The following is a 144179-nucleotide window of genomic DNA, read 5'->3' as shown; positions in this document are numbered from 1 at the left end:
ATACCTTTGTTTTCATTACAGAAGACTACCATATTTCAGGAAATAAAACAACTCGTTTTGTCTGATTAAGTTTCTGAAACCAAGGACTACTGGGCAAAAGCTAGACTATTCCATTTTAATAAAGTTAGCTATATATATCAAGCATCAGAAATTTGGAGTTCAACCCCAGAACACCAAAGACAGAATCTAAGTGGAAAGTATGGAAAGAGACTACACTCTATAGGAAAAAGAGATGGGGGAGGGAAAAGCTATAAACTAAAGTGAGAAATCACTGGCTTATATGTGAATTAACACTGGTAAAACAATTCTTGCCAGACCCAATTTCCTGGCCCCAGAATTTCTGGATACTCATCTAGGAGTCACTACTCTCTGTCCCGTGGCAGAGTTGACCATACACAGTTAAGAACTTTTGATCAGGGAAGAAGTAAAACCTAGAGGGCTTCATCTAATTCCTGTGTACCATCTATTTACTAACATAAATCACAGTGTATAAACCTAAGAACTGTTGAAATGGGAAGGGAAATAGAAGCCCATTAGATAGCACTGTCAGAAATACCATTAATCTCTAACAGCAACCAAGAAATAAAATAGCATTGAACAGCTCTAGCTGAGAATGAAAACTGTTACCAATTCGAATACAGTATATTAACAGCAGAAAAACTTCCCTCCTTCTCCTCTGATACACATACCAAACATTTATTTCCCGTCTTCTTCAAAATGAGGAGAGAAATGAATACTGAGCAAAACAGGAATGAAACAGACGGGAAAAGACCAAGATTTCTAAAGGGAATATACAGAAGAACAAGGGAGGGTGTCGAGGTATTAATAGTGGAAAAACAAAACCAAACCAAACTGACAAGCAGATTGAGAAGTCTAATATCACCCAATCAGCATATTCTTTCCATAAAGGAAAAGGCCAATGAAAAACTGAATCATAATCAAAAGGCAAGTACTTTCTCAGAATGGGGATCCCCAATGATTAAGAATTTTCAATCACGGTGTCTCAGGCTTCACTAAAGGGACATTACTGCCAATTAAGCTGACTATTAGTGTTGGCTGATCAGGGCACCCTCCCATGAGTGATACGAACGTAAAGGGACTTACTCTTGCTCTGCTGAACCCCGTCTTTCCAGCTTCATGTTGACCATAATCCTTGTATTAAGAATACAGTGAACAGAACAGGCCTCTCTTCACACTGGCCACAAACAACTGTTTCAGTTTTAGCTCTCTTTTATAAAATGTTTTCATGCTCCCTGATGCTGCTAAGCTAAGTCACTTCAGTCGTATCCGACTCTGTGTGACCTCATCCCTGGGATTCTCCAGGCAAGAACACTGGAGTGGGTTGCCATTTCCTTCTCCAATGCATGAAAGTGAAAAGTGAAAGTGAAGTCGCTCAGTCATGTCTGACTCTTCGCGACCCCATGGACTGCAGCCTACCAGGCTCCTCCGTCCATGGGATTTTCCAGGCAAGAGTACTGGAGTGGGGTGCCATTGCCTTCTCCGTTCATGCTCCCTACTCTATCTCAACTCCCTCATACAAATAATCTTGACTGTATTTGGTTAGGTCACTTCTTCTACAAGCCACCTGTTAATTACAACTAATTTCTTTCAGACACAAACCCTAGGTAAAATTTGAAGAGCATCATGAATCAAACTCCTGAATACTGATATATAAGCAGTGGGATAACTTCCTTTTAGAAACTTTCATGAAATTAAATAAGAATCAAGTTGAGTAAATGTAATAGAAGCATATTACTTTAAATTACCCTCTCTGAGGGACTGGATAACACCTTCCACTGCGGTCAAGAGTGACGAAGACGACCACTGTAACACCAACATCTGCAGAAAATCACAAAACCAAAACCCAGAGCTCCTTTAAGAAATCTGTTACAGTAAACAGCAAAAAAATCATGAGACTTTCTAGTTTATTTCGAAAGAGCTCCAGATAAAATCTACAATCTTCCTCTATAGTACACTCATCAATACTCAGGATGGTTAAGATTTTCTTGTAACTAAGACCTCTGCTAGTCAAGCCCTTTCAAAGTAAACAGTTAGGTTTAAACAAATTAAATATTTAATACAAAGGTGAATTCTTTAAATGATTTTTCATCCAAAATGACTGCTTCACAATAGATAAGGAAAAAAGTCATAGGCCATCATGCTCTTTTTGCTAATAATCTTAATTGATATTGGTATTATTTCCCATTAAAAATCTTTAAAAATTCTTTACAATGTACAATATATAATATATACACAACTAAACATGTACACAGACCTGTAATATTTTTTATAATAAAGCATTTCATATGTGAAAAACTTAGATTATATTTTTACACAGTTATTTTAAAGTCAGATCTATGAATGAGAAAGTCACCTGTATTTCTGAATTCAGTCATAACAAAGGGACAATCTAACAAAACAGCAGTGATTCTTTCTATAGATTTTTACAGATTTTTAATACAAAATTGATCTACTGAGTAATTAGTAAAACTATAGTCTCTTTTCCAATTTACAAATAGCAACGCAACTATACAAGTGAGCAATTTAAAGTTTCTCATGTTAATGTTAGACGTTGTATTTTCAGAAAACACGTTTTGTAAATTCTGTGTTGATCAGAAAAATCCTTAAACCTAAGTATTTAATCAAATGAAGCAAATAACTCTTGGTGACAATTCTCTTCTATCAATGACTGGCTAAGAAACTAAATATATATTGTTAACTTAAGGGGAAAGGGTGCTCCCTCTTATTTCATCTAGTTAACTTTTACTTATCTTTTAGGTCCCTGCTATTTAACTTCTTTCAGAGGCCTTCCAAAAAACCAGATTAGCTGCCCTAGTTATGTCCTCCTGATAGCACTTTGCACTTCTAACATCCAAGTATTTAAGTACTAATAATAAGCATTTATTATAACTGTCTGGCAGTGATTGGCACAAGAAGGTGCTCAAATATTTGTTGAATGAAGAGGTCAAAAGTAAACTCAGTAAAGTCAGAATAGCCTCAAAGTGGTAGAGAAAGTAAACCCTTTAGATTAGGCTTCAGTTGTAAATAAGGGATGAGAGTGGAAGGAGAGGTGGAAGAGCCATGGGTGAAAGAATAGTCCATGGATGAGTAAACTCCCTTGTAAAGGAGAAATGCTTTGCAATAGCGCCTAAAAGTAGTATGACAAATAGGACATTAAGACTAAGAATGACTATATGCTTACTTACACCAATATATTCACTTTTATAATGATATATAGAGCTTCCCAGGTGGCGCTAGTAGTAAAGAATTCACCTGTCAATGCAGGAGATGTAAAAGATGCCAGTTTGATCTCTGGGTCAGGAAGATCCTCTGAAGTAGGGAATGGCAACCCACTCCAGTATGCTTGCCTGGGAAATCCCACGGCCAGAGGAGCCTGACAGGCTACAGTCCATGCAGCCACAAAGAGTTGAACGCAACTGAGCACACAATGATATATATAATCAGTTTAAAAACTATATAAATCAATTTAAGATAAAGGATATACACTTTATCCTAAAAAGTTACTTAAAAGAAAGATTCATTAACTGGAAAAATCTCACCTGTCATGGGATCAAAGAGCTGATTAGCTTCTAAGTCTGTAAAAGTACTACTACAGACAGGACATTTGAAGGAAGCCCGGTTGGTGGAATCTCTCTCATCAGTTTCAATCCTCCTTCTCATGTGGTCCAATTTATATTTTACCACATTAACAAGAGTACGATAACTGATAAAGTAGTAGTTGTGGCGAGTGGTTTTCCCATCAGCAGCAGTCTCCACCCTCATTCTGCACTTGATGAACTTGTCTCCCTTTAAATTATTCAAGACTGATCGAAGTTGCTTCCGATCAAATTTGAGAAGCTCCAGCATGTCCTCCTCTTTCACACAGGGGTTTCGGATCAAGATGTCCAACGCCAAAGCATGCTCAATGCCATAAAATCCCCGGATCACGTACTTGGCTAGCCGCTTCAATGCTGCAGGAACTTCAGTGACAACATCTGGATCTGCCATCTTTAGCAGCAAACTTCAACTTTAAATGTACTGTCAGAAAAAAAAAAAGAGAGAGAGAGAGAAAATTAGCTAGAATATGGACAAAGCAATTATTTTAAATCTAAAAAAAATCAACCCATTAAGTAGCTGATAACCAGTATTCTTGGAGTGCCACAAAAGTACTCAAAACGTTGTTTTTAAAAGACTTATAATGCCCAAGCATGTAACAGAGAACAAGATATTCCTCTAGAGTACACAAAAGATCACACCTAAAAAAGCCTGACATATTTCTTAAATGGTTATTTTCATGACCTACAGAGTGTTTAATTCCAAAATGCAACATTATTTATAGCAATGATATATTGTATCAAGCCCATTTTATTTCAGAAAGAGAAACACAAAAAGGCTAAACAAAGTCTCATTCATTGTTCTTAACGCTACAGATCTTTGGGAATGCTGGGGGGAAAAAACCCTGAGAAATTTAGTTAGCAGTTAGCATATTCTTTTAAGTGTCTTTATTTCTTTTCTTGAGTAAAATTTTTCTACCAAAATAGACTGTAGGATGTTCTACACAGTCATGCTCTCATAATAAACTCATAAGAAACCAATAAACACCTAAATGACCAGTTGGGGTGTTTGAAAAATTACTGTTATAAATCTGAAAGAAATGAACAACTACATACCGCTTTACCAACCTTGAAAAGATAAATGACCAAATAAGCAAATGCTACTCAGTTCTTAACAACAACAACAAAGACCAAAATATCCTTAAATACTGGATCCCCTGCAGGACAAGCAGAAGCTAACTGTACCCAGAGAACGGTCTTCTGGAAGCCCAAACCAGCATGAGCTAGACTTCCATGTGATTGTTAAAGAGCCTGGGATTTGAACTTGTGGCTGTGTGATTCTAAGCAAATTCCTTAACAACTTCAAGGCACACTTTACTCTCTGAGAAGTAAAGATAATATCAACTGCCTCAATAAGGTTGTGGTGAATCAATGAGAATGTAATGTGCTTAGAGTGAAAAAAGTGAAGTCACTCAGTCGTGTCTGACTCTTTGCAACCCCATGGACTGTAGCCTACCACGCTACCCCGTTCATGGGATTTTCCAGGCAAGAGTACTGGAGTAGGTTGCCATTTCCTTCTCCAGGGGATCTTCCTTCTCCAGGGATCAAACCCGGGTCTCCCATGTTGTAGGCAGACGCTTTACCATCTGAGCCACCAGGAAAGCCCAATGTGCTTAGAAAGCACTTGTTTATAATAAAGTGCTTAAATATCAATTTAATATGTCCCTACACTACAAGGAAATTTCTAACAGACATCCTGTTGAACTGTTTCAATAGGGAATCATACTATTATTAATACTAGTTCCTCCTGACCCTTTTATTTAAAATCAGTAGTTATTAACCCTAATAGATTTAATACCTCTTTTTATAAGAAATATCTTTATATCCACAGTACTATAAAGGTATTTCTAAATAGTCAATAACATACACATACAGGGGGAGGGATATAATACCTGACCTGTAACAAAGGAAAAATAAAAGGAAATAGTTATAACACATATTTTGGATTATAAATACTCAGGCATGATGAAATATAAGAGATAACAAAGTGGCACCTAGATCCAAACTTGTGGTCCTTGAGGCTTTCTGTCATCCCAAGGCTTAAGGATGCCAAGCAAGTATCTGGGCTCAACACCAAAGCAGTATCATAATATACTAACAGACATATTTTGTTCTCCTTTCCAATTTGGTCTATATGTTGTACTTGAACCTACTTTTGGGGGTCATGTTTTACATGCTCAACAACTGACAGAACACAGTACGTGCTTTCAGAAACAGACCAAAGGATGGCAGACAAATGTAAAGATAACCTACTTTTCTAGTATTATTTCCTACTATTATATTCCCCTCCCTGACCTTCTACCCCATATACTCCATTTTCCAGGCCAATGACTCTCAACCCTGGCTGTAAAGCAGAATCACCCAGGGAGCATTTAAAAATACCCACCCTGGACCCGTTCCCAGAGATTCTGTTTCAGCTGGTATGGGAGGGCCAGATTAGGCATCACACTGACTTTTTTAAAGCTCCTTAGGTGACAAATATACAGAATAAGTCCCTGACTACTGCTACCAACAAACTGGGTACCTAGTTATTACACACCCCCACCAAAGCACATCTCATATGGGGAGAGCCTTGTACTATGTATCATTCAGCCTGTTACTTTTGCCTGAAACATCACAGGGGGCACTAAAGATTTGAAAAAGGGAGTGACATGATGACTCCAATAGGTTAGGTTTTGAATCCCAGTTCCACCATTTCTTAGTCCATGACCCTGGAAAATTCTCAGCCTCCATTTTATCAGATTAACAGTGCCTTCCTCATAGCATTGATGCGTGAGGATTAAATGAGACAATTCATATGGAAGTAATGATATTAAGAGCTATAGTAATCAGACTTACACTACGAAAGAGAAGAAGAAATTACCAGAGGACAGGATGAATGAAACTTATCAGAGAAACAAAATCAAAAGGCCCCAATAATATATTCCAATAATATACTGCAAATGGAGTATTTTTAAAATTTTAAATAGCTATTTGGGGTTCCCCCCCCCAGTTTTTTAATAGTGATAAAATATACATAACAAAATGTACCAGTTAAGCATTTTTAAGTAATAATTCAGTAATGTTAAATACATTAATGATATCCACCTATCATCACCAACCACTTCCAAACTCTTTTCATCCTGTAAAACTGAAGCATTATATCTATTAAACAATAATATACAGCTATTTGATTTAAGCCACTGTAACTGGAAGAAAAAAGTACTACTATGAGAAGTACATTAACTCCTGAAGAGAAAAAGATTTGGAAGAATTGAAGCAATCAGTGTTAGTTGCTTGTCTTTGAGGAAATACCACAAGATATTACTGTGAAGATACCCAGGAGGCAGCTGAACAAATGAAACTGGAGCTCAGCAAAGAATCACCTTGTTCAAAATCTCTACATTCTAAAATCCTCCTTCCTGACCATGTGTTCTCTCCTTTTCTGCCTCTACTCCCCTAATTATGCTGAATCTCCTCAATCTCTGGATTTCATAATACTGAGCTAAGAGGTTTCAAATTGGCAACATCTAACACATCACTTGATTCAAAGAATGTTTTGAAAATTTTCTGAATTACTGGTCAACAATTAAAAATCATGAGATTTCACATTTCAATTTTCAGACACTCTTGAAAATTGGAAATATCTGAGGGAAAAATGTGACAATGTTCCCACATAGAAACAATTAACTAAAAAGCAGTTGACACTTCTAAAACAGGGAAGGAGTTGGACTGGCCTCTGTTGACTTCTGAGTGTGTGACCTTTGGGGACCAGCCCATGTTTCTTTTTTTTTCAGCCTCGGAGTTCATCAGTTACCTCTCAGCCTCACCTATGACCCTACCCAGCCCAGAGCCCCAAACGCAAGTCGGTTGTTTCTGAACCATATGTATTACAATCATACAAACACTGGGCACAGAGGTGGAGAAACAAAGATGAAATGAATGCACCCTTTGCACTTGGTCTATCCTCCTCAGTCTCATTTCCAGGCATTCTCCAATTCCACCAGCCACACACGCGTTCCCCACTTCCAGGCCTTTGCACGTGCAGTTCTCTCTGCCCCCACAGCTAAGTCTAAAGTCCCTTCTCCTAACAATCCGTCACATCTCGAATGACATTTCCTCTGAGACATCGTCTCAGGTTCCCCTTAGTAGATGAAATGAGCCCCCTTTCACAAGTTCCCACAGCTCTTTCCCCTTATTTTTTACAGTGAACCGAATACAGTGAACATACTTTCTCCATATCTACCTCGGAGACCAAGGGTTTAATCTTGTTCACCACTGACTTTCCAGCATGTGCCACAGCTGGTCAAGTGTCCCACAAAACTTTGAATAGATCCGCTAAGCACCTGTTCTTCAAATATGCCCACCCAGCTGCCCCTCAATTCACTTCCTCTATTGCGGCTTCCAGAGTAGAAAAACACAGGGTATTGGAAACCCTCTTCTTAAACTTCAGATGGTTTTAGGCAGGACGTGACAGCATCAAATTCGTGTTTTTAAGGGCTTATGCAGGCTGCAGCGTGTAAGAGAAAAAATGGAAGGAGTGGGTGGGGAGTCCTGTCAGATATTTCAGTTTACTCCTATTCCAGTTTCAGAGGAACTTGGACTTCCACCGCCAACCGGCTTTCTCGGTCGCCACAGTTCACGGTACTCTCCACGCCTTCGTGCATAAAGCGGCACAATACCGCGAAACCTCCGGGCCAGCGGGCCTCCACGCGCCCGGTAACGTTCTTCTCCTCCCCACTGCGACACCCCGACACCCTAAATTCCCTAGGACTCTACCAGCTGAGGACACACTCGACGCAGTCAAGCCCGTCCTACCCGAGGTCGCACATGGGCCGCTCCGGGGCCAGTGGTTCTTTAGAAGACCAAGAAGAGAACCGAATCAAGAGGGTAGCTAAGGGGGAGGAGGAGAGCTAAGAAGAAAGGAGCGAAAAAGAGAAGGCACCCTAAGAGGCGGCGCCTGGCCAGGGAACTCAGAACAACAGGGAACAAGGTTTACCAAAGTGAATCCTCGAACACTCCCACTACAGCTTCCCTCAGCGCCTCAACTACCGGCTTATCCGAGCCACGCCACTTGCGCGTCAAAGAAAACGCTCTATTCCTGCGACCAGCTTTAGAAACCACCAGCTACTTTCAACCAGGCGGGCCAATCAGCACAGTGAGGCCTTCAATCAAGAGTCACGCTCCTATTGGCCAATAACATTGAAGGCGCTGCCTTTCAAACCCAGTTCTGATTGGCCTATAATCCCGGAATAGGCGTTAACCTCAGGAAGGCAATGACAAGATGGCGTCTCTGGATCGAGTGAAGGTACTGGTTTTGGGAGACTCAGGTGAGCGCCTTATCACAACCCTGGGGCTCCCGACACTTTTGAGTTATCCGAAAATCCTCCCCTTTCACTCTCCCTCCATCCACCCACCGAATGATTCCGGCTCGTGGCTGAATTCCTTCTTAAGCCTTAAAGACTACACTTCCCAGAGGACTTTGCTCAATTTAACGGAGCGGCAGCGTCGTCCGGGTGGGGGGCGCGAAACCGGGGCCTTTCCTCTGCTTTCGCAGGTCTCTACGTCGGTTTCCAGGGTGACACAAGCCCAGAGAGTCTTTGTTTTAAAAGATGTGCAGATACTGAGCGTTGAATTGAGCGCCAGGCTGAGACAAGCGCGGACCTTGCCTTTGGGAGATTTTAATTAAGGAAATCAAACATGCACTAGGAAGAATGACACTGTTCCAAGTATTATTGACACTGTTCCAAACTTTGCACGTATTAACTCATTTAATCCTGAGATCGGTCCTATTACCCCATTTTACAAATGGTAAAAGTGAGGCGGAGAGATGTATGATTTATGATATTTACATTATAAATGACAGAACTGGTTTGAGCTGCAAGTCCTCGTATCTAAAACACCAACCCATACTGTTTCATGAAATAACAGGTGGTAGTCCTGTTATACTTTCAGCTGCACTTCTCTTTTCTTTGTTCTCTTTAACCTTAATTGAAAACCTATTATGTGCTAGGCTGTAAGAAATAGAAGATTTAAGATAGAGGCCATATTGTGAAGCAGCTAGAACAACGCTGAGCCTAGCTTAATCCTAGTGTTAAAATTCTTACCTTGGACACTTGAGAACTGGAATTGAAGTCTGTGTTTCTGTATCCCCTTCACTATCTTTCTGTTTCTCCTAGCCTCCATTCCTAGTCTTCGTAAGAACTTGGAATAGATGACAACTTTGCTTTTCATGTGGTGGTGGTTTAGTCGCTAAGTCCTGTCCGACCCTTACCCAGGTGGACTCTATGTGGCCTGCCAGGCTCCTCTGTCCTTGGGATTTCCCAGGCAAGCCTACTGGAGTGGGTTGCCATTCCCTACCCCCAGGGGATCTTCCCCACCCAGGGATCAAACCCGTGTCTCTTGCATCTCCTGCATTGCAGACAGATTACCGCTGAGACAGATTACCCTGATTACCAGGGCAGCCTGGTGCATTTCATAGATGTACTTTTCTAAATTGACCTTTGGATATTTGCTATGAGCAAAAACATTGTGTCAGATGCTTGGAGGTGGAGAGGACATACTCCAAAGAGCTTGAAAATTAGCCTTACCAAATGGAGTAAAATTGCCATGGGGAGGAGTTTGAGTACGTTTTCAGATTACCTGAAGATTATTTTGCATTACAAAATATTTTACAGAGAGCATTATTTAATATTCCCTTCAGAAAGTTGCATAATGAAACCCTGTGAACATAATCCAGTTTATGTCAACTTTAGTTTTTTAGCTTGATGTGATACTGAAGTTAATTTAATAAAAGCATTCAGTTTCACAGATAAAGCAGTGGTGGTCTAAATGGACCTCACAAGAGTATCACCAAGTAGGATTTAGAAGAATCCAGAGCTAACACTTCCCAGTTGGCGCTTGTGATGAAGAACACATGTGCCAGTCCAGGAGACATAAGAGACCTGGGTTCCATCCCTAGGTCAGGAAGATCCCCTGGCGGAGGAAATGGCAACCCACTCGAGTATTCTTGCCTGGAGAGTTCCAGAGATAGAGGAGCCTGGTGGGCCACAGTACATGGGATCTCAAAGAGTCAGACAGGACTGAACAACTTAGCACAACACAGAGCTGACACAGTTTTTCATGACATGTAAAAGTGGGTGCTCTCTCTCATTTTTTAAATTCCCTTTCTACTGCATGTAGCAACCCATTCATGTTGACATCTTGTGCAAACTGTCCATTCTCCCCACCCCAATTTTTAAATACCTATTACATATAACACTGAGTTAAGTGGTAGGGATATAACTGTGGAATCAAGGCATTATGCAACAGGGTTGAATTGGCTGCTCTATTAAATGTGGGAAAGTGATCAGGCAATTATCAATAGAAAGCTTTTAAAAATTATTCTTATAGTTTAGTTGTAAAACAGAAGACATGGCCATACCCACCAGGAAAGTGATTGATCCTGTCACACATTCACTGAAGTTAGGCTTTATGTGCAAAGTCAGTTCTTGTCTTTTTATAGTTCCCTTTTAACAGTGATTTGCTATCTGACATGTTAGAATATACTTTTTACACTTCATCTGACTTTGTATTTAAACATCAAAGTTTACTTTTGAATAAAGGCTTATTTTTCCCTGTGAAATTTTGAGGGTTTCGCAAATATACAAAGGAATGACTTTGGATTTAGAAATCTGTTTGTATCCCATAGAGTTATTTGATAATTGAGTAAGGAGTCCTGAAAATCTAACATGCACATACTCTTTTCTCTTTGATCCTTTGGTATAAGGAATGATCTTAACACATTACCAACTCTGTTTGGCCCTGGCATTTATTTGATTATATTGAACTTTTTACCCAGCAAATCAAGTGCATTCTTTTGATCTAAATTAGTTCTATTGATGAAAACATAGAATTAGAACCTCCTTAAATTCGTAAAGTTAGCCACTATTCTTGGTACTCAAGTTGTTCTTACTATGTAAAGTTCATACCGTGTTAGCTAACTCTTGTCACCCAAAACACCCAAAAGTTAATTCATGGAGAGCTATACAATATTATTGCATAGAAATGTTTACTCTGACAGAGTTAAACTTAACTTGAAATTCAAGCCTTGTATCAAGCTGATAACTAAATGCCTAGCTATGTGCCTCCAACATAAACAAGCCTACTTGCAAACACAAAAATCAACAATATGCGCTAAAGGCAATAGATAGCAGATGCAATGCAATGAATAAAAGACAAAGCTCAATTTGAGTATTCAAAAGTCTTAACTCGCTTGTATATAAAAATAATAAATGAAAGGGAAATCTGAGAATATGTTTGGTTCAATTACATGAGCATCTAGTATATGAAGAGGTCACTAAAACCCAGTAGATAAATGGGTAGAGCACATCAATAGATAATTAATAAGAGAGGAAAAGCAACTGGCTTGCAAAGATGATCATAATGTGTATCTTTACCAGAAGGTAAACAAATGCAGACTAAAACAAAAATGTCTCCTTTTTTCCTCTTATAAACTAACAAAGATGAAAAAGCAACTGCACACTGTTGAGGTGCAGTAAGACCTGCAGGCTTGTGTATATGGCTGGTGACAGAGTAACCAGATACAAATTGTCAGTGTATAACAAGAACTTTAAATGTTGATTTCCTTTTACATATTAATTTCATTTCTGGGAAGGTATACTAACAAAATAATTTTAATTTTAAACAAAAGTTTAAACAGACCTTTTCTTAGTATAGTGAAAAGTTCAAAGCACCCTAATATCTAATAATGAGAAAATGTTTAAATAAATCATTATGTCTACTCTCTGAACTTGGAGACATTAAAAATGTTTCTGAAGATTCTGTAAGAATATGGAAATTTTTAGCCAATAAATAAGTACTATTTGAGACCCTATTCTTTGTACCAGAAATAAAAAATGAGTAAAACCCAGCCCCAGGCCTCAAAGAACTTAAAATTAAGCAGCAGTAGTAAAATCTAAACGAGCAGATATAATAGTGTGTTTACGTGCTCTGTGGAAGAGTGTGCAGGGAAGTTGAGAGAATGATGAATGATGTGCTCAGTTCTGCCTGTATGGAATATGGAAAGACTTTTTATCTAGAATGATGCTGAGTCTTGAAAGATTAGTTCACAAGGCCGATGGGAGAGCAGAAATAGAAGGAGGGCTGGGTAGAATATTTCAGACAAAACCAGCTGTGTAAGCAAAGGCTTTTTTTTTTTTTAAGTACCTGCATTGCATCACTCAGTCCTACTCTTTGCAAGCCCATGGACTGTAGCCCGCCAGGCTTCTCTGTCTGTGGGATTCTCCAGGCAAGAATACTGGAGTAGATAGTCATTCCCTTCTCCAGGGGATCTTCCTGACCCAGGGATCTGTCCTGGGTCTCCTGCATTGCAGGTGGATTCTTTACCGTCTAAGCTACCAGGGCGCTTCCCAGGTGACGCTAGTGGTAAAAGAATCTGCCTGACAGTGCAGGAGATGCAATAGACTGGGTTCCATCCCTGGGTTGGGAAGATCCCCTGGAGAAGGGAATGGCAGCCCACTCCAGTATTCTTGCCTGTAAAATCCTATGGACAGAGAAGCCTGGTGGGCTACAGTCCATGGGGTCGCAAAGAGTCGGACATAACTGAGGGACTGAGCACACACGCACATGTATATATTCACAATAGCAATCTTCTTATAGAAAAACTCTGCTTACAATATTAAATCTGCATGCTGACAGTAGTGTTCTTCAGGTGACTTCTTTCTTCTTTTTTCTATACTTTCTACATAGTCTGAAAATAAAACTTATAATAAAAAGTGATAGGTCCACACACAATAAGGCACACAAAGAGGTATTTTATCTTTTATAACAACTAGTGATGCATGAAGACTTACCAAATGTGCTTGTTATAATAGCATCCTGAAATGTGTTAATTGAATGAGTAACCCTGCACAGAAATATACATGGGATAATTCATTCCCTTTCCTCTTCCTACAGATCTCTAAATACTAGCCCTAACATTAGTAACTATATTATCCTAAACCCAGGAGATCTGTAATAAAAGAAAATACTGTCCTATGAATGGGAGAAGATATTTGCAAATGACATATCCCATAAGGGGATATCCAAAATATGTAAAGAACTTACACAACTCAATATCAAAAAATAATTAATTTTTAAAAATATGCAGAGTATCTTAATAGACATTTTTCCAAAGAAAACATACACATGAAAATATGCTCAGCATCTCTCATCATCAGGGAAATGCAAATCAAAAACCACGAAATATTGTCTCACACCTGTCAGAATGGCTGTTCTCAAAAAGGCAACAAATGACAAGTGTTGTCCAGGATGTGGATAGAAGAGAACCTCATGTACTCATGGTGTAATTGTAAATTGGTGTAGCCACTGTGGAAAACTATGGAAGCTCCTCATGAAATTAAAAATAGTTGCCATATGATCCAGCAACTACTTCTGGGTATTTACCTGAAGAAAACAAAAACACGAATTTGAAAAGAGGTATCCACCCCTATGTTCATTGCAGCATTATTGACAGTAGCCAAGATCTTGCCATTTATGACGACATGAATGGATCTGGAAGGTATTATACTCAGTGAAATAAGTCAAACAGAGAAAGACAAACTGTATGATCTCACTTATATGTATAATAGAATCTAAAAAACAAACAAAATGAAAACAGGCTCAAATACTGAGAACAAACTGGTGTTTGCTAGAAAGGAGCTGTGGGGAAAGGGGTGAAATAGGTGCAGGGAATTGAGTTACAAACTTCCAGTTATAAATAAGTTACAGGGATATATTGTACAGCATAGGGAATATCACAAATGGTACTGTAATAGCTTTATATGGGGACAGAGGGTTACCAGACTTACTGTGGTGATCATTTTATAATGTATTTAAATGTTGTATACCTGAAACCAACATAATATTGTACATCAACTATACTTCAATAAAAAGAAAACTGCTGCCTGTAAAGAAAAAGGGCCATAATGTAGGTGGAGAAAGGTTGTTCTCCTTTTCCAAAAGAGAAGTCTAGGCCAAGTAGTTGACAGCTTTCCAAAGATCACTGTATGGGAGAACTGAAGTATCTAAATATGAATTTGTGAAATGGTGAATCCCTGTCACTGACAGTGTTCAAGCCCATTCCAAAAGAGCAACTAACAGGATCTGTGAAAGGGACCTCTGCATTGGTGGTCAGTATAGAGGAGATTACCTCTAAAGTATGAGTACAATTCTAAAATAAGCTGAATAGATGAAATCATTCCAAAGGAAAAGGATTAGTTAATTTGAAATTGCCCTGGATGAATAGATCTCAAAGTGAGTTCCCTGGATCAGTAGCATCAACATTACCTGGGAATTTGTTAGAAGTGCAAATCTTTGGCTTCCATGACACACCTGCTAAATTGGAAGCTCTGGGGACAGGACCCAGCATTCTATGTTGTTTAGCAAGTCCTTCAGAGGATGTTGATACTAAATTTGAGAGAACCAGTGTCCTTAACCATCTTCTCTATCAGTGAAGCTTATTAAATCATTGGTATGTTCTGTTCAGTTCAGTTCAGTTGCTCAGTCTTGTCTGACTCTTTGCAACCCCATGAACCACAGTACGCCAGGCCTCCCTGCCCATCACCAACTCCCAGAGTCCACCCAAACCCATGTCTATTGTGTTGGTGATGCCATCCAACCATCTCATCCTCTATCGTCCCCTTCTCCTCCTGCCCTCAATCTTTCCCAGCATCAGGGTCTTTTCAAATGAGTCAGCTCTCCGCATCAGGTGGCCAAAGTATTGGAGTTTCAGCTTCAACATCAGTCCCTCCAATGAACACCCAGGACTGATCTCCTTTAGGATGGACTGGTTGGATCTCCTTGCAGTCCAAGGGACTCTCAAGAGTCTTCTCCAACACCACAGTTCAGAAGCATCAATTCTTCTGCTCTCAGCTTTCTTTATAGTCCAACTCTCACATCCATACATGACTACTGGAAAAACCATAGCCTTGACTAGACACACCTTGAACACCCTTTAAACAACCATGCTTTGCGTAACGTCATTACTGCTTATTCTCAGTCTTTTTAGCATATCTTTTATATGACTAGAGTGCTTGTATCTTTTACAGGTGTTGGGAAATCTTCCTTAGTTCATCTCCTGTGCCAGAATCAAGTGCTGGGAAATCCATCGTGGACTGTGGGCTGCTCAGTAGATGTCAGAGTATGTGTTTCTTATATTTTAGTTTTTCAGTGTCATATTAAAGGTAACCTCTTCAAACTTGTGGCCAGATTACAGCCCTGTAGTCAGGAATAAATAATAAGAATAACTAGCCTTTATTAAATACCTACTGTGTGCTGGATACTATGCCCAATGTTTTACATATCTTTGCTTATTTAGTCTTTTTTAAACTGTGAGATATAGCTATCAAAATCAAGGCACAGAGAAGTAAAGTAACTTGATCAAATTCATTCAGTTCATAAGAAGCAGAGTCAAGATTTGATTCTCATTATTCTGATTCCAGAGACTTCACTTTTAATTACTGTGCTGTATATATCTAGAGTTCACTTAATGTGCTCCATAAATAATTCTGCTTAAACCTTTACCACTAAGATAGCCAACTTTGGCTAGAAATACAGTGTAAAGGCAAAAGCTTCTGGAGTCTTATGTCTAGGTCATCTGTTCCACATCACATTTAGGAAACACAAGTGCTGTTTCTACTGAATTAACTACCTTCCCAGATATTTCGGTCTTGCTAATTCCAGCTAGTCCTGTCCAAGCCCCTCTTATATTGGCACACCTTTCTCCACTGAGTTAAGAAATAAATGAGGAGGGAATAGTAGTTTGCTTGATTGACAGCTATTATATTTTCCTTCAGTTCTTTGCACCTGTTGTTCCATAGTCTGTGATGTATATTGCTGAATATTAGAAATCTTTCAGCCTAAGTATTCCTTTTAAAGATAATTTCTTCTCTCTAGTTGCTTTAGAAAAAAAATTTTTTCTTAATCTTTGATGTTCTATAGTTTTGATGACCTATATCTGGGGGTAGGTTAGTTTTTAGTCATCTTGATCAGAAGTTGTACACCTCATGTCTATCTTCATTTTTCAAAATTTTTAGCTGTTATCTGTTTGCCTTGCCTTGTTCCGTCTATCTTCTCCTTTTGAACATCTGTTGGATGTTTGTCCTCACATATTTTAATTGCACTTTCATGTTTTCTATTGTTTATTTTTCTGTGGTGCATTTTGGATAATGTACTCATATTCACTTTCCAGTTAACTAAGAATCTCTTCAACTATGTCTAATCCATTTTTTAATAAATCCACTCAATTTTTTAATTTCAGTAAGTGAAATTTTTAATTTCTAGTTGTTCCTTTTGGTTCTTTTTCAAATGTCAAAATTTTTCAAAATATTTTGACCTTTCATTAGGTTTTTTTATTTTAATCATTTTCAACATAATATTTCATGGTTTCTTTGGATCGTTCTATTCTTTTTTCTGGGTGGATGGCAGATCTCCTACTTGCTGTATATGCTGACTCGGCCTCATGAAAATGTACCTCCTGTATGGTTTGTAACTCTTTGAAGAAGACCACATCTTCAAACAGAATTTTTTTTCCCGCTTGCCTTTTGAAGTCTTTATATTTTATGTTTTGAGAGTACCATGTCTTTTTGTTCGGTTGCTGCAGAGCTCCAGAGATTTCAGTGGTCCCTGTAATTTCTTGGATTGAAATGTCCATGCCATCTTAATAATGTAAAGTCCCCCAGTATCCAACTGTGGTGTCCATTTTTTGTAGATCTTTCATCAGCTCTGTACAAGGTTCCTGACAGAAAGTTTATCCTGCTTTCCTGATCCAGTGAACTGTTTTTCCTACTCTCTTTCACTGACTGGGCTGCTCATGAAGGGTCCACATGTCAAGAAGGGAATCTGTTCTTTGTCACTCATCCACATATACTCTCGCCTTGAAAGTTGGAAAATGGATCCCTATTCTTGTCTGGGCACTGTAACTCTGGGGACCAACCCTTGAAACTATATCTGAATCTGGGTAAGCTCCCACTTAACATTCTACAGTTTTTTCCTTCATTTCTAGCATCTAGGGAATTTCCTTTTTTTCTTTCTCTCTTGAGCTTGTCTTTTTTATTAAAAAAAAAATATTTATATTTTTTGTGGCATTTCTATGAGTTGAAGTCAGAAGGGACTTGTCTGTGTCATTTCAGTCTACCATGTTCCCAGATTCTTAGCTATGGAAAGAAAAAGAAATTCTAGATAATGAGTTCAGTGGCAACTTTAAGTTTGGTATACCCAGTAATAAGTTCTGGGCATGATTTCCCTTTGGACTTTTCAAGCTCCTTTTCCTTGAGAAAGCATGACATACTGAAAAGAAACTTGAATTTGAACTCTCACTTCCTTGGTCAGTCCACATATTGCCTTTGCTTCTTAAAGAGAGACAGACTAATCAGTTTACTTCTCTGAGCCTTGTGTGTCATTTCCAAAATAAAGGTAAATAATACCTGCTTTATCTAGCCTACAGGTTTGTAGGGAAGATCAGAGAAGCCTAAAACGTGTGAAGTTACGGTCTGGGCTTTACAATTTGAAGTTGAAATTGAACTTAAAATTCAATTTTCTGCCCTGCTTCCACTTGCCCCTCTTATCCATCCAGAGCCCAGTCTGGTCATGTAATTTATGTTTTGTCTTATTTGGGTTTTTTTTCCCCTTTTCTTATTGAATCGGCTAAATTTCCAGTACGATGTTAGGTAGAAGCAGTGCTAACAGGCATTCTTGTCTCATTCCCAGTCTCAGGAAATTTTTAATGTAATACCATTAAATATGGTATTTGGTATAGGACTTTTTGTAGATATACTTTATCAGATTGAAGTTACCTTCTCTTTCTATTTTAATGAGAGTTTGTATCACAAACTGGTGTTGGATTTTATCGGGTGCTTTTGCATGGTAATCATAATTTCCCTTCTTTATTTTGTAACTATGGTAAGTTATGTTGATTGATCTTTAAATGTGAGACCAACTTTGCATTCTTGGAGTAAATCCAACTTGGTCTTGATGTATTCTTTGGTAACATTACTGGGTTCAGTTTGCTGATACTCTTTCAAATATAGTGTGTTAGTCACTCAGTCGTGTCTAACTTTTGGTGACTCCATGGATTGTAACCCGCCAGGCTCCTCTGTCTCTGGGATTTCCCGGGCAAGAATACTGGAGTGGATTGCCATTTCCTTCTCCTGGGGATCTTCCCAACCCAGGGATCAAACCTGGATCTCCTGCATTGCAGGCAGATTCTTTACCGTCTGAGCCACCAGGGAAGCCCTCTTTTTTTTTTCCCCTAATATTTACATCTAAACTCATGAGAGACATTGGCCTATCACTATTCTTTCTTATGATCTCCTTGTGGGATTTTAGTATCAGGATTATGCTAGTTTTGTAAAATGAGTTGGCAAGTTTTATTTCTGTGTCTGTTCTCTGGAAGACTTTATGTAAGTTTGGTTTTGTTTCTTCCTTAGGTATTTGGAAGAATTCACAATTAAAAACCTCCAGGCCTAAAGTTTTCTTTGTGGGAAGTTTTTAAATAACGTTAAAGAAAATATGAAAATGACTATATTTCTTCCAAATCAATTTTGGTAACATGTTTTTAAAATAATTTATCTATTTCATGTAAATTGTCAAAAAAATTATTTTTATATCCTCTGTCATCTTTCATTATCTATAGGATCTGTAATAATATTTCTTTTTTTTTATTGCTGACAGGGGTAATTTGTGGCTTTTCTCTTATTTTCCTTGTCAGTCTTTCCAGAGTCTATCAAGGACCAGTTTTTGGCTTTGTTGATTTTATCTACTACGTGTTTGTTTTCTATTTTATTAATTTCTGCTCTTTTCTCTATGATGTCTATACTTTCTCTGGGTTTAATTAGCTGTGTTTTTTCCTAACTTCTTGCACTTGGTAGTTGTTTTGTTGGGTTTGTTTCAGGCTTCCTTTTAGAGCTCTAAGGCTCTAAATTTCTTTCTATCCAGGCACAGCTTTAGTTGCCTCTCTGAAATTTTGTTCATTATCATTGTTTAGAATAGTGTCTAAATTCCATTATGATTTCTTCTTTGACTCATAGGTTGTTTAGAAATGTACCACTTAATTTCCCAACTTTGAGAATTTTTTTTACCTTTAAATTATTGATTTCTAGCTTACTTTCATTGTGCTTAGAACATATGATATATGATTTCATTTTCTGAAATTTAATGACATTTGCTTCATGCCCCATTTGGTAAATATTTCATTTGCACTTGAAAAGAATGCAATTTTGTAACTGTTGACACGCATTGTTCTAACTATATCAATTAGGTCAAGTTTGTTAATCTTTTGTTCAAATCTTGTCTATCCCAACTGATTTTCTTTGCTTGTTTCATCAGTTGCTAAGGAATGAGAATTTTATAATCTCCAACTTTAAGTGTGGATTTGTCTATTCCTCATTTTAGTTCTGCCAATTTTTTGTTTATATATTTTGAGGTTGTTTTACTAGATGTATACTAATTTAAGATTGTTTAAACTTCCTGAAGGATTTTATCATTGTGATATATCCTCTCTGTATCCAGTAATATGTTGTACCTTGAAGTCTGTTTTGTCTGGTAATAAAACAGCTAAATCCACTTTTTCCCCCAGTTTTATTGAGATATAATTGACATGTGACTTTGCAGTAGTTTAAGGTGTAGCACATAATGACTTGATACATGTATATATCGAGAAATTATTACCACAATATCTTTATTAACATGTATCACCTCACATAGTAACAGGTTTTTTTTCTTGTTTTCATGAGAGTTTTTAAGATCTAAGTGTCATTAATGAATGAATGGATAAAATGTATATGCAATGAAATATTATTCAGCCATAAAAAAGAAGAAAATTCTGCCATTTGAAATAACAAGAATGGACCTTGAGGGCTTTATGCTAAGTGAAATAAGTTAGAGAAAGAAAATAACTGTATTAGCAAACTTAGTTGTGGAATCTGAAAAAAAACAAACTCATGGGAACAGAGAATAGATTGATGGTTGCCAGAGTCAGGGGTGGAAAAGGGGGAGGGTTATTATGGGTAAAGGTGGTCAAAAGGTACAAACTTCCCATAATAAGATAAATAAGCTCTGGGGATATAATGTTCAACATGGTAACTATAGCTAATAGTACTGTATTATATAAACCAACTTATTTTTAGTTAATGTTTTGTGGTATATTTTACTTCTATCTCTTATGTTTCCTATACCTTTATATTTATAGTGTATTTCTTGTAAATAGGATACAGTTAGGTTTCCTTCAGAAACCTCTGCTTTTGAAGAAAGTGAAATTAAAGTATCCTTGAGTTAGCTTATGAAAGACTGCTGAGTTTTGAACTTCCTTCATAGTTCCAGGAAACACTGAACAAGATGTAAAACTACCCAAAGGGAGTCTGGAATAAAGGCTATAGTAGATGAAGATGGTGTCATGTAACCATGTGACAGATTTTACTGGAATGAGTGTGTTGCTGCTGCTGCTAAGTCACTTCAGTCTTGTCCGACTCTGTGCGACCCCATAGACGGCAGCCCACCAGGCTCCTGTGTCCCTGGGATTCTCCAGGCAAGAGTACTGGAGTGGGGTGCCATTTCCTTCTCCAGGAATGAGTGTATTACTGACTCCTTTAAAGCCAGGCTGGCCTGAATTGTGTTACTGTGGAAGAGTGGAGCATGTGGGGCTGAAAATGACCTTGCTTTTATTACTCTTCATTGAATTGGGCTGGTTGATCTGTCTTCTTTGAGAAAAATGCATTTCTTGAGTGACAACATAAGTAAAAGGCATTTTTAAACAATTTTAAGGAAAGTTCTGATAGACGTATAAGTTATTTTGACTGTTGTTATCATAAAGTGAACAGTTCTTCCCCCTAGCAAGAATGATTAAATCTAATAAGACTTTTACCCAGATAACTTGGAAGAACACATTCTTCTCTGGCAGCTTTTATATTGCAATTACAGCCTCTGTATTATTGAAACCTGTGATGAGGATGTCCAGAATCAGTAAAGATCGATAAATATACACTCTTCAGAACTCTTAAAAACAGTTGCCCCATTTAGCTCATTTCACATCTATTAAGAGCCAGCTAAAAATAGAGATGGTAAAGGTGATAATATAATTGTTTAATTTCAAGTGCTGAATGAAGCTAATGATGTTGAAGTATGTGAGTGAAAGTGCAAGTCGCTCAGTCGTATCTGACTCTTTGTGAACCCACGGATTATACAGTCCATGGAATTCTCCAGGCCAGAATACTGGAGTAGGTAGCCATTCCCTTCTCCAGGGGATCTTCCCAATCCAGGAATCGAAAGTATGTACTCAGTAACTATTAACTTTTTGGATTTAGTATGCGCTGCAGAGATGTTCATAACTGAATTGAAGGCAAAAAGGAGAAAAGTTTTATTTTGTGGTATTCTTCATTCATTACTGTGTTCTTATTTTGCTGCCTGAAGTCTAATGGGACCAATATAATGCATGGTTGTGCTTAATTATGAAAATAAGACTTACAGAATTTAATATTTTCACAAACTATAAATAAGGAAATTGATTTGTCATTTCTAGTTTAATGGGATTTTTAACTCTAATTTACACATTGCATACAATCAATATTTATTGAATTCCTCTTGGGCAGCATAACAATATGCAAGCAGTAGGGAGAAAAAAATTTTTTAGAGGCAGTCATCTTAACACCAAGAATATGAGGTGGGAACTAGTAGGTGGGCCAAGGGTTTATATAAATGATCTTTAAAATAATAGTATTATTGAATGATTGCTAACATTTTTTTTAGTGCTTACTTTGACTAGGCACCTATTTAGTATACTAATCCATGACCCTTAATGCTCACAGCCTGTCAAGGTAGATACTGTTAGCTTCTCTATCTGACACATGAAGTAGCTGCGGCAACTGCTTTGTTCATGATCACAGTGCCAGAAAGTAATGGAAATGGAAATCCAACGCAGACAGTCTGGTTCAAGAGCCTGTGCTTTTGATCACTACTCTGTACTACCTTTTGTTCCAGAATGGTATTAAGGTATTCTGGTGTTGTTAAATATAGTAATGAGTAGATTCATGTGAAGATTTAAATTTGAATGAACTAAAATTAAAAATTTAGTTGTCTAGTTGAACTAACCACATTTCAAGTGCTCAGAACTCACATATTGCCGGTAATTATTATATTTGACATTTCCATCATCACAGAAAGTTCTGTGGAATAGCTCTTATATAGAATATAAGTGTTACAGCAGTTAATGAGAAAAAGTGAAGTGCTTGTGAGGAACAGAAAATTATACTTAGTGTTAATTATTGAATGGGTAGCCTGGGCAACAGACAGCTGCACTGTTCCTTAAGGAGGGAGATATATATCACAGGTGAAAGAGAAGGAAATGGAAATTCTACTCTGGACCTGATGAATGGAGGGATCTATGAGCTATCCACCTGCAGCTGCCGAGGAAGCATTTGACTTGCTGAAGCTCAAGAGAGAATTCTGAGACGGAATCCTCTCTGTGGGGATAATCTTGAACCATGAGAGCTGAGGAGGTTTTCAGAAAGGAAAATATAGAAAGAGAAGAGCTGAGGGAGAGCCTTGAGGTATATATACTGAGTTGATGGTGAAAAGCGGGTTCAGAGAAAGGAAGAGAGGGGGGATAGCTAAGGTGATGGAAAACCACAAGAGCAAAAAAGAGCCGAGACTCATGAAGGAGGGATTGCTTTTTAGTGTGAAATAGTATAGAGATGATGACTGAGAACTGCATTTGGTAATGACAGTTAGTGCTGACCTTTTAAAATGCAACGGAATGTTAATAGAAACATTATTATGTGAGTAGGCAGAAAGAAAATATAGACAGAGGTTTAAATCAATCTTTCACAAAGTTTAGAAGTTAAGTAAAGGAGCAAGTGAGTACAGAATAGAAGGGGAAAGTGAAGGTTTTGTTTTTTTTAATAGAGGAAATGAACTTGGCTGAAGGCAAAACAGTTAGCAGAAACCTTCATGATATTATTCATTCATTCATTTGTTCATTCAATATATATATTGCATACCTCCTGGGTATCAGACACTGTGAAGAATGAGGTAAATTCAATTCCTGCTCCCCTGATACACTCACATTGTTGACTTTTATCTATCCTTCTGTCTTTTCTCCCAACTGTCTCCTAAGACTCCTACCTTCCTGCCTGTCTTTAATAATAGTTTACAGGCACACATATCAAACCAAACTTATTAAAGAACATTTAAAACATACACTGCTCTTCCCTGGTGTGTATCATTTTCTTTACTAAATTTCTTTCTTCTTTTTAAAAATTACAAACAATGAATAAACTCTTCAAATGAGACAAAACCTGTTATACTTGATCTTGATTTGGTTTCCAATAAAAAGTAAAGAGGTGAGTAAGTGAGAAGTACCAAAGTTACAGTATGGTTCCTTTTCCCATTTGATGATCAACACATACTGTTGCTGCCTGTTGAGAAAAACCGTTCCTTCTGTAGCTGTAAAGTCTGTCATGACTAAGTATTGGATCCCTGATGACCTGATTTAAATATAAAACACATTTCTTAGAATTTGGCACTACCCTCCATCATGTTGAACTCTTAGAATAGCAGCAAGGTACCACTTACTGTGTCAAGAGCAATACTTGTTATAATGTCACGCTTTCCCTTGGAGATCACTCACCCATATAAAAGATACAATGTCATAGCTGCAAGCTGTGATTTAAAGTTCTTAGGACTCGTTACATTTGAAGTAAGTTAAACTTAGTTTAATTCAGCAGTTTGGAAAGGAAGAAGGGCATCTTCTCTTCTAACTCTGGAAGGAAACATGAAAAGTTTTAATTAAGGAAAGTATTTTGTGGTGAAGAGTACAGATGAGTAGGTCAGTCCAGTTTGGGAGTATGTATTGCCAGAAGGGAACTGCCTAACAGACTTGTTACATTGCAAGGCTAGGAGGGCATGCTACCTGTTACATGGTGGCTGTTATGGAAGGAGTTACAGTCATTTAGGGGAGGCAACATTAGACATTTGAAATACCATTAGAGACAAAAGTGATGTACTTAAATGGTTGTCCAACTTAATTATGTACCAGAATCACCTAGGGAGCTATCTTTCAAAATTCAGATTTTTGAGCCCCACCCCGGAGGCATCGGGAGTTGTCCAAGAATTATTTTTTTTAATAAGCCTTCCTATTGGTTCTAATTTAGTTTGTTCTCAGAACTGTACTTGAGAAGCACTGGAATTCAGTAAAATAGTAAACAGAATATAATAAAACCTTAGAGGATGAGACATCCTGAATCTTTTCCTTGATTTAACCAAGCATATCCAAGTATCTAATATGTGCTAGGTATCATGCTATGTTCTAGGCTTACAAGGTTGAATAATATAGTTCCTGCTCTTAAGCTCAGGAACCTAATAGACGAGATACTGGCAGATAAATGACAGTGTGGTTAATGAAATGATAGAACTGTGCAGCATGTTATGGGAGTAAATAGGAGGAGTACCTAGCCAGACCTGGTTGGTTTTGAAGCCAGGGAAGGTGGCAGAATCAAGAGAACTTCATCAAAGTGATTGAGCTTTTTGATACCAGATAACTAATGCCTTATAATATCTCATATTGTTCATTTCAGTGGTTATGCTTAGAAATCTTGATAAAATGTATTAAACATTTTCTTGCTTTCAAAACAGAATTCATGTAGTTTGATCTTTTTATTGATGATTTAACATGATCATTTATTATCTGTTATTTATGCGATATAATTGCAAAATAGTGATAACTTTTATCACATTCTACAGAATTACTTTCTGTTATCCACAATGGTCCACAACTACTGTGATTTTGCTATTGTCATTTGTGTTTCCTATCCTCCTTGTTGCCATTCTAATCATTGTCTTCTCTTAATGTCATTGTGACTATCTGTAGAATATCTTATTTATTTAAAATTTTCCTTGGACAAAGCGATTTGGATCTAAAAAAAGAATATGAATAAAAAGTATGAAGCATTCTGTGAAATATAGTACATGTATTTTATGATATATATTTTAACTACTCAGCTCTCTTTTTAGAATTGATTTTTATTGGAGTATGGCTGCCTTAGAATGTTGTTAGTTTCTGCCCTGTGGTGTGCTCCTCTTAGTTGCTCAGTTGTCTTCCACTCTTTGCGACCCCGTGGACTGCAGCACGCCAGGAATCTATATGTGGGATTCTCCAGACAAGAATACTGACGTGAGTTGCCTGCTCTCCTCCAAGTGATCTTTCTGACCCAGGGATCGAACTCAGGTCTTCCATCTGAGCCTCCAGGGAAGCCCAAGAATACTGGAGTGTGTAGCCTATCCCTTTTCCAGGGAATCTTCCCAACCCAGGAATCGAACTGGAGTCTCCTGCATTGCAGGTGAATTCTTTACCAGCTGAGCTACCAGAGAAGCCCAATTTCTACTCTACAGCAGGGTTAATCAGCTGTATGTATACATGTATCTCTTTTTGGATTTCCTTCCCATCTGGGTCACCACAGAACACGGAGTAGAGTTCCCCTTGCTGTACAGTAGATTCTCATCATCTGTGTTAAACATAGGATCAGTAGTGTATATATGTCAGTCCCAATCTCCCCGTTCATTCTACCAAGCTGTCTTACTTTTTATTTCAGAGCCATTTGATACACATAATATAATGTATTCATTTTAATTTTATAAGCAAGGAAACTGAGACTCAAAGATATCAGGGATTATCAGTAACAGTCAAGGAGTATGGTCTAGGCCTCCTGATACCAAAATAGTTCCGACTTTCTATAAAATCAGTGATTCTTAATTCTTGGGGGTTATAGCAAAATCATTTGGAGAATTTTCAAATTATGCATGCCAAAGACTGGACCCAAAAGTAACTGATTCAGTAAGTCTGGCATGTATATTTCTTTTTTTTCTTAAGGACTTTTTTTCAGCTTTGTTTAGATATAATTAACAAAATTATAAGATATTTAAAGTGTTTATTGTGATGATATACTATATTCTTATACATTGTGAAAGGATTCCTCCCATCCAGTTAATTAGCACATCCATCACGTCACATGTTTATTATTTATTTGGTGAGAACATTTACATTTTGCTCTCTTAGCATATTTCAGTTGTACAATAGAGTGTTCCCAACTACACTCAACCACATTGTATATCCTCAGACCTTATTACTTTAGAGCTGAAAATTTGCACCTTTTTACCAAATTCTCCCTATTTCCCCCACCTCTGCAACTCCTGGCAAACACTTTTCTGTTTTCTGTTTCTATAAGTCTAGCCTTTTATTCAAATTCCACATATAAGTGATAGCATGCAGTATTTTTTTTTTTCTCAGTCTGGCTTATTTCACTTAGCATAATTCCCTCGAGATCCAACCATGTTGTTGCAAATGGCAGGATTTCCTTTTTTCTCATGGTTGAATAATGGAAGAATATTCCCTTCCCACAGTTTTATATCCTATCTTCTCCATTCATCGTCCATTAACAGACACTTGAATTGTTGTCATGTCTTGACTGTTGTGCAGTATAACATGAGAGTGCAGATAATCTCTTCAGCATCCTGTTTTCATTTCCTTTGGATATATACCCAGAAGTGGAATTGCTAGGTTATATGGTAGTTCTATTTTTAACTTTCTGAGGAACGTTAATTCTGTTTCCATAGTGGCTGAACCAGTTTATATTGCCATCAACAGTGCAGAAGGGTTCCCTTTTCTCCACATCCTTGCCTACACGCGTTATCTCTTTGTCTTTTTGGTAACAGCCATATTAAGAGATAGGAGGTGCTGTCTCATACCTTTAATTTGCATTTCCCTTCTGATTAGTGATATTGAGCAACTTTTCAGGTATTCGTTGACCATTTGTCTTCTTTGAAAAACTCTGCCCATTTTTAAAATTGGGTTGTTTGGGGGTGTTTTTGCTGTTGAATTGTATGATTTCTTTATATATTTTGGGTATTAACCCTTTATCAGATATATGATTTGCAAATATTTTATCCCATTCCATAGGATGCTTTTTCACTTTGTTGCTTGTTTCCTTTGCTGTATAGAAGCTCTTTTATTTGATGCAGTCCCACTTGTTTATTTTTTTGCCTTTGTTGGCATGTATATTTCTAAAAAAGACAAATTCTTAAAAGATTCCGATGTACACCCCTGAACCACCGTGTTATAATCTGGTTCTTGTCTATATTCTAATAGATAAAGTTGCCATATATCAGATTTCATTTCTGAGTAATAATATGGTACAAGCAATAAGTGCTTATAAAGTCTAGACCATAAATAAGAGAGAGATTTTAGAGTTTACTCTGAGTAAAAGTCATTGGAGAGTTTTGAATTGAAGGGGGATATGATCTAAGTTGCATTTTGAAATGATCACTCTAGCTACTATATGCAGAACAAATGAAGAGTGGTGGGAAAGTGAGTCACTGAGGCTCTAGTGGGGAAAGCAGTTAGATGATTACATTAATTCAGGCAAAGAGATAGAGGTTTTGAGGGTGTTAATAGTAGTGATGGTGAGAAATGAATGGGTCTTGAGTATATTTTTAAGACAAAAGCAACAGGATTTGCTGACAAATCAGATATGTAGTGTGAGAGGAGTTAAGTTTTAAGTTAAGAATTCAATCTTAAGTTTTTGGTCCTTCAAGTAACTAGAAGGCTAGAATTGCCTCTTACTGAAGCAGAGAAAATGGGAGAAGAATGGGTTTGGGAGGAAGATTGGGATATAATTTTTAAATATTTATAATTTGAGGTGCCTTTTGGACATCCTAATTGTAATCTGGTGAATGGAGTGATAAGTCTGAGGTGGAATGGACTGATCCAGCATGGATGTAAATTGCAGATGAATTCTTTACCATTTGAGCCACCAGGAAGCTCATCGACATATTTATGACATTTTAAATCATAAGGTTAGATGATACTGTCAAAAAAGCAGATGTTGATAGAGACTCAAGAACTAAACCTTGGAACACTCTAACAATTAGAGGTTAGAGAGATGAGGACAACCCAAATGGAGACAGAAAAGGATTAGGCAGTGAGGTGGGAAGAAAAGCAGAACAGTATAATATCCTATAAGTTAAGTGAAAAAGTACTGAAAGAGGAATGATTAGTTTTATCAGATAGTAGAGTAAGATGAAAACTGTTCACTGATCATTGGATTTAGCAATATGGAGTCTATTAGTGACCTTGATAAGGAACATTTCAGTGGGGTGATTGGGACAAAAGTTATGACAGGAATAAATTCAAAACAGAATGTAAAGAAACGAACTAGAGACTGTTGAGAAGAGACAACTCTTTGGAGGGCTTTTGTTATAAAAAGTAATAGAGAAGTGGTATGGTAGCTCAGGGAAGACATGAGGTCAAGTTTTAAGATGGGAAAAATTATGGCATGTTTGTTTGATGATGGGAATTATCAAACAGAGAGGGAAAATGTGATGATGAAAAAGAGAATTGATAGAACTACCTCTTTGATAAGAAAGAAGAAATAGGATTTCATGCTTAAGAAGGGGATTTGGCCTTAGGAACACAGACAGTTATCTATAAGAGCTGCAAGGAAAGCAGATTATATGGGTACAGATGCAGAGAGTAGATAGATAAGGGAAGAGCAAGTTGTAGACATTCTTTTCTGATTGCTTCTTTTTGGGGAAGCAAGCTTATAAGCTGTGCTTGAGGATAGGAGTTATTGGAAATTGGAAAAAGAGGAGTAAGCGTGAAATAGTTATCTAGGAGTGGAAAAGTAGAAACCGACTATGGAACTGACTAAAGGACAGCTTCAAAGGTAGACTGGAATTTAAAGTGAATCCAGTTAGCTTGAATTTATATTTTTCTGAACATTATGTTCAATTGCAGACATGGAATACAGGAAAAGGTGGATATAATCAAGATTGAAATGTTGTTTGGTGAATACTATGTTGGGGGGTGGGGTGGAGTGACAAAAATGACAAATCATGGAACTTTTGCTTTGTTAGGAAGGAAGTGAAGATTTGGAAGTGGAAGGGAGAACTTTGGAAGATGTTAGGAACAATGAACTACAGGAACCTTTGGGGTCGGAGATTATTATTAGAGTTGGAGTAGTAGAGAGAAGAAGCTGAAAAGACGGGAGGTGGTAATCAGAGTCAGAGGGCAAGCTGCTGATATGGAAAGGTCCAGTGCTTTAAGCTGGAATGAGGAGGCTTACCAGTTTTCTTAGTGGCTATAATAATTATTCTGATGGATTGATTTGTTAGGTTCATGACTACAAAGAAGGAACTCCAGAGGAGAAGACCTACTATATAGAACTGTGGGATGTTGGAGGCTCTGTGGGCAGTGCCAGCAGTGTGAAAAGCACAAGAGCAGTGTTCTACAACTCTGTAAATGGTAAAGCTTTTTTTATTTTTACCATATTTTAGTGGTCTCAGATCATCTGATGTGGAATGCCGGACTCAGTTTAAGAAAGATATAGTATATTCACAGCTCTTAAATCTGCACAACGCATTCCAGTTTGTGTTTTCTAGATTCTGACTATGTATTTCAGAACATTAGATATTTGCTTTGTCTAGGTACTTCTGTTTACATTATTGTCATAATCTAAATATTGAGACATAAAATTGTATTTTAGGTACTCAACATAAAACATGGAACTTTCAAAACACTGTCCCCTGGGAGTGCTTGCTTTTGCTTTAGTCAACTGAGTATATACCATTAGGAGTCTCATGGTCTAAGTCAGATGTCACAGAGATACTGAGATTTCTTTTGTCTGCTCGTTAGAGGCCTATGTAATTATAAAAGCTACCTAAGGATGTTTTCAGGGGTGCAGAAATTTCATCCAGTTGTGTACAAATACCTGGAGCAGACTTCCAGATAGAATGTGTATGTAATGGGACATGATTGCAGTTCATAGAGTGCCTACTCTGTGTCAAGGAACTAAACTATAGGCACCTGTGATTTACCTGTGGTTGGTTTTTTTTTTTAATCTTTTTTAAATTCAGTTTTTACCTTTTTTTTTTTTACTGTGATGTATAATTTCAGCTTCTCTTTGATTGGTGTACCAACAGATTTAGCATCTTACCCTTCCTTTCTGATAGATGCTTAGTTATTAATTGGGCTTCATTTATACTATACTTAGACCTCGTTCAATAATAGGTAAGCATTGTAATTATTCAGTACCATCTTCATTACTTATATTCCTCTTTCAATATCTTAGCTCCCATATCATAAGGTTTTTGTAGATGCTACAAAAAGTAGAGAAGGCTCTTGTCACTGGATACATACTATAGAATACAGGATGAGTTGTGTCAGTTGTATCAGACCTGTGTCACATTTAACTCAGAATTCTATCTGAAAGTGTCACAATGTAACTGAAGAAACAAAATATTCATAAATGAAACAAAATAGTTTAAGATGGTGACATTGATATATGATATCATAATACATGATAAAGTACATGATAATAGCATGTGTTAATAGAATATATAAGTGAAAAAACATATAAGACTGGTATAGTGTTAGGTGACTAATGTTAAAGAGCAGGAGAGAAAGAAATGAGGCCTGGTTTATTATATTGGTCAAACGACTTGTCAACATTGGCATCAATCTGATTTGGCAAAGAGAAGTTTGGATAAATGACACTTTTGCTGTTTGATCTTTTTGAGAAAGAATTAGGATAAAAATTATAAATAAATAATAAAGTTAAGGACTATTCAACCCCTAGAAACTTCATGGAATTCTGAGTTGTAAACTTAGTAAGTACTGAAGAAATCCATCTAAATCCATATTTATTTGGTTATCTTTTTTATACCTACTATCCATTAGTGATTTGTATCTTCCTTGAATATTATTGAAGTAATTTCATGTACGCTGTATTAGTTTTACAGGTAAAACTGAGATACATTCCTGCTTCTTAAAAAATAATCCCTGTTAGGAACAGTCTTAATAGGGAAATCACAGACACAGAAAACGAAATTATGATTACCAAAGAGAAAGGTGGGGAGGAATAAATTAGGAGTTTGGGATTAGCAGATACAAATACTACGTATAAAATAGATAAATAATAAGGTCCTACTGTATAGCACAGAAAACTATATTCAACATCTTGTAATAACCCTATAATGGAAAAGAATCTCATATATATATGTATAAATATATCTGAATCACTTTGCTGTACATTTGAAACTAACACAGTATTGTAAATCAATGATACTTTAATTTAAAAAAAAGAGAGAGAGAAATCAGTTTCTGAGTTCTTTGAGCCTACCTCTGGAAGATTTCTCTTGTTAGAAGCATACAAGGTTCTTTACTCAATCTACCATCCTTAGTTTTCTAAGAAACAGAGCATAAGGATCATTCCATTCAAATACACAGTCTGTTCTTAGCAATAACTTTCTTCTCTCAATATCCTACCTCTTCCCACTTGATGATTGAGGCTGATAATCCCTAAAGGAGACTTGTAAAGTGTCTCTCGCTTTCTGTTTTTAAAGATTTAGCACATATTCTGATCAGCTGTCACCCTGACTTCTTTCCTTTGGGCCTCACTGTGTCCTTTCTAGCTCATAATCTACAAAGCATGGACTCTCAGCCCAAATGAAAGAAGGGACATAAGGAAAAGGGTGCTCAGTGCCCTTAAAAACTCAAAAGCCATAAATATAGATCCTCAAAACTTCTAATAACTCATTTAGGTCTTGGTAATTTTTTCACTCTCCCAGCCAAACCCACTCATATGTTGGTATTTATACCTAGGAAATAAGGAGAGGAGAAAGTATCTGCCATTCCTTTGCCCCGAAGTGACTTTATTCTGCTTTCCTCCAGTCTTTTACTGTCAGATTACTTGATTTCAAATCCCGGCTGCCCCACTTACCAGCCTCTCTGAGCCTATTTCCACATGTGTAAAATAAAGATAATAATTCTTATTTCATAGAACTGTTCTGAAAATCAAATTAGATGACACATGGAAAGCAAAATATGTAGTACATAAATACTGAATAAATATTAGCTATAATTTTTTTTTTTTTTTTTTTTTTAGCTATAATTTTTAATAGTAGCTCTTGATTCCTTTTTAAGTCTGTCCTTGTTTCCTTAATGCGTATTAGAGCCCCTCATTGAGGAAGGTGGAGTGAATGCAGTTGGACCGAGGGGCCAGTGTCAGATCTCTGTTTGTTCCAGATGCCAGGAGAGATCCAGATTTAACTTGAGCCACCTGGAACTAGTCAACTATAACTTGTGCAAGCACCTTAGTTGTACAGTGTCTGTAAAACCTAGAGGAGCCAAATAATTCTAACTCTCATGCCCTTCTTTTTTCATATTTACATATCTTACATCTTGAAGATGGAAGAATCATCAGTTTCACATTCTCTCTTCACAGTAGAATCTGGGTAATATAGGAAAGAGTTGGGGTTTGTTTAAAAACATATAGTCTCTTGACTCTAAATTTCACTAGGCATTAAAACATTTCCTCTATTGTATATATTGTATCATAATTACCTGCTTTGCCTTTCTGTCTAGGATCTTAGCTGATTCTATTTAATTGTACTTCTCAACCTCATATTTTACAGTTTTTCTCAGTCTCTAGAAAGTCCATCTATTTTCTACTGTTCATACTTCTTAACTATCTTTTCCTGTCTCCTTGTGGCATATTTCTTTTGCTATGTTTTAACTAAATCTCTTACAGATTGAGCAAGCTTACATAGCTAGGCATTAATTCAGAGAACTAAATGATTAGACTTTTAAGTTGATTAGGTCCACGTAACCTTCAAGAAAACATCTTGTCAGCTAAAGAATAGCAGTTTGTATTAAATTAAATCAATACCACTTAAATAAATTTTTATTATTAAATATTTTAATGAGTGTAAATAATAGGTGTATGTATGGTGTCTATGACAGATGCATAGTGTAGAAAAATAATCTTTTTGAATGAATATAATTTCTTCTATACTTATAGTAATTTTGATTCTTTTTATTGATGAAGTAGTTCTTTAATTAGGACCAGGCAGAGTAGGCACTCATTAAGTGTTTAATGAAGGAAAAAAAAGACATTCTAAGAGCTTAATGAAATTTTTGTCAGCTCTTGTAGAATTTTTCTTAAAGTTATATAACTGACAAAGAAAAAACTTTAGTTAATTATTTTTGAATAATTATTTGCAAGAACTTACAGAGGAAATTTTTAAATAATCATGTCTGAGTTTGTTAGTCATACCAGAATGCATTCATTAAGCAATCTAATGCTTGTCACTTGTGAAATGAAGAGGAAATGTTAAAATATTGACATTATTTTCTGATTATTTTAGGTATTATTTTAGTGCATGACTTAACAAATAAGAAGTCATCCCAAAACTTGTACCGTTGGTCATTGGAAGCTCTAAATAGGGATTTGGTGCCAACTGGAGTCTTGGTAACAAATGGGTAAGCCCAAATTGCTTCACAATTGGTTTGAAATGCTATAGCAGTCACAAGAATGTACCTTCCAAAATAATCATTTTGTAAGATGTTTGACTGACAAATATTTTCTCCCGGTCTGTAGTTTGTCTTTTCATTCTCTTAGCAGTATCTCTCACAAAACAATAATTTTTCATTTTGGTGAAGTCTAGTTTCTCTTTTTTTCCTTTATGTATTGTGTTTTGAGAATCATGTATAACAACTGTTTGCCTAATCTGTGTTTCTTTTAGAAGTTTTATAGTTTTTGGTTTCCTTCTAGATCTGTGATTCACTTTGAATTAGTTATAATGTTGTGAGGGTTTAGTTGAGGATGACTTGTGTATCTGAGTGTCACGTTCCAAATTATTTGTTTTTCTGAATTCTTATCTTCTCCAGAATGGTAGATAAATACAGTAGTCTGAAAGATGCAAGGTTTTTTTGTTTTTGCCAAAGTGGTATTGTACGTATAATATGAAAACCTGGTTATCTGTCTCTTTTGATGTTATTATCAGGCTTATCCATTCATGATAAAATTCCTAATTTGTTTTTTACCTAATGATTTGAAAAGAAAAAAAGGATTTCAATACCAAATTTCAAATTGAATATAAGATTTAATGAAAGAAAATGAGCGAAAAGGAAAGCTAAAAAAAGAAATGAGAGAACAGATTGTGTGTGTATATATTTATATATATATTTCATATAACATATATGTTATGTTACATATATACAGTAAATATATGTATGTTAACTTGCAAAAGATTATGAAAGACTGCAAGTGACAAAAAAATATATGTGTCAAAGATGATGTTTGTTAAAATACATACAAATATTTGTATGTAAGCCAAAGTTAGAGTATGGGGCGGGGAGGTCCTAAAGGAGGACACTTTCAAAGCTTTATTCTCGGGACTTCCCTGGCAGTCTAGTAGCTAAGACTCCACACTCCCAATGCAGGGAACCCAAGGTTCAATCTCTGGTCAGGGAACTAGATCCTACATGCCTCAACTAAGAATTCGCACACTGCAACTAAAACTTGGTACAACCAAATAAATAAACATATACTTTTTTTTTTTAAGAACTTTATTCTCTAATAAAGCAATTTTCAGTTTTGGACCATGTCTCCTAAGTCAGCGTTGATGTTGGTAAGAAGAAACAAAAGCCTTGAACTCAAACTGTTATTGGTTTGATGCAGTAATTAGAATGATAACATTTTTATGAAATGGGAGGTAAAATAGTTCAAAACAATTGAGCTCCAAGGCTGAACAGTAATTGAGGCTCTGTAAGATTATTGTGAAGGGCAAAGAGATTTGGTAATTTTATACACACATATACACAAGATTTAGATTATTTAAAGAGAAAGAAAAGTAATGCCAAAAGAAGGAAAAAGCTGTGCTCACCTGGTTTATATTGGTTGGGTTATGCACTATTGATTTATTGACATAAGGTGTTGCAACCAGATTTTGCTGACTGTTATAAACTGAGCTTATACTATGTCAGAAATCAAAATCTGTTTTTATTTCTCATACGTGAGTAGAATTTATATTAACTGAATAACATTGGGCTGTATGTTCCTTTCAGTAATAGAGTGACCCAGGGCCACCAACCCCAAGTGATTCTTACTGCCTGTTCTTTGTCTCCGTGGCTCTCATGTCAGGGCAGACAACTATTTGTTGCTTAATTCTTTCCTTTTACTAATTTTACATTTAAACTGTTTCCTGTTTCTTTCCCTTTCCATTTGTTGAATCCATCTTTCCCCAGGCAGTAGCATCAGCTATGGTTGATTTATTCCGGCCTTCAGCATTCCTATTTCTTATTTTCCTGAAATGATCTATTTTTCTTTGCTATTCACATGCAGAAATAAGTATGGTGGATGTAAAGCTTATGTGTACTCCAGAAGGTACCCAGAAGCTTGGCATTCCCCTCTGCCAAAGTCTTGACTGCGTGCTAGGTTCCTGGGTTTTCTGTCCACTGAGGTTTGAATCCACTCTCTATATCTCAGAAAAATTTCTGAGCTGTTAGCCTTAGAAGACAGAGTTTTAGGAGAAGTCAGTCAGCCTACTTTCATATATCTAGTGGGCTCTCAATTTATTCAAGTAGTCCATAAGACCCAGGGACAAATTTTGAGTAGCTGAATTAATAGTTGGAACTTGAAAGATGATGAAGACTGACTGAAAAATGAACAGGCATGTGTAAGAAATTGGGAGAAAAGTAGGTTTACAGGTGAAGGGTGAGCAAGAGTTAGTGAAGTATATGTAAAATAGTATAAGCTAGTTACATTTAAATATTACACATCTACATCAGAAAAGGTAAATTCTATTCACCTCTTCATTATTATTTATCACAGGGATTATGACCGGGAACAGTTTGCTGATAACCAAATCCCATTGTTGGTAATAGGGACTAAACTGGATCAGATTCATGAAAACAAGCGTCATGAAGTTTTAACTAGGACTGCTTTCCTGGCTGAGGATTTCAATGCAGAAGAGATCAACTTGGTGTGTATTTTCACTAATGAATGCTTTATTATCAGGAAAAGGCAAAACCAAAGACTTCACAAATTACATATTCACAGAAGAAGCTTTATATTTGAATCAGGCATTTGGGTTTTAGTCCAAACAGTAGTGAAGACTGGAGCCATACAGATTATGAGATGGGCACAGCCTCCTTGTGTGCTGATCTGTTGCAATGTTCAGACTTTGTTGTAATGTAAATCACGGCTTTTTCTTGAAAAGATCTTCAAAAATCACACCAAAATCAAAATAATTAAGATGACAAAGAGTGGTCACTGATACTGTGCGTTGTTTATTCTTGCTTTAGAAAAGCCTCTTAGCTTCTTAAACTAGAGAGTTTACCTTAAAGGGAAAACAAACATACAAATGAGAAAGTTACAAACTGTAAACTAGGAGTGCTTCATAAGCATTCGTTCATATATACTTATATATATTTATACCATGAATTGAGTCCCTTCTTGAGATATTTAGGTCAATTAAAACTAGACTTTAAAAAGGCTAGGAAAGTTCTCATATAAGCCAGTTAGTGTTGCTGAGGGAATGATCCTGGCCAGCAGTTTCAGTCATGGTTTATATGTCATTGTTTACAAGTAGGATTTCTGCAATATATCAGTGTACTGGTATTTCAGCCATGGTGATGCTGGTTTAATACAACTAAAGGCTAGCGTTAATTAAGCACTTATTGGTGCCAGGCACACTGTTTTAGTACTTTATGTACATTGTCTCACATGCATCATTGTCACATCAACCCTAGAAGATAGGTACTATAAGTATCTCCATTTTAAAAATGAAGAAAGAAGGTAACGATAACCCTATATGTGAGACAGCAAAAGAGACACAGATGTGTAAAACAGTCTTTTGGACTCTGTGGGAGAGGGCGAGGGCAGGATGATATGGGAGAATGGCATTGAAACATGTAAACGATCATATGTGAAACAAATCACCAGTCCAGGTTTGATGCATGATACAGGGTGCTCAGGGCCGGTGCACTGGGATGACCCGGAGGGATGGGATGGGGAGGGAGGTGGGAGGGGGGTTCAGGATGGGGAGCACATGTACTCTCATGGCGGATTCAAGTCAATGTATGGCAAAACCAATACATGTTGTAAAGTAAAATAAATTAATTAATTAATTTTAAAAAATAAAAATGAAGACTAGAAGCAGAGAGGGGTAACTAAGCCAAGGTTACACAGGTGGAACCAGGTGCTCTAACTCCAGAGCCTGTGCTCTGCAATTAAACCTATTTTCCATTTAATTATCCTTCAACTAACATTTAGAATCTTGGATCTGAAAGAATTGTTAGAAATCATCTAGATCACCAAGTACCCAAACCTGACTGCATATGCATATTACCAACAGTATTTGTGAAAATTTTTGAATAAGTGCCCTACAACCGGAGCTTTTTATTCATAAGGTGTGACAGAAGGACCAGGACTCTGTAATTTTAACAAATGACTCAGGTGATTCTGATGCCCTTTTTCTGTGATTCAACATTGGTGAACGCTGCTAGGTTCAACCCCACCTCTACCCCCATAACTGAGTTAGCTTCTGCCTGACATTCCACTGTTTGTTTGTTTTTTTTTAACAATCTGCTTTACAGTGGAGGTGCTTTTTTTTCCTCAGCTGTCCGCATTATGTCCCAGGTAGTCAGGACTGGACCATCATAGTCCAAAGAATTCCTATTACATAGAATATATAATATCTTTCTTGAAGAAGTGCTGAGGTTACTTTTTTGAACATTGTTTCCAAAGGGAAATTTGCCATTCAATAGGCCTAATTTGTTCCAGCAATTACTTTTAATGTATTTTAGAATGTATCTGTTTCAGTAGCTGTGAGTTTCTATGACAATCACCTAGCTATATGCTTTTCCTGTTTTACTTGCAAAGGCAGGGCCATCTTTAATTGTTATCAAGATGTAAAGGTACTCAAATAGTGGTACTTTGGCACACGTGGTCTCCACAGTGTTCACATACAACATACTTAAAGCCTTCAATCAGCGTACACTGTCTAGAACACAGAAGAAACAACAAGAGGGTCTTGAGGATGCAGAGAAGAAAAAAATGAGGAGGAAAGTTAGATAAACTTTTCAAAAAGAGATAGCAGTCAAAAAGACTCAGCAAGTAAATATAAAGTCTCAAATAAAAACTGATTTAAACAGTATTAATGCTAACATCTTTGGTTCCTATATGAATTTACTTAACATTACTAAACAGTAAGAATTAACATAATTGTATACCTCAGAGATAGAATCAAAGCTATCTTGTGTTTGGGGTGGGGGAAGGCAAATTGTTTAAATTATAAACAGGGAGGCGATTACTTATTGTTTTAAATCCTGGTAGGCTTGTTGTGGGCTTCCCTCATAGCTCAGTCGGAAAAGAATCTGCCTGCAATGCAGGAGACCCAGATTTGATTCCTGGGCTGGGAAGATCCCCTGGAGAAGGAAATGGCAACCCACTCCAGTATTCTTGCCTGGAGAATCCCATGGACAGAGGAGCCTTGCAGGATACAGTCCATGGTCGCAAGAGTTGGACACAACTTAGCAACTAAATCACCACCAGGCTTATCATGTCTAGCACAAATTTTTCTCTGTTATGTGTTTACTTCAAAGTGATCATTCTGAAGCATCTTCCCTAGTTAAGATTTCTTTCTCAAGCTTAGGCAAGCATTTAGAGCTATTAGTTTTCAGGCTTTGCCCTTAGTCATGATCAGTAGCAGATAGTTTATAGTTCTTTGAGATCAAAAATTCTCATCCTAAAATTATAGGATTTCTCTAGCCTGGTCAACTTGAAATTGTTGAAGTAAGTTTTGGAGAGGTTTTGTTTTTTGTTTGATGTTTGATTTAATTTTTTTATTTCGTACTTTAGCTGTATGTGGAATCGTCTGAAGTCTTTTAACAGTCTGACGATTGTGTAACCAATATCCCTTTTGTAAAACATATCTACTTAAGGTTTGTCTTTTATATGCCCCAGCTACTATATAAATGTTCAAACATTATTTCAAATACAGTGGATTACACAATATTTCAGTCTATTTAATCCGTATATGGAATTATCTTTTATTATGTTAAGTGCTTTTGTGTCTAAAAATTCCATCTGATGGCATTTTCTTGGAATGAAGAAAGAAGGAAACTAGTATTTCAGTACCTGCTATGTGCCGGAGATGCATTAAGAAAGTGAAGTCGCTCAGTCGTGTCTGACTCTTTGCGACCCCATGGACTGTAGCCTACCACACTCCTCTGTCCATGGGATTTTCCAGGCAAGAATACTGGGGTGGGTTGCCATTTCCTTCTCCAGGGGATCTTCCCTACCCAGGGATGGAACCTGGGTCTCCTGCATTGTAGGCAGACGCTTTACCATCTGAGCCACCAGGGAAGTCCTAGACATGCATTATCTCCTTTAATTTTCACAAAAATCCTATGAGATGAGTATTGCCATCCCCATTTCACAAATTAGTAAGCTTAACTTTAAAGGTTTTGTAACCTAACCAATGTCACACAATCTAGAGATACTGGGATAGATACTCAGGTTCAGAGCCTGCTGGCTTCTGAGACCTCTGATTTTTCTTTTACTCTACAATCTTTGAAAAGTTATTGTAGTCTCTTTTTTTCTTTTGAGGTTTTGGAAAATGTATTTTAGCTTCTAACCAAAATTTAAAACGTGAGCCTTGAAATGTTGTATATTGGTAAAATAGATGATTGTTATAAAATATATTGGAAAGGAATCATGTGGGTATTTATCAGAATAAATTACAAATAAATTACAGTCAGAATAAATCCAACAATAATTAGGTCCCAAGGAACACAGATGATTTATAACTGAAAAATTAAATACTGTCCTGGCAAAGAAGCCTGTATCATATCCCCATGGTTGGGTTTTAAGTGGCATTTGAGATAAAAATCGCAGTAATCAGTCTCTTGAGGTGGCAAGTCAGTATTGACAAGCGAAGGCAATTCAACATTGGATTTCCAGGAAAAGGATAGTAAACCACTTAAGGTCTTTACTAATCATTGGAATGTACTATCATTATACTATTTCAGATTATTTTGTCTTTTCAGAGCCCCATTTTCTCTTCTTTATTCTAGTAATATCTGTTGTTTCTTATTTAATTACTATTAAAAATAATAACGGTATTTTAAAATAAACTTATTATCTGTTGTTTATTACTATCACAGTATATCTCTTGTTTACTGTTATCTCTACGGCCCACCACGGATGTGGCGCCTGCATTCAGTGAGTGAGGCGCCCCGGCAACTGCTCTGTTTTCTTCTCCTGTTACTCCTTTACTCCTTATTTTCATGCTTCCTACTCTTCCCAAGAACTTCAGAGTACTTAAGTTAGATGAGTACTGGTAAATAACTAGTATTAAATAGTGAAGTGTTATTTATTTTTGATAGCTCTGTTTCTGCTTTTCAAGGTAAATACAGGTAAGTCACGTAAGTAGTATCTTAGTTTTGTTGTTAGTAAGACATTACCAATCTTGTCTTCCTTTATGAAGTTATTTGATGATGAATACATTGGTTCAGTGTCCTCTAAAATTGCCTAAATAACAAAGAGTAAGTGGCCTTGTCTTCCTTTAGCACTTTCCTTTTTGCTCTGTGTATCATAATTTGAAAAATTACTTGAATGTTTTATGAGAGTATGATGCCTAATGTTTTATTATAGAAATGTGCAAGAGGAACAGTAATGACTAACAAAAAGCTTATGTTTCCCAGCGTTTAATTGTGGATCTTATGTTTTATCTCCTAGGATTGCACAAATCCACGGTACTTAGCTGCAGGTTCTTCCAATGCTGTCAAGCTCAGTAGGTTTTTTGATAAGGTAATGGCTTCAATTAAGTTATTTTTAAACTTAATTTATGTACCATGAGAGTTTAAATTCTTTGCAGAATGCTTTGTCTTTTTATTCCTTCATCCTGAACTTCACAGCTTGAATAATACTTGTTTTGAGCTCTCTTATCTGTTTGTATAATTGCTCAATTTCCTGCTGATGTGTTTATTCTATCCCCAGTGTTCTCTAAGCAAAGGATGAAACCTACCAGATTCAAATAGTTGTTTTTTTTAAGATACCTAATTCCCTCCTTAAAACAATTTATGTTTCCATATTTTCTAGCTCTTTTTGTACTCATTCACTACCCCGAAGCCCCCATAAAATGCACTAAACTGAGGAGATTCTACTTAAAGTCCTGAGTTATTTTGCTCACCCAGCTACTATTATTCTCCCACATAAATGTTACTATTACTTTTAAGGCTATGTCATCTTCTTGATTCCCTAATTTTCCCTATCAGAAACCTTTGCATTCCAGTTATTGACTCTTACCAGCATCATCTTGTTGTCCTGAACTGGAATGAAAATGTAGAATGATTCAGCATACTGGTAAATTAGAGCACTGTTTGTCTTTCCTTCACAAGGCCATGTCTCTGCATTGTATATAATATTGATCAAGTTAAACTGTTCACCCAATGTTGACATTGTGCAGTAAAGTGAAATAGGATGTATTTCTGTATTATTATTGAAAAAAGATTAATTTCTGTATTATATTTCCTTTATAAGTAAATTTCCCAAGAAAAAAATTCCCTCCTCATAGCTCTGTCTTATGAGTCTTTTTTCTTTTAGCTATTTAGAGATCTAAATATTTGGCTCTTTTGTCTAGTAGGTCAACATAAGATAGGCCCCACAGCTCATCCCTGTTTAAAATTAGACCACTGGGAAATTTTTGCTTCATTGCATAAACTCCCAACTGGTGTGTGGCAGAAAAGGTACAGGTGTACTGAGATGGTGATCCCTTCAGTTCTCAGAGCAGCCAAGGCCCCTGGGCTGGCTCTACCATTTACCCCATGTCACACACACATATTAGTATTCTCTAAATGTGCCATGACTGAAAAAAAATGGTAGGAAGCACTGCAAGGAACCAAATTTTCTTTCCACATTGTTTTCACAGTTAAAACATATGAGTTCCTATTTGGTTTAGATCCATGATCACCATGGTGACTCAGACAGTAAAGAATCCACCTGCCAATGCAGGAGACCCAGGCCCAATCCCTGGGTTGGGAAGATCCCCTGGAGAAGGGAATGGCTACCCACTCCAGTATTCTTGCCTAGAGAATTCTGTGGACAAAGGAGCCTGGTGGGCTAGAGTCCATGGAATCAAGAGTCAGACACAATTGAGTGACCAGCATATACCATCTGTGTCCCCTAGGAACATCTTATATTCATAGATCTGTGTCTGACATGGAAAGATCCCATAATATATTGTCTTAAATTTAAATAATTTGTTAATTTTATTTTTTACTTAAAAAAATTTTTTTTCTACTTTCTGGCCATACCTCATGGTATGTGGGATCTTACTTCCCCCACCAGGGATCGAACCCGTGGCCCCTGCAGTGGAAGCACAGAGTCTTAACCTCTGAGCCTCCAGGGAAGTTGCTTAAATCATTTATTAATTTTAAAATTAAAAAAATAAAATGTGATAAGTTATATCCCAGAAAAACAATGGATTATAGGCCAGTGTGATTCAAGTTGTCAGGCAAAGCTTTGCTTAAAAGAAAGACATTGGAGGGAACTTAGTTGGTTTTAAGAAGAGAGCAAGGTTTGATAGGAGAATAATAACACAAGTTGAGGGCAGGGAATTGTGAGCAAAAGGGAAAAGTAACTTCTCTTTTGGTTTCCTAAATCACAACAAAAGGTAGGTGGATTAAGAGGTTGGCCAGACCTCCAGATTGCGGTGGTTGGCTGAAAGCAAGGAACCTGGCAGCTAAATTTAACCCAGTTTTCTCTGCATCTTATCTTCCAGAATTTACAGGATTTCTTTTCCAAGAGGGTATCTAATCCTTTTCCACACTCCCTTCACTAGTAGTAATTCCTCTCCACTCTAGAGTAATAGAATTTTCCTGTCCTACCCTGGAGAGGAGAAAGAGAATCAGTTCTGTCATAGTTTTTGTAGGGTCAGGTATTTTAGATGTATACTAATCACTAACCAGCTTTTCTGCCTTTGAGGCCAGTGAATGCAGCCTTACCCTGAGTCTCTTGTGGCTAAAAGTAACTGAGCCATAGTCTTGAAGATAAAAAGAATCCAGGTGAGATGGCTGTCAGGCCAGTGGAAGCAAGCTGGTACAGGCCTGGAAGAAGACACTCTGCTTTATTCAGAAGAAATTCCTAGCTTCATAATTCTAGACTCTAATCTCTTAATCTCCAAATAATCTGTATTCTAATCTGCTGACCTTTTCTTAATCACAACAGCTCTGTGTAAAGAAAATAATACTGTCTCTGGTGACATTGCAGTTTCTCAAGTGTTAATCATGTAGACATGTGGTACTCTTAAATTCATTATATAAAGGCGTATGTTTTGAAGGCTTCTTTTCAGTAATAGTGATGGATTTTGCCTTATTTCTCCCATTGACCAAATACAAACAGTTCTGAAAGTAATGAATTATGGGTGCAGATTAAGTCCATAAGAAGTTAATTGACCGATTTTGATATTGTGTCATCTGTCTCCATTAAGGACCTACAGACTTTACAACTGTGGTTACTGGAGGGATATGGCAGTTGACTACGTTATACAGACAGAGACCTCTTTAAAGAATAGTTGTGCTATTGTAGTAGCAAAAATGCTTTGCTTTTTTTTTTAATTTGTTTTTTAATTGGAGGATATTGCTTTAGACTGTTGTGTTGGTTTCTGCCATACAGCAGATTGAATTATCTTATGGATTCTGTCTGGTGTCTTTTGGGGCTGACTGCTAGAGAGTTTTGAACCAAATTTGCAGCCAAATTTCCAGATTTACACTGGGAATTGCATGAGATCTCATGTCATTTTCTCTCGTTATTTAGTCGTTTTTGTTTGTTCATTTATTTTTTGACCTAACGTTAATGCTTTCTGGAACTAGAGACAGACTTTTATAAAGATACTTCCACAATCCTGACCCCCCTAGCACCAGACTTAACTCGGTGTAGTAGACGTCTGTAGACTCTTGACTTGGGTGTACTCCTTTTAGTGCCATCGGTGGTCAGCGTGCTTACTGCTTTTTCAAGGTATACATGCTAAGCCCTTGATATCTTTGTTTCTAACAGGTCATAGAGAAGAGATACTTTTTAAGAGATGGTAATCAGGTCTGTATCTATCTTTTTTGATAAAATGATTTCTTGAATTTGTGGAAAGGTTTGATTGATCTGAAATTAACTTCCAAATTCATTTTTTAGTTTTTTTTTTCAAGAAGTTAGGGTGACGGGGGAGTACTTTGCAGGCCCAACCAACTGACTTTCTTCTGTCTTCTTAAATACAGAAGAAAAACTCAGATCAAGGGAAAATAAGGGTCTTAGAAACAAGAAGAATCCAGAGATAAAGTTACATTATAAAATAATAGGAAATAATTTGCTTGAGACTGCAAAGGTACATATCCATAGTCTATCACAATGCAAATAATTCATATGAAAGTCCAGCAGGTGAGTATTGTGAGTTTCACCTTCATCCTGTCTGATTTAGATGACACTATCACCAATTGCTTGGCAAATGTTTTTCATTTTAGTAGAATTTATTTTTATTATTTAATCTGCTGTGATTTTCTGAGTAAAACCTCAAAAAGAGAGTTAAGAACAACAGCCTAATAATATACAGAAACAAAAAATAAGGAAAACAGTTTAAAAGCTATTAGCATTTGAACTCTGCCTGTTTTGAGTCCTAACATGATTCTCTTTCTTGCCTGCAGATTCCAGGCTTTCCTGATCGAAAAAGGTTTGGGGGAGGAACATTAAAGAGCTTACATTATGACTGAATTACACTCATCCTTTGGAAGAGTGAGCAAGCGGTGGCAGTTTTTCACAGCTTTCTTCTTGCTGTGTCGTTTATTAATGTCTCAACCTTTTAATGAAATCATCTTAAAATGCCACCCTTCAGCCTCACCCTTTAATGGAAAACTGAAAGGAAGTAACAGCGTGGGAGGTCCAGACTTTGTCCTCATTCTCTCTATTCTTCACCTTTCTGTCCCTGTTTATAGATTATATAAAAACCTTGTGGAAATATGAGATGTCAAAATGATGCAGTAAATGAGCAGTGACAGAATGCTGCAGAGAAAATTTACTCTTGCCTAGAACTGGAGGATTTTTATGGGTCTGTAATTTTCCCACACTCATTGCTGAAGGCTTAATTAAGTACTTCAGAAATGTATCTCCGTTGTTTTGCCTTCTGAGGGGAAAGGTTATGTTAACCAGCCCTGAGTTGTCCACCCCAAACAATCTCTGTCATTTTCAAAGAAGCAAAATGGTATTATTTAATTGTCTCCACCTTCATCACACACACAAGGATGCCTAATAATAGCAACCCTTGTCTCTCTCTCTTCTCTTTTGCAAATGGCTCAGTGGCTGGAAGAGGCAAACTAATAGCTGGAGTTAAATATAAATAGATTAATAATACATAGAGAACAGCAATACCAGTAAAGAAGAATTCTGCAAGAAATTGACAGCTCACTAAATCCTTCACTCTTTAGGTTACAGCTGTCTGCACCCTCTTACTGTTTTCTGTTTGGAAAAAGGCAGGGTGAAATCTAAGACCTGCACAAGGGCAGTAAGAGGGATTTACACCCTCTTCAGTTTTTATTTTTATTTTTGAAGGAAAAGTCAACTCCTAAAATGTCCCTTAACTATAGTCCATAAACTAAGAATATTATTCTTTGTGTTAACAATGCATTTATGGAGAGAAGTAAAAATAAGTTCCACAGCAACACATTTACATGAATTATGGACTAGGATTCTTGAATTTCATAATCTAAAATTTTTGGGGGCGGTGTGTGTGTATATGCATAACTGTTCATCGTTACTTTTTTTACCCATTGTTTTTGCTTGTATAATTCCCTTTGCCCCAGTTCTTTATTAATATATAAACCTGTTTTGCAAAAATTGTAATTTGCTGCCTTATTCAACAACACCTTTTCACACATATTCTCCCTCTAGCTTTGCTGTAAGACTCCACACTCCTGATTTTGCTCCATATTAAAGTATAATAATAATATAATACACAGTTTCAGCTTCTCCTTTTAAAACTAGGAAAAAAACACTAAATTCTCTTTCTGTTCCATACTCTGGAAGTCAAGGTGTGCTGAAAATGGATATCAAAATCACAATGTTAGAGAGTGCTTTTAGAACGGCAGTTTTGGGGATTGAGAAAGGATTTGAAAGCACTTTTCATCAGCTAGAATATTCTCCAGTCTTTCTTCACATCCTCCCCCACAAGAGTTAGCCCTGATTTCTTTTTTGACGTAGAGGAGAGCTATGTAAATCAGGATCTGTATGTGGAATTTGGCACAAGTATGTTGTGACAAAGGCTGTGCAGTTAGGAAGTAGAAACCAAATGCATACACACAGACCTAAACCAACTGAAGTTCTCTGTGTTCCTTTTTTAAAAAATAAATCAATAGCCCTTTCTTCCTCTTTGTTTCCCTTAATTAAGAAAAAGATCTATTCCAATTTCTGTATTTTCTCCCTTATTGAAAAATAACCCATCCCTGATGGCTTCAGGATCAACTTTGAAAAATTAACAGTACTCCACTCCATTTCTTCTTGCTGTCAGGCTTGACTCCTGAATTATAGTTTTCTAAGGAAAAATAATTTTTAATACTCTACAGTAAGTTTGTTGCAGTATAAGTAGCAGCAAAATAAGGTTGTTTGCCAAAATGAATGTTATTAGCCAGAGTTCAAAAAGAATCTTTTGAAGCATAATTTTTGCCAAGACTTCCTGAGACCTGCTCATAAAATTTGCTTTTAGGTAATAAACAAGTATAAACACCAAATACTTTCTTAGAAGTGTTAATTAAATCTTCAATTTTCTTGCTTTCTTGATGGAACAAATTGCTAGCAATAGAGAAAGTTTTTTGTTTTCCCCTGTAGTGATTCGGATGTCTAACCAGTGTTCTTACTCACTGTGGAGGCAACCAGATACAAAAACATCTGTCCATTCATCTGTCCCTCAGGTTGCTTGGTTTGCAACCCAGCTAAGGATATGGGTTGGTCTTTCTACTTCAGTGCTCTAAGGAAAGAGCTGCTCCCAAAGGGGTTGATCTATATCAGCTTTATTCAGGTTCTCAGAAGTCCCTGAACTTGAGGCATCTTTGATATAATCCAGGTGCCTTGACACTGCTGTTTTTCTATCCATTCTGAAAATGGACTTAATAGAACTGATGTGTTAGGCTGGGTTGTCAGACTGAGGTAAAGAGTTCCTAACCGGCCTCTATGATCAGAGGTTTTGAGTCTTGATTTCAATAGTGTGTGCTTTAGCACCCAGCCCAGGTAGGGCCTTGTATGTGTATCTAAATGCTGGTTTAAAGCACAGGTAGCAACTGTTTTGAGAAGTTTGAAGGTCTAACAGGATGTCTGCATTGATTTAATATCTGTTAAAATTCAAAGGAGGATACCCTTTGCGGGGAGGAGGAGAAGGAAATAAAAAATTCATTTCTCCCTAATCCCAAAACTGAGTTAAATTACTGTGGTAGGAGAGGAAGGGTTGCAGGAAGCCTAGTCCTGGGAGAACCCTGAACCTCACATATTACCCAGTATGTTGGCCTGATGCAGAATTGGGAGTTGGAGCCTACCAGGGCTGCTCCATAGAGTAGGAAAGAGATCCAACTTTGAGTTACAGTTAATTAGCACCTTCATTTAAGAACTCAAAGAAATGACTTTCAAACTCAAAAATGCATGAAAGTCCTCTGAAGTGTTTATTTAAAATGCAAAGACTGAAATTTCTTTTGCCCCCTTCACTCAATTCTATGTATTGGGTTGGCCAAAAAGTCTCTTTGGTTTTTCCCATGAAGTCTTACGGAAAAAGCAGAATGAGCTTTTTGGCCAACCCTATTATATGACATAGGGCCGGGATTTTGTATTTTTAACAGGCAAACTAGGTGATTTTAATGCAGGTAGTTCAGAATCCAGCCTTTGAAAAAAACAAATTCATATCTAAAAACAGTAAGGAATACATGGATTATAGACTCTAATGGCACCAGTTTTGCAGAGTTCATCAAAGTTCATGTTTGGGTTCCTCTGCACAATCACCCTGTAATGAACAGAGCCATGCCCCCCTCTCAAGACTATACACACCACAGCAATTGTAACCAGATTGTCACATCCTTTGTTCACAAAACAGGAGATATTTGTCTTGATGTACTACTACCCATTTTTATTACTACTACTTTCTACCTTCAGGGTGTATCTATTTCTAATAAAATACCATGTCATCTTATACATAGCCCCTCTCTTATACCATATTTGTTTTCTCAGCTGGATAACCACTAAGGTTTACCAAGGTCATCAGTAAGTCATGGTGGAGAGTGAAACCCCTAAACTTCAACAAAGATCTAAAATCTTGCTCAGTACCATCAAATAGATCAGCTAATCTATCAGTTTCATTTTCTTCTTGGAGGCATCAGTTCTGATGTCCTCCATCCTCTAATTCAGGGGTCCCCAACCTCTGGGATCTGAGGCCTGATTATCTGAGGTGGAGCTGATGTAATAATAATAGAAATAAAGTGCACAATAAATGTAATGCTCTTGGATCATCCCAAAGCCATCCCCCCGCCTCATTCGTGGGAAGACTGTCTTCCACAATACTGGTCCCTGGTGCCAAAAAGGTTGGGGACCACTGCTGTAACTGCATTCTGGAGTGACTGCTCTCTAGGCGTGCCGCTCATCCTTCTCGCTACCCTGTGACAATCCCTAGCTTCCTGGATGCAGTGTTTTCCACTTGGTGTGGATCAGTGGTCTTCCAACTGAGATGTGTGCATGTATCTCTTCCAAGAGGTACAAAGGCACAAATAGTTTAAGGGGATCATTTTCCAGGTCATTAATTCCCATATGAATGTATCTTTATTAACAGTACTTGTGAAGCAGCTCAATGCTGGTTCTTACTTCCTACCTCTACATTCACAATTGCCCTTTTCCCACTATAGAAAAGGAGCATCTCCCTAGTAGTGCAATAGAAATACGGCTTATTGCCCCAGGGTATAAATATCTTCAGGATGCCAACAAAGGGGCATTTCTAAATACCAGTTTTATTTAAGGATTTTGTCTGTTCCACTCCTCACAATTACAAAAAAAAAAAAAAAAAATGCAGAGCTCGTAAGGAATAGCTCCTGAGGACAAAGCAAAGAGCTTTCATAGGAAACATCCATGGCTATATGGCACTTTCTTTCATGTCAAGACTTACCATGAAAGAAATCTATCAAAATATGGAAGTAACATTTTTATCAAAAATAATTATATAGGCAAAGTATATATAATTAACATTTTTATTTTCCTAACCCTTTCTGAGTAAATGAGTTAGACAAAGCACCTCCAAGTGAAAAGGTGACAGTTAACAGTAATGGTTCCAATAACGGTAACAAAGCTGATCCAAATCAGGTTTCCAATTATTTGCTTACAATAAAATTAACCTCGTTGAGTTGTTAACTGATAAGTCATTAAAATAATATTTAATGGTAGATCAGTGTGTGATTTTTGGTGTTTAATTCAGAAGGAATTTCAGTGATATAAAAAATCCCTTCCATTCATAACCACTTATTTATGCGAACAAATTTTCTCAACATTTATGTCTGTAAAAGCAAGAACTAGGATTAAAAGATGTGGAATCCTGTGTCTTTCTAGAAATAAGAATTATGAATTCATGAATATATAAATTAAGGTGGGAGGGAGCCATTTACCTCATTAAAAGAAGCATTTCCAGAAAGACTTTATCTTTTATATTTAATAAGTATTTATCAAAATGTATAGTATTTATGGAACACTGTCCTAGAGAAGAATCCTCCAGGGTCCTGTCTGGAGGGTAAGACAATTGCTGGTAGCATTCTGGAAGTGCAGTCAGAGAAGGAAAGTGGAGATTTCATCATCACTACACTTGGTTTTGGTCCTTCTCCCCACTCCCTGGTGTGTTTGAGTCCAGAGCTTCTGCAGAGAGTAAGCCTATCTTGTGCCAGAATCCAGAGGTGGCATATATCTGCTGTCTCCAATTCCTGGTCCTTTTCAAATTCTTCACTTCACCTGCTTCCCACATCCATTCACTGGATCCCTCTCCCTCTGCCTGGTTTTTAGCATCTTTATTATTGCTCGCCACTTGGATACTGTGATTCTTCTCTGGTCCAGTATATGATTGCCTTACCCAGTATATTGTGTGCCTTACACACAACCTGCTTCTTCCACTGGGTGTCTTTGAATGTTAATCACCCTGCCTCTTTCCCTTGCTTTAAACATCTGTCCAAACTCCCCTTTCTGAAAGACTTCCCTCACTAGACTCCACTCTATTCCATCAGTGCACTAAAAATAGGTTTTTGAATGCACTGCACTTCTCTTTGTACACAATCCTCCCTCGATCCATCCCTTACTGTATGTGACTTGGCTCAGCTATTGCCTCCTCAGGAAGCCTTCCCTGTCCTGCTAGTCAGAGCTCTGCAGTCTCTAATCCCTCCCATAACACCATAGACTCTTCTTCCTTGTCACAGGAAGAGTTCAGGCACCCCATTGTAATGGCCCATTTATTGGTCAATCTCCAGTGCGCACCCTCCTAGAGGACCAGACTCGTCTCTGTATCCCCCACATCTCACAGGGCCTGACATATAGCAGGTCCCCAATAGTTGTGAAATAAGTATGTAATTAGATTAAAATAGAAAGCCATCAGACATAGAATCAAAGCTGTGTGTTTCTGTGTTTTATGTGTTCTCATTTCTCCTATGTGTATATGGCACAATACCTGGCACATAGTGGTGCAAAGCAAATATTTGTTTTATTGAGTTATTGTTAACAAAAACAGAAGGCAGGAAATAAAGTGAACCAACTTGGGAAAAAACCCTAAATAGGAAATTGATAGGTTTATTCGACTTTAAATATTTTCAGGCCCCTAAAATGATTTTCATTCTGTCAAGGATCTCTTACCACATTCTTACTCTTTCAGAAATCTCTCACATCTTAGGAAAGAACTGAAACACCTCTTAAATCTGCCTTTAAAGCTGATTCAGAAAGAGCACATGAATTTTATGGAAAATCAAAGCAGTAAAGCTTTTCCTTTGTCTCCCATTGGTTCCCATCCATTTTTCTCCCTAATCACCAAACTCTGGCTTCCAGGATCAATAGCAGTTCAAGAGCCAATGTACTCATAAACTCAGATATGCAAGAAATATTTATCCTGAATTCACTTTTGATTTTGAGTCTGCATATTGCAGGAATAATAAAAACCTAGCCTCAGTAAAGCTGGGGTTTATACCTTCCCCCTTTGTCCCAGGTTTGCATATAAATTCCAGGGAAGCTTATGTAATACCACAATGTCAGCTGCCTGTGCTGACATATGCTGAGATGTGCTGTAAGTTCCCTAACCTGCAGGCATCAATCCACACAGTGTGCTTCCAGTCTGTCACTTGTTTCTATCAACAAGTGCCTTTGGGCTGGTCTTTCTGCACTAACACCTCAGACACAAGCAAATCATTCTACTGCTACTGCAGTATGCTGGAGCCTGGGGACCTCTGGAAGATGCTTAGGCCCATTTATTTAAAGCAGAAGGTGTCAAACTGGCAGTCCATAGTCACTCACACCTGTATGCATGCTTTTTTTGACATAATTGTATCAGTTACCTATCACTGCTTAACAAAACACCCCAAAACTTTACTGGCATAAAACATGTCATTCTATTTGCTCACAATTCTGTGTATCCACAATTTGGGCTGGGTTTAGCTGGTGGTTCTCCTGCTGGTCTCACCTAGGATCACATATGTGTCTGCAGTCATCTGGCAGCCACATTGCTTCATTCACACATCTGGCACCTAGTGCTGGCTCTTGAGGGCATGGACAACTCAACAAAGACAACGTGGTATAAATTCTTTAAGAATCTTATTTCCTTATGCCTATATCTCTCTAATAAGAGACCCAAAGGTTATTTTATCCAGGTGGTATCTCATTCTCTTTGTCCAGATGGTATCTCACTCTCAAGGAGGCTAGCCTGCATGCTGGTCTCAAGTAGCAAGAAATGGGAAAATCCTAAAGCACAAGCATTTTTCAAACCTCTGCTTATGTTGTGTTTGCTATTAGCCAAAGTAAGATTCAAGGAGATAAGTTAAAAACTCCATCTCACTTTGGGAGGAGCAGCAAAGTCACATTGCAAAGGAGCATGTATGCAAGGATGAAAGGAAATTGTGGGCATTTTTTACAATCTGTTACAGTGACTTCATTCATTCATTAATTCATCCATTCACTTGTGTAAGTTGCCAGTGTTTAAAAATTGGAACTTCATTTATATATCTTTAAAACTTAGCCTACCTTACCCATTTACATGTCCTGCTTGGTCTGCTGCACTTGAGTTTATAATAAAGCCTAGTTTACAAGATTGTTTTTGTGCAATTAAATGAGGTAATGTCTGTGGGAAAATCTGGCATGACCAGCACTCAATATATGGTTTCTTCCTTCCTGAATGCCATTAGCCATGAAGTTGATACCTGACCATGGCTAAGGAGAGTAGCCAAGATGAAGGACAAGGGAGTCATGGAAAAGTGACTGGAAGATAACCCTTGGGTCTCTTGTTAGAGGGACACAAGCATAAGGAAATAATATTCTTAAGGAGTTTATAAGAACACTAAATGTATTTGAGAAATTAAGTGGAACAATTAAGAAAGTGAAGTCGCTCAGTCATGTCCAACTCTTCATGACACCATGGACTGTAGCCTACCAGGGTCCTCTGTCCATGGGATTTTCTAGGCAAGAATACTGGAATGGGTTGCCATTTCCTTTTCCAGGATCTTCCCAACCCAGGGATTGAACCCCAGGTCTCCCGCATTGCGGGCAGATGTTTTACCATCTGAGCTACCAGGGAAGCCCAAGTGGAACAGTAGTAAACATCTAAATTGGCTTTAACTGGAGTGCTTCAGGCTTTGAACTGTTCACCCAGCTCATCCCTGGGAGGCAAGTGTGGAGAGCTGTCCAGACCTGGTCCATGTTTCAGGCAGCTATGGGAAAACACCTTTGTCAGGGCACAACTCGTTTCCTCATTGCTCAGAGAGGGAACACTCTGCTGTGTTCCTTCCTGGCCTGAGTCAGGACTGAGTGGAGAAGCCTTTGCGTCACACACCAAGCACTAACTGCCACAGTTCCTCTCACAGAGAGCTTTAAATTCTCTGCCTTTAGTGATAAGCCTCCCTCCTAAACCTAAAACAAATAATTGATCAACCTTTATCTCGGGTCAAGAGGAGACAGGCCTCTGCAAACTCTTTAGAAACAGCCCAGGTTTAATAAAAACCAAAGGCAATTATGAAAGCGGTTTGGGAACAAGGATGCTAGACTTTCTCCCTAGCATAGCCCAGTTAGGAAATGCCTGTAACTGATTTGAGTGACCTGCTGACCAGTAAGCACAGTGAAGAAGCGGAATAACATCCAGAGGGTGGTTTGCAGGAGAAGCAGAAGCATCAGGGCCTGTATTTCCTGAAATCATCACACCTGCAGCAGAAGGAAAATGGCTGAGTTGAAGGTAAGAAACTATCTGGCCAGTTTGCTGTGGCTTCTTCAGCCACAATTCATGGAAGCTTCTGAAAATTCCAGAGAGTCAGAGTTAGCACTAACTTAGAGAGGCCCTGGTCCAAGTTACTGTATTCAAGTCTTTGCCGTAAGCATGGCTGGGGCTGGAGGATGACAAAGAAAACAGATGACAGTCTAATTGTCCATCTCTTGTCTTGTTCAGTTCATATATTGTCTTGGGAATCTGTAGAACTTGTAAAGGCTCTCCTCCACTACGGACAGACACATTTCTCCCTGTGACTGTTTTCCAGTCCCTACTCTCACACACCTTCCTTTTGCAGCAGTTTTCTGGACAGCCTCCAGCCCACCAGTTAGATATGTTTATTCAGTTATTTTGAGGCTCACAATCAGCCCTTGACCAGCAGAAGTCCTAGCACTTCCTCTAGGAAATAATCCCTTATTATTTAATCTGCAATTGAAAAATATGTATGAGTGATGTGCTATTAATGAATTAACTCATAATCTTCCAAATAAATCTAGGATGGAGCCACTTTACCATTAAAGAATGTAAACTTCAGAGAGATGGAGTGTCTTGTTCAAGGTCACTGCTAAGCAAGAAAGGTGATGGAGACTGGATTAGAAATTAGGTGTGTTTGAATCCATGCCCAGGCTCCAAAGGGAGCCTTAGTGGCACCTGCTAAACTGAGGGCCTAAGGCCAGGGAAAGGGAGTGTGTCCCCAGTTTCTAAAACCACACCTAGTGTCCACCTCAAGCTTGCATCAGTGCCCAAGACAGTTAGGTGGAACTAAGTAGAACTACCCAGAATCTTGACTCAAGCCAAGTATGCCAGACGCCAGGCTTCTTTCCAGGGTATGAGCACTTTCTGAATGCCCTCCAATTGATGCTGATTTTGAAAATCAAACATCTCCCTAGTTGATAGGGGTCCTAAAACTACTCAACACTGAAATAAAATCATTTGCTTCTTCATGTCTGATTGAGAGAAAGACTGAGAAAGAGTTCTCACTCTTTCATTCAGCAAATATTATGTGTTAGTACATGATGCCACAAAATGACATAGGAAAGGAATGGAATCTGGACTAGCTGAGACTAAGAGGAATTTCTTAAAGGAGGCTGTTCCTGAAAGATAAGTGAAAATGCTCAGTCACCTCTGTCCATGGGATTCTCCAGGCAAGAATACTGGCAAGGGTAGCCATTCCCTTTTCCAGAGAATTTTCCCAGCCCAGGGATCAAACCCCGGTCTCCCACACTGCAAGCAGGTTCTTTAGCATCTAAGTCACCAGGGAAGCTCTTCCTGAGCCCAGCCTTAGAGAGAGGTTGAAAGTGACTAACTTAGAAGGGGTGGGGGCTAGAAGCAACCGCGAGTGCGTAGGCACAGCACACAGACAGCCCTGCGTGTTCTGAGATCCAAGCGTCAAACTGGAGTTGCTCCAGAGACAACCAAAGATGAGATACCAGGATGTGGTCAGTTGTATGTGTTTGGAACTTCGGGGGGAGGAGAGAGCTAGGAGACTAGATACGTGTATGTGTGTGTGTGTTAGTCACTCATTCGTGTCTAACTCTTTGCGACCCCATGGGCTGTAGCCCGCCAGCCTCTTCTGTCCATAGAATTTTCCAGGCAAGAATACTGGAATGGGTTTCCATTTCCTTCTCCAGGGGATCTTCCCAACCCAGGGATTGAACTCTTGTCTCCTGCATTGCAGTCAAATTCTTTACCATCTGAGCTACCAGGGAAGCCCAGGAGACAAGACACAGGAGGTCATCATATCAATGACGGTAGTTGAAGCCTTAGAAGAGGGGGAGTATGTAAAAACTTTATTTCCTGATGAAAATCCTATAGGAAGTTCAGCAGGGTAAAGACATCCTTACCATTTATAAATAAATTATATACAAAATCCTATCCTGCTGAAATTTTTAAGAAACTTAATATGCACAGCACCAGCACACCAATGTAAATTGCATGCTGGTCTTTGTTCTCAATTTCAAAGGCATTCTTCCCAGCCTGCTGTCTAATCTCTGCAAGGAAAGGTTAGCTTTAGAGATCATAGATCCAAACACAGAAAGCCAGATTGCATCATTCTAATCAATACACATTTTAAGTTTAAAAAAAAAAATTTCTGCTTTTACTTATTCCTTGTAATGGATATGCCAACCCAAAGCCTCGAATGAAATCACATTTACATAAAAGCAGCACAATTGGGGGAAGAAAAGTCAAAGGACATAATAATAAAGTTTAATTTTAAATGAATCTATGTTCTAAAGTTGTTTCACTTCTACAAGTCTTGATTTCCTCATTTCTATAAGAAGAGATGTTTAACAAGCAGACTTTAGGCCCCAGGACTAAATATTTTGATTTACTAGGTTTGGGTCTGTATTTTTGGGTCCAAACCTACTAAAGCTTTGGGGATGATTCTAATGGTTAGTTGGAGATGAGACCCCCACTCTACATAATTATTGTATCACTTTCCTGTTTCTGTTGTAACAAATTCCCACAAATTTAATGGCTTTAAATGATTAAATTTATTTTCTTACAGTTCTGGAGGTCAGAAGTCTGAAATCCATTTCCATGGATTAAAGTCAAAGTGTTGGCTGGTTCCTTTTGACAACTCAAGGGAAGAATCCATTTCCCTGCATTTCCAGCTTCTAGAAATTTCTTGACTCATGGTCCCTTTCTTCACCTTCAAAGTGCATCACTCTGATTTCTGCTTCCATCATCATATCACCTTTTCCTCTTCTGTTGTCAAATCCTCCTCTACCACCCTCTTTTATGAATATATATGATTACATTTCAGTGAAGTGAAAAGTCGCTCAGTCATGTCCAACTCTTTTCGACTCCATGGACTATACAATCCATGGAATTCTCCAGGCCAGAATGCTGGAGTGGGTAGCCTTTCCTTTCTCCAGGGCATCTTCCAAACCCAGGGATCGAACCTAGGTCTCCCGCATTGCAGGCGGATTCTTTACCAGCTGAGCCACAAGGGAAGCCCAAGAATACTGGAGTGGGTAGCCTATCCCTTATCCAGCAGGTCTTCCTGACCCAGGAATCAAATCGGGGTCTTCTGCATTGCAGGTGGATTCTTTACCAACTGAGCTATCAGGGAAGCCCTGATTACATTTAGGGCACACCCAAATAATCCAGGACATTTCCCCATCTCAAGATTCTTAACTTAATCACATTTGTCAAGTCTCTTTTGCTATATAAGGCAACACTCACAAATTCAAGGGTTTAAGACATAGATATGTTTGGGGAGCCACTCACTCTTCAGCCTAGTGCAGTTTAATCTACTTGCAATAATCGGCAAGTTCACCTAGCAATCTATATTCTGTGTTCCCAACAAGGTTAACTAAAAATACTGGACCCTTTACACAGGGGAAAAAGGTAGATATAGTTCCATCTCTGCCCTGACTTCTCTCGCTTTTCCTCATGCCCTGTAAAAGGAGGTGAGGTACACCATCTGCTCATCCCATCAGGGTGTTATCCAGAATCAGAGTCAGGCAAAAGCACCTCATAAAACTACTCTGACAAATAAATCATATCCTGGGGACCAAGTGAGAATTAGAAATCTGTACACTAGGGAACTGCCAAAGAACTGACGCTACTGAAATTACATGGAGTTCAGTCATTTGTTCTTTAGAAAGGAAGGATGTATAGAATTCTCTTGGAAGGAAACAAAATCATATTTTTATGTTGGATAAAATTATTCAGAAATCCAGATTGAAGAAAGCATATAAATACACACACTTAATGTCAGATTTATTTATTTATTTTTTGAACAAGGTATATTTGTACAGTCACTGAATCAGCTGGGGTTGAAAGCTTGGATTTTCACAGCCGATATGAGCAGAGTTCAGATTCTGTCCTTGATCTCAAAGCCTTGGGAAAGCAGCTACAGAACACTGCTTCCTCCATTCTGATACATTCAGCAGTGAGGCACATGATATTTAAAGCTCTAACAAACTCATCTGTAATTTTTCTCTTAGGAAAACCAACTGGTCTGAGAATGACTCAGCAGTTTCCACCCTCCTCTTCAGCCAATGCACAGCAGCTAAGAGTGAGAAACCGATTCAGAACTCACACCTCTCTCCGAGCTGGGTGGCTCCCTTCCAAACCACCAGCTGTTCTTTTTTTTTTTTTTTTTTACATTTTTAAACTAGGTTTTTATTTTTAAGAACTGTATTAAAACTTATTATTACATTCACAAATCATGTAGAGTTTAAAATCCAACTTAACAGATAATGACTTCTCCTTCTTCCTTAACTGGTATCCCTTATTCATTCACAGGGCTTTATTTATCATTAGTGTGCTCATTACTCCTTAATCTCTATCCTAATTCCAGTTTCTTTGATGAACTCCAGACCCATATGTCTAATGTTTTAATGACATGTGTACTTGGATGTCTTGGACTCAGAATCAACATGTGCAAAATTAACTTGACTCCTCTCAAACTTTAGTGAGCTGGTTTTGTGGTCATCTTTGACACCTTTTTTTCCTTTTGGTATCCCACAGCGAATAATTACATAGTTCAGAGATTCTAACATCTAAACCTCAAATAAGTTGACTTTTCGCTAATTCCACAGAAACCATTTTATGTAGGCGTCCATTGGCTTTCACCTAGATTTTTTTTTTTCTAGTGTTCTTTTTGTTGTACAATCTAGCCTTCTCTGTTAAGTCTCTGCACTGCCAGTTGATGTCCTCCCCCAAACCGAATCTGATCATGTTAGTCTCTATTTCAGACCCTTCAATGGCTTCTTGTTTCCATTATGGTGATTTTCCTCTTTTGTCACCTTTACCAGATTGTGTTGGACATTCCTACCTTATGCTCCTGTGACATTGGCTCTCCCCTTGAAGAACAGTTTTGAACTTGTTCAGCTCTCTGTTTTATCCCAGTGGCATCCCAGCTTTTCTGCCCTTGTACGTTCATTGCCTAACACAGTGTCTGACACTTTGGTGTTTAATTTTTTTTTTTATTTTTATTTTTATTATTATTATTATTTTTTTTTTCCAGTGGGTTTTGTCATACATTGATATGAATCAGCCATAGATTTACACTTATTCCCCATCCCGATCCCCCCTCCCATCTCCCTCTCCACCCGATTCCTCTGGGTCTTCCCAGTGCACCAGGCCCGAGCACTTGTCTCATGCATCCCACCTGGGCTGGTGATCTGTTTCACCATAGATAGTATACATGCTGTTCCTTTTGAAACATCCCACCCTCACCTTCTCCCACAGAGTTCAAAAGTCTGTTCTGTATTTCTGTGTCTCTTTTTCTGTTTTGCATATAGGGTTATCGTTACCATCTTTCTAAATTCCATATATATGTGTTAGTATGCTGTAATGTTCTTTATCTTTCTGGCTTACTTCACTCTGTATAAGGGGCTCCAGTTTCATCCATCTCATTAGAACTGGTTCAAATGAATTCTTTTTGACGGCTGAGTAAAAATTCCATGGTGTATATGTACCACAGCTTCCTTATCCATTCATCTGCTGATGGGCATCTAGGTTGCTTCCATGTCCTGGCTATTATAAACAGTGCTGCGATGAACATTGGGGTGCATGTGTCTCTTTCAGATCTGGTTTCCTCAGTGTGTATGCCCAGAAGTGGTATTGTCAAACCACCAGCTGTTCTTTCTACTTTCTTTTCTATTTTTTAAACAAGTCTGAAGCAAATACTTTAAAACTACACATAGTAAGTCTCTTTTCCTCTGTTTCCAATGTACAAATAACCCTGGACTCTGCTCTGAGGCCAGGAGTTGCAAAGAATGAAGCAAGTTAATGAGTAAATCTACCCACTCCTGCCAGAAACCTCAGCTGTCTTACTCAGCACTCAGTCCTGCCTGCCCACCTTTGCAGAAACAATGCAGCAGTGGGACGAAGTGAAGGCACTGTGATACCCTGTGGCTTCAGTCAAGATTGGTCTAAAATTCCATTCCACAGAGCTGAAGATAATCTGGGGTCATTACCATTTCTCAGCAGCTCAGATTCAATCCTCTTGATGGTGAGCACGAGGTTCATTTAGAGAGAAGAAAATTGTATTCAGTGGAGAGTCATAATGTTGGATGGTCTCTGCCATTTCCCCAAAGAAATCATTCCAAACTGCATGCCACTGCTGTTAACCAATCTGTGCGTAATATAACTCGCTGTTTTTAGTGCTGATAGATTTTCAAATATAAAAAAATACTGTGTCTGAAGGCAAAAAAGGAATATATTCACTTCCATTGCTTTCTAGGTTCTAACATTTCACATTTGATATTCCTTCCAAGTAGGGGCAGCTGTTGCGCTGCTCGGTGCTCACACATGCAGGTGTATCCCATCCAGCTCATCCTTCTGCACGCTGCTGAGAACTCTGGAGGGCTTATCCTCCACCCACTTACATCCTTCTTATATCTCTTAGACACTGTGCTCAGATGGTGGTATTTCACTCACTGAGTGAGGCTGCACTTTCATTTTCATGGGCTTAAACTAAGTACATTTAAGAAACAACTATGGGAAGAAAACAGCCGTTTTTGATGTTTAAGTTAGAGAAAAGGGCGTGGGGGGTTGGTCCTAACTCTACTTGGGCTTCCCAGGTGGCCCTACTGGTAAAGAACCTGCCTGCAAATGCAGGATACGCTAGAGATGTGGGTTCAATCCTGGGGTCGAGAAGATCCCCTGGAGGAGGGCATGGCTACCCATTCCAGTATCCTTGCCTGGAGAATTCCATGGACAGGGCAGCCTGGCAGGCTGCCGTCCATGGGGTCTCACACACACACACAACCCTACTTAGAGCAGGATACATACTCTTGCGTTGGCATAGGCTTCAAAGGAAAACTAAAACAATAGGTATCTATTGAGTACCTTCTATAAACAAGGCACAAGGCATATATAGAGGTAAACAAGATGCCATAGTTCCAGGCTTTATGGAGCTTATAAACTAGCAGAAAAGTCAGAGAGTGAACAAGAACTCACAGGTGTGTTAAGTGTTGTCAGAATCAGTTTCAGGGTACCTACACACTTTGTTGAGAAACTCTCTTTTCCTCTCTCTGAACGTAAAGTAAACAGATGGCAATCAGGATGCACTCCTTTGTGCCACTGAGGACAGATTCCGGTCAGACCCTTCTCCTGAAGGCCACCCATATCTTCAAATTTTGTTTTCCTGTATCCACATAGATGCAAACATATATACAAGTGCTCCATATGTGAGCCAGATGATATAGGCTTTTGCCTGCAGCCAGGTTGATTGGACGGCTTTTTCTCAAGGGTTTTGCTGTCAGATTGGATCCACACGTCTCCTTGTAGTTGCTTGTTTCAGTGTCTGGAGGGGGAGTGGAGCGCCAGTCTCAGGGAGGTTTCTGTCTAGGCAAGCAAGATCTTACTAACCTGGAGTTGAGCCTGAGCCATCTCCCCTCTCAGGAACTCCCTGATGGACCCAGAATTAAAGAACCTGTTCTTGGAGTGGGGCAATTAAGAACAAGCCCATAAATCAACTAAGTAAGTACAGCTAGGGGTGGTGAGTCTGTGCAATATCCAACACTCTTCTCCCAATCAATTGTGGGTTTTTGAAATTCACGCAGGGAAATTATCTTTCCTAAATGGGTCACATGCCAAGACATAGCAAAGATATGATGTATAGAACATGATACATAAACATATGTCCATATAGAAATTTCTTACCTTCGTAGACTGTCAAATAGCAGAATACTCTTTAAGTCCCATTAATGCTGGCCTTTGTGTCTTGTCACATGCAGTACATTTCTGGATTCGGGAATGAGTGTGCCTCTGAGGACCCTCGCTGCCCAGGTGCCCTGCCAGAAGGACAGGTATGACTAAATAAAATATTAATTAGAGAATGTATGACCAGCCTTCAGGTCAAGTGCCTCTTCCCACCATGGCTATTGTATTAGCCTGTGAACTGTCTAAAAGTTTTACTGATTGTTAAGACAGTTGGGATACTGAACAGCAATAATGCAAAAGTTAAAGTTGGATGATGGTTACCTATGGCAAAACACTTAACCCCAAAATAAGTAAGACTAACTGTAGGGCTTTCAGGAGGATCCCCAGGTTCAGGGTTAGGGGACTTTCTTATACTTCTTTGAACAGCATAAGGTATGACAATGAGGAGAAAATAATCAGCCCTTGTTTTAAAATGTGTACACAAAGATGTTCACACTAGTAAGACTATGGCAAACAAAAATCTTTCAAAAAAATTTGCAGACTATTTCATGGCATAAAAAATGCTCATGACATACTGTTTCCTCTTTTTTAATGTGCTAATTATTAATAAGACTACACATATCATAAGGTCCCCATTTTGGAGGGTAAGAATAGAAAGAAATATACTCATATGTCAGCATTGGTATATTTCTGAAGGGTGAGATAGGTTATAATTTATAAATTTTATACAATAAGTTACCTAAAACATTATTACAAGAAGGATATATAGGTTGGAGATGATCGTGTGCAGTAGGTGACCCAGAGCATCCCCATCCAAGCCAGAATTCCCCCCACTGAGTTGTTTCATGGGAAGGTGGGATACCATTCTGATGGAGTGATGTCATTTATTGCCTCCTTTGTTTTAGAATAATCCTCAAGTTTGCCCCTACAATCTGTATGCTGAGCAGCTCTCAGGATCAGCTTTCACTTGTCCACGGAGCACCAATAAAAGAAGGTATGGAAGCTATAACTAGTATTTAATTCTGCCTCCTATACCTGGGCCACAACCTCCCAGGGCTGCCCAAAATCCTGCTTCTTATAGGCTGTGCCTTGGGTCATAGTCAGGGAAGGATGAATCTCATCTCCAGCTAGAATCAAGTGACTGTTGGAAGTGGAGAGAAGTGGAGAGAACAGCTGCATAGAGCCTAGAAAACAGACATGTCTAGTTACATTTACAAACTATTGCTTGTATTCAGAAAAAAATGTTCCTCATAGTCTGGCCTTCCCCTGGGAATTATCCAGTTTTACTTGTTTTTTTTTTAATACTGATTAACTCAAAGTTACAGGATATTCAGTGCAATATCTTCCTCAGCTGACTAGAAGTATTATGTTCTTTGGATGAAAATATTGGATAATCCAAGCATGGGTTAGATGAAAGGTCATGTATTATGGCCCCTTGTGGTTAGAATTAATAAGGTTTTTTCTCCTTGGAATTTACCTTTGCTGGAAACCAGCACATTCATTAGCACAATGTGTCATGTTCCATGTCCTACAAGCCAGGTCAATGAACACACTCCCTTGGTTAGCTCCTATGGTGCAGATAAGACGCAGTAGATGTTGTGATTTGAGGAGGCAGTTAAGTGTTGTGACTTAAACAAGCAGTGTCCAATTGCAAGAATTTCAGACCAGATGAAGGTTTCCACAAAGAGAGCTGCTACTTATATTGGAGGTTGGGAGCGGAGGGTAGGCAGTCTTGTATTACCTAGTGGAAGATGATTAGGTTTATCGCCAGAGAGTCTTCCTGAGAAGTAAATGAGACAGTGAGTACAAAAGCATCACGGACCACACAAATGATAGGTTGTTCCCCTTACTGATTAATCATGCCCACACTGCAGTTAGGCCTCCTGAATTTAAATCCTGGCTCCTTCTCTTTCCAGCTGTGTGACCTCAGGCATGTCATCTACCCTCTTAGAGCCTTCTGGTTTTTCATTTGTTAAAAAGATAATAATAGTACTTATTTCATAGTCTTGAAGAGGATTAAAGGAAAGAATGTATGCAAAGTCCTTAGCACATTGCCAGGTATGTGGTGAGTGCTCAATTAACACTAATTACCATAATCATCATTATTGCCACAATAGCAGAGTGTCTCCCTTTAATACATGGTATCCCTAAGAGGCTGTCAGAAAATTGAGTGGCAGGTGCTGTTATCACATCAATATCAATATTGCTTCTCTCTCACTAGATTTGCATGTGAAGAGGGGAAGAGATAATTTCCCATACTTGTCAAATCAGGATTAATTCTGCCACTATTTAATCATCTCTCTCTTTCTGCAAGCCCAGATAGCCAAGGTAAGGTAAGCACACAGACAATTCTTGTCCATTCTAATTTATGATGGCCTGGCCTCCACGGCTATGTTCTTGACTTTATGACCCATTCACTAACGGGACACCTGGACTCTGAATTCTGCTGCCTGCCCCCATTATTCAGCAATATCTTCAGCCAGCGGGAGTAGAGCTCTGTTCCAGGAGGCTGAAAAGGAGCTGTTGGCATTTCATTAAGATGCTGGCACCGTTCCCTGAAGCAGAATTAGATCTCTGTCCAGGGCAATGTAGTGCTGCCTGGGGAGTTTTACAAACTCGACTGAAAAACAAAGGACCCTAGGCATGGTTCACCCATCTGTCTAGAACTCTTCAAAGGTATCCACAAGAGTTTTCTGAAAATGCTCAAAGTCCCCAGGGGGAAGATGGAGCCAACCCCATCCATAAGAGAAAGCCTGGTATTCCTACATTTAGTCACTACTCATTTAAACTGCAGAGTTCAGGACCCCTCACCCACACCCAAAAACTATCAGAGAGTATATCTATCAGGGGCTAGTTTTTATGATTACTTAGCTGATCCTTTCGGGCCTGAGAAGGTAAAAGCCAGGACAGAGAATGTGGAAAATCTGGACAATCATAACCACCTAGATGATAGGGGTAGACAGATAAACAATTCAACGCACACCTAATAAGTGAGCACCTACTCTGCTAGGCATTCTTGGTACATAAACTCTGAATCCTGACAACAATCCTAGGAGATAAGGATGAGGAGCATAGACTCAAAAAACTTGCCCAGGATCTCACAGTTGGTTCTAAGATACACATACATGTTCTCAATTTTGTATACTACTAGATGCTAGTGAGGCATAGTTATTAATAATTCATGGTCTGTGGTCCAGTGTCTGAAATCACTTCACCTAGAGCTAGAGGCAACACAAGAAAACCGAACAAATCTAGCTTGATCTCCCGAATGACTCAGTTTGAGGCCAGGTCAGCTCCACCTCCTGAAGTAGGCTGTCCTGGGCCTTAAAAGGCCAGAACCTGTTGGAGCAGGTCTAACCTTCCATCGCCCCAGGTGGTATTCCTCTTCCTGCTGCACTCTGTCAGGGTAACAGCCTCTGAGGGGACTTGGGTCCCTCTTAGTGAGTTTCAGTGTCCCTCTCAACTTCTGGATGGGCCTCCTCCTGGCGTCCTTCAGGGTTCCTTCGTTAAGATCATCTCTTACTGAAACAAAGCTCTGCATGTGTTGGTTGCTCAGTCATATCGACTCTTTGTGACCCCATGGGTCACAGTCTCCTCTGCTCACAGTCTGCTCGCCAGTCTCCTCTGTCCATGGAATGAATTCTCCAGGCAAGAATACTGGAGGGAGTTGCCATTCCCTTCTCTAGGAGATCTTCCCGACCCAGGGATCAAACCCAGTCTCCCAATTATAGATGGATTCCTTACTCTCTGAGTCACCAGAGAAGCTTGAAACAAAGCTATAAACATGCTATAGGAAAATATGGATAGTTTTATAATTTTAGAGTACAGTTGTGTTAATTTCCTAAATCTCTTACAAATTAACATAAAAAAGACAACCCAATAGAAAAACGGTAAAGAACTTGGGCAAATAATTCACAGAAAAATTACAAAGGGCCCATAAACATATAGATTCTCAACCTTACTCATAAATAAAGGTAATTCAAAATAAAAATGAGATAGCATATTTCACCTAAGGTCAAAATTATTCATAATACTGCATATTTGTAAAGATGTGGGTAATCAGCCACTTTCGTACATTATTGTTGTGAGACTAAAGTGGTACAGCAATTGGGCAATTTTGCTTATTATGCATTGGAAACATCTGAAGGAATATACAAGAAAATTGTTAAACAGTTCTAATGCCTCTGAGAATTGGCGTTGGAGAAATTAGAGGAGAAAGTCTTTTATCTTTTGTGACTTTTTAAATTGCTTGAATTATTTTTAGCACTGGCATGAATTAATTTTACAATTTTAAATAAGAAAATTGATTAATATTTCAAAAATGACAAAGAAACCACCTGTATTGTCTCAAACTGTGTGGGCTTCATTTTCCTCACTTACTAGAGCCAGAGCAAAGATTAGGATCCAATGACATATATAAGCTAATGTTTTCCTGTGGGTATGCCTGTACAGATATCCCTCAAGGTACTTTCCCTTCCTTTATAGTTGTCATTGGGAAAGACAATTCTTTCTTTGCCAGCATGGAAACAACCAAGGGCTAGAGCCTCCAACTCTTCATTTGATGGGTAGAGTTGAAAGGTGAGAAGAGGCAGGGCTATGGGCAACAGTGGCTATTAAGAAGTGATGCTGTGTCATTGCATCTCACATTAAAGCCCACAGATCACTGTGGACCTGAGTGTCTTCCTGATGGTACTTCCTGAGACGGTCTGGGCATCACCCATAACATCACCCTAAGTCTTGTGTGTCCTTGTTTCCTCCCCACAGCTGGCTGTATAGGATCCTACCTTCAGTTTCTCACAAGCCTTTTGAATTCATTGACCAAGGCCACATCACTCACAACTGGGATGAAGTTGATCCTGATCCTAACCAGGTAACCTGGTCCTATGAGTTGGTGAACAGCATGTATCCAAAGCCTTAAATATAAACATTTAAGTCTAACCTAGGTCTTTGAGAAATCAGACAGATTTTTAAAATAAGTGCTACAGTGTATCTGTTCCTTTGCCCAAACTTGGGTAGGAATTTTGGAAGTGATTGACTGTGCCTGTGCACATGTATGTGTATAAGCTTTCGTTTTTCTAGCTTCAGGAGTGCCCGGGTGAATGAATGGAAATTATATAGGTTGGTGAAAATACATCTACATATCTGTAGGCTGGTTGATTTTTACCTAAATTCACCAGAGAATACTGAAAACACATTCAACACTTAATCTATCTGAAAAGAGGCCTCTGATATAGAGATGAGAGGCTTGTTGTCTGACCTGGATTCTGTAAATCTGTTGTCACCTGCAAACTTCCATTCCTTGCCTGAGAGTTTCCTTCTTTTGGTCTAGTGACAAATGGGCTTTCCCTCTGCATATCATTTACGTACTGTGCTTTGAGTAATGAGAGACACCCAGTGCTATAGTAGACTGAGCTCTTTTTTTACCTTCTGGGCACCCGAGGGCATTCTCTTTGTCCCTGAGTTTAGGTACATGTCACTGATAACAAAAGGATAATGCAGAAAGGAAAACAGACCTAGGTTTGCCTCCCTGGCCTTCTACTTAACTCGTTGTCTTTGAGCAGCCAAGTCACTGTTCATTCTCTGAGAATCTGCTTGATTCCTCAAAGGGTTATATCTCAAATTCTCCAATTTCCCCTTTAGAGTTACAATGGTCATACTCATTTGTTTTAGATTAATAAATAGACCCAATGGCTTAATAACAGGACTCCATTATATTAGAAAAAAATAAAAACAAAGGATGGATACCTATACTTCTAAAGGATTCATGGTCAGGATGGAAATTAAGCATTTATTGGATATTTGTTTTGGAAAGTTGAGAAGGTAATTGAAGCACAGTAAGTTTTCTAATTCTTTTCTTGTTCAGCAAAGAGAATCCCCAATTAAGTTTCTGATAGTTCTCTCAAGTGGAGCCAAATTTCATATTATACAAAGGAACAAGGTGGCTGTTAAATCAGCAAGGAAAACAAGTTCAAACCAATCATCTCTGAAAAATCCCTTAACTCCCCATTAAGTATAAGATACATGGTTTTGTGTGTGCTACTCTGTATGGTAATTCTTATGTACATTAAATTTGAGAATCGTTGAGCTAAATTTGAAAACCATTGAGCATTAATTAAAAGAAGGATTACAGGCAAAATCCGTAGGCAGATATTTGGGAATTAAATCGTGGGACCCTTAAGATAACTATCAGCCATGGTACATGGGGTGAAGAGGGGAGTTCCACTATGCCTGCTGCTAATGTCATTCACACAGTTATCTAAGACGCGATAATCTATGTACATCATCTTAGATGTGGCTGTGTGGGCAACAGTGGGGTCAAATATGTCAGTTTTTGTGGGGTGGAGGGTGAAGCTTTAAACCTAATCTTTAAGGAAAATGTGTGTGATGTGTAATATGCTCAGTAATATCCTTTTATTGTATCATATTTTTATCTCTATGACTACTATGATACATTTTATTTAATATGAGTGCAACCCTTCATAATGATTATTTGGGGTACAAGTGGCTTTTCTATGGAAGCTAACCTCATTCTGATAGAATTTTTCTGATTTTGTCTTATTATAAGAGTAATATATATTTATAAAAACTTAAATGATATAGAAATTAGCAAAGTAGAAAATGGAAGTCTCCCACCATAGGTGAGAGTCAAGTACATCAGTTGTGCATGTTAATTCATTATTTCATAAGTAGTTGGCACACACACATTCTTTTTTTTTTTTCTTTTTTTAAAATTTATTTATTTATTTATTTTTCAGTGGGTTTTTGTCATACATTGACATGAATCAGCATAAGATTACACGTATTCCCCATCCCGATCCCCCTCCCACCTCCCTCTCCACCCGATTCTCTGGGTCTTCCCAGTGCACCAGGCCCGAGCACTTGTCTCATGCATCCCACCTGGGCTGGTGACCTGTTTCACCATAGATATATACATGCTGTTCTTTCGAAACATCCCACCCTCACCTTCTCCCACAGAGTTCAAAAGTCTGTTCTGTACTTCTGTGTCTCTTTTTCTGTTTTGCATATAGGGTTGTTGTTACCATCTTTCTAAATTCCATATATATGTGTTAGTATGCTGTAATGTTCTTTATCTTTCTGGCTTACTTCACTCTGTATAATGGGCTCCAGTTTCATCCATCTCATTAGAACTGGTTCAAATGAATTCTTTTTAACGGCTGAGTAATATTCCATGGTGTATATGTACCACAGCTTCCTTATCCATTCATCTGCTGATGGGCATCTAGGTTGCTTCCATGTCCTGGCTATTATAAACAGTGCTGCGATGAACATTGGGGTGCACGTGTCTCTTTCAGATCTGGTTTTCCTCAGTGTGTATGCCCAGAGTGGATTGCTGGTCATATGCAGTTCTATTTCCAGTTTTTTAAGAAATCTCCACACTGTTCTCCATAGCGGCTGTACTAGTTTGCATTCCCACCAACAGGGCACACACACATTCTGAGAGAGAAATCTGAGGAAACTGCATTTTTAAAAATTTAATTGAAGTACAGTTGATTTATAATGTATTAGTTTCTATTGTACAGCCAAGTGATTTATTTATAAATATATACTTTTTCATATTCATTTCCATTATGTTTTATTATAGAATATTGAGTATAGTTCCCTGTACTATACAGTAGGACCTTGCTGTTTATCTATTTTATATGTAGTGGTATGTATCTGCTAATAAAGAAACTGCATTTAAAAGCCTGAGTTAATCCAGAGGCGTCCAAATAGATGCATTGAGAGTTTCTGCTTGTTTCTAGGAGATCCTCAGTACACACTTGTTTCTTCCTCTCCTTCCTCATTTCCTTGCTTTGCATTTCTCCTCAAACTTGTTACCTCCCTCCTGTTCTTAATTCCTTCAAACACTTTCTCCATAGCGCATTTCTCCAAATGCGTTTCTTCTTCAATATTTCTCCTGCTCATTTTTGACTCTGTGCTCACACAAATGGGGACAGATGTGCCCCAGAATTCAATCGTACTTCAGGTTGGACACCACCAGTTCCATCAACGTGATGGTTTATCCTCCTCCGACTCTGTAATCTACACCTGCCACCCTGCTTCCCCTGTCCTGATACACACCCTGGCTGTTCTTGAAAAATTTATCCTTTTGTCTTTTTGTTTACACCTTCTTGACAAGTTAATATCTCTTTCCAATTTTATGCTTCATTAATTAACCACACCAATCTGCATTCATCACCCCCCTACTCCCCACAACCTCTTTCAAATATGTACTCCAGACTCTCACCGAAAAAGTCTGAGAAAATTATTTTTAGGTATCCATCTGACAGTCTTCTCAGCTGAAACCTGTACAGTGGGTATGTCTTCACCCATCACAGACCCAACCCAATGCTTCATCAGTGTCACCAACTCCCTGTATTAGTCATCTCTGAGTATTTGAAGACATGACAGTTACTTAATGTTTCCTCCAAGGGAGCATTTTGGGATATGCTATCATCACCATCATCTGTGATTCCCTCCCGGGAAGATTGGAAATGATGTCCTCCAAGCCTTCATTTTCTTTTAGTGTATATTTAATTAATCACCTAAGAATTAATGCAAACTTTGACTATATTTAGATTCAGCTGTGGACATAAGTCCAAACCATTAATATGTTACATAAGAAATTTTGTGACATTGTGCACCTTCCTCTAAGTTCTGGAATTCCAGAATTTAACAAACAAATATACATCTAATTTAACTGTAAGTTTACAGATTTCAATTAGCATTCCTGAATCAGTGTTTCTCTTTACCAGTCAGAGTCCTTTAAAGTTTATCTATGTTATCACTATAGCCCTAGCCCTAATGTCTTGACTGTTGGAAAATCACTCTATTGACCCAGTTAAGCCTCAGCTGAGGAAATTACCTATTAGATCTCAACCAGTATTATTTGGACCAAGTGAGAAATACTTCAAAGCTAGTAAAATATCACATCATAAAACTCCCTCTGCCTCCAGGACACACAAATTATCATAACTATTTCAAAACAATACATCCTTACAGAGTGTTTGATGTCTAATTTGTCATTCTTCAGGTTTCACTATTCTAAAAACCCCCTCCCACCAAAAATGTCTTGGATTTCCTGCCTCTTTAAGCTTTTGCCCGTCATTCCTATTCATAGTGACTCCTTGAGAAAGTAATCTAAACCCACTTTATCACCTCTATTCACTCCTAACCTTTTGCGATACAACCTGCCCAGATCACTCTATTGAAAGTACTAATATGTGTATTTTCTTTAAACAACAATAATAGCCCCTTACTATTAAGTCATGTTCTACTCAAAACTTACATAGAATGTCAGTGCCTAATAATCATACCAATGCAGAGTTAACTACTTCCAATGTTTTGGTTTCTTTCTTTCCAGTCTTCTTCTTTGCACATGTATGTAAATAAATAGGATCTGGAGTCTCATGCAGTCAGAGACCAAAAGTAATCAAAAATAATCCTAATCTTCATTTGCTTCTCCTGAAAACACTAAAGAGCGTCCAGTATATGACCCACAGCAACACTTTTTAAAATCCTCTTTCCCCAATTTTCCCTGGACTCCAACCCTCTCATACCAATTTTCCGAGCTCTTATCTTTCCCAAGCAACTCAGGCCTGGACCACAAGTACCTGGCTTGCCTCTGCCTCTCCCTACCTTGCGCCACTAGAAAATGTCAGAGAGTAGGTCCATGTCCACTTTTCACAGCACATGCACAAGCACACATGCACAAAACATTGATTTACATGGTGAGACTGAAGTTCAAGGACTGAGGGAGTGGGAGTGAGTGAAGCAGAATTTTCTGTAGGGAGCAGGTAAGGGACAGAAAAGAGGCTATGAAAACTCTTGAATTAATGATGTTTTTAAAAAAGTATATGATGTTGTCTTTCTCTGTCTAACTTCACTTAGTAGAGATTATTATACTACTTACATGTGTAATCTAAACTGTAATACAAATGAACTTATTTACCAAACAGAAACAGGGAATTCTCTAGTGGTCCAGTGGTTAGGACTCCATGCTTTCACTGCTAAGGTTCAGGTTTGATCCCTGGTTGAGGAACTAAGATCCTGGAAAACATGCATCACGGCCAAAAACTGACTCACAGATTTAGAAAACAAGCGGGATGGGGAATAAATTAGGAATTTGAGATTAACAGATACAAATTATTATATATAAAGTACATAAATAATAAGGTCAATCTGTATAGCACAGAAGGGCTTCCCTGGTGGCTCAGTGGTAAAGAATCTGCCTGCAATGCAAGGGACACAAGTTCAATCTCTGGGTTGGGAAGATCCCCTGGAGGAGGGCATGGCAACCCACTCTAGTATTCTTGCCTGGAGAATCCCACGGACAGAGGAGCCTGGCGGGCTACAGTCCATAGGGTCACAGAGTCAGACAGGACTTAGTGACTTAGCACGCACACACAGTCATGCTCTAATACAATTTTACATTCTGTTTTTTTTAATGGAAACATCATATTTTATGCTTTGTCCCTTGTCTTTTCAAACTCTTTGAGTATAGATAGTTTTTCATGTGGCATAATTACCCAGTACGTGTTTATGAGATAACTCCTTTATTTTCAGATAATTAGATTGTTTCTATTTTTATTATTATAAATCATCCATGGCTAAACACAACCCTTTCCTCCTCAATATCCCCAAACCTGGAATAGTTGACTTGCCTCTCTTCTTCCTGGATCTCTGTCCTTTCCTGTGTTCTATAACATCATGTAAATCTGCAAAATAGGCCATCTCCAACGTCCTGAAATACTTTCTTGTCTCTGCCTTGTCTCCATCACCCTCTTGGGAGAGAGAGAAGTACTTACTCTCCTACTGCTCCTTTCCTCTTCCTTCTTGTCTTTCTTATCTTCTTTTCTTCTCTTTCTTATCCTCCACATCGGCTCCTCCCCTCTTTATTCATTTGCAAGGGACTGACAACATCATAACTGTAAAGTCATAACTGCCTTTACAAAGTACCACAGACTGGGTGGCTTAACCAATAAATCTTTGTTTTCTCACAGCTGTAGAGGCAAGATGTCTGAGATCAAGGTGTCAGCAGCTGGGTTTCTTCTGAGGCCTCTCAACTGACTTGTAGTTGTCTACCTTCTCCCTGTGTCTTCTTGTCGTCTTCCTTCTGAATGTCTCTGTGTTTGAACTTTCTCTTTTTATAAGGACACAGTAGGTTGGTCAGGGGCCACCCCAACAACCTCATTTTAACTTAATCACTTCCATAAAGACCCTATCTCCCAGTGTGGTTATATTCTAAGGTAGTAGGGGTTTGGACTCACACATAGGAATTTTGAGGAGAAGACAGTTCAACTCAGTTCGCCCTCTGCTTCCTCCATTTTCTTTCCAGTTATCAAGTGGTGATTCCTACTTTATTGGACTCTCTTTGCCTTAGAAGCAAATGGTTAATTGCTGTTGATAAGAAATATCCAGCTTTGGTGAACTAAGAAGAGGAATTCCTTGAGCAGCAGAGGGTTTTTCTAGCCCACTTCATTTCCTACCTATCCCCCAAATTCCCCACATATATACATCTCTGCAGGCAGAAATCTAACTTCACCCAACATAATTTCAGCCCAAAACTTGGTGTAACTTGTAGGCCATATTTCAGGAAGTCAGTCCCAACAGTCAGATTTGGAAGCCATTCTACCTTCACTATGGAACCTCATTTACACTCTATCATCTGCTTCATCTTCCTCTCACTATCTTCCACATCTCCCATATTTTACATTTTAAAATCTAACAAACATCATTCATTCCCATGACATTAACTGTTACCTCTCTACAACATGTTTTACAAATCTCTCCCCCAGCTCCAAACCCCATATGGGACATTGCCATGAGTATGTCCCACCTCAACAGGATCCACACTGAAGACATCATAGTCCCAGCCAGACTTTTCTTTCTCTCAGGCTTTATAGATCTGTTAATGAGACAACCACTCTTTTACACTCAACCTGCTTTTACCCCACCACCACCCACTGCCCAGCCAGTCCCTGGAGTCATCATGAAAATTTCTCTCTCCCTTTACATTGAATTATGTGCCATGTTTATAAGATGATGATTCCCACCTACATAAAAGTTACCAAGGTGACTTGTTGAAGACGTAGATTCCCCAGACTCTCCCACCCCAGAGATTCTAATTCAGTAGGTCTGGGATGATACACAGGATTCTCTCCAGATGATTTCCATTCAGATTGGCTCTAGACCACACTTTAAGGAACATTGCCATAGAATTGCTCCCAAGATGTCTTTGGTATCTATACTCTCCTATCTTTTCTTAACACCATGTGATTTGGACTTCACATCCTCTTACCTGACTGTTATAAGGGCCTCCTAACTGATCCATGTGTCTTCCCACCCTTTCCTACACCTTACTGCCAGACTCAGCTTACCAAATTATTACTCAGAAATCCTTAAATCATGCTATTACCTCTCTCTCACTGCCCAGCCAATCAAATGCAGACTCCCAAGACAGGTAGTTCACTATAGTACCTTTCAAACACTTCACTCTTCCATGTCCATCAGCCAACCTGGAACTTTCACCATCCTAGGAAAATAGTCTAAATTTTCCTGCCTGGGTGCCTTATGCTCTTCCATCTACCTAGAATTTTCTCTACTTCACTCACAAGTATCCACCCATCCAAATCTCACCCATAATTTAAAACTCCCTTGTGGCTCAGCTGGTGAAGAACCTGCCCACAATGCAGGAGACCTGGGTTTGATCCCTGGGTTGGGATGATCCCCTGGAGAAGGGAAAGGCTACCCACTCCAGTATTCTGGCCTGGAGAATTCCATGGACGGTATAGTCCATGGGGTTGCAAACAGTGGGACACGACTGAGTGACTTTCACTTTCACTTTCTTCTTAAATACTACTTTCTTCACTGAACTCTTCCAATATTTTTCTCAGAGTATTTGAGAGTAGGAGCTATGTCTCCTTCATTTTCTTACAACCTGAAGTACCCAGCATATGCCTTCTTCCAGACAGTATAATCACAAGTATTTGTTGAAGAATCTCCCTGATAGCTCCAACCCCATCCTCCTATAAATAGACTAGATTGCATTTCTCTAAATGCATTCACTGACGTTTGCCAACACCGCAGTGCACATTGCCCTGTTCAACCCTTTTAGACAGCATGCTGGCTCTTTTTACAGTACGTCTCCATCAACTTACACTTAATTCCTTGGAAAAGATGTTGGAGCTATCTGAAAACCAGATTATTCTATTGTGTGTGTCTTTTATTGTTCATATGTAAGAATGTTAAATACCCCCTGTACCAGGAATTATTCCTGAGGGAACATTCCTCATTTCCAGTTACCCATTTCCTTGTTTTTCTATCATCATGTGCCCATATTGCAGGGTCTTCTCTTTCCCCAAGGGCAGAGACTATCATGTTCACCTCTGGTACCTAGCACAAAACCTGGCATGTGGAGAGGGATAATAAATCATTTGAGTAAGTGAATATATAGGGATTGGACAGGAATGCTGACCTTGAACGACCTTTGCAGGATTTGGGTCCCAGGAGTTAGACTAGGCCAAGGCAACTCAGCCCTGGAGGAGCAGTAGATAAGGGCCCAGATTAGAAGACCAAGTACAAGGCCATTAAAAGGAGCCAAAACCTGGGTTCAGGAGCCATGGAGATCATGAATGGTTTTGGAAGCAGATCAAGACAGCTGAGATTAAAGGGCTCAGGGTTTAGATTACTAAAGGAGGTTGAGAGATTGTTAGCATCAGTTTTGAGTAAAGGAAATTTAACTGTTCTAAACCATTAGTTTTGTCACTATAAAATAGAGATAATAATTAAATTATGGGAGCCCTAGAAGGTTGTTGTGAGAATTAAACGTCATCCAACAACTATTTGTTGAGTGACCACTATGTTCCTTGCTCTATGCTAGGTGCTGAGTAAAGGGTATAAAGCCTTTAGCTTTACACTCAAGGGCAAGGTCAACTATCCAGGTTTCTGTCCGTGAACAAGTGTCATCTAAATACAATGCTAGCTCATCTTTTTTCGTCTTCTCATGAAAGACTTTTAAAAGTCTAAACAATTAAAAAAAAAAAGAAGTCTAAACAAAGTACAGTGATTTAATCTTCTTTCCCCATGCTCTTACTTATTACCTCTAAGATCTCCAATGAGTCACCCAACCTGATTTCTTGCCATGTAAATTATGCTGCCATTTCCCTCAAATTCTAGGTTTTCCAAAGAACTTAATGAGCCACTGTTTTATTTTATCTCCCTCCCCTATCTCTTCTAGTCTGGGCTGAAATTCTCAGTAGTGAATTACCCTGAGCCTCGCCTAGCCATACCTGTTGTTAACAATTGTTTTTACATTGTGATCACAACTGCATCTACAGGTAACTTCCAAATTCTTGAATAGATATTACCAACTTCTAGCAATATGTTTACCTCAAATCCACCAATGTTGTTGAGAGTATCCAACTCATACAATTTAGTTGAGACCAGCACAACTTTGGAGGGACTCTCAGTGAAGCAAAGAAACTAACTGTGGGAGATGATACTCAGATCATCCAGTATACCTCCCAATCTTCTGACTTTAGAAATACTGAGTCCAATTCTCTAGTTTCATTTACATCCCTGAGCACAAATTTCGAATCCTGATCATTAAATGTTACCACGGATTCTCTTTCTCCTTTGATAAATTGAAAGAATTTTTACTTCTAACTTTAGTCTCTGTTGAAGATGCTTTCCAAGTTATTTTTGACCACCTCACTTATACTAAGCAAAAATTTATTTTCCAGTAGAATTTGCAGAACACAGTTGCAAAATATGTAAAGTATTGATAGAAGTGAAAAGAGAAATAGATTAAATCCACCATTATAGTGGGAAACACCAACACCTCTCAAGAGTTGATAGAACAACTGAACAGAAAATCAGAAAGGATATAGAAAAACTGTGGGTTTTCACATGTATAAAGAATTGACTTATATTTTAGAAACAATCTTAGGACTTTTAAAAACTATTTTCAATTTACTAGCTATTGCCTGAATGTTATTGGACTTCCAAAAGTCTCACAAATTTGCTTTAGTCTTGTTCTTTGAGATATTAGCAATGTTCTCAGTGTCTTATATTTGCTCATTCATTCTATCATTCAGTACAAATATATTAATATCTGCAATAGTCAAGATATTGTATTGGATGCTCCAATGGATTTCATTGTTTTTGAAATGTTAATAATTGCATTCCATGGCGGGGGGCTCTTCAGCAATAATATACAGTATGAATAAAATAAACTGTTAAAAATTTATAGACTTAAATTAGTTAATAAGAATGAAATGACTTTCCAGAAGTCACAGAATAAACATGAACAGAGGGAGCAACAGAACCCATGTCTCCTGGGTCAGCCCAGTGCACAGTGCCCTTGGGCTGGCCTTGGATCAGAGAGTTTCTGCTCCACAGCATGCAGTTAGTCTGAACATCCGTGTTTAGTAGATGTTTCCACTCTCTACTCCAGGGCCTCTTCCTGTTTATCCTCTCCTCAAATTTGCCTCCCCACATTCAACATGATATTGCACCAAAACTCTTGCCTGAAGAAGACCCAAAACTCGCTTCTTCTTCTGGATTTTGGGTTTATCAGAACCACTGTGGGGTCTTTATTATTGTTTGTGGTATGCCAAGTATAGTAAATCCTTTCCACTGGGAAATCTAGAATGATGACTTTTCTGAGGGTCAGGATTCTAGGTTGTATGATCTTCCAGGCAATCTTCCTGGGTTACAAACTCCACGCTGCTACTAAAGAGAGAGCAGCACAGAACGGTTTGTGGTAGACCAAAACCTCCCTCAACAAGCCCGCGGCACTTAGCTTTGGCCCTGGCTGAAGTCGGGGGAATATCCTCCTATGTCCATGGTGCTCGACCAGGGAAAGTTTGTCCCCTAGTGACATTTGACGATGTCTGGAGACATTTGGGGCTGTGACAACTGAGGGAGTGCTATCAGCATCCAGTGAGCAGAGGTCAGGGATGCTGGTAGACACCCTACAGTGCACAGGACAGCCCCCACAACAAAGAATTATCTGACACAAAATGCCAATAGAGCCTGAGAGGAGAAACCCTTTCCTAGATTCTTGCTCTCAGGTCCCACAGCTCCTCCATGAAATATCATCTTTAGTGGAATTAAGCCTTTTCCTTCTTTCTGAAGCATGATTTCAATGTTTTTCAAATCAACGTCTTACATTCTTTTAAGGTAGTCCTAGGAAGTGACAATCCTGCTTTGCCTTTAAGAAGTAAAGGCTGCTCTCTGACTGTGTGCATCAGAGAGGCAGGATCATCCCAGAGCCGCCTTTTCCACTCACTGTTTCCTCCCCTACCCGGCTGTCTCTCTGGACTACAGAATGAGCTGAACCCCAAGACCTGCTGGAGGGCCAGCCTGGCTTGCCTTGACCAGGCACTGCAGCCAATGGAGCTGGCCCTTGGGGTGCAGGTCCCTCCCTAAGATGTCCTGAGGCTCCTGGGGCTATCAGCTGCCAACCTGCCTGGGTCAGGCCTGCTGCCAAGTTGATTAATAAGTGCTGGGCTGATACTTCTAGTAGAGCTCAGACCTGCTGATTTTATTTCCCACTTGCTTAGATCATTTCATTATTAAATTAAAGATTGTTGTGATTTAAACTGAACTGTCAGGCAGCCTGGGGACAAGCACAGGGTTGGTGAAGAAACTGAACCTGGTACTGCGCTTACTAAAGGCAATCTCAATTTTTTCTTTCTCTCAAAGAAATAATTCAAAACTCCAAGGGCTGGAAGTAAGAACTAGAACCTTCCCCTGCAGTGTCAGGAGCCCACATACTGAGGCTGCCACACCAGGAAAGGGAGCTGATTATAAATAGCACAAAGAGCAGCATCAGTCAAAACTCACTGATGTGCCTGAGCAAAATGTTAAAAGAAATAGCTTCTGAAATAGGAAACAGTGATTTTTCTATATTTTTGTAATTTAAAATGCTAAGGAGTGAAGACAGTATGTATACATATAGGTTAAATGTTCTCTCTCTCTCTCACACACACACACACACTCTCACACACACACACCCACCCTGCATACCCACACAAAACCCAACTGAGCCCCTTTAAGGAAATGATGGATACTTATTAAATTGAAAATAGCAAAATCACAAGTCGTCAGAGCCTCACAGAGGGAGCAGCTGTCCTTTTTATGCGATTTATTTAGAAAGTCAATGGTTTCCCCTTTTGAAATAACTTTCCTGTATGTGTCTGTGTGTTTTTTTTTTTTTTCCAGCTGCGATGGAAACCATTTGAGATTCCAAAAGCCTCTCAGAAGAAAGTGGACTTCGTGAATGTAAGTCCAAACTATCCACACCTGCCCACCACTCTCTTCTCTCCCATGGTGGGTGAAACAGCCATTTTCAGGCTGGATGCCAAGCAGAAGCAGCCTTGGAGTCCAGGCAGCAGACAGCACCACCTGCCTCTGCCTTCCAGGCTGGCGAAGGGATGTCTTACTTACCAGCACCATATGGCCCCTGACACCAAAGGGCACTCGTGAATTATTTACATCTCCAAACAGCCAGTGGAAATTCAGCATTTACCGACTTCAGGTTTCTTTGTTCTTGGCTAGAACAGGGGTTCTAAGCTTTTTTGTTCCAGGGACTTCTTTGATAGTCTGGAAGCCTGTGTTTTTAAATGCATAAAATAAATTACATAAAATTACAAAGTAGCCAATTATATTGAAATACAATGATAAAAATATTCAAATAACAAATTTGGCTTGCTTTAGAGTAATATATATGCTGCCTTTTTAATGCACTAAATCATAAGATCTATGAAAAGATCTAATAACTATGGTTATTAAATATATGAGCACAAATGATATTTTGAGATATCTGAAACAACTATACTGTTACAGGCACTTCTAAAACCACTAGGGTTTGTTGCTTACATTCATTCACATTAATTCAAGGAAATGATAAATTTCAGTCAGAGGTTAGAGAAATACATATATCATTTTTTTTCTCATCCAAGGTCATGAACTCTCCAAAATGGATCCCTAGATTAGAATAGCATCAACTCAGGGTGGCAACTTCGGTTAGTACAATGAAGATTAGAAGTTCTGCTTGTTAGTTACAGGTGCTGCGAGTATTGGAACATCTGTGCTCAGAGAAAGCATATGTAGGGGAAAGGCCAGGAGCTATAAGGAGGTGGGGCTCAAAGAAGCCGGGGGAGTGTTCTACAGACTAACCTCAGTCCTTGGCTTACTTAGGGAAGAGTCCAGGTACCCAGCCTTAGGCCAAACTGTTTGTATCCTATTAAGTTCTTTATCCATATTAAATGCTCCAAGCCCTGTGCAAGACTCATCTAAACAGGCCCCAAGCTTGCAAAATGAGTTAAAATACCAAAAGAAATCCCTCACCCTGGATGAATTACGAATAACTAGAGAGCAGAGCTCCCTCCTTTCAGAAAGGCCCATGTGTTAAGGTCTTTGGGACTGTGGGTTATTAGCAGAGAGGATTACAGTTGGTCAGAATACTTTCCTCTACCCTGTTCTGAAAAGATTAGGGTTGACCCTATTTGTAAGCACACAGTTGCCCACGTAGTGACGTGTTATCTGAGGTTCATTCATTGGGCCCTGATGCGGCAACCTTCCTCCCCAAGCTTCCTAGAGGCCTGATTTTACCTCCAAAGGAAACTCTATTTCAGGGTGATCTTAAGCACTACACTGATAAAACATCAAGTAATGAATTGATGTTCTCTAAGGTCAATTCTGATGGAGCCATTAAGACAATCCAGATCTAGGGCCATGCCTAGCAATGAGGGTGGGCTGCCATCTACAAAACATAAAAGGCTCCCCATAGGCAGCCTGGTCCCAAAGGGAAGACCCTAGTAGAACTTGCCTCTGATTCTCAGGGACCTGGGGGAGGGCTGGCTGCATTCACCCTTCCCTCTTGTGCGGGTCTTTCCCAGGGCCTGCACACCTTGTGTGGAGCTGGAGACATCAGGTCTAACAATGGGCTTGCTGTCCACATTTTCCTCTGTAACACCTCCATGGGGAATAGGTAAGTGCTCAGACCTACAGCAGGTCAGCCCCCTTCCCTAAGAGCTGCTGCCCAGAGGGTGAAGGCTGGGTGGTTGTTTCTGTTACTGCTTTTTTTTGTTTTAACCCCAGAGCAATCTTAAAATACATTTAAAAATAATGACAATAAATGAGCATTTCTATCTTGACTGACTCCTGTGACATAAATAAGAATGTCCTATGCGTGGGTGCTAAGTTGCTTCAGTCATGTCTGACTCTTTGCAACTCCATGGACTGTAGCCCGCCAGGCTCCTCTGTCCATGGGATTCTTTCCATGCAAGAATACTGGAGTGGATTGCCATTTCCTCCTCCAGGGGATCTTTCCAACCCAGGGATCAAAACTGTGTCTCTTATGTCTCTTTCACTGGCAGGGGGTGGCGGTGAGGGGTGGTGGGTTCTGTACCACTAGCACCACCTGGGAAGCAAGAATGTCACATAACAATGCAAGCAGAAAAGGAATAATGGGGCACTGAAAGCTGGAGTAGTCCAAGAAGCATTTAGACTTTAACCAGGTTTGAGTCAGAATATCCTTAACTTCTAAGGTTCCCCAGGGTTGTTCTTGAATCCAAAGTCATACTACCTAAGCAGCCATTAGGACTACCTGTTGGTGGCAGGTCAAACTGACAGACTAATAACTGTGTAAACTTAAAGATCCTGAATAGGAGAACTTACATATTATATATTTTTTTCAATCAGAAAAACTTTTATATAAAAGGTATTTTCCCTTTTCTTTGGGAAGCAGAGTATCATAACAGTTTTGCCCACTATCTCTGAAACCAGACCATTGTGTTCAAAGCCCAGTCCATTCTTCCTGGCTGAGCGAACTTGGACAAGCCATTTAACTTCTCTGAGCCATGAATCAGGGCCAAGATCATGGCCCTATGACAAGACACTAGAGATGTCCTTCAGAGTTCAGTGTGATATGAGGCACCTCCTCTCTCTCTCTACCTGAGCTATTAAATACATTAGCCTTCATTCAGTTCCTTTTACCTTCCATCCATCCTCCTGCCTCAGAGCAGCCTTCTGCCTGAAATGTTCTCCTATGTCACTCCCATCCCCAAGTCCTTGCCTAGATGATTTCTTCAGATCTCAAGTCAAACATCCCCTCTTCAGGGAAACCTTGGCTGCTGCCTCAGACTAGATCAGGTCCATTATTCTTTCAGTCCCCTGAACTGGACTTTTATGGCACCATTACAGTTTATGAGATGGTTCTGTAATTGTTGGATTGCAGTCTGACTTCCTACTAGACTCTAAGGCTCCATGAAGGCAGAGATGAGGTCATTTTGCTCATCATTTTATGCCTAGCGCTAAGCCTGGCTTAGCCTATCTACTGAGCAATAATTTGTGCAGTGAATTAATTTGTCTGGACATTGTTAAAATAGAAAATCATAGGAATTATTCTATATGTTTCAGATGTTTTTACAATTCAGATGGAGACCTCTTGATTGGTGAGTTTTAAAGATTTCAGACCCTTTCATTGATAATTGATCCCTAGTTATAAGCTGCTTTTTAATTGTATACATATTACTTTCCTTTCAATCCGTCTTATTTAATGTAGTCTACCGACTGAGGTGTAAAGGTAATTGGTGGTCTGGAAAAGATTCCTTGTACCTTCAAGCCCCTACCCTATTTCCTGGTATCCCTATCTTTGCTCATTTCTTCTGGGCCTTTCTGATCTGCAAGCTCTGGGCAACTTAAAAGAAATACAGGGTAAAATCAACATGTGATTAACTTATTGAGATAACTCTATTTGCCTTCAAACTTACCCAAGTAAAGATCATCTGTCATTGAAATCTGCAATATAAATACAAATTTTCATGAAACTGTGAAGATGGAAAGTCTAGCAGGGATTTCTCTGGTCTCCTGATTCCTTTTTTATGATCTTAGTACTGATATTTTGGAATGAACATTTTGATGTAAACCTTAGACATGCAAATGCCAGCTTCCTGCTGGAACTATCAGAGATGGGTCTTTTTCCATCCTATTTCTGCTGCCCTTTCTGGTCAAGCCACAGAATTGTGCAAATACAAGCTCCTTATCTGGCAACCAAAAATAAGAAAAAAGCAGAGTCAATTTTTTCATTCATGCTTTTCTTTCTAGAAATAGCCAACTTAAGTTGTCAATTCTGACATTTTCCCCCATAAAACTCAATGAAGCACTTTTCATTTGGATTGAAAAAGCAAATGCCACCCTTAAGCCTTTCACTCTTCATGAAGTGGTTCTTACATGAAAAGAGTTACTCATTGCTGTCTTGTCTTTTATGTTAGTTCCCCAGAAAGGGAAACTTCTCATTTACACCGAGTTTGGCAAGATGCTTGTTCAGCCCAACGAGATCTGCGTCATTCAGGTTGGTGATGTGTCCCCCTCTCCTCCCAGCTTCTCCCTAATTTGGGAGCAATCAGATGTTGCAGCTGCTGCTATTTCTAACTCTGAAATTTCTCTATCATGTCTGGGCAATGGGGAGGGAGTTTGAGTTATACAGAAGGCTCCCTGTGTAGAAGGATTAGCAGGCTTCTGTGCCTACTTTGTTTTAAAATAGCACACAATCACAAAGCAAAGAACATTGTCAATTCACTTTCCTGAATATTTATGCACACTCTGGATGATACTCTGGAGGGGACAGAAGGCAGTGAAGATGGATTTCTTTAAATTTTGGTGAAATCAGGGCACTGTTATCTCTGAACCCAGTGAAAGTGTAGGCTAGAATTGGTTTGGGTCACATATGTGATTAGAAGTTAAATTTTTTAAACTCATCTTTCAGCTGGTCACCTCTCCAACAGCTCAGCAGACTATAGAATTACTTGTGCCTGTGAGGTTGGCTGTAGCTCTCGGGCAGCTTCTTTATAACTATAGGTACTGGTGAGAGCACACCAATGTCTACTTCCTGTTCCAGAGAGGAATGCGGTTCAGCATCGATGTCTTCGAGGAGACCAGAGGCTACATCCTGGAGGTTTATGGAGTCCACTTTGAGTTGCCTGACCTGGGACCAATTGGTAAATCTTCAATGCAGGCTTTTAAGCCTGACTTGAGCTATAGGACACAAATAATTGCATGAAAGTTAAACATCCATCTCTCCTCCTTATCTCACTCAAACTGCAACTTTCCTCTCTAGACAACTTCTTCTCCAGACCAAGTGTAGTTGGCAATTTCAGAACATATTAGAGCCCCCTGAGCAATCACAGACTTCTTATTTCAGGCCTCTAAGTTCAGAGGCTCCAGGTGGTATAGTTGACCCATTTGATGAGATGATAGCTTCATTAATTAGCTGGTCAGTGCATCAGTTCATCAGCTTGTCCCAGTTCCCATGTTGTGCTGAGGGTAATGACCAGAACCACATCAAGGATGGCACAAGCCTCTTCCCATCACATACACGCATAACAGAGAACAATCCAGCCAAATCCACAATAAATCTTTCTCTAGAATAGTGTACAGACCATTGGAGAGCAAGACAATCTGTACTAGAGTTCAGGTTATACAGTGTACACCCTAGAGGATATGAAGTCTGGGTTACTGTGAGCCAAAGTTTCCAGGAACAGCTTCATAGCAATCATAAAATATGACTAATCCTTGATGAAAAGTTGAGGAGAAATAAAGAGGAAAGGGACCAGTTTAAGAAAAAGTGTACAAGTGGGAATGGATTTTGTGGATAGACGAGAGATCATTTTCTTGTCAGTGGCTTGTGAGTAGACAATAAAATGGGAAAAACCATAATAATGGCAGGGGCTATGTGGCTATGGAAAGGGGAAATGAACTGAAAGAAAGACAGTCTATGGATGTCACATTCCTACTGAGCACCTTCTACAAAATCTACATACTTAAGAGTCAAAAAGCGTGCCTCACTCAGTGCTGTGAAGGAGCTAGAAACCACAGCCTCCATGAGGCAAATGAAAACTTTCCAAAGTGAACCAAGGTCCCCTACCCCCGATTCTTCTGGCAAGCTGGAGACAAAGAGAGCAGGGTCTGAGAAGTGAAGGTGGTAGGAGGGGATGTTCTCAAACCATCTCTCGAGTGACAGGAGTGGTTGGGGAAATTGGCCCTTGGTTTCATCTTTGGCTTGTTTGCTGAAGGTGGTGGCCACACCTCCCAGCTCTTCCCTTTCCTTGTCAACAGATTTTTTAGAGCAAAACAGGGACAGCCCAGCATGTGCCTTCTGGTCACTCCCCTGGGGGATCCAGATAGTCAGAGGAAGGTGGGAGGCAGCCGAGAGGCAGCTGGAGTCGTGGTGGGCCGTCTGTCATCCTGCTCTCCACCCGCTCTTCCCACTTTGGTCTGGTTTCCTGCTGCTCCATGGCCAGCAGAGCCTCCGGGTGCCATGCCACATGTACCCTCTGGAAAATATATATAATTTACTAACCAGCTGGGGGCCTATTTTTTTTTTTAACCCCAGGAACTAGAAATGATAAAACACTCCCTAGGTCTCTTCTCTCAGAGTTAAATTATGTTTTTGCACTTAGATTTTTCATTTCTGGTCTTCTGATTTATTTTCTTTCTCTGGAGGGAACACTCACAATGCAAAGGTGGGCAGGCAGGTCTCCCTCAGTGGCAGACAGATTTGTCAGGCTGCAGAGCAGTGTTGCAGACGTGGATTGATTTTGAGTCCTGTCTAAGGAGCAGAGGCACACCTGAGGCTACAGTGTGTAACCTTCTCCTTCTCAAGGACTGTCGATGAGTTCTAGAGTTGTCAGAGTTTTCTTGGGAAAAAAGGTCTGGTATTCTATCGTATTTTCCCTTTTCCTCTTTTGTACTCTCTTCCTCTCTTCCCCTCCCATCCCCTATAATGATGAGGTAATGCATGGAAAATGTTTATAAACCATATTCACTCTACAACTTTAGGAGGTAATGCTGGTGATGATATTTTCAGGATTTCTTTTTTCTGACCAAATTTCTTGGGTCCTCCTTAAAAGGTACCAGACTGGGATTCCAATGAGTCTTTCAACAAGGATAGCAAATTGTGGAGTGGCTTTTGACATAGAAGAAAGCCCTTTCTCTTTGTGCAACAGTGGCATCTTTCCTGTGTGATTTCAAAAGTGTCTAAAAGACTTCTGGATCATTATATTCTAGGAGCCAATGGCTTGGCCAATCCTCGTGATTTCTTGATACCTGTTGCCTGGTATGAAGATCGCCAAGTGCCAGGTGGTTACACTGTGATTAATAAATACCAGGGCAAGCTATTTGCTGCCAGACAGGTAAAGTAAGTGGCTTGACAGGCAGGGGAAGGAATGAATAATTATTAAGCACCTTCTGATTGCCAGGGCTTGTGTTAAGTATTTACATACATTATTTCATCTTTACTACATCACTAAGATACTATAATAAGGTACTATTTGCCCTGTTTGTAGTCCTGAAAACAGTCCAGGTAGTGATAACTTACCAAATGTCACAGTAAATGACAGAATCAGCATTCAAACCCATATCTTTCTGACTCCAAAGGTCATGCTGTTTCTATTCATCAAGCAATAAAAAACCCCACAATATCTAGGTCTCTATAAAAGGTGGGGGGAACATAATAAACAGGCATGGTAGTATGGCCTGAAAAAGAAAATTAATTAATAGCAGTTCATCTAAGACTTATATTTATCAATAGTCACCATATTTCAAATATAAGCAATGACTGATAGAAAACAAGCAAAACTCAGTTAATTACTTTGACTTGGTTGATAGCACCAGACTGGTAAACTCAGGAGATCAGCAAAGGCATTGTCTACAGCCATACCACCTGGAACATGACCAATCTCAATGGATAAACAAAGGCATAGATAATAATAATTTTAAAATAATAATATAATATGTAATATACATTGTTACTTAATTTACTGGATATATAATGTAGTAGAATACAGTAACCATATAATAAAAATAATCCAAAGATCTATTCTATTTACCATTATTCATTTGATTTATTTTTGCCCATTTAACTTATCGCTTATATGTTGCTAAGGCATGTTATTTTCTTTGGACAGCAACTAGAAGGTATGCTAACTAGCAGAGGCCAATGAGTTTGGCATTTAAAATTAACTTCTGAGGGTTAATTGCCATCTTCATTGATACATAGTCACCCTCATATTCTCTAGATTGGATTTCTTAAAATGTAGTTCAGAGACCATTTGCATCAGAAATTCTCAGGGTGGCTTGTTTAAAATGAACATGCTTAGATACTACTCCAGCCTGGCATAAATGATAACCTCTGGAAATTCAGTGTGGAAATCACATTCATTTAAAGCATATTCCCTGTATTGTATATGATATACATTTGACAGAGAAGCACCATTCTAGAGGTGGCCAGCAGCTCCATGGGTTTCCACTTTCTAAGTGAACTCTATGAAGGTTGTTCTCCCTTGTGTACCATGATCTGTGCCCTGGGAGACTGATCTCCATGGACTGTATCACCTGGACTTGCTAGCCTGACTACTTTCCTATAGCAGAACACTGATCCTCTCTTAGGGCAGACCCAAGAAGCATCACCTTAGGATTGCTCTGAAATCTCAAGTCCTTGGGGCTGGGACTCAGAGAACTCCTCACCATCCTCACTCACCAATCCAGGCACTACATCTACCAGACGCTCCTTTGAGCAGTAGTTACTTGGAGAGCAGTCACAGCCAGTGCCTGCCCTCGGCACCGGGAAACCCAGATGGTGGCCTAGGTTGTCAAAGAATTGCTGGCATCCACAGATTCTCAGCATTGCATTAGTATTGTTGAAAAGGCACTACTTGGCCATGCTTCTGCTGCACATGTGATCAGAGGCAGCTATAACTGATGTACTGGAAGAATAGGGTCAGTGGCACAGGGAGGACAGTTTGAGAGAAAGTGAAGCAACCATAAGATGATTCAGGGTGATATTTCTCCCAAAGAATGGTATTATTAAGTTATGCGAATAGAATCAAATCAAGAGACAGTAATGCCAAGTACAAACTGAGGAATCATAGCTACAAAAGCACTATGTGCTAAAATCACCCTCTCCTGCTTTTTCTTTTTGTCACTTAGGATGTCTCCCCATTCAATGTTGTGGCTTGGCATGGGAATTACACCCCCTACAAGTACAACTTGGAGAACTTTATGGTCATCAATTCAGTGGCCTTTGACCACGCAGTAAGTCTGACCCATGGAGGAACCCTGGGGAGAGGGTCCCTTTAGGCTGGACAGGTCCACAGTAGACACCTGGTGTTCACAGATTTAACCTTTCCAGTGTTGCCTTGGAAGCCCGAGACTTAAGTCATCTGTCATTGTGCTGACAGGAATTTGAAACATCTGCTGCAAGGCTTCAGTGATGGAGTAAACAACCTACCAGAGGGAGATCAAGACTAGACACTCAGCATTCACTCTGCCACACAGCTCAGTTCTCTACAGGGTATTCACAGTAACTTTCCTTCCTGGCTAAGAACACGATTTCCTCCTAGACAATGTATCCCAATAAGAAAACCAACTGCTAATATCAGTGATGGAGTATTGAGAAAGGAAAATTCCTGAATTTGGAAATTTCTCTGTCCTCATAAATACCAGAAGTCTGCCTGCCCACTTCAGAACTTCTACTCCTGGCTCTTTTTAGCTGAGATGGGACTGACAGCTCTCTTCTGAAGTTACTCGTAACATTCAGTGCTTGAATTTAAACCAAAGAAATTCTAGAGTATGAACTCGGTCATATTTTTCACTCAATCAGGGGCTGAAAATAGGTCCCCAGTCTACAGTGCAGGCCCCTAAGGACCCACTTTCATGATAAAGTGCTAGTTCTGAGATCCTGGGGGAAAGTTCACTTTGCATAATAGATTAACTTAACCCACAAACTGGAGGGACAATTACAGCAGAAGTCAGAGAACCAAAGACAGAAAGATTACTCTAAGCCAGTTCAGTTTACCTCTTGGGGCTCAAAACTACCTTTCTGAAGAGCAGCAACTCGATAAAACCAAGAGACAAGAAAATGAGGCATCATGCCCAAAGCAGCAAAAAAAAAAAAAAAAAAAGGATCCCGAGACACTGAAAGAGCTTTTTTTGAGCCTCACTGCCTTTTAACAGTTTCAGATCATTTCTCATGACAGATGAAGAAGTATTCATTCTCGCAGCATTAAGGGTTTCTTGATGTGCATTTACACAGACATTCTCCTTTGTACTGCTGCTATAGTCATTTTCCCAAAATTCAGACCTGATCTTTCTAATGCTACGTTACAAACCTTTGCAGGCTCCCTGTGGTTTAGGATTATGTCTGAGCTTTGAAGCGTGGTATCCTATGCTCGTCACCATCTGGCCCTGGACTTATTTCCCAGGACCACCTCTGCCTCTCTCCCTCCTGCCAATGCACTCTGGGCTTTAGTTTTCTTGCTTCTTAACAAAATCTCTGTGCATTTTGATGTCTTTCCTGTTTTCTATGCTTAAAATGCCTTTTTGCTTTTCCTTCCTTTCCTTCCCTTCCCTTCCTTTTTTCCTACCTTCCTCCTTCCCTCCTTTTCTTATTCCCTCTCTTTTTCTTTCTTCCTGCATTCATTCTTCAGGACCCACCTCAAATATCACCTCCCTTGTGAAGCCTTCCCTGATCTTCTCAGGAAGAGATAAGCACTCTGTACCCCTTTGGATCTCTATTTACAAAGATAGATTGCCCTTGGCACCTTGCTGTGATTCTTCAGACACTTGTTTCATTACTCCTTCTGTCCCCTTAACACACACTTGCCACCACCACCAATGGTGCTGAAGGGCCAGGAATAGAGTTCAGTCATCTTTGAATCCCCAACCCTCAATGACATCAGAAAGCAGACCTGATCACACTGATTGCCATTAAATTTGAATCTCAATCTTTCCACTGAAAGAGTCTAACATTCTTTACAAACACTGAAAGACTCTAACATTCTTTTCAAATTATAATATTGTCCCCCAACCTATTCCCCTCTACACTACCACCATCCAGATGAGTGATGTATTAATATTTTAGGCCTGAGAGTCAAACAAGGATAAAAAGCCATGAAGATACCGTCTGGAATCTCAGTGATTCCTCCAAAGAGATGTGCATCCTACATCTATCCCAACACTCAGATATTATTTTATTTCTATTTCCACCTCACTTTGAGCATCCCTTCTGCCAAGAGCTCCCTGCAGCACATGCCAGCTCCAGTCACCCTGACCTGAGGTTGGGAGGCAGGCACTGCTGGTTCTCAGACCCACAGGGTAGTACTTACATGAAATGGGGGCTCAGCAGGGTGAAAAAGCTGCTCAGAATCCCCTTGGCCGCTGTTAATTTATTTTGCTTCAAGCACAGCAAGAGGGGAAAGTCAAGTGAGTGATTACTGCACCTCGATGACAAGCCCAGACTTCGTAGCCTGGCCTGCAGTTTGATCAGAAATTACAGTGTCACTCGAAAACCCCTTCAGCATGGGGGATGTGTGTCATTGTTGGTCACCTCCCCTTTCATCATGTCTTCAGGCTCTTTTTGTCCTTCCTTTCCCAGGACCCATCCATTTTCACGGTATTGACTGCTAAGTCTGTACGCCCTGGAGTGGCCATCGCTGATTTTGTCATCTTCCCACCTCGATGGGGGGTTGCTGATAAGACCTTCAGGCCTCCTTATTACCACAGTAAGTCATTTGCCAAGTCACATTTGGGGGAAAAAAAAGAGAGAGAGAGAGACAGCCAAGTGGTCAACATGAACCCTGGGGAACACTGCTAGAGGTATTTCTAGAGGCAAGATGTCCTGCCCTGGCTACAGTTCAGAATCCCGCCTCCCAAGGCCCAGTGCTGCTCCCTAGACTGTTAACTTCTTAAACATCACAACTTGTGATGTTTGGCATCAAGTTGGCAGTGGCGTGTTGACTCTGAAGAGAAAACCCTGTGTAATGCCTAGAGCCCAGTTCCTCTGGCCCCAAAGGGAGGCACAAAGGCTGGTGAAGCTTGCAGCAAGACATTTCCTTACATTTCAGGTGTAAAGGGAAGTGGATCTGTGGGCTGTTGTTGCTTAGTTCGTTGTTTTGGGAGAGTTCATTATCTCAGTCTGGCTCAAGAGCCAATAAAGTGTGCCTTCTCCAATGGTTTTGGAAGGGTAAAGCAGATTGCAGTCCACACCAGGGGAAAGATCCTATTCTGGAAGCAGTTTCTGCAAAGCAGTTGTTATCTAGAACAGAACTTATCAAATCTATTATTTTAATTTTATTAATATTATTTTTATTTGGTGAAAAGTGAAAGTGTTAGTCGCTTGGTCATGTCTGACTCTTTGCAACCCCATGGACTGTAGCCCACCAGACTCCTCTGTCCATGGAATTCTCCAGGCAAGAATACTGGAATGGGTAGCCATTCCATTCTTCAGGGGATCTTCCCGACCCAGGGATTGAACCTGGGTCTCCTGCATTACAGGCAGATTCTTTATTGGCTGAGCCACCAGGGAAATTAAAAATTATTGACCCTTTCTTTATGACTCTGTAATAAGTTCTTCAAAAGTATTAACACATTTATTTCTCATAACTGTTGTTAGAGATATGTATCATTATCCTTTCTTTTTTTTTTTTTAAGAAGATGCAGCTGAGCTGTGAAGGGTCAAGTCCTCCCAGCTAGTTAAGTGGTGGAGTCAGTGAAGTATTGATGAAGTACTGGACGTGAAGACAGTCTGATGCCAGAGCAGACAGTCATGGGCTTTAATGGATGTCCCTAGCACAGTGCCCAGTGCATGATATGCATCCAATAAATATTTATTTAGTAGGTGAATGCATCACCAAGAATGAATAAGGTACCTCATGGTGTACTTAATGAAGGTAGCATTTTTAATTGTGCAGTAGCTAGCTATAAATTCAACCTAAATGTCAATGCACAATTCTTCTTCCTGGATATTGCACTTTTGTACACAAAGTTCTGGAAAGACTCTGAGGTGCATTTCAGCTGTAACATTCTTTTTTAAAAAGCCCCTTTCTTTAGTTAACCTCAGCACTTTGTCCCTCTGGGGCTCTTGTCTGTATGTGCCCAGGTGCCAGGGCTTTGACTAAAATGAGCAATGTAAGTGTTTCAGAGGGTGGAGGACAAAGGCCTTCAGAATGAAAGAAGGTCACTTCGTGGTCAAATGTCAGCATTGCCTTTTTCAGGTGACATCAGCTGAAAAGGATGCAATTGGTTTAACACTTCAAAGACACCAGATACTTTGCGAATAGAAATACAACAAATTTTGTCCTTTCTGAGGAATATCAAGCCCATCACATGTCCTAACTCTTCTCCTCCTGGAAGTTAGTCCCCTAGAGGACCTGTTGTCAAGACGAGAGGCTTGGTCTGAATTATAGTCTGACCCTAACATACTAATCCTTGGTACTTCCCTATTTCACATAGTTCTTTATGGAGGGTGCTGTATACGCCAGAGACACTGGTTTTCAAATTTTAACATATGTCAGTGTCACCTGGAGAGTTAAAACATAGATTCCTTGGACCCACCCTCAGAGTATACAGTGTAGGGCCTGAGAATCTGTGGGATGTTTTTTCTTTTTTAAATGGTAGTATAATTGCTTTCCCATGTTGTGTTAGTTTCTGCTGTACCATGAAGTGAATCAGCCAGATGTATCCATCTATCCCGTCCCTCTTGGACCTCCCTCCATGAAAATTTGCATTTGTAACAAATTCCTGAGTAATGTTAATGCAGCTATTCCAGGAACCACACTTTGAGAGCATTAGAGGATATAAAAATCACTTATTAATAGAATGCCTTTAAAAAAAATTCCCACAGGTCTGCTATCAGAGAGTTGAACTAGTTGGTGTTGAGGTGGAACCTCAGAATCTGCATTTTGAACTAGCAAGTCAGGGATTCTGATGCCGGAGCTCCACAGACCACATGCTGAGATATGCTGGCCTGGGGCTTGTCTTCCCCATCCAGGTTCCCTACTCTGCTACAGCGCTCAACCCACTGCTTGACTTTAATTTGTAATTCAGACTGCCTGAAACAAGTGACCTCATGAATGCCTCTTGTAACTTCTTTTTTATAAAGAACTCTGAAATAAATTTGGCTCAGGAGAGACAGATCTCAGAAAGGCTTGATTGCCCTGAGTTAGTTGGAAAAACCACAGAACCCTGAGTTAGAAATTATTTTTTACCAGAGACATTAAAAATAATGCTTTAGCAATAACCAAAATCTTTGCTACTTTGATGTGACTTTACAGAAGTGGAGAATGATTTCTGTAGAAATATTGCCTCCAGTCATCTTAATGCACCTTAGTCGACTGGATTCAGCATTAATCAAAAAGGCAAGGTCTACCTTCCCACTGTCCTTTGAAATATAGAAAATGATGTAGAAATGTCATCACCAACTCATTGCTACCTAAATTCATATTCAGATCAAAGCTGAACTCATTCTTGCTCTCTTCTTAAAATTAAGCCTTGAAGGTGACCCTGAGGACACATACTAGATAGAGGAGTATGCCAGAATATTTAAGGCATGAGCAGAACTGCTTTTAAAATGTAGACACTATATGCTTACAGTTACCTTTCCCCCTCTATTTCTGCTTCATGGAGAAACAAGTAGTGCTATATAATCTAGGTCTTGCGTTTTCTGCAGGGGCCTGCAGCAACATTTTGGTTTCTGGGCAAAATGTTGTTTGGGCAGTTCCACAAGGAAGAGAAGGGGAGAACAGAGGATGAGATGGTTGGATGGCATCACCAACTCGATGGACATGAGTTTGAGCAAGCTCCAGGAGTTGGTGATAGACAAGGAAGCCTGGCGTGCTGCAGTCCATGGGGTTGCAGAGTCGGACATGACTGAGCGACTGAACTGACCGACAAGTATTTTGCCACTTGACTATATTCACATGTAGGGAAGAGGAGTGGAGTATTTATCAAGTCAAATGTTTAGCTTTGCAATGTTTGCCAGTACCTTCCATATCTCTCTACTCTGTCTATGATTTGCAGTGTCAGCACTCTCACAGGACTGACTAAGACTATGAGGAACATTCAAGAGGCTGCTTCTTACTCATTTCTATCACAGTACTTAGCACAGTGTCCATATATGCTGGTTGGATGGATAGGTAGATGAATAGGGAGGGGAATGGACAGATGAATGGATGTATGCATAGATGAGTAGATGTTTTCAAGGTGTTGTGTTTCTTTTAATTCTTGCTCTAAATAAAAAGCTTTGTTTAAACAGAAATGTAAGATAGAAAGAGTGGGAACATGGTGATTTTTGTCAAATTTTGTTGATTCCAGGAGGCACAACTAGGACCAATATACTCAACTTTACATGAAAGCAAATTTCCATTTGACTTAGGAGAACTTTCTGATGCCCAGAGTCTTCAGTAACATGACAGATTCCTTTGTTGAGTAGAGCACTTCAATTCACAGGAGGCATGCAGGTTATTTATCAGGAATGATATACAGATTATTTCTGTATTGAGTAAAAGTATGGAATCCCTTGGTCTTCCCTGGTGGCTCAGATAGTAAAGAATCTGCCTGCAATGCAGGAGACCTGAGTTTGATCCCTGGGTTGGGAAGATTCCCTAGAGAAGGGAATGGCTACTCATCCCAGTATTCTTGCCTGGAGAATTCCATGGAGAGAGGAGCCTGGCGGGCTACAGTCCATGGGGTCACAAAATGTTGAACACGAACGAATGACTAACACTTTCACTTTTTTTTCAGGGATCCCTTCCAGTATTAAGATTTTCAGGTTCTTTGAAGAGAATGTCAATGGAAAAGGAATGAATCTAAGAAGCATTTTGGAAAATGAAAGAATAAGATGATATTAGATTCAGATACAGAAGATATTTGTTAAAATATATAGTATTTATGGATTAGATTATAGATAATAAGGTTTTTTCACACAAATTATTATTTGATAATGGACTCCAAGTCCAGGGTTCTTTCCTTATATCCCATTTCCAGCAATGTACACACACACACACACACACACACACACACCACTTTAATTTTCTAATTTGTAACCAGAAATATGGTGATGCCCTGTACTACTGTGAGGCTATTTGGGAAGGAATTCAGATCTGGGAAAGTGGATAATTTTTATATGGGGCTTGTAAGCCTAGATGATGGAGTACATTCACTCTTTATCATGATTTGTATGTTACTTATTATTAAAATTTGTGTTTGGGCCCTGCTTTTCTTTAGATCTAGCATAAGTTCGTTCAGGCAGTGAAACCTAAGACTTCTGTTAATCTACATAGCCACGGAGTAGGGCTTTGCATACCAAGAATTCCACACTAATGAATGTTTTGTGGTTGTTTTCCTGTCTATGTTCTTTATTACTTCTATGAAATTTTATGATTCTCCTCTCTTCTTGACATTCTGTGGAAATAATGTTTGAGAAGTCTCAGTGTTTGGGGTCCTTGCCTTGGATAATAAAAATACTTTTTCAATCTTCCCAGGGAACTGCATGAGTGAATTCATGGGACTCATCAAAGGTCACTATGAGGCAAAGCAAGGTGGGTTCCTGCCAGGGGGAGGCAGCCTGCACAGTCCAATGACTCCCCATGGGCCTGATGCCAACTGCTTTGAGAAGGCCAGCAAAGCCAAGCTGGCACCTGAGAGGATTGCTGATGGCACCATGGTAAGCAAGTTAGATATGAGGCTCTGGTGGTCTCTGATATCCCCAACCTTGTTGAGAGGAATGGCTATTTTTTTCCTCCAAAGTCACAGAGGAGAAGTCTGGAGAGGAGAGTGTCTGTCTGTATGTTCCCACCTGTGTATGCACACACCCTGTGTGTATACTAGATGCCTGATATGTTAGGATAAAAAGAGCTTTGTACTTGGAGTCAGGTCTAGGTTTGAATTCTAGCTCTTGGTTCCTGTGTGACCTTGAGGAATTTACATAACTTCTCTGTGCTTCGTTCTCTCCATCTGTAGAAAAGTTAGGGCATCCCGTGAAGCTGGTGGCTGTGATTTAACCCTGCTGACTGGGCCACACTGTTCAGACAAAAGGGGGGACATTATTAATACTGTGTCAGGAGTCTTCCCTCATCTGTATGTGGCCCTGTATATATAATCTATATATATATATTCTGTCTCAGAGTCCCTGCTTTTTGAAGTCATCCTCCAGGACCACAGCAGTAGGGTTTGCAGGATGTCACTTTTAGCTGGTTTCTCAAGCCCAGGAGGGTCAGGAAGCGTTTGCCTGACTATAGTCAGGGCTTGTGAGCAGCAGTTCTCTCATTTTCTTTTGCTCTCCTTTGGCAAGGGATGAAACTGATGAGATTTAAAAGCTATTTTGTATTCCTCCTGTGTCATGCTGTAAACAATGAAACTGAACACAATTGCAGTTGGCTGCGGTACTTGATTTCATTTTATTTTTGCATTCTTGGAGGTAGAATTTATGAACCACAAGGAGTAATTTTATGTAACATCATATGCAAACTTGCTTTACATTTTTAAACCAATGCCTTCAATGTTACCTGACTTTAAAATCAATAGCACAGACCGGCCTGACTCCATGCCCAGCTTGCAAACTACCTGAGCAGAGAGTTTATCTGCCCCTCTACCCAACACAACGCAGATTGCTTTCAGTCCCAACTCAAGGACCAGAGTCAATGAAGCTTATCTTCAGGGGCAGGGTGTGAGTCCCATCTGCCAGACCTCAGCTCTGTTTCCCCTTGCAAGGGCCTTTGCAGTTTCTGTAGAACACTTTCATCTCTGTGTGAGAGCTCTATGAGATATTCATCATCTTAAGCTACTACCTCCGAAAGTTCCTAGAGGTACACAGGCTAGCCCATAGTTACCACTTAGTAACCTTGAATGCCCAACCTGGCTTTGGATAATGTTACCAGGGAGCAGTGTTCTGCAACAGTGAAGCACGGGACAGGGCTGTTTTTATGAGGAACAAGACTTTGGGTCTCCCTCCCCTTTTCCCATTATGTAATTTGGATCCAGGCTCATCCACATGCCTTATCCTTATACTACTTTGGAATAAATTAACTTTATAATACTGCCTTCATAGCTCAGCTGGGATGGGGCTTTGTTAGTCCAGTCAGACAGGGAGTCTCCTAAGAAGCAGTTAGCAAAGAGACAACAATAATTATGTCCATAATAATGATCTTTATATCTGACTAGTGCTTTATAACATGTCCAACACCTCACATCAAGCTTGTCATGGAAAGTCAAACAGGGACCATCATCTCTATCATTATAGACAAAAAGAAGTTAATACATATTAGAATGTATGCCAGACATTAACAGGGGTTCTCTGAGTTGTGGCACAAAGAGAATTTTTATCTTCCTTTTGTCCATCTGTATTTTTAGAATTTCCAACAATATGAGTACATAAGAATTGTAGGGTTTTGTTTTTTTTAAAGCCATAATTGGTCAGAAAATCAGCAGTAGGTGAAGCTGGAATGTCAAGGATGCACAGGGCACTTGCATATGCTTTCTGTTGCAGACAAAACCTGCCTGAACATAAAAGGACACCCACCATTCAGAACCTTCTGGGACAGGGCTTTTAAAAGTGCAACAGCCATTCCTGCTCCCTTCTTCCTGCCTCCTCACTCTCTTTTCCTTCTTTCCCCTTCCCTAGCCTATCTCTTGGTCAGAGTCCTGCAAAAGAAAGGCTCAAATCCCAAATCTGCAACTTCTCATTACTACCATCTTAGACAGTCACTTCCCAGCTCTGAACCCTAGTTTCCTCATCTGTTAAATGGGAATTATGTTCTCTCTCACATGGACATAGCCACCATAATGGCCCCTGAAAAGAATAATCCCAGGACTCTCCCACCTCTGCCCTTGGATCTAGCAAATTTAGCTCCATGGTGCTACAAGAACAATGTGATGCTTATGTGCCCAACTCCAGTTTAGTAAGAATAAAACTTGAATGTCAGAGAAGCTGAGGGTTTCATACAAGCTATCACCCACTTGTAAGTAGCAGGACCAGAGTCAGAACCCAAGGCTTGAGTATTTTCTCCTTCCCATGCAAGCACATGTGATTTATTACTCAAAGAGTCTACCTACCCATACCTTCTCTCTTGACATCTGGTCAAATGTGTTTTATTATACACCTCACTTCCTCTTTCTTGTCTCCATCCCCATTCCCTACAGGCATTTATGTTTGAGTCTTCCCTAAATATGGCCGTCACCAAGTGGGGGCTGAAGACCTCTAACTGTCTGGATGAGAACTACTACAAATGCTGGGAACCTCTCAAGAGCCACTTCACCCCCAATTCCAGGAACCCTGCAGAAACTAATTGAGACTGGAGCATGATGCCATAGTTGAGAATGAATTTGTGTGATTGCCTTCAGAATCCCATGCCCTTGGGCAGTGTTTGGGGAGGGGGGTTGGTTAAAATGGAAACTCACTTTTTCATGGTCAAGGAACTTAATCATTTTTAGAAATGTAATAAGTTCTGTCAGCTTAATTACTCAATAAATACTTGCTGGTGTTCTGTGAAAGTGACAATTGGTCATAATCAGGCATTGACGAGGCAGGTGTGGGGTGAACGGGGATGGGAGTCCATGAGATTGGACCAGGTGATTAGGTTCTCCTGGAGTGAGAAGACGGGCAAAAGAACAGAAAGGAATGGGAAGTGGTGTTTGTCACTACTTTGTAGTTCGAACACATTTCCCTCACTTTGTTGCCATAGTAGCAGTTTTGATATGCTGCTACCAAATTTTTATTTAACATTGAGTAATGAGAGTCAGCTATGTGTTGGGGCCTAGGAACTAGGGTTGCCAGATAAAATAAGATATCCAGTTAAATGTGAATTTCAGATAAATCATGAATAATTTTTAGTATATGTCCTGTGCATTACTTGGATATACCTATACTAAAAATTATTTGTAGTTTATCTGAAATTCAAATTTAACTGATATGCCTCTATTTTTTTTTCCCCTCACTACACAGCATGTGGGATCTCAGTTCCCTGACCAGGGATCGAACCCTCGCCTCCTGCACTAGACAGACAGAGTCTTAACCACTGGACCCCAAAGGAAGTCCCACACCTGTGTTTTTATTTACTAAATTTGTCGATCCTATGATGATATGGAGGTCAAGAGATAAGCATGGTCATTGCCCTTACAGAGATTACATTATAGACAGGGAGACAAAATATGCAAACAAAATAATTGCAAATTGAGAAACATGCAAAGAAGAAAACAAGTAGGAACTGAGATGGGAATGATGGGTGGGAGGGGGACATCTTTCTTCAGGTCTTTGATGAAGTGACATTTAGCCAGACCTAAAGGATAAGACACCTAGGGCTTCCCTGGTGGCTCAGACAGTAAAGAATCCACCTGCAATGTGGGAGACCTGCGTTTGATCCCTGGGTCAGGAGGATCCCCTGGAGAAGGGAATGGCTACCCACTCCAGTATTCTTCCCTGGAGAATCCCGTTTTGCAAAGAGTCGGACAGAACTTAGCAACTAAGCACAATATACAGGTGCTTTGGGAACTGGGAAGGGATAGGAAAGAGCAAGTCATAGGAAAGGTAGGGTTGGTCTGGGGTGGGGTGGGGAAAAGGAGCATTCCAAGAAGAAGCCTTGTGAATTTAAGGAACTGAAAGGAGGGTGAGTGTGGGGAGCCCAGGACCAGGCCACCGCAATAGTCCAGGCAAAAGACACCATTGTCCTGGACTAATGAAGTGGCAGCAGGGACCGAGTGGATAAATCCATGAAAGCTTTGGACTAGACCTGAAAGAACTTGTTAGTGGACTGGATGTAAGGGGTGTGGGAAAGAGGAGTTGCAGATGGCGTGGGACTACTGTGGGTTTCTGGCAGCGGCATTTCTTGGACTCAAATGTTGAGGTATCTTAGTAGCTGATGTGCCTTCCCAAAGTTCCATACCACATTAGGACAGATTTATTAAAAATTAAACATTGTAAACTAATAAAACAGTTAATATTTTTAAATAAAAATTTTTAAAATTTTTATTTATTTGCCCAGCATATGGGATCTTAGTTCTCTGATCAGAGATTGAACCCATGCCCCCTGCATTGGAAGTGCAAAGTCTTAACCACTGGACCACCAGGGAAGTCCCTAGATAAATTTCTAAATTGACCACTACAGCAGGTTGCCAGTGACTCTCCTAGACCCCATCAGTGATCACCATCCTGTGTTGGCCAGCTGCTTCCAGTTGCCAGCAACACACTCACAATATTGCCTGAGGCCCAAACCAGAACAAAAGTTCTGAGGAGTGAATGGCCCTGCACACAGTCCTCAACCAACAGAGTGGAAATTAATGGATAAATTTGCCAGTTCTCTTGCTCCATACCTCTGAGGCTTGTGTTCAGCCAGGGTATTAAGCTTCACTGCCCAAAGTGGCAACTTCTGAAAAAACATCCATTAGTAGCTTCCTTCCCTCTTACCTACCCACTCCCCTGCAGTGCTTGCTGGAATATTCTCTAAAATAACCCCAAAGCAAGACAACCACTAAATGGTCCCAAATTCCGGGCCTTACATAATGAGCTCACTCTAGCAATGGCTCAGCAGTAAAGAAAGTGAAAGTTGAAGTCGCTCAGTTGTATCCGACTCTTTTCGATCCCATGGACTGTAGCCTACCACGCTCCTCCAGCCATGGGATTTTCCAGGCAAACGTACTGGAGTGGATTGCCATTTCCTTCTCCAGGGGATCTTCCCGACCCAGGGATCAGACCCGGGTCTTCCTCACTGTAGGCAGACACTTCACCATCTGAGCCACCAGGGAAGTCCTCAGCAGTAAAGAATCTGCCAGTAATGCAGGAGATGAAGGAGACTCAGATTAGATCCCTGAATCAGGAAGGTCCCCTGGAGAAGGAAATGGCAACCCACTCCAGTGTTCTTGCCTGAAGAATTCCACAGACAGAGGAGCCTGGCAGGATACAGTCCATGGGATCACGAGTCGGACACAACTTAGCAACTCAACAATAACCCTCCTCTTATACACAAACCTAGACTCTCACCTATTTTGGTTCACTCTGTTATCAGTGTGCTGGCAAAACCTTCCTAGAGCTAAAGAAACATTCTGGGTTTACATCCATTTAGCATCCAAGCTACACATCCAAGCATCATGTACTTTATCTCCCTGTTGCTGGCAGCAACTTGTCAGCAGGAGACAATATTTCACCCAGGCCAGGCTGTTCACACTAATTAAAAAAAAGATATAGTTTCCTTCTGTTGTGCTTCAGATCAGCTAGAAAGATCTGTATCATTTCCTTAATTCTCTACTCTTGAAGATATGTTTCTCTATTATTCTCCCAAGAAATAAACCATCTGTTTGCTTAGAAATTTAAAACTCTTCTTAAAAAGAAAAAAAAAAGCCACTCTGATTAGGTTTCCTCCAATGACAGGAGAGTTTTCTGCTAGGTATCCTTGACATCTTTATATATTTTCCTGTTAGAGAGAATGCCACAGAAGTCTCCCTTCTTTTTTTTTTTTTTTCTTTTTGGGAGACTTCTCACAGCCCAGGCTACTGGCAGTGGCTCTAGATAATGGTTCACAATAAGGGTGATTTTGTATCCCTCACCAAGACATCTGTCAAAGCCTAGAGACATTTTTTGTTGTCACAACTGGGGAGGGTGTTATTGGTATCTGTTAGGTAAAGGTTAGAGAAGCTGGCAAACATTCTACAATGCACAGGACAAAGAATTATCTGGTACTGAATGTCAATAGTGCCAAGGTTGAGGAACCCTGCAGTTGTTTGCATCTTCACCTGTGCATTGGAGCTCCTGGTAGTTTCTGAAACTCCAGGTGCCCAGGGTGTATCTCAGATCAATTAAATATATGGCAAAAGCCACTACAATATTGTAAAGTAATTAGCCTCCAACTAATAAAAATAAATGAAAAAAAAAAAAAGAAATACTGAGGGTGGAATCCAAATGAGAATTTTCTTGAAATCCCTCAGGTAATTCCAATGCGCAGGCAAGGCAGAGGGCCACTGTTCTATTAATGGAAACTATCTTAAAATCAGTATCCAAAACATTCTGTTTGCAATCTTTGATTCTGGTCCAAATCTGGGCTTCTTGGGTCTACAGAAAGGAGGTGAGAAAAGCTCCCAATGTTTCAGTGAACATACATTGAAATGGGATAGGATGGGGTATGTAACGAGCAACTACCCAGGAGGAGAAGCCACTATCAGGCAGTGGTGGGAAGGGCCACTGCCTGCCTCCACTTTGTTGACCAGATGGGGCACAGAGAGAGATGGAGGATGAGAGGGAAGGTGGGAAACCTAAGGCCTAGATGTAAACTATAAAAATTAGTGTGTAGTTTCTGTGTTGTAATTTTCTAGAGTGATGCAAGAGTTATCACTTCTGAGTTTGAAGGAAGTTCTGCCCTTCCAGAAAGATATTTTACTACTAAAATGGAAAAAAAAAAAAAGGCTTGAGAGCTGACATTTAAATTTCTTTGTTACATTTAGTAAACAGTTAGGCTTTAATTTGATAGAATCAACTTTATATAATTGTGTGACAATCTGAAGTATATCTAAAATTTATCCTTTTGTGAGTCAGTGTGGTACCTAATTAAGAGGGCAGATGCTGAAACCAGACTGCCTGGATTCAAATCCAGGCACAACTACTTGTTAGCTATGTGATCCTGAATGAGTTATTAACCTTTCTGAGCTTTTGTTTCCTCAGCTGTAAAATGTGGATAAAGATAATACTTACTTCATGAGGAATTCTGACTCTGGAATCCAGACTGTACTTATAGCTGAATGAGTTTGAGCAAGTGACTTAACCTGTGCCTCACTTTCCTCCTCTGAAAGAAGGAAATGATTAATTTCACAAGAATTTGGTAGGGGTTTAAATGAGACAATGGGCTTCCCTGGGGGCTCAGTGGTAAAGAATCCACCTGCCAATGCACCAGTTGAGAGTTCAATCCCTGGGCCAGTAAGATCCCCTGGAGAAGGAAATGGCAACCCACTCCAGAAATCTTGCCTGGGAAATACCATGGATAGAGAAGCCTGGTGGGCTACAGTCCATGGAGTCTCAAAAGAACTGGACACGACTCAGTGACTAACACAACACAAAATAAGACCATGCATTGAAAGCACTCACACTGCTTTTGGCACCTAGTAAATATGGTCAGATTTAGATATTATTGTTATTGTTGCTATTGTGATTCAGTGAATACTTATTAGTTTCTGCCTTAGAGAGGCCATTGTGTAGCCTACTGTAGGATATGCTGGAATGAGTAAGTCAAGGTCCTTGTCCCTAAATAACTAGCTTTTAGCTGTGGAGGAAGGTATGCACTCTTCTAGTGCAATAAGTAACAGAAGCCCGAAGTACAGAAAATTTAGAAGTACATATTGCCTTTTTCCATCATCTTTTAGGTCTGAATAAAACCATATTGAATTTTAATTTAAGATCTCAACAGTGCATATTAATAGCTCAATTAAAGTGAAAGCTCAGACAGAATCTAAAGTGCCTTTGATATAAGTAGTTCGCCTATGACTAACTATAGAGCTTTTTCTGGAGGAGTCTTGCCTAACCATGTGGGCCTTTGGACTCTAATTAGCCTACTCTAGGTTTTTTTTAAATCTAAAATTATATCAGAAGCTTTGACACAACCCACTATAGCACTATAACAGTGATACTTCACAAAAAAACCAAGTGTGTGCAATTCTATATAGTCGCTGGAAGAGAAATTTAGCAAATGGAGCAGTTTTGCTCATTCATGAGCATTTACTGTCCTTACTTTGGATTTTATAAATAAAATTAAAATCTGAACAATTATATTTTATAATAAAAAAAGGACATGGTATCAATTAAGAGTGCATTCAATTATACATGAAAATCTAACATTAGTTTAACAACTAAGACTTTATCTCATAAAAGAAGTCTGAGGTTGGCAGGTCAGGACAAAGACAATCATAACACGAGTTAGCTGGGAGCCAAGTTCATTCTGGTTTTCTGCTCTGCTATTCCTGAATATTTCATTCCATCCCCAAAGAAAGGCAATGCCAAAGAATGTTCAAAATACAGCACAATTGCACTCATCTCACATGCTAGCAAAGTAATGCTCAAAATTCTCCAAGCCAGGCTTCAACAGTACGTGAACCGTGAACTTCCGGATGTTCAAGCTGGATTTAGAAAAGGCAGATGAACCATAGATCAAATTGCCAACATCCGTTGGATCATTGAAAAAGCAAGAGAGTTCCAGAAAAACATCTACTTATGTTTTATTGACTATGTCAAAGCCTTTGACTGTGTGGATCACAACAAACTGTGGAAAACTCCTAAAGAGATGGGAATACCAGACCACCTTACCTGCCTCCTGAGAAGTCTGTATGCAGGTCAAGAAGCAACAGTTAGAACTGGACGTGGAGCAACAGGCTGGTTCCAAATCAAATAGTGGTGCTGGAGAAGACTCCTGAGAGTCCCTTGGACTGCAAGGAGATCAACAGTCAATCCTAAAGGAAATAAGTCCTGCATATTTATTGGAAGGACTGATGCTGAAGCTCCAATACTTTGGCCACATGATGCAAAGAACTGAATCATTGGAAAAGACCCTGATGCTGGGAAAGACTGAAGGCAGGAAGAGAAGGAAACAACAGAGGATGAGTTGGTTGGATGGCATCAGTGACTCGATGGACATGAGGCAACAAGCTCCAGGAGTTGGTGATGGAGGGGGAGTCCTGGTGTGCTGCAGTCCATGGGGTCACAAAGAGTCAGACACAACTGAGAGATTGAACTGAACTGAACTGAACTGATTCTTGGATATGTCTTAACTTCACCTCACTTCCATGTTCTAGGTCAGAGGAAGGGAGGAAAGCAAAAGGGTACCAGTACCATACTGTCTTGATGACTGTGGCTTTGTAGTAGATCCTGAAGTCAGGCAGGTTGATTCCTCCAGTTCCATTCTTCTTTCTCAAGACTGCTTTGGCTATTCAAGGTTTTTTGTATTTCCATACAAATTGTGAAATTATTTGTTCTAGTTCTGTGAAGAATACCGTTGGTAGCTTGATAGGGCTTGCATTGAATCTTTAAATGTAGATCAATGGAACAAAATAGAAAGCCCAGAGATAAATCCACATACCTACGGACACCTTATCTTCGACAAAGGAGGCAAGAATATACAATGGAAAAAAGACAACCTCTTTAACAAGTGGTGCTGGGAAAAATGGTCAACCACTTGTAAAAGAATGAAACTAGAACACTTTCTAACACCATACACAAAAATAAACTCAAAATGGATTAAAGATCTAAATATAAGACCAGAAACTATAAAACTCCTAGAGGAGAGCATAGGCAAAACACTCTCCGACATATATCACAGCAGGATCCTCTATGACCCACCTCCCAGAATATTGGAAATAAAAGCAAAAATAAACAAATAGGACCTAATTAAACTTAAAAGCTTTTGCACAACAAAGGAAACTATAAGCAAGGTGAAAAGACAGCCTTCAGAATGGGAGAAAATAATAGCAAATGAAGAAACAGACAAAGGATTAATCTCAAAAATATACAAGCAACTCCTGCAGCTCAATTCCAGAAAAATAAATGACCCAATCAAAAAATGGGCCAAAGAACTAAACAGACATTTCTCCAAAGAAGACATACAGATGGCTAACAAACACATGAAAAGATGCTCAACATCACTCATTATCAGAGAAATGCAAATCAAAACCACAATGAGGGTACCATTACACGCCAGTCAGAATGGATGCTATCCAAAAGTCTACAAGCAATAAATGCTGGAGAGGTGTGGAGAAAAGGGAACCCTCTTACACTGTTGGTGGGAATGCAAACTAGTACAGCCACTATGGAGAACAGTGTGGAGATTTCTTAAAAAACTGGAAATAGAACTGCCATATGACCCAGCCATCCCACTTCTGGGCATACACACTGAGGAAACCAGATCTGAAAGAGACACGTGCACCCCAATGGTCATCGCAGCACTGTTTATAATAGCCAGGACATGGAAGCAACCTAGATGCCCATCAGCAGATGAATGGATAAGGAAGCTGTGGTACATATACACCATGGAATATTACTCAGCCATTAAAAAGAATTCATTTGAATCAGTTCTAATGAGATGGATGAAACTGGAGCCCATTTTACAGAGTGAAGTAAGCCAGAAAGATAAAGACCAATACAGTATACTAATGCATATATATGGAATTTAAAAAGATGGTAATGATAACCCTATATGCAAAAAGAAAAAGAGACACAGATGTACAGCACAGACCTTTTAGACTCTTTGGGAGAAGGCGAGGGTGGGATGTTCTGAGAAATAGCATGAAACAAAGTATACTATCAAGGGTGAAACAGATCACCAGCCCAGGTTGGATGCATGAGACAAGTGTTCAGGGCTGGTGCACTGGGAAGACCCAGAGGGATGGGATGGAGAGGGAGGTGGGAGGGGGATCGGGATGGGGAACACATGTAAATCCATGGCTGATTCATGTCAATGTATGGCAAAAACCACTACAATATTGTAAAGTAATTAGCCTCCAACTAATAAAAATAAATGGAAAGAAAAATAAAGTATGAAGAGAAAAAAAAAAAAAGAAAGCAAAAGTGTAAAGGGACAGAAGGATTTCTCTTTGGGAAATGTCTTTTATTGAGGAAAGAAAGCCCTCCTTAGTAGATTTCTCTTATGTCTTAGGTTCAGAACTGGGCTACACATCCACCCTTAGACCAATCCAGATTCATCCCCTGGAGTGGGATCATGCCCACTTTCTCTGAGTTAAAGGGACTTCCACCAGCCTCGTAAATAAACCAGGGTTCTATTGGAAGAAAAGGAAGGAGAGTGAGTGTTGACAAGTAAGAGCTGGTGCCTGCCATGGATACCTTTTTATGGGAATTCAGCAAGAATAACATGAGAGGTATTGGTTTTGAATCGAATATTTTCATGTTCAAGCTCCAAGAAGAGATAAATCTTCTAATACTTGCTTTATACAGAAAAGTGCTCCAAATATCTGCCTGATTTCTCTCCAAATACATCCTTATTAAAAGTACTGAGATTTCCCAATACCCTCTCCCTTCAGTTATGCATCAGTTCAGTTCAGTCACTCAGTCATGTCCGACACTTTGCGACGCCATGAACCGCAGCACGCCAGGCCTCCCTGTCCATCACCAACTCCCGGAGTTTACCCTAACTCATGTCCATTGAGTCAGTGATGCCATCTCACCATCTCATCCTCTATTGTCCCCTTCTCCTCCTGCCTTCAGTCTCTCCCAACATCAGGGTCTTTTCAAATGAGTCAGCTCTTTGCATCAGGTGGCCAAAATATTGGAGTTTCAGCTTCAACATCAGTGCTTTCAATGAACACCCAGGACTCATTTCCTTTAGGATGGACTGGTTGGATCTCCTTGCGTCCAGGGGACTCTCAAGAGTCTTCTCCAACACCACAGTTCAAAAGCATCAATTCTTTGGCGCTCAGCTTTCTTTATAGTCCAACTCTCACATCCATACATGACTACTGGAAAAACCATAGCTTGACTAGATGGACCTTTGTTGACAATAGCCTGCCCCATTATCAACATCCCCCACCAGAGTGGTATGGTTGTTATAACTGATGAACCTATATTGACACATCATCACCGAAAGCCCATAGTTTACTTTAGGGTTCACTCTTGGCATTGTACAGTCTATGGGTTTGAACAAATGCATAATGACATATATCCATCTTTATAGTGTCCTACAGAGTAGTTTCACTGCCTTAAATGCTTTGCCTATTCTGCCTTCCCTTAGTTGCTTCCAGATTATGGCCATTACGAATTAAACATCTATAAACATCCATACGCAGGTTTCTGAGTAGGCTTAAGTTTTCAACTGTTTTTGCTAATGACAAGGAGTATGGTTGCTGGATCACATGGTAAAAATATGTTTAATTTTGTAGGAAACCAACAAACTGATGAACTGCTGAAGTGACTGTATCATTTTGCATTCCCATCAGTAATGAACAACAGTTTTTAAAGCAGGGTTCTTGAAGAACTGGACAAGTTGTTGCTCCTATCCAAACCTTTCCTATAGAGTTAGGCTGTGAGACTAGCAGATCTTTAACAATCCTTCCAGCTCTAACATTCTAAGTACCTGTGAATGTGCTAGAAAACCTAAGAAAATGCACATGGGGGTCCCTGATCTTGAAGGCACCATCTTTTAATCCCTCCAGGCTGGACTGGGTGTCTTTTCTCAGTATTGGGTGTCTCATAACATCTGTCTTTATCCCTTTCAAAGAATGGTTAAAAATTTCCCTCTGAAGTCAGGTTGCCCAGATTTCAGTTCTATCTTAGTCCTTATTAGCTAGAGGACTTGAGCAAATTATTTAACCTCTCAAAATCTCATGATGATGAGATTTAAGGTATCATTCTAGTGATGATTTTTAAGGTATGTTGGGAGATATGTAAAGCCCTTACTTTATCTTAGTGCCTGGAACACAAGTAAAAGTTTAATAAGTGTTGGCTGCTATAATTGTTCTCCATTGTGAATTCCTCTAAGAAGAAGCTGTATCTTCATACTAGTATCCTCAGTGCTTAGTAAATGACTGGAGCTCAATAAGTATTGATATATGATCAATGCAGAGGGGACTTGATGGTGAGTGTCCTACTAGAATTTAACAGGACACAGGTTCCTCCATCCCACTGCCTCCAGGAAACCAACCATCTTTAGAACCGGAAGGCCAACTCCTTCTCCTTGTGGTCTGGCATTTGTCTCTCCTCCTAAAGTCCCTGATGGGACCAAGCTGCTTCTGGACCACTCCTGCAGAGCATGATTTTGGAGCAGAAGCTGCCTGCACAGCTTCTAAGACATGGCACTGGGGTTACTGAAACCCTCCACCTCCATCTACCTTCATCCAAGCTACTCCATATAAAATACTACTCTTTGATACTGTCTCCATCTCACATAAAGAATAAAACCCTCTTTAGAAAACTTTCATTCATGTGAAACATATAACGTAAGTAGAAAAAAGTGTTTAACTGTGCAAATGTAGTTTCGTAAGTCCCGTCTCCCACCTTGTCCTCCTACCCACAATCGTCTATCAGATTGCAGTCCTTGAGTCCCTCCTGTGTTGATTTCTGGAGCAGCATTAGCCAAGTTGCCTGTTTCCCCCATCCCCAAGAATTTTCCAGAGCCTAATTATTAAATAAAAGGAATGATTTAAATGTGATTGGTGGTAAAGAATTGACCCTACAATGTTAAGGTGATAACTCCTTGTGATTATAGGAGAAATAAATTTGAACTCTAGTGCAAGTTTGCTCAAGAAATCTCATGTTGCACCAGCCATCTGTCTCCAGGGGTATTCAGAGATCAAGTGTCAGACTTTCAGCTTGACTTTAATCTTATAAATCCTGAAACTTGGCCATAAGATCGCTGAGTCTTCTAGGGATGATGGTCTCCAGGTGAAAGATACTGCTCAGTTCCCTCCAGGCCATAGTGGTTATCAGCAGAAGGGGCCATCTCTAGCTCAGCTAGAGAAATGGCATTAAACAAGGCAGCCAAGGAGGGAATTGTTGGATATATTACAATCATAGTGATAGGTACAAATGGATCCTATAATAGAAACATCATAAAATCCTATTTGTCCACACAAAGGTAGAAAGTGGCAATGAAAGCTTTGGAAATTCAGAATCTTTCAATGTATTTGTAGGCTTATATTTTTACTAATTTTAAAATGCTGTTCATATTTTTAAATCACACATTTGATCAAGACAGATTCTTTTTTAAATTTTATTTTTTTAATTGGAGGATTACTTTACAATATTGTGATGGTTTCTGCCATACATCAGCAAGAATCAGCCATAGGTATACATATGTCCCCTCCCTCTTAAACCTTCTTCCCACCTCCCTCTCCATTCTGCCCCTCTAAGTCATCACAGGCACCAGCTTCGGGTTCCCTGTGTCATACAGCAAATGTCCACTGGCTATCTATTTTGCATATTCTACAAAGTGAAGTAAATCAGAAAGACAGATTCTTGTTCAGAACTCTAATCTCTTCAAATACCCCATTAATGATCCTGAAGAATGTAGAGATAATCAATACCCTGTATTTTCCCCAAAGTTATGAGAAGACTGTGTGCCAGGAATGAGAAAAGAAAAATAAATCAGGGGCTGAACCCAATGGGATTTTGATCAGAGCATGAATAATCTTTTTCTTCAGGAAGGATCCATAATAAAGGGTAAAAAAAAAAAAAGAAAATAGTACTTAAACAAATGAGGCTGTTAGAGAAGCAATGTTGTTCCAGAGAGAAGAAGGGATGTCATACAAGGATAAGGAATTATTAAGAAAGCTGGCTCCTCATGCATGAGCATAAAGGGGAACTAATAGAGATAACATATTTAGAATCTTATAAAGCTTTGGACAGGTTCACATCTGAGTGAGCCATCCTGGGATTGGGAATGGGCTGCTTTATTCTGCACTGAGAACAATCTCAAAAATTGAAAACAATTTCTGGCCTAAAGTCTTACAACAGTCTGGTTCTGGTCATCCTCCAGCCTCTGTTACCCCAAGATGTTCCTCCAGGATCCAGAATGATCTTACAGGAGTGCAAATTCAATAAGCTTACTCCTGCTTAACACCTTCAAAGGCTTCCACTGCTTTAGAGCTGAACATACTACATGTTTGCTTTTTCAGTCTCCCTTGCAGCTAGAACTCACGCACATAACCTAAGCTCAGCCACTCCCATGCCCTGGATTCAGGAGCAAGTGATGGGAAAACACAATGGCCTTGAGGAACTTTTCCAGTGGCTGTACTTGTAACAAACTTGAGTTCTTGGGCTAACAGAGGCAGCTTACCTGTACGAGCGTCTACGCCCAGTGCTCAGGGCTAGTGGCATCAGTCACATATGGCAGCACTGAATGTTCACATAAGGTGACAACTCCTGAGTGTGATTTGGGGCAGTTTATAATGATAAGAACACATTGTTGAGTATTCTCAATGTTAAAAAATTGTTTAAAAAATTCTGCCTATGTCTTTCTGGATCCTGCCTTCTTAATTATTCATTATTGGTTGTGCTAGGTCTTCCTTCCTGTGCATGCAGGCTTTCTCTAGGTGTGGTGATCGGGGGCTACCCTTCTTGGCAGTGCGTTGAGGTGGCTTCCCTTGTCGCGGAACACAGGCTCTAGACACAAAGGCTCAGATTGAGGCCTGTGAGCTTAGCTGCTCCACAGCACATGGGAATCTTCCTGGACCAGGGATTGAACCTGTATCCCCCGCATTGTCAGGCAGATTCTTATCCACTGTACCACCAGGGAAGTCCTACTGTAAATGTTTTTCCTGTAACTAAGGTGTATTAGAATAACTCTCACAGGAAAAAAAGATTGGTATAATTGAGGATTCATATCATCACCTGTCTAAATCTGAAATCACTAAGAAGACATTTTACATCAGAAAAATTTGGCAGTGGATCTGAGCAAGCAAATAACAAAATAAACATAAGTGGACAAAAACATATGAAGTTATATTATACTTCAATATTATGGGCTCCCCTGGTGACTCAGACGGTAAAGATTGCCTGGATCATGGGAGACCCAGGTTTGATCACTGGGTCAGGAAGATCCCCTAGAGAAGGAAACGGCAATACCCTCCAGTATTCTTGCCTGGAGAATTCCATGGACAGAGATATGAAGTTATATTTAATAAATGAAATGCAAACTAAAATATTTTCATTAATTAGGTTTAAAATAATAGTTTTAAACTCAGAGTTTAATAGTTATAATAATAGTTAATACTCACCAAGACCTGAATGTGTGCCACTGTTCTAAATGTTTTATAATAACTCATACAATGAGTTTAATAAAAAATGTTTTACTAGTTTATCCATTTTAAAGATAAGGAAACAGAATTTAAATATATTCCAGGTCACTTAACCAGTAAGTGGCAGAGCAGGGATATAAAGCTAAGGAGGTCAGGGGTAAGACTGAAAGTTCCAAACAGCCAGCCCCCATGCTTAGGTGTGGTTCAAAAGTCACCTTATTAACATAAGACACCTTTTTCTGTTATCTCACTTAGGAAATCCCAAGGGTTTTAGAAGTTCTGTGCCAGAAACAAAGACTGAATACATACTTATTATAAATCATAGAACTAATGTTAACAGGATTTCACTTTAATTTGAAGTCATCACTAACTCCTGGCCACCTGGGGTTTCTTGTACTTCCGAAGCTGTAGATAAGAGAAAAAAAAAAAGGCTATTTATACTGGCAGCACTAAATGACCTTGATTACAAGGAACTAGGGTTGCCGTTACACAATGGGGGCAGACAGGGATACCCCTGACTCCCAAGGGATTCACTGGCTCATTTTCATGCTTCCATGCTCCGTGAGAAGTATAAACAGGCAGCTGCTGCATCAAAGGCCTGATGATGCTAGAGTAACTAAGGTTCTGGCCTTTGTAAATGAAAATCCTAGTAAGCAACCTAGATCTGCTAAAGTGATGGCCAAGGGAAGGAAAATCTAGAGAGCATGGTGAGGGGAAATGATGATTATCAGCTAGGGCCTCAACCAGTCTCAACTGTGGACAGCAACTTGCTCCACTAGCCCTCCTGTGACACTGTACCTAACCCCCACCCCCCCAAATGACAGATTCAGTGTGTGCACAGAGGCAAGCTGTTCGAAGAGTGGATGAGGAAATCCTATGCCTCTTGTGCCTACTTCAATTCTGCTTGACCCATCTTTTTACTCCAATTGCTGCTGCAACTCTAAGTTGCCTGCAGGTGTGACTTCACCTCAGCTTCACAGCATGTCACCTGCTTTCTGCCCTAACCTTCCTTCATTCTCCATGAGATGCCTATAAGAACCCAGTCAGCCCATCTGAGGCTTGCCCACACCTGGCAGTACAAGAGAATTAACTGCATGAGACAACTCTGGACCAAGAGAGGAGTGGTATATATTCACTTTTTCAAGTCTGAGGAAAAGTTGTGTGTCCATTCCACAGTGCTCCTCAGAAAGCCCCTATAAGAATTAAGCCCGTTACCCTCAGGCCAAGAGCACACAGTTGATGGGTTTTCCCTCAGTCCCTGTTTCACTCTTAGCAGTCTGCCCCTTGTTCTTTCAGATCACTTCCTAACATAAAAAATCTGTACAAGCTTTTCTCTTGGGCTCTGCATTTTGGGGGTACACCAGGTTCATGTAAGGATCAAATGAGAGAATAGTTGTAAATATGCTTTGAAGCTAAAACAAAAATACTCATGTAAGCCAGCCCCATAGAGCATGCTGTTCCCCCTACAACATTTGATTTTACTTTGTTCTCAGATCAAATTGTTATCCCTTGTTTCAAGACTGAACTACAAAGCATGGGGCAACTTTTACTGAGCAATACTCTGTTACTTCATTTTCATCTTATGAGGTAGTAGACATTACTATCTCCATGCCATGGATGAGGATGTGGAGGCCTGGTATTCCAAATGCTAAGCTCAAGCTAAGATTCTAGCCCAGATCTGACTTCCAAAGACCATGCTCTGTATCTTTTTACTTCTGTTCTTCAGCATGTCCTCCACCCTCCCTGTCTTCTCCCCAACAGTGGTCCCCAATCTAGCCATACCCAACACACCTCACCCTTTTGTGCTCCTGTGTTGCTCTGTCAGCCCCTGTGATCTTCAGGGCCGAGATCAAATGCCATCTTCCTAGACAGAACTGCTTCTTCATCAGCTTGCCTACATCACTTTCCTGAATCACTATCTTTTTTTTTTTAAACCACAAGGTTGTTAACTGTTCTGCTGCATTTATGACTGGGGCTGGAGCCAGACAACAGCTTAGGTCTTAAATAGTTCTAGATGCATAATAAGCCCTCATATAATAACTGTTGAATAAACACTTGTCAGTGTGTGTACTCCTAAAGCACAGGGCCTAAGTTTGTCCTACTGACTGCTATACTCTCAGCACGTAGCACAATGCCTGGTTTATAGCAGACACTCATTTGCTAAATGACTGAATGAATGAACATGAATCTGTTTCTTCATTAAACTGTGAATTCTTACAAAGTGGGATTCTACAATGTTCAGCAAATGTTTGCTTATTCCAAGTAATATTAAGAAAGAAAAACTATTTATTTAATGATTAATTGATTTATTTAAACAATAGTACATATAGACATCATTGTCAGACTTAATATGAGATGCTAAGTGTTCGATCCAATTTTCCTTCCTGGATAAGTTTTTCTTTCCTATCCTGCACAAACAGAAAAAAAAAAAAGTACATTAAAAACAATGCATCCTGGCACAATTCATGGTATAACTCTGAAAAACAAGAAGAAACACTCCCAACCTAATTCCAATCTCTCATTGTCTAACATCTGCACAGTATGACTGAGGAAGCAATAATCTGAAGAAATAAAGGGATAGTAAGAAAACACTCCTATTGAAAAATATCTATATTACCCCCACCAAATAGCATACACTGAAAGCAAAAGGCATATACCTTCTGGTAAGTGTGGCCTACCTTTCTGTTAAGCAGTAATTTATCAGATAATGCAAATATATACACTCTTAACAGGACAGTGGATTGACCAGTTTAAGGCAGAGCTATTAACACATTGGTGGGCTCCAGTGTAGATGGCAACACGAGGCCTGCGGGCTCGGGTTGGGGATCTAGTATCAGACTGGTCTAGTGTCAAAGATAAGCTTGGCTTTCTATGCAATCAAATACCCAGGCCTCTGATGTCAGTGATCCCCACCACAGGCTGCTTCTGCTACCCTACTGTTGGAATATCAATGTTTTAACATTAACTCACACGATATGACCTATATAACCGAAATTCATGCAGAGCAGACAGGGAACATACAAAGTGATACATGTATTCTGCTAATATGTAACCCAATAAATATCTCTTTAAAAACAACATCTAAAGGTTAATCAGAATGGAAAATCTTAACTTCTGCACATCTAATGAGAAAAAAGCAATTAACTTTTAAAGTTATTTCTGTATCCTCTTGCTTAATATACACAGGTGGTGCAGTGGTAAAGAATCTGCCCACCAATGCCAGAGACACAAGAGACATAGGTTCGTTCAATCCCTGGGTCAGGAAGATCCCCTGGAGAAGGAAATAGCAACCCACTCCAGTATTCTTGCCTGAAAAATTCCATGAACAGAGGTGCTTGGTGGGTTACAGTCCATGGAGTTGCAAAGAGTTAGACACAACTGAGTGCACACGCACGAACACACACACACAACTTCCTTACCTCATCTAGAATACACCTGGAAAACTCTTCCATGAGCTAAGTTCAAGTCTTAGATATTTAAAGGGACCAATTCATTATTTTAAATTCTAGATATTTAAAGGGACCAATTCATTATTTTAAATTCTAGAGCCACTAATATTAAATTTGAAAGACCAAGAAACTGTGGTTTTTAAGAGGGAATATTTCTACATGAGTTGAAATGATAGAGCAATAAAACTAAACATGTAAATGAAACTTCCGGTTTTTAATTCAGCTGGAAAGGGATGAAGGTAGGAGAGGATAAAGGAAAGGTAAGGAGGAAGAGTAGAAAGCCAAGAAGGGAATTATCGAGTGAGAGACAGCTGCAGCCAGCACAGCAGGAACCTATCACACAGTCACCAAATACAAGGTCCAAGTACTTACTCTGTCAGTTTTGAAAACATAATACCAGAAGACGAGGGGCCCAATTCCAAACAGAGCTCCTAAGAGGGAGGTCTTGGTATTGGGTCTGAAATTGGGGTAGATATTTGCTGATCTTGCGTAGGTCCAACGAACCAAGGCAGGATCTTCCTAAAATGAATGAAAACAAAAGATACAGGAAATGAAGTTCTACACTGAGAAGCAATCTCATCAGGACTTTTGTTCTGGAGCAGAGGAGACACCCTTTCTTCTCTCCTACAGTTAAGGGTATATCCCAAATATTCCTACATAGCTTCAGAGACGATCACACATTTCTAGCATTTGTTGACTAATTTCCTGATGATCCTGTTCAGAATTTAAAAACTCATATTATCCTTCAGCTTTCTATTGATTTAAGAATCCTAATCATTTTAAGCAGTCAGAGAAGGCACTTTTTTTTTTAATTCCTTTTTTTTCTGTTTTTTTCTGGATTGTTTTTGGCTTCACTGCCTTTCTTGAAGTATGACCAACAGAACCACACAGTATTTCTAATGAAGACAAACAGATTTCATATGCTCTATCATACTGTCAACTTTGTTTCTAGGACCCTTTCTAATGCTACACCCATGCCAGTCTCTCCAGGCTACAAATAAACTGCAGGAAGGATGAAGACTGAGGTAGGCTAACTCTGAACTTAAAAGTTTTTTGAGCTGCCTTGGCTGGTATTTCTAAGTGCAAAATTATTACATTTCACACTATTAAAATAGTTTTTCAAAAGGATAAAGTTGTTAAAGAAAAATAATCAGATCGTCTCGGTTAAAAAAAGTAGTTGTGATGTGAGGGCTTAGTTAACTGGCAGCATGTGGGTTCTTAGTTCCCCAACCAGGGAACAAACCCAGGTGCCCTGTGTTGGAAGGTGGATTCTTTACCACTGTACCACAAGGGAAGTCTCCCAAGGTGACATTTTAAATGAAACTGTTTGCAGAGACAGTAAAGAAGGTGAAGACACAAGATACAGGTTCAATGGGACATGTGAGCTCTATACCTGAAAGGACAAAACATCTATCTATTCTTATATCTATCCCTTCCAGGGCACACACCAGCTTGGCTTTTCTCCTAACTCTCTGGCTATTCCCTTAGTCTCTTTCACTCACTTCCTACTTCTCTCTCCAATCTCTTAAGGGTGAACCTCAGACCTGTGGGTCTTTCCTATCTACATTCACTCCCTTGATAATCTCTAGTCACATAGCTTTAAATATCCACCTATAGGCAATTCAGTTCAGTCACTCAGTCGTGTCCGACTCTTTGTGACCCCATGGCCTGTAGCCTACCATGCTCCTCCGTCCACGGAATTTTCCAGGCAAGAGTACTGGAGAGGGTTGCCATTTCCCTCTCCAGGGGATCTTCCTGGCCCAGGGATCGAACCCGGGTCTCCCGCACTGTAGGCAGATGCTTTACCATCTGTGCCACCAGGGAAGTTTAACCGGCCAATGTGATACCAAATGTGATGTATCCCAAACCGATTTCCCAACATGCCATTCCACCTCCATCCCTGATCCTTTCACACTCTTCTCTATCTTGGCAAACTGCAACTTCATTCTTCACTTCAGTCAAAAATCTGAGTTATCCTTGAGCCCTCTCCTTCTCTTACACCACATATCCAATCTACCAGCTAACCTGGCTGGCTCTGCTTTCAATACATGACCAGAATGGATCATGTCTTACTAACTTCACTGCCATCACCCTTGCAGCCACCATCAACTAAGAAATTAGAATACTGCAAAAAGGTCCTAGTCTCCCTGCTCCTGCTTTTGCTCACCCATAGTCTCTTTTCAACTAAGCAGCAGAGATGTTAAAATATAAGTTCTGATTATGGGACATCCGACTCAGAAAAGTCCTTTCAGTGACCTATGAGACCTGGTGTGATCTAGTTCTAGGTACCTTTTCAATCACATCTCTTCCTACTCTGCCCTCACCTTTCTCTATGTTAATCAATCACAACAGTCTCTTCAGTATTTGGGAGATTAACGAGGCACACTCCTGTTGCAGGACCCCTGTACTTGCTGTCCCCTCTACTAGAATGCTACCTTCCCAGAGAGCTAAGTGGTTAGCTCCCTCACCTCAGTTTTCTGAAATCTTCAATGTTACCTTCTAAGCGAGGCCTTTCCTGAGCCTTTCTAAAATTATAGCTGCTCTCTGTCCCTTCTACATACACACACCCCCTAATCCCCCCTTCCTTGCTCTATTTTTCTTCTCATCACTTACCATTACCTAACATGCTAAACAATTTAATTTTTAAACTTGTCTTCCCTCTGGAAACAAAGCTTTATGAGGACAGGAGTCTTTGCCTGTTTGTTCTCCACTCCAGCCTGTTTGTCACTCCAGTATCTATAAGAGGGCCTGGCATGTAACAGACTCTAAGCAATTACTTATTTACTAAATAAATCATTCTTAAAAGATTAGGCAAAGAATTTCCATGTACTGCTCAATATATAATAGTCAGGCATTCATTTATTTAGGGGCTTCACAGGTGGCACAGTGGTAAAGAATCTGCCTGCCAAGGCAGGAAACACAAGAGACATGGGTTCGATCCCCAGGTTGAGAAGATTCCCTAGAGTAGAAAAGGGCAACCCACTCCAATATTCTTGCCTGGAGAATTCCATGGACAGAGGAGCTTGGCGGGCAGGCTACAGTCCATGGGGATGCAGAGTGGGATATGACTGAGCATGCATGCATTTACTTAACAACCAACAAGGCTGGTATAAAACCTGTTTTACATGGCAAAACTATAACTGCTCTGGGTCACAGGACTGAAAAAGAGAAAATCTGTAATTTAAATCTCAACTCTGTCTGACTCAAAGACTCTTTCTTTGAGTCTTTGAGAAAGACTTTGAGAGAGACTGACTCTTTTTTTAAAAAACTACATCTTACTATCTAGCATACCAAACCCAATCGTGTGAGTATGTATATAACGAATGTCTCTCTCCACACCTTCTTCCAAGTGAAGGAGGTTCTGGCTGGAGACAATATAGCCAAACATAAGAAGATGCTTTGGGTTACACAGACTATAGTTCAAACTCTGCTCTATCACTTGCTAGTTGATATCACTTTATGACATACTTGTCCTTCCCATCTGTAAAATGGGGACAGTAATAGAGCTTAACTCTTTCAATAGCTGTGATATCTGAATATCATTCAGAAAGAGTTTCAATAGTGCCTGGCACACTGTAAATTCCCTTCAATCCTCATAAGTTCCTAAAATTCCTACAGAATACCAATGTAATTGTTGGGAAAAGTCTATTTTTAAAAAATATCATACATCATATTTAAACAGCTCTTGTACAAAAATTATCTAAAAGCATGCTTCTTAAATAATAATACCTTTCAGTTTACTGGGCATGTATTATGTGTCAAGAGTGTTATACAGACTATCTCATTTAACCTCACAAGTATCTATAAAGAATGTACTAATATTTCCATAAATGAAAACTATAAAACTAAGTTTCAGAAGGGTCAGGGATATTGTACAAAGTCATATAGTTTGCCAGTACTTAGAGCCTTGGCGTTTGACTCCAAAGCGCAGAGCTGCAGTAAGCAGTAGCCTGTTTGGGTCTTTAAAAGATAACAAACTGAAAAATCACTATATTCCCATCAGGAGAGAGCAGTATTGACTTAACTGTGACTGAAAAGTAGAAAACAGCTTAAAAAAAAAAAAATACACCCCTTTCCCCCTGACGTTTTCTGAACACAAGCCAGGCACTGTGCCTGCCGGTCACTTGCCTTATCTCGTTTAATCCTCCTAAGAGCCTCATAAGATAGGAAGTACCATATTATCCCCATTTTTCTGACAGGAAAACCGAGGCTAAGCCGCATGGTTCAACACCTGTTTCAAGATCATTCACGCGGGAAGTGATCAAGCCGAGACTCAAACCCAGCCAGGTTTGAATCCAGAACCTGTCCTCTTTACACCAAATATTCTGCCCAAGGTCAAAGGACTAATGAACCGGCCTGCTCTCTGGGCCTGGAAGAGGACCTGTGTCTAATGGTGACCACCCCGCTGCCCGGTCCCCCTGCAGGTCTGGGCTGAGCAATCAGACGGGACTATCCTGACTCTGGCCCCTATAATTCCACCCACTGACCCCTCACTCACGATAACCCCTCGGCGACTAGGGTCGTTGTACTGAAGCTGGTATTCCCGTTTAAGCCGGGATCTTATGGCCAACCGCTCGGCTTGTGCTTTCCGGGTTTCAGAAGATATGTCGTATTCAGCTGGGTCGAGGGTAGTAGGTAAGCTGGCCAAGAGCGACGGCTTGTACTTGGGGAACGACATCTTGACGACCCGGCGCAAAACTGCGCTTGCGCGACTCCAAGGCCCGCCCTCTTCAGTCTGACCTTCGTCCCGAGGAAGTGCGCCTGCGCGTTAGCCAGAGGTTGAAGATGGCGTTCAAGTTCTGCTAGCTTCTTTCCTCAACCTTCCCTCCTGACTGTCCTGGCCCTCTAGTGGCGATCTGCGCTTGCGCAAGGTACTTTGCTCGCCTTCCCCCGCCTCTGTTTCACTCGTGTGTGTGTGTGTGCGTGTGCGTGTAGTCGCTCAGTCGTATCCGACTCTTTGCGACCCTGTGAACTGTAGCCCACCAAGCTCCTCTGTCCATGGGATTCTCCAGGCGAGAATACTGGAGTGGGTTGCCATTTCCTTCCCTCCCCTACTCCCCTCCAAATCTGTCTTTTTTGCTCATTCCTAGCAGCCTTATCTCTACTGTCAAACAGAGCTGATTATGTGAAGTTCAGCTGACAGAAACGGAACTGACTGCGATTCATCTCTGTGACCTGGGACAAGTCACTTAAGTTCTCGGAGTATCCTCTTGCTTACCCTGGAGATAATGACCCTTATTCTTTCTACCTAGCAAAATTGTTGTGAGGATTAAAATAAAACAATGAATAGAATGCCAACACACTTTGCGAAACTCAATTTTTATCCAAGAAAAAGAAAATAATCTTTTCTGTACGTTGCCACGTTAGATCCGTACAACATAAGCAGAAGAGTGTTTTTCATTGGCATAGAATAATGTCTAATAGAATGATGTTAGTAACATTCCCTTCCTGACTATAGGTCAGAAAAAAAAAGAGGGGGTCGGGTTATTGAATAGACCTCTGGAAGACACAATATCTTAGTTAAAATATTAAAGCCTCAAAAAAAATTACTAAAGCCTCTTAGGTAAAATTCCTAGCAGTCTTAAGGGGCCAAGAACAACATTTCACAGAGGTATGAAAATAAGTATCGGGGCGTTGTATCTTGCTGTGAAAGATGATTTGGGGAAGAAAGAAGGGTAACCTAAAAGGAAAAGTTCTCCATCCCTACTGTCCTTCTCTTTCCCCCACTATCACCAAAAAAAAAAAAAAAAAGGCAACTTCAAGTTGTATGGCAGGGTCTTTGGGTACTAATGATATACTCCTTTGGGGAAGACAGGTGAACAATATTTCCATAACTCAGGCAGGGAAAGCTGGATCAGCTTGGGTGAAACATATGGGGACATGTAGGTATGGTTAAGAAATGGTTGCTAAGCAGAGAAGGGATCTAGAAAGTGCTGGCACTTTAAGTGATGAGGAGCAGCACTACTGTCAAATTTATTCAACATTTTAATACTGTTTTAAAATATTTATTAAACACTCATTGCATGAAGCACACTGCACACTAGTCAGTCAATCTTCCAGGCTCAGCGAAGGGAACGCAGAAGTGAAGGATGAGATGTTTGTCTCTGAGGAGCTGACAATCAGTCGGTACAGAAAGAACAGACAGAATATGATCATATTTGGTAAGCAGTTTAATGTCCAAATGAATATGGAGCAAAATGGGTTCAGGAGAATGCAGGCTGAGGGAATATAGAAAAAATGAAGCTTGAGACAAATCGCTCATACTCGATTTTAAAGGAGCAGGGGGAAAGTTCCATTTTTCTAAAGTGTTTAAACAGATTAAGAAAATAAAAGCAATATGAAAAGAAGGGACAGGTTGGAAATTCTAAAGGCTGTGTTGATAGCTTCGAAAACCTTTGTTAATAGATTAGACCCTGAAGAAAGAAGGACATGTAGAAAAAAGAAAAGAAAGAAGAAAGAAGTACAGTGAGTACAAACTAACTGACAAAGTTTTTTTAAAAGACTTTTTAAGGTTAAGAGAGGAGGAGAGAGAGACAGAATAAATTTCATCGTTTCATTTGGATGAGTTAAGGGGGTTATCTCTACATTTGCTTGATTACCATAAGGATCCCTTTAGATGATTGTTAAAAATATGAAGTCCTAGGTTTTGTTCTGCTCTTGTACACTTAAATTGGTCTGGCAGTTGAAATTTTTACAACTTTCTGAGGAGATTCTTACAATATTGTGTGTTTGAGGAACACAGAGATAAATACAAGAGGCCTTCCTTTTCCCAGAAATGGCCATCTTAGAATGAATCTATTTATATTGGAGACATAGATTCTATAGTGAAAGGAAAAAACTTGATTGGGATTTTATCATGAAGCAATGCAACCAGTAAATTATGAAACTGAATTTATCTTGTATTTATCACATTTTATTTTCCAACTGTGTGCTAATTCTGATAAATGAAGTGTTAATTTGTGGGGACATTATTTTTCTGTACCTTATTATTCTTCATTGCATTTGGGTTTTTTGTAGTAGGGTCAAATTTGCCAAAATGTTGGAGGGCTTTGTCCAGTTTTCCCAACACTCTCTCTTCATTCTTTGAATCCAAATTACTTCCTTTTGAAGCACTGATGTCATCATCATTCTTATTGATTTTTCTTGTTTTCATTTGTTACCTGATACAGCTCTAAGATCCTCCTGTGTTAGTGACTTTGCATGTGGATCTAGCAGTTCATCAACATCACTTTCATCAGTTTCATAAAATTCCACATCTTTTGTAAGATTTGCAATAGATTTCTATTGCATTTGAGGACTCGATATTTTCAAAGGGATGACCAAGACTTTGATGGGGTAGATGTAGGCACTAGGGTTAGCAAATGGAATAATTTCAGTGAGTAACAATTTCACAGGTGGTCATATCATCAATGGAAATTTTATGTTTTGAAAATTTTTACTTCTCTAAGAAATCTCCTAATAGAATTTATCAGAATTTATTACAACATGGATTACAGGGACCAAGTACATGTGTCTGTACTTGGTCAGAGAGAGTGGATGAAGTGGTAAAGTATAGAAGGAGAGAAGTACATGTGTGCAGGGGTGGTCAAGCTATATAAATGGGGCAGGATTTCAGGGAACAAAAGGTGGACAGGTGAATACAGAAACTGTAAGAAGCAGATTAGTTCCAGCTTGTGACAATATGAAGAATGTTTCTTCTCTTAACTGGGTAGGATATTATGTAAATTTGTGAATAAACTCTTCACTTTGGGTTGAATGTAAACCCAATGCCCAGAGATTTAGTTGATCGGTGATTAATAGCAGTTGACATTTAGTGAGTATTCTCTATTATTATTTTTAAAAATCTTGTCCTAACATTGAATGTTAGCAAAGGATATACTGTCAAGCTAATGAAAGGTCCCCTCTTCCCAAGAGCCCTCTCTATGACCCTGGGAAGGACCCTCAAAATGTGTTCACATGGTCATTCTGTTTTTGTAAAATTAGAAAAGGAAAGCTATTTGAATGACAGTTTTCTAAGACTGCTGTCTCTCTCCTCTGTGAGTTCCCCCTTCTGTAACATTTTTCACCTGTTGGGTAGTATTGCAGTGATCTTAGATATTTGAGGGATCTTGCCCACAAAAAGTGGAATTTAGTAAGGTATATTTATTTGATTCACAGCTAGGCCAAGTGGAGTTGTTACTAGCCATCCAGGTACAAGACGTCTTCAAGGAATACTGTCATCACCTAGTGTGCCATGAAGGTGCAAGATCAGAGTTTGTATTGTGATATAAACTTGTCCTGTGAAGCCTGGGCCTGGAAATAATGAGGGTAGAGGAAGAGAACAAGGTTTGAAAAACAGAACCAGAAGCTAATTTGTAGAAAATTCTTCTAGTCATCAGTGAATCATTTTTTCTGGAAGAGGGTGCCTCCCCCATGGGACAGCTCCTTTTCCCCCCAACTGTATAAACTTCAAGTCCCATCAAGTTTCTTGATGGATCTTCCTGTTTGTCAGTCTTGTTTAAGGCTACAAGGAAGAGACTCATAATGCTATGTGAATTAATTTAATTGCATGGAAATCAAGGAACCTGGGGGTAGCAAGGAAAGTCATCTCTTCAAGAGCTGCATAGCATCCTGGGAACTTGTTTTCCAAAACTGAAATGAACAGCAGTTCAAAGAGAGAATAGGAAAAATACTCTAGAGTTTTCAGCATCCCACCTAAGCTCATGTAACCCACTTTCCCTTTGTTTACTTAGCATTTACTCTTCCTTTAAAAGAGGGCAGTATTGAGTCAGTTTGACACTATTCAATCTGGGTTACCCCAAAGCACCACATGGGAGATTGGCTTTCATTGTATCCAACTCATCTGTGGTTCTTTGACTTGGGCACTGTCCAAATTAGTTGTGAATAAGATTGCACAATCATTTTACCCTAACAGATACACCTAAGTCAAAGAAGCTTATCATATTTGGAAAAGATTCACATAGAACTACTATCTTCAGAAGTAGATTGTATCCAAAAGATGATTTGAGAGTACACAGCCTCTTACAAACATACATCTCTTTCTACATATTTCTATCATAGCTTTTAAATAAGTCTTGCTATCATGGAGCAAATCTCTCCATTTTATTATAGTTCAAAATTGTCTTAGCTACTTCCCTTTCCTTTTCTCTTTCAGAAGAATTTTAGTATTAAACTGTCAAGTTCCATGAAAAAAAAAATCCATTGGGATTTGTGTTGGAATTGCACCAAAGTTGTAGCTCGACTTGAGAACAAACATCCTTATAATATTTTATCTTCCCATATGTATTCATTAGTTAGGTCTTTTATTTCCTTCAATCATATTTTATAACTTTATCCATAAAGAATTCTGGCCTCTTCTTTTAGATTAATTCCTGCTACATTATAGATTTCATTGCTGTTGTTAATTGTTTATTTTTCCTATTATATGTTCTAAATGATTATTGCTGGTATACAGTAATATTATTGATGTTAGTGTGCTGATCTTGGAACCAGTATACTTGCTGAACTTTTTAACCAGTCCTATTAGCTTTTCTGTACATTATTTTTGGTTGTTCTGTATAGTCATTATCTTATGAAAATAGCAGTCTTGCCTTTTCTGTTCCACATTTTATACTTCCTTTTTTCTCTCTTATTGCATTAGCTTGGACCTCCAGGACAATATTTTACAATAGTAAAAGTAGTGAATCTCCGATCTTGTTTCCAGATCTAATAGGAAATCTTCTGTTAGTTCACTGTTAAATATGTTTGCTGTGGGGCTGGTAGAATCTCTCTATCATATTAATAAAACTCCCTTTTATTTCTTGCCAAAAGTATTTTAAAATAATGAATACTTGTTTAACTGATCAAATGCTGTTTCCACATTTCTTCAACTGTATGTTTTTTCTCTGTTAATTTGTTGAACAAGACAGAAAACCTTGGTAGGTTTTTCTGATGTCATGAGATTTTGCATTCTAGAATTAACTCTACTTCATAGTCATGTGTTTTTTAATATATTGTTGCATTAAATTTATGAGCATTTAAAATAGAATTTTACCATTTATGTTCATAAGTGAATTGGCTCTTATTTTGTTTTTATCTACTTTTGGTAATATATTGAAATGAAATGAGTTGGATATATTTCCTTCTTTTTTTTTCTTTTGGTTCTCCAAAACATTTTGTACAAGACAGGAACTATAATTCTTAAAAGCTTAGTAGATTATCTTATAAAAGTCTGAGGCTTCCATATTTTTTCAAGGGAGACTTTTGGCTTTCAATTCAATTTCAGTAATTATTATTGGCTTGTTCAGGTTTTCTTCTGGAATCATTTATTGTAATTTACATTTTCTCAGGTATTTTTCTTTAAACTTATTGCCATAGTTTCTCATTTTACATTCTTTTCAGTCTCTACTGCCTTTATAATTATGATCCTCTTTTTGCTTTATTACTATTTATTTATTGCTCCTTTTTATCTTTCTCAATATTAGAGTTATTGACAGAGTTCTGTCTACTTTGTCTTTTCAGAGGCCTTATTTTTCGTTTTTAAAATTATTTCTAATCAGTAATTTTTCCTCTTATTTCTTCTATTTTTCTTGATTATGCCAGTGTTCTTTTTCTGGCTTCTTAAGCAGAATGCTTATCTTATCTATTTTTGTTTATGTGTGTTTTATAATTTTTATGCATGTAATTCAGTTTATTTTCATTTTGACAACATCTCTACAAGTTTTATTAGTATTTTCCTCATCATATAGCTCTGAGTATTTCATAATTTCTATTATGTTTTGTCCTTAACCTATAATTTAGAAATGCAAAAGATGTTTTGCTTTGTCTATCTTTTTATTGTTAATTTCTAATTTAATAGCATTATTGTCAGATAACTGTGTAATATTAGCCCTTTGGGACTTCATATGTGATCAGATTTTTGTTCAGTTTGTTTTGTTTTTTAACACACCAGTTTTTAAAGGTTTCTATTTTATGATGTAGTGTTGCCAATTAATAATATTGTGATAGTTTCACTTACACAGCAAAGTGATTCAGCCCTGTATATACATGTATCCATTCTCCCCCATTCAAGCTGCCACATAACATTGAGCAGAGTTCCCTGTGCTATATAGTAGGACCCTGTTGGTTATCCATTTAAAATATAGCAGATAGACCATTTTTTGAAATGTAACCCACATATGCACATGCTATATATATATAACTCTGTCATATACAGAGTTATGGCTCAGCCAGTAGAGAATTCGCCTGCAATGCAGGAGACCCAGGTTCCATCCCTGGGTTGGGAAGATCTGGAGAAGGGAAGGCAGCTCCAGTATTCTTGTCTGGAGAATTCCACAGACAGAGGAGCCTGGTGGGTTACAGTCCGTGGGGTCACAAAGAATCCAACACGACTGAGTGACTGACACTTTCACTTTCATGCAAGTGCTAAGTTGCTTCAGTTGTGTCCAACTCTTTGCAACCCTATGGACTATAGCCTGCCAGGCTCCTCTATCCATGGGATTCTCCAGGCAAGAATACTGGAGTGGATAGCCGTCCCCTCCACCAGGGGATCATACTGACCCAGGGATTGAACCCACGTCTCTTGTCTCCTGCCTTAGCAGGTGGGTTCTTTATCACTAGTGCCACCTGGCAAGCCCAACCTACATATAGGAAAATGCGTAAATCGTACATATGATAGTCAATGAGTTATTACAATGTGAACACAGCCCTGTAATTGCACAGTTGTTTTTTAATTGAAGTATAGTTCCTATACCTTATTATGTTGCAGGTGTACAGTGATTCACAATTTTAAAGATTAAATTCCACTTATAGTTATAATAGAAATTATAATAATATAAAATATTGGCTATATTCCCTGTGTACACATAGTCATTTTTATAATAGTTCTGGTGTAGCTTTTAAAGAATGTGTATTCTGTATTCATTGAGAGCAAGGTTAGATCAAGCTTGTTAATTGTGTGGTTTGGATTTCTCATATCTTTATTCAGCTCTCATATCTTTGTCTGCTTGATCTGTTTCTAACATGGAGGTGTGTTATAATCTTCCAGTGCCATTGTGGTTTGTTAATTTCTCCTTGAGCAAAATTGGAATACACAGGCTGAATTGAAGGTGATATGAAAACATGTTAATGTGCATGCATCCGTGAATTGTTTTTACCATAAAGACAAAGCAGTTCATACATAATGGTTTGCTCACTCCATCCATTTATTGTGCTGTATACAAACCAACCAGAAAAAAAGATTTCTGCTTAAAATATACAGTGCACTTAGAAACACATCTGTCACGTAGACAGATCCAAAAGCTTATGAATATTACATTTTGCATTCCTCTTCTTCAGAGACATCTTTTCATCCTAGTCATATATCTGTTCTTATTCCTAAAGTCACTTACATAAGCACATATTTGTACTTGAAAGGAACAATAAGTTTCCTACAGAGTGTAAGGTGACATTTTCTTGCAAGTTGTCAGTTTAACATAAAAGAGGGTTAATCCTCTTACCTGAGGCTATGTCATGCTTTCTTCTTGGGATAAAGTTCTGCCCTACCATCATCTTTTGCTTAGGAAAAGCAATAGCCTCCTAGTTGGTTTTCTTGTATACATGCACACATGCTACACTTCCATTTTTTTTTCCCTACACAGCATCCAGTTGTTCCTATTCAGCCTCTTAAGTCAGGTCCGACTCTTTGGGACCCCAAGGACTGCAGCACACCAGGCTCCTCTGTCCTCCACTGTCTCCTGGAATTTGTTAATGCATGTCCATTGAGTCGGTGATGCTATCTAGCAGCCAAAGTGACCTCTTAAAATATCTGTTATCTATCTCTCATAATTAAACTCTTACATGACTTCAAGATCCGGTGAGGTGTGCTCCCTACCTCTTCAGCTACACTTGGCCCCATGCTCCCCTTCACTGTCTGTGCACCAGCCACATTGGCCTGCCTTGAGTTCTTTTCTTCCACAAGGCCTTTCCACATACTTTTCCCTCTGCCATAAACATTACACTCCTATTCATCCTTCAGAACTCACTCAATTCTGTATTCCCTTAACTAACCTACAAGGTCAAATTTTCCTATGAGCTTTCATAGCACTATAGACATCTGCTTTACAACACTGACTACAATCCTAACTTTACATTTGGTCTTATTTAGTTAATCCCTGTCTCTCCCCACCCCCCACGTTAGAATATAGATTCTTCAAAGTCCAAGACCACATTGGGCTTGGCTCAGCCTGTATCCCCACACTAGCACAGTGCCTGGCATATCATCGCAGTGGTGAATGAATAAATGACCAGTTGTCTTTCTTCACTTCAAAGAGAACATATTGATGAAACATGCTTACTGTTTTCTTGCTGTCTCTGCTTTCATCCCATCCTCACTTCCACACCATACTCCATGCTCCTCACCTCACCCCCTTCTGCTCACAGTCCCAAATTAAAAATTCCTGTCAAAACCCATAATGGTCTAGTAATGTAGACTTTTACTGAAGATTTTGTGTAGTAACAGAGGAGGGGTACATCCCAAAGCAAAATGCCTTAACGATGCCCTTTAGCATCTCTGCTTTTCCCCCTGGTCCTTATTTCTGCAGCAACTTTCTCATCCCTCTTCTTTTGCCCCCTTGCCACGTCTGCCCTGGGAGGCTTTCTAGCAACCTACCTTGTCCTCTACATACCTCCAGGTGTAAACTCAGCGAAACAAAGCAAGTCATAGACCAAGTCACAAGTCCTAGAGTCCTCAGTTTATAGGGCCTCTTGCATTAAAAAAAAAAAAAAAAAAAATTGGAACAGGAAGTGTTCCCCTTTTATGATTTTTTTCCTTTGCTTGATGATCTTCTTTCCATTAATGCCAGCCTATGCTCTCCCTGCAGTCTGTGGCCAACTAAAATATTATATCCATCAACGTCCACTTCAATGCCCAATTTTCTGAAAGCCTTTGCATAAAATGCCCAAGTAGAGGTGATTTTTCTCTTTCCTAAGTATGTTTACTACTTCTTTTACTTTACTTACTATAGGCAATGTCACAGTTGTTTTTCTCTCCCTCTCCTTTAAGAGCAAGTTTGGTTTCTTATTCTACATGTCCCACTGGCTCAGGACCCTGTGCACAGCCCACTCCAGTCCTGCTTAGATTGTAATGAAATTGTTCATGTGTCTTTTCCTACACTTTAGGAAAAGCCTCTTCAAGAAGGAGACTAAATTTCATGTTTCCAAATGACAGCTAATATTTCTGGAGTCAGCTAGCAGAAACAACTCCTCGCTGTAAAGGAACTCTGTAGATCCTGTGAGTGACTGCAGCACAGCTTTGGTTTAATAGTCTTGGAGAGAAGTTCTCTCTCCAGGTAGAAAATATAGCTGACGTTCTTGCCTGGGTTGGCTCTAGCTTTCTAAAATGCAGCACCAGTCTTGCCCCTGAAAGACTATCAGAGCCCCTAAAAGAATTAGAGTCTAACTCTTACAACTTCTTTAAAATGCCAGTGAAAAATGTTGGTGTAGAAATTTAAGCTCCTGAGGTCTAGAGAGAGACCTGTTGCTAGCGGTCTATATTCTGCTACCATTAGTGTGATCTTCAGTCACCTTGATCATGCAAAAGGGTTGGAGGCCCAGTGATGAGATTGCTTCATGTATATATGGCTCACTGAGGGTAGTTAAGATATAATTTACCATCACTTAATCAAATTTCCTACCAAGTTGTATTTATGTTCTCAACATGAAACCATAAATATCTTTAGCTTCTTATTCTTATTAGTGTCTTCATTACTCTAGATTAAACAGCAATAAAAAGTAAAATGAAGTTTTTTGGTTTATTTTTTAACATTTTTCCATTCCAAGAGTAATACATGTCATTAAAGGAAAATTTAAGAATAGAATAAAAAATCAAAAGATGTTTTAAAATGCATAGTTCTACAACCTAAGGACAATCCCAAGATTTTTTGTCATCTTTTTCCACTTTTTTCCATGTAGAGGATATTTTTAAAACATTGTCATCATGCTATAGATATACTGTATTCTGCTTTTGCACTTGAGATTTTATGTAAGCATTTTTCTTTAGTATCTATTGTGGATAATAATATCCATAATATTAAGGATATGTAAAATTCCAACAAGAGAAAATAATTGGAACTTACTTTATCTCCTATATTTGAACTAAAAAAAGAAGAAAGTATAATAAGTACTTTAAAAACACTGATTTTCTCAACATTTTACACTTACTCATGGAGTTATTTGCTTTTTTCAATTCAGTTTATCTTTGCTTTTCACGCCCTGTTGGTTCTTCCAGATGTTGGGCTCACGTCCAGCTTTCCTGGCATCCTCTGTCAGTCCCATGAGGCTTGGGGTAAACAAGCTCAATGCTTCCTTGACACTCCCCAACCTGGTCTATGAACTCTTATCATCCTATCATCCCTAACCCAAAGAGCATGCTTTTCATTTTTCTTGGTTTAGGCTCATTCTGTGCAGAAGCAGCCAATTCCTGAAAAATCAATTCAATGGGAGCTAGTTTGTGAATGACCACTTAAGCTCCTGTAATTTATCATCCCATGATCTTTAGGAAAAAGACCTGACCTCTCTAATCTCCATTTTCTCAAATGGATCCCTAGACAGAGTTTTGGAGATAAAGGAGATCATGCATTCAAAGCACCTGATGTAGGACCATTGTGGTAGGAGCCATGATAGAAAACAGTTAGATAGCATCTTCCTCTTTGGAAAATGGGGGGAAAGATCAAACAGGTGGCAAAATATATGCTGTTCTACCTCTGAATCCTAGTTTCTTCTCTCTTTTAAGATCCAGCTCTTAAAAAGTCTATTTCTTAAAAAGCCTCCCTTTTCTTCTAAACGTTCTAAAAATATAAAATCAAAGTTTTAAAACACACTTTTGTGGTTGTTTTTTCACAAGTGGTAAAGACAGTTGGATGTAATATCCCCCCAGAATCATCATTAAAATATCAGGGTAACTTCTGGGGTTTTTTTTTTTTATTATTGATATCTTCAAATATACACAAAGGAGAAGAAATGGTATAGTGAACCAACCCCATGTACTCATCCCCCAGCTTTTACAATTTTAAATATTTTGTCAGTGTCATTTTATCTATCCCCCAACTTACACATTTCACTTTTGTTTTTGCTGGATTATTTTAAAGCAGTCTCTAACAGTGTTCTGTTTTACCCATAAATACTTCAGCATATATTTCTAACCATTAAGAAGGTTTTTTTCTCTACATAACCACAATGCTATTATCACATGTAACAAAATTATCAATAATCTCAGGAGCATTTTAAAAATAGGATTCTGGAAAAAGCAAGCCAAAGGAATGAGTAATATAGAATTTCAAGCACTCGGGTAAGCAGTTTGGAAAGATGCTTTTGGCAAAATGGGTACTTTCACTCTTGTAGATGACATCACAGAACCAGATGCTGCCTTCTCCTACATATCCAAAATTGGATCTTCTTATCCCAGAATGTATTCCCTAGTTCAGTTCAAGGCATCAACCACCATCCAGGAGCTCAAGTTCAAGATCCAGAGTCCTTGTGTTGTCTTTTTCCCCTCCCCTCTCTCTGGCACTCCATTTTACCAGTTTTGAAGTCCTAAATCTCAGGGTGAATATTGCTCATATCCATCCCCTCCTCTCCAATCCCACTTCTGCTCCTTTTGAACCTCCATTATCTGTCTCTACACTGAGGTATGGAAAGGTCGTCTTCTGAGTTCCCCAAGCAACAGAGCCTGAAACAAGGATTTGAGTATAGGTAATTTATTTTAGAGGTGATCTCAGGAGACCTAGGACTCAAGTAGGAGAATGAGACAGGGAAGTGGAAGAAGCCAGTGCAGTGTGTGTTATCAAGCACTGCAGGAACTGGAGCTCCATCCTTCTAGCAAGATCTGGGGTACATTACAGAACACACCTCAGAATCATCCCAAGTGACAGGCAAGGGAACTGGGATATTTTTCCACCACCTCTCTACCTATCAGCGCTTAATGGCTGCTTCCAGGGGCAAGAAGTCCTGCATTGTGTAAAGGCTGAGCATGCTCCAGTCAGAAGGCAGAGGGTCACAGGCCTTCAGTGCACAGTGGGGAATATAGAGGGGCGTGGCAGGGTACTAACAGCGCTCAGTACATCCGCCTCCCTTCTTGCTCTCTCCCCACACAAAGGCCACAGGTAACTTTCCAAAATGCAAATCTGCCTCTAACACTTCTCTGTTCAATAAAAAAGGGTATATGGATGATACTAAAGAACAACCTTGTTCATTTCCCCTGATGGAGGTGACTGTCTGGAGTGGTACTTAACCATATGATGCTGGGCACTTTTGGCATACCTCTGCATGGGGACAAGTTTTCAATTGGAGTTTGAATCTGAATGAGTCCAGTTGTAAATTCAGTGGAGAGAGAGAGAGCTTTATTCATATGTTTATCATTTAAACCTTACTTATTTACAGAACAGGTTGGGAGGGGAAGGGACAAGTGCTTGCTTCTTGTTTGGATTCTGCTAGTGTAGCCCTTTACCTCTCTACAGTTTTCCATAATCCTTCCCAGCAGTGGAGTTCCTCTTTTCACCGATGCCACTGCACCAAAGCTATCATGGCAATACTTTGTTCTTCTTTTATGCAGTCACATTATCTGGGAATCTCAATGTGATCTACAAGCTTACATAACTTCCTAAATGAGTCAGCATGCTCATCAAGAAGGCAGCATGGTAGATTGGAAAGAACACAGCATTTGGTGTCAGATACAACAAGTCCAGTTCCTGCATCTGCCACTTCCTGACAGTGTGTCAGACAAGTTATTCTGCCTCTCTGAGCCTTGGGTTCTTCCTCTTAACGAACAGAGATCAGAGTCCCTACCTAGGAGGGTTATCCTAAGGATTAAATCAGGTAAAGAACACTCAATGTGATAGATCAGAGACCCTGAACCAGTGTTCACCTTCCCCCATCCTACATCCTGATTTTACATATCCGGTGGCGAGTTCTTGAACCTTACCACCCTGCAGTGATTGAAAAATGCTGATTTATCTTTTTCTGCTTTTAGCAACAGTAGATTTTAGATGAAAGTCCAGATCAGTTCTTTGTAAAAGAAAACTGCTCTTGCTTCACTCTGGGCAAAGCAGCCACAATCACATTGTATGTGAAATAAACCCATACCTTCCAGAAAGGGTAGAGAAGCTCTAGGAAGGACAGGGCTGGCACAGCCTAATCCAGCCCCAACTGCAGTGGCAGCCAGAGGTCACTGGCGTTGAGAGGCGACTTTGTGAGCACACAGTGAGACAGACAGCCAGAAAGACAAAATGTGCAGGAGAGGATGTGAAGTCCCCTCTGCATAGGAGCTGTTAGAAATAGTGTGGCAGGATGCCTTTTGCTGGAGGTGGCAGCGTGCAGGCGAGGGTACTGCTGTGCCGGCCAGAGCTGGGCACCATGCTGGAACTGTTTTTCCAAAGTGCTTGGAACAAACAGCTCCGAGTTTAAACAAATAAATAAAATCCCAGTTAGCAAATGAGCACTGCTGCAAACGCTCTTCCCTGCTGGTCGCAACACTGTTGGGGCAGGATTACCAGACAAGCTCATTTCCAGCATTTTTACAGCCAGCATAATACATAGTTAGCAGTCAGCTAGGGAAAATATTCATTTTTAAGTGGTGATCAGTGAGTCTACTGTCCCCATAAGAACAAAGAAACCTCTAAAAAGGAAAATCAAGAGCTAATCTTTGAAGGCAGAAACAATAGAACAAGGAAGGTTCTTTCAGATCATCGAGCTGTTCTGGTGATATTTAAATGCTAAAAAAATAACAGAACCTTTTCTTCAAATAAAATCTTACTCAGACTCTCCCCTTGGGAGGCAAATAAAAGGGCTGCTCCTCTGAGTAGGGCTGGGGAGGAAGACAGAGGGCAGAGTGGTTCTGGAGCCCCAGCCTGTCTCACTTTAGATTTCCCCGTGTGGCCCAGAAATAATTAGAAATCCTGAGGCCCCACTGACTCCATTGTGAAAATCTCTAGTCTAGTCCACCCTTCATATTGTACAAAGGAGGAATTTAGTCTCAAAGCTGAAACATGATTCATCTAAGGTCACCCAGCAGAATTGGGACTAGAGCCTAAACCTCTTGATTTTAAGTTTCTTGCTCTCCTAAAAACCACGTCCCCTTAAAAAATTAAAAAAAATTTTAAAAAGGTGTCTTTAAAGATAAAGTTACCTCATGAAATAGCTTGTTAAAGTAAGTGAGAAGGCCAGAGTCATCCAAGTATAAACACTGGCTTTGGAAGAGATCCCATTCTATCTTCTTGTCTGTTGGACCCAAGTACAATTTCTTATTACACTTATTTTAAGATCTTTGGTATGGCAGTCACAAAATCCAGGGAGAATTTCTAAACTAATGGTCTCTTAAGGTAGGATAAGTTTAACCAGTTGTGCCTTCTAGAAAATAAGAAAACAACTACAACAGCTTAGTGTTTTTTAATTAAAATATATAGAGGTTATATATATATATGTATACATATATATATGTATATATATATATGCACGATAAGAAGGGGATCTGAAATGCAGGGTGGATGAAGATGTCCAAATCAAGGTGCTCACACCGGGGAGCACAGGCACGTCAGACTTCTGATCCTCTTCTTTTTATGAGACCCTGGACAAGTCACAGGAGAAGGAAATGGCACCCCACTCCAGTACTCTTGCCTGGAAAAATCCCATGGACAGAGGAGCCGGGTAGGCTGCAGTCCATGGGGTCTCGAAGAGTCGGACACAACTGAGTGACTTAACATTCACTTCACTTTCATGCATTGGAGAAGGAAATGGCAACCCACTCCAGTGTTCTTGCCTGGAGAATCCCAGGGACGGAGGAGCCTGGTGGGCTGCCGTCTGTGGGGTCGCACAGAGTCGGACACAACTGAAGCGACTTAGCAGCAGCAGGACAAGTCACAACCTCTCTGGACCTCAATAATTGAAAAATTATATAAAAACAGACGGATCAATGGAACAAAATAGAGATCCCAGAAATAAATCCATGCAAATATGAACAGTTGATTCACCACACAGGAGCCAAGAATATATATAATGGGGAAAAAACAGTCTCTCCAATAAATGGTGTTAGAAAAACTGGACAGCGACAAACAAAAGAATGAAACTATACCTCTGTCTTACACCATTCAGAAAAATCAACTCAAAATGGATTAAAGACTTAGCTGAAACCACAAAATTCCTCAGAGGAAAAAAATAGGATGTAATTTCCTTGACACTGGTCTTAGCAATTTGTTTTTTTAAGATCTGACTGCAAAGGCAAGGGAAACAAGAGCTAAAATAAACAAATGGTACCATATCAAACTAGAAAGCTTCTGCATGGCCAAGGAAAGCATCAACAAAATGAAAAGTCAGCCTACTAAATGGGAGAAGATGCTTACAAATTAAATCATGTATCTGATAAGGAGTTAATATCCAAAGTATTAAAGAAGTCACATAATTCATCAACAAAAAACAAAGAACCCAATTTAAAAATAGGCAGAAGATAGGAATACATTTTGCCAAAGAAGACATACAGATAGCCACCAAACATATGAGAAGATACTCAACATCAGTAATTATCAGGGAAATGCAAATCAAAACCACAATGCAATACCACACCTGTTAGAATGGCTATTAGTAAAAAGACAAGAAACAGCAAGTGTTGGAGAGGATGTGGAGAAAAAGAACCCTCGTACGCTGTTGGTAGAACTGGAAATTGGTGCAGCCACGGTAGAAAACAGTATGGAGAGTCCTCAAAAAGAAAAAAAGATTGGAACTACCATATGATTTGGTTATTCTTACAATTTTAGGTATTAAGACTATTAAAACACTAATTTGAAAAGGTGTTTGCACCCTATAATCTATTGCAGCATTATTTACAGTTGCCAAGATATGGAAACAACTTGTGTCTATTGATGGATGGATGGATAAAGAAGATGTGGTGTATATGTATATACACAGCTTCTCTTCAGAAAGACATTGTGTCTTAGAACCTTGCATATAATCATTTAGACAACTCCATCACACACACACACACACACACAATGGAATACTATGCAGCCCAAGAAAGAAGGAAATTTTGCCATTTGCAGCAACATGGATGGACCTAGAGGGTATTATGCTAGGTGAAATAGACAGAGAGAGACAAATACCATATGATTTCACTTATATGTGGAATCTAATAAAACAAACAAAACAAAACAAAAACAAACTCATAGATACAGAGAACAGACTGGTGATTACCAGAGGGGAAGGGAGTTATTGGGGGAGGGTAAAATGGGTGGTGTGAATCAGTTGTATGATGATGGATAGTAACTAGATTTATGAGAGTGATCACCTTGTAATGTATACAATATTGATTTATAATGTACACCTAAAATTTATATAATGTTATATACCAAATTTGGGGCTTCTCTGGTAGCTCAGTTGGTGAAGAATCCACCTACAATGCGAGAGACCTAGGTTCGATCCCTGGGTTGGGAAGATACCTAGGAGAAGGGAACAGCTACCCACTCCAATATTCTGGCCTGGAAAAGCCCATGGCCTTTACAATCCATGGGTTGCAAAGAGTCAGACATGACTGAGAAATTTTCACTTTAATATACCAATTTTACCTCAATTAAGAAAAATAATTTTTTTTTATTGCAGGCAACTTAGATAATGTCTTAAAGTAGTAGCAGTGACTTTCAATTCTTTTGGACCATGGCCCACAGTAAAAAGTGTATTTTAAACTGTGACATCAGAATACACAAATCAACACACATATATGACATGTAACAAAGATTTCACCAGCTAACACTTTATTATTGTTACTTGTGTTGCATTCTGGTCTTTCTCATTTAACCTCCCAATAACTCAATGAAGATAGTGTTCTTAGCCTCATTTTACAGAGAATAAAAGTGAAGCTTGGAAAGGTTAAATAACTTGCCCCAAATCAGCAACTAGCAGAGTTGGTTTCTACTGAAGACCTTGCTGATGTCAACCCCAAGATTCCTCCCTACAACACGTACTGTTTGGGGTTTCTAACCAAAGCCCTGACCCATTAGGTGTCACTTTAAGCTAGGAATGTTCAATTAAAGATAGTAGTAGCATGTGGTAGCAAATGTTAAAGTTTACCAGTGGGTGTATGTAAGGAAAGAAGAAGTAACATTTTTTCAAATGCAATGGCATTTTACATTATTCAACTTAGTCCTTCCTACAACTTTCAAATTAGGTATCTTTTTTTTTTTTTCATCTTACAGATTTGAATGCAGAGAGGTTCATCAACATTTTAAAGATAAGTATTTATGTAGCTACTGGACTGTAAGCTCTCCAAGGATAGAGACTGACTTTCTCATTTGTGTTTCTATTGATATCTTCAGTGCCTGGTACATAGTAGGAGATCAATACACATTTCCTAAAGAACAGCAGAAGGAAATGGCCAAGTGTTAGATCCAGATCTGCCCAGCTCCCAAATCTAGTTCTTTTACTTCTGAACTCATAATTTATTAAAAACAATCAGTATTTGGCCTGTGATTTTTTTTAACCCCGTACTTACTGCATAACTGGAAGAGTTATGAGCTCTGGTTCCAATGTCTGTTTGAAGCTCTAGGTACATAATTAGTTACCGAGTTCCTGTCTCTTGACTGAATCTATAATTAAGCAGTTTTCGTAAGACATACTTCAACATAGTCCCTGGTTCCCTAAAATGCGTTAACAGGCACCCAGAGGACCAGACTTGGAGAAAAACACAGGGCTGGAAAATATTTACTATATTCCAGTATCATTGCTTTCCTTGGTCACCATAACCAATTACAGAACAGGAAGGTGCTTTTTCATTTGTTTGTTTGTTTTAAATTAGTGAACACATTTTAAAAGGCATACACTCTCATAGAGTTTCTTCACAGTGCATCTTAGAGTGAAACAAATTTTGACTCACTAGCACACAATGATATTAACATATTACAGTTTCTGTCCAGGAATTGGATAAAGGTGGTAAATGAAAGATAAGTCAAGCATCCTGTTCTAGGAGGATGTGCTTAGGTGTGCCTGGAACCTTGCCCTTGCCTTCAGGACTCAACAAGGCAGGTCCAGAGGTCTGTGAATCGTCTTTATATTCTGATGAAGAGTGGGTGAATAAAGTCATTTCTTCTTATCTTTCTTACTCATGTGTTGACCAAGGCTGTTGACCATGGCCCCAGGCATCCCAAGGCATTTCACTGGGGCTTTTCACCTGTGTGCTCATCTATTTCTTCATTCCTCCACTTTTTTCAGGTATTTGCTAAAAGTTCTTACAGGCTCAGGCTCTTCAAGGTGCTGTGGGGGCAACAGGAGGAACAGAGGACGAGCTTCTAGACTCTGCAGGTGTTTTTAATAATATACCCGGGACTCAGGGTGACTGTGAAGCCCCCGGAAACTGAGCTGGTGACTTAACTATTATCACCTTCCTTCACCAGCTCCTGAGAGCTTGGGAAGTCTTTCCTGTTACTGTGGCCTGAAGAGTGTGATTCTCCCTTATTTCTCTCTGCTCAGGGGTCACCATGACGTCAACACAAAGGTGGCCCTCTTGCCTTGAGTGAAATAGCACCCATGACTGCATGATCAGAGAGGTGTCAGCCCTTTACACGTTAGTCAGCGGGAGAAGATGCAGGATTGGTTTACTTTGTGGATAATTCTCCTTGCTTCCTGCAGTGAGTCTGGCTACCTTTATTTTCAGTCTGCACTAAATCTGCTGTTTTCATACAAAATATGTTTTAGCTTGAGGGGAAGACTGTCTCTCCTAAAATCAAATATTCTCTTTATAGTCTCCATATTTCCTGCTCTAAGTTTCCCTCTAGTAACATCTGCCCAGCTCAAAATCTCATTTTATTTTTTAATTAAAAAATGTTTTTCTTTATTTGGCTGTGCCAGGTTCTAGTTTCGGCACGCAGCATCTTTGCTCTTCATTGTGTCACGTGAACTCTTAGTTGTGGCTGTGGGCTCTGATCAGGGATCGAACTTGGGCCCCCTGCATTGGGAATGCAGAGTCTTAGCTACCGGACCACCAGGGAAGTCCCCCAGATCTTTTTCTTTTAATTTAAAAATTTTATTTGTTTATTTATCGGAGTTGCACTGGATCTTTGTTGCTGCAGGTGGGCTTTCTCTAGTTGTGGAGAGCAGAGGCTGCTCTCTGGTTGTGGTGTGCAGGCAGCCCATTGCAGTGGCTTCTCTTGTTGTAGAACACGGGCTCTAGGCACACAGGCTTCAGCACAGGCTAGTTGTGGTACAAGGGCTTAGTAGTTGCAGCTTGTGGGCTCTAGAGCGTGGGCTCAGTAGTTGTGGTGCTTGGGCTTAGTTGCTCTGAGGCAGGTGGAATATTCCTGAATCAAGGATCAAACCTGGTTTGATCCCTGTCCTCTACACTGACAGGCAGTTTCTTAACCACTGTACCATGAGGGTAGTCCCCCCAAAAATCTTTTTAAATAACAGTTTATTGAGATATAATTCACTCTTCAGCGGTTTTTAGTTTATTTGCAGAGTTGTGCATCCCCGTTGTCTATTTTCAGAACATTTTTATCCCAAAAGAAACCAGCTACTCTGTCATTCTCCAGCCCTTCCTTACCCCAGTCCCTGGCGACCACTGATGTATTTTCTGTTGCCATGAATTTGCCTATTTTGGACATTTCATACAAATGGACTCACACAATGTGTGATCCTTTGTGACTGGCTTCCCTGAATTAGCATGAAGTTTTCCAGGTTTCCATGTTGTAATATATGTCAATCCTTCCCCCCTTTTTGACTGAATAATCAATTGTATGGATAAACCATATTTTGCTTAATCAGTCATCAGTCAGTGGACACTTGGGATGTTTCTCCTTTTTTTGGCTATGATGAATAATGCTGCTTATGAACATTCCTGCCCAATTTTTTGTATGGACATATGTTTTCAATTCTCTTGGATATATCTAGAAGTGGGGTTGCTAGGCTGGCTCAAATCTTAAATAAACATTTCTAATGGTCTTCATTCTCATCTGTTTCCCAGGGAGCAGGTTTCTCCATGCTCACTAAACAAAAGGGAATGACCAACAGCAGGACCTTCTTCACCAAGTCCTGGAAACAGTACCTGCTTTTCCAAGTCAGATACAAAGCCCAAACATCTCCACTGTAAACAATATGCGGCTCTGAAGGGCTGTGGCAGACCAGGATGGGGACAAGTCACTGCAGTGACTCACGGTTAATAGCAGCTTGCAGCTGCCAGAGGACATATGTAGAAACCACCTTTTCTTATAAACAAAGGAACATTTCCAGTTATGTCATTCTCTGCTTATAACTGATTCCTTGAAATCTAGTCCTTCATAGCCTGTCAAGGGTCTTGGACTGTGATCTCTGATGGTATGTGTAGCATGGAATAAGCAGTTTATAACCTTGGAATCCTAAATTGCCCTTTCCCCACCGTCCACCCACTGCAGGTTCCCGTTTATAACTGAAGTCTGCCCTCTGCTGGTCGTAGGCAGCTCAGCCCCACACCACAGAGCGGCTGAGCAGGTTTCTTACAAAAGCATATCTTCTCCAGGAACATTTTGGAAATTGCTACAATTTATTTAGCTATAGAATATGGAGAAATGACATCTGCAGAGCATACCTCTTTTATTTTTTACTTTTTTATGTTTGTGGGTTTTTTCCTTTATTAGTAGTAGCAGGACTGGGCCAGTTTCAGTTATATTTATGAGTCACTCTCATCTGTGATAAATAACCATTATTTGTATTTATGCAGTGCCTGCCCAGGCCCTTCTGCTCCTACTGACTCCTGAGTCACTAAAACACTTTCCTATGGTAGGAGTGGACAAGGGCTGTTCGAGACAGGAGATACTGAAATTTACAGGTTGTCAAGTGTCCAGTAACTTTCCAGAGGTGGTTTGTAGACTGAGTGGTGAGTAAAGAAAGACCCAGAGACTGACTTTCCTCACGTTCTGTAGGGCGTGCACTTGCCATGTTAGAAGGCTTCAGGGCATCAGGGATCCCAAGCAGACATGGCAATCCTTTCTTCCTGTTCCTTTCACCCGGGCACTCTGGCCCAGACAAGCACGACGTGCAGGAGGACATGAAAGGTGAGTAGGGAAGGAAGCCAGAGCGCAGAGACCACAAGACAGTGCGAGTGAAAGTCTGAATCAGCGATCAGGGGAAAGCAAAAAGCTCGGGGAGGGGAGGTGGGTGAGAGAAAGGAAGAGGGGGCAAGGGCAGAACAGGGCACTGAAGAAGAGACTCCGTTTTTCTGAGGGCTATTCACTGCTTTCTGCAGTGCAGTTCACTGTAAAAATTTGTTCAGTTTGCAGTCAGTGAAGAGAATCCTTTCTGATATTCCGGAGTCTTTGAAAACAATGCTGTGCTTCTGACCTATTGTTTTGGAACATTTATACTTTCTGCATTAAGAGAAAAGCAGCACTTTTATGAAAGAAAAACAATTTTTAGAGATGGTTTGGATTTCTAACCTCTGAGTGGAGGGATTAGGGGGAACAAGGGCTCCTTATTGTGAGCATACATCCTGGCTAGAGGTCTGGAAATCTGTCCCACCCTCCAAGGTGATCCTCAAGTACAGCCATAGTGGGGGCCCCACTTTCACCCCAGGGAAACCCTCCCCACAAGGGTCTGACTACCCCTGTCAGTCTGCTTGGGCCTGCAGAAGTCCAGGCTCAGAGTGTAACAGAGATCCCTGTGTCCTGTTCTTTCTCTTGCCCTCCATTTCTTTATTGCCTCCTCCCTCACCTCCTCACCTGGTCCTCTGGACTCAAGTTCTCTTCTCCCACATTGCCCCTCTCCAGACGTTGTGACTTAGAACTTAAGCATTTTATGAAAGACAGGGCTCAGTATACTCTTATAAGTGGGTGGTGCTGCCCCTTTAAAATCCACCTGAGGGGGAGGTGGTGGAGAGAAAGAGAGAAGCAGATCTTCTGCCTTTCCTCCTAGAGATAAAGGTTATTCTTAGTAAGATCAGCTTGGCACTGGGGAGATATGTCCCTTCCCGTCCCAGGGGCTTTGCACATAGCAGTTCCTCCTCTTCATGCAAGGAAGAAGACAAACGGGGAGAAAGAAAAGGAAAAAAGGAGGAAGGGGTCATCACTGTTGCCCTGGTGGGCTCTTCTCAGGATGTACTTTGGAATGCTGGTTCTGCTGGACAGCACTGGACAGCGGAGTGCCCTCAGCCCAACCTCAGAAGGCCAGTTTTAATTCTAGCAGTCACTTTTGAAGCGAGAAGACTAAAGGCCAAATGAGTTCGCTTCAGGCCTTTGCAGGGCACTTTGTATGTGGCACATGTTTAATGTTTATTTATTAGCCTCCTGCTTGCACCCTCCTTAGGCGGAGTGTTCTAGGACTGCCCTCATTGGGCGTAAGGACGATTGTAATCAGTAAGGGAATTCAAGCCCTAGTATTAGCTTCGGATAACCAAGAACTTGAGAAATTTAGAAAAAAAAAAAAAAAGGAAAAATCGAAGAGTGGGTAAAGCTCGAGAAAACTTACGTAATCTGACTCCACTTTGGACCCAGATGGTGAGATTCTGCAGAGCCGCCAGTAGGGGGAGCTCGGGCAGTGTATCAGAACACCAGCGCCCGGGTTGCCAGGAGCCAAAACCTCCGGATAAACAAAGCAATGAACATTTGTGGTTTCTCTTAGGTTCTTAATCCTGGGAGGCTCAATCCGGGCTCTTCTGATTTTCATCCTAGGGGACCCAGCTAGCTTCTAGTGGAACATTAACTGGTCCTGGGTGTCTTTAAAAGTCTCTCTCTCCCTTTTTATCCTTGCTTTATCTCTTCCTCTGTTTCTAATTCCTTTTCTCAAACTCTTTCAGTATCTCTTTGTGTGTATCTTCTTTTGCAATTTCCATTTTCTCTGAATAAATCTTTCTGCCTATGCTTCTTTCTTGTTATTTCTCTGTAACATCCTAGGCCCACTAGTAAATGCCGTGTTGCTGTGTGCTAAGTCCCTTCCGTCCATGTCCGACTCGTCACGACCCTATGGACCGTAGCCGGCCAGAATCCTCTGTCTATGGGATCTCCAGGCAAGAATACTGAAGTGGGTTGTCATGCCCTCCTCCAGGAGATTGTCCCCATCCAGGGATCGAGTCTGTGTCTCTTACGTCTCCTGCATTGCAGGTGGATTCTTTATCTCTAGTGCTGCCTGGGAAGCCCCTAGTAAATGTTAATAAAAAATAAATGGAGATGAAACCATTATAACTGAGCTCTGAAGACTTCAATATTTGGCACACACACACAAAATTAATTTGAATATATCGTATTCAAAAATTAAAATATATTGTACAGCAAAAGTGGCTAATTCTGCCACAACTTACAGTTCAATCACATCTTCTGTGTGTATTCTGTCTCTGTCCTGCAGACCTTCTGCCCTCACCAGCCTGCAGTTCTCTGTTGTCCATTGTCTGCTGCCAAGCTGCTGCCCACCTCCTCCAAACCATTGACCTGCGGCAGTCATCTCCCTCCCTGAGCAGCCTAAGGTCTTTCAGGTCCAGAATAGTTGTACCTCTCTCTAGTGACACAGTTTGTTGTTTCCTAAGTAAGAACTCTAGCCCAGAACTCACTGGAACTCATAGAATTGGGAGTTGAGGCACTCCAGGTGAGAAAGTGGGGAAGGACTCAGCTTGCCCTCTGTTTGAAACCTCTTGTTCTCCAATATTCAGGTGCCCCGGCTGGACCTGGTCTACTCTGCCAGAGTATTTTTGCTCACAGTGACTTTCTCTTGGGGAGCTTCTTGTCTTTCTTTCTCTCTAGACTGACACTTGGGGACCTCTAGCTTATCACACAGTATGTATCTGACCCCCTTTAGGACACAGAGTTTGCATTCTTTTTCTGGGTTTTTGGGCCCTAGGGACTCAAGCAATACAACTGAGTGTGTGTTTTAACTTTCCAGAACATCTCATGGCAGTCAAGACGCACCTCTAGTATCGTACAAAAGGATGCCTTGCCTGGACTCCACAGAGGCCCTGTAAGGGTCCTGAGCATGTATAGTAGCAGATGGCTCTGGGCAATGCCACTCAGCAGGCGCTGTCTCAGTTCCAGGCCCAAATACTGTGACTGTGATTGGCAGAGATGGAGGTGGGAAAGTGTCCACCCCATTTCTACATTTTGTGCTCACACCCTCGTTAGGATGAATCTCCCAGGATCCATCCTATGTCCAAATCTATCCTGTTCTATCCAGGTTCTCATTATTTTTCAGACCCTAATTTTCTATGTCCCTGAGAGGCAGATTCTAACATTTGATCTGGTAGGACGTGAGACTCTTTAATCTTTGCACTTTAACTTTCTTTAAGCCTCCTGGAGCCAAGGAAGGTGGTGGTGGAATGATCCGATCATCCCTCTTCCTGCTCAGTATATGGTAACCATTATCATCTCCTAGTTCGAGACCTGTTTGGATCTAGTTGAAGACCAAAGTAGGGAGTAGGGACCAAACGGGCAATACAATCCAACGTTTAAACGCACTAGCCATTTGCTTGCCCTTGCTAGGCCCTGACCACACGGAGAGCCTGAACAGGACATAGGCCCCTTCCTCAGGGAGTAAATGCTTCAACTGGACTGCCCCATTATGTCTCTGGACAGAAATCAAAATGAAACTGCTGCAGAAAAACCCAGTGCTGCAGAGTGCTAACATCATCAAGCAGGTTGGCTCTGCAGTGCAA

General features: G+C 39.6%; 4 protein-coding genes, 1 long non-coding RNA gene and 1 other non-coding gene across 7 annotated transcripts in view; 3 read left to right on the top strand and 3 right to left on the bottom strand.

The window, feature by feature from the left end:
- The window catches only part of GTF2E1 (general transcription factor IIE subunit 1), a 39766-nt gene extending 31035 nt beyond the window's left edge, over window positions 1–8731 (bottom strand). Inside the window, exons 1-2 of one of the 2 annotated variants that reach the window (XM_043473073.1) lie at window positions 8593–8731; window positions 3561–4038 (exon numbers count right to left, since the gene is read on the bottom strand). In XM_043473073.1, the coding sequence (XP_043329008.1) occupies window positions 3561–4008 (448 nt within the window). In that variant the 5' untranslated portion in view covers window positions 4009–4038; window positions 8593–8731. Of the gene's footprint in view, window positions 1–3560; window positions 4039–8411; window positions 8549–8592 lie in introns of those variants that run through there. The other variant, XM_043473074.1, reaches the window with a different exon arrangement.
- Window positions 8578–46454, top strand: RABL3 (RAB, member of RAS oncogene family like 3). Its single transcript, XM_043473076.1, has 8 exons — window positions 8578–8923; window positions 15683–15774; window positions 29790–29919; window positions 33822–33936; window positions 36290–36440; window positions 41201–41272; window positions 44519–44557; window positions 45154–46454. Exons 1-8 carry the CDS (start codon window positions 8878–8880, stop codon window positions 45217–45219), a joined length of 711 nt encoding a protein of 236 aa, XP_043329011.1. The 5' UTR covers window positions 8578–8877; the 3' UTR covers window positions 45220–46454.
- TRNAC-ACA lies at window positions 39755–39826 on the bottom strand. Its single transcript has one exon. It is a non-coding gene; the product is annotated as a tRNA-Cys (tRNA).
- Window positions 46455–53705: 7251 nt separating the features above from the next.
- Window positions 53706–97916, top strand: HGD (homogentisate 1,2-dioxygenase). The gene is made up of 14 exons (XM_043475016.1): window positions 53706–53927; window positions 61658–61729; window positions 62489–62577; window positions 66348–66453; window positions 78813–78872; window positions 80492–80583; window positions 82014–82048; window positions 82868–82947; window positions 83494–83593; window positions 85662–85786; window positions 87582–87686; window positions 90028–90154; window positions 94913–95094; window positions 97569–97916. Exons 1-14 carry the CDS (start codon window positions 53913–53915, stop codon window positions 97716–97718), a joined length of 1338 nt encoding a protein of 445 aa, XP_043330951.1. The 5' UTR covers window positions 53706–53912; the 3' UTR covers window positions 97719–97916.
- Window positions 97917–113426: 15510 nt separating this feature from the next.
- Window positions 113427–119392, bottom strand: NDUFB4 (NADH:ubiquinone oxidoreductase subunit B4). Its single transcript, XM_043475015.1, has 3 exons — window positions 119085–119392; window positions 114959–115105; window positions 113427–113545 (listed from the first exon to the last, which is right to left on the bottom strand). The coding sequence occupies exons 1-3, from the start codon at window positions 119262–119264 to the stop codon at window positions 113483–113485; spliced, it is 390 nt and encodes a 129-aa protein (XP_043330950.1). The 5' UTR covers window positions 119265–119392; the 3' UTR covers window positions 113427–113482.
- On the top strand, window positions 119322–119884 carry LOC122445596. The gene is made up of 2 exons (XR_006270566.1): window positions 119322–119457; window positions 119677–119884. It is a non-coding gene; the product is annotated as an uncharacterized LOC122445596 (long non-coding RNA).
- Window positions 119885–144179: the final 24295 nt, after the last annotated feature.

Source organism: Cervus canadensis, chromosome 7 (genome assembly GCF_019320065.1).
Source record: "Cervus canadensis isolate Bull #8, Minnesota chromosome 7, ASM1932006v1, whole genome shotgun sequence".
NCBI classification, from domain to species: Eukaryota; Metazoa; Chordata; class Mammalia; order Artiodactyla; family Cervidae; genus Cervus; species Cervus canadensis.
The sequence above is the reverse complement of the archived record's forward strand: the minus strand, read 5'-3'. Positions and strand labels throughout refer to the sequence as shown.

Coding starts and splice junctions, on each gene's coding strand:
- NDUFB4 (XM_043475015.1), bottom strand. CDS start 119,264: ATGTCGTTCCCCAAGTACAAGCCGTCGCTCTTGGCCAGCTTACCTACT. Junction 115,106..119,084: donor CTAGTCGCCGAGGGGTTATC/GTGAGTGAGGGG, acceptor CATTCATTTTAG/GAAGATCCTGCCTTGGTTCG. Junction 113,546..114,958: donor ATGTTTTCAAAACTGACAGA/GTAAGTACTTGG, acceptor CTGTTTGTGCAG/GATAGGAAAGAAAAACTTAT.
- HGD (XM_043475016.1), top strand. Junction 80,584..82,013: donor AACACCTCCATGGGGAATAG/GTAAGTGCTCAG, acceptor TATATGTTTCAG/ATGTTTTTACAATTCAGATG. Junction 82,049..82,867: donor AGATGGAGACCTCTTGATTG/GTGAGTTTTAAA, acceptor CTTTTATGTTAG/TTCCCCAGAAAGGGAAACTT.
- RABL3 (XM_043473076.1), top strand. CDS start 8,878: ATGGCGTCTCTGGATCGAGTGAAGGTACTGGTTTTGGGAGACTCAG. Junction 29,920..33,821: donor GTTCTACAACTCTGTAAATG/GTAAAGCTTTTT, acceptor TGATTATTTTAG/GTATTATTTTAGTGCATGAC. Junction 36,441..41,200: donor ATGCAGAAGAGATCAACTTG/GTGTGTATTTTC, acceptor TTTATCTCCTAG/GATTGCACAAATCCACGGTA.